Source organism: Condylostylus longicornis, unplaced genomic scaffold (genome assembly GCF_029603195.1).
Source record: "Condylostylus longicornis isolate FDR11 unplaced genomic scaffold, ASM2960319v2 ptg000135l, whole genome shotgun sequence".
Lineage (NCBI taxonomy): Eukaryota > Metazoa > Arthropoda > Insecta > Diptera > Dolichopodidae > Condylostylus > Condylostylus longicornis.
In genome coordinates, this window is record NW_026578103.1 from 11441180 (window position 1) to 11585358 (window position 144179).

A 144179-nucleotide genomic window follows, 5' to 3' on the forward strand; every position below is an offset into this window, starting at 1 on the left:
ATGAAATACTTAAGCTAGGTTATTTTTTATATACATATGTACATGTATAAATGTGAAATATTAAAAATTGTAATTCGATTTTCTGATAAAAATTTAAGTGACTCACAATAAGTATGTCATTAATAACCAACATCATCAATAATACAGTTATCCCGTCGAGACAGTCATTCACAAGTTTTTGTTTCATATTCTCAACATAATTAGGGCGGTGGCAGACATACAATTTTTAATTTTGCAACTATTTGATTATTTATTTGTATTCCAAAAGGTTTACACTCAAGCGCGCACGCATGCATCGCATAAAATTAAGTAATCACACACAGTTTATAATTTTTTACAAAGTCATTGCAATTTTTAGTTACCACAATCGATTTGATTTTTAGTTTAGTTCCATAGATGTACGCGGAACAATTGTATAATCAAGCAGCAATTAAAAAATTAAAAATTGTATGTCTGCCAAAGCTCTTATGTACCTATATCGTTCAAATTTGATATGTCATACAAATTTTTAGGTCTTTTTTTCAAATTCTATGAGATAAGTGTTCCTTATGCCATATTTAGCAATAGCCATTTATCAGGCTACCAAGCCTGTAAATCGGAAATAATATCCAAATTTGTATGAAAATTACAAGCAGGGTTTGGAAATTATTTGTGTGAAGAAAACCGATTAATTTTCAAAAAAAAATGATTATTACATATTTTTATTAGCGGAACTAAAAGCGTCGGTTATCGAAGAATTACTGTATTATGTTCGTACTAACGTATTTATGTTATTAACAATATTTAATCAGTAAGTAAAAAATTTAATTAGTGAGTAAAAAATTTCACCCTAAAAATAAAATTTATACCTACAAATAAATTTTTATTAAATTCGTATAACTCTAATTTTATCAGTATAAAAGCTTCAAATCGATATAATTTATTTTTTTTTATTCAAAATTTTTCGAAATTTATTGACTTTGTTAATCGTGTAAGTAATAGATTCCAAATACATTCGTCATCAAAATTAATTTTCGATTTATAAATTTAAAAAAAAATTATTAAAATATGCTGTTTTTTATTTCTATATTTTAAAAATTCATATCCAAAATGTAAACCCAGAGATGTCTTAATTATTTTAGAATAAAAAAAAAGTTAAATTTTATCAACTCGCTTTACTACTTATGTATTTAATTATAAAACTACATCAACAAAAAAAAAAACACTGAAATTCTCGTTATTTTTTTTTTTTTTTCTATTTTATTGTTGTTATTCTTTTTGAACAATAACCGATCCTTTATAACACAAACGTTAGTCAACGGTATTTTTCGAATACTAAATTTTATTTATATAGCAACTAAAAAATATGTTAATAGAAATTGTAAAGCAACAAAATAAATACAAATTCAACCCCATAGGCGTATTTGTATGTGTGTGCGTGTATATTTGTATTGTGCAATCTAAAGACAGTAGAATGACAAATAAGCTAAAAGAAAAACAATAATCAAAATAAAAAAAAAATATTTTGAAATGAAAACTTGAATGAATACCAAAACAAGTTTATATAAAAACAATAAAATAATAAGAAAAAATTATGTTACGAGTTGCGTGGTTTTTAATTTTTCATGAAAATTCTAATCTAACATAATATTGAATTATTTGCCAATGTGTTTGTAAACGTGCATATTTGAGTTTTTTTTTTAAGTTTCCTCTTTATGTTTTCATTCTTGTTTACATCATCCCTTTTTGCTTTCTTTTCTTTCTTTTTCGATTTCTGTTTTATTTTACATTGCCAAGAAAAAATAATAATAATTGCCAGTTTATACTTGCACATGTATTTTATTTATGACTAATATGACAGTACAGAAAATACATAGTTTTGTAATATAAGAACTAAAAATTCAATAAATTTTTCTTTAAAAAAAAAATTTAATTTAAAATAATTTTCATTCACAAAAAAAATTTTTCTAACATGCTTATCATAATATAAGCATTTATAGCAAATTGAATCATAAGTGTCATACCCACAAAATAACTATATTTAATGTGAGTGTGTATGTTTGTAAATATAGAATTTCTTATGACATCAAAATTTACTGTCATACTGGATTTAATCAACATGAAATTGCATTATTTCTCTTTAATTTTTGTTTTAAAATTTTAACACTTAAGTTCCACAACATAATTTTCGCACTTAAGTTCCACACATTTTTAATTTGACTTAACTAGGTAGTAAAACAATTGCACACAGGTAGTTATTTTAATTTTCCTAAGTATGTGTATTGTTTTAAAAATTTGTAAATGTGTGAGTTAATAATTATTTTCTCTTCTTTGTTTATAACTATATTAACTATTATACTCTTGGTTTATATTATATAATTTATAACTTTAATGTGTATATATATATTTATATTTGTAATTGCAATAACAATATTTTTGCAACTATGAGATTGCTAAAAAATAAGAGAGAATTTAAAATATAAAAATCAAAAAATGATTTGTGGAATAATAAAATTATAACATATATAATTAAAAAATTACTGTACACAATATAATTTACTCATATTTGCACTTGTAAATGAATATTGGTATTTTCTACACTATATTCAAGTGATATATTTTTGTTTTTAAATCGATTTTTAAGCGAATGCTTAAATCTCATCGTCTCAGACAGCGCATTTATATTGGCATGTATGTATGTATACGATTGTATGTACATATATTTGCATTCTAAGTCAAAACAAGTTAAGTTAATAATAAAGGTATGCTGTTAATTAGGACATAATATTATTTTTAATATGTGATTTTTATGATTCTTACATATATGAACAAGAATTACAAATAAAGTCAATAAAATCGTCAATTCATAATATTGTAATTGCAGAAATATTTAAAAGTGTATAAGTAAATGTAACTATCTTCTTCCTGAGAAAAAATATTTCTTAATTACTTATACTTTTATAAACCTGTTTTTCTTATACTTACATAATTCAATTCCTTAGCATTTACACATACATCCGTAATATTTCTGCATAATTTTTACATTATGTGGAAATTAACTTTATTTTTATAGACAAATTCCTTTATATTTAAACATTTTTGTTATATTTTCATTTATGCATGTAGGAATTTGCCATTTCTCATCATAGTTTGGTATAATGAGAGAAAAATGCCTGCTTTTATAGAAAGCAACAATAATTAATAAATTCCAAAATAATTAAAAATTGAATTTTTTTTTTTAATTTAATTTTCAAGAAAATTAAAGCGAAAGTAGTTGTTTCTTTTTAAAATTTTTTTCCTCAAATACTTTTAGGTAATTAGAAAAATATGTTCTATGGTTAATGTATCTCTTAATATGAAATTACTGGAAGGACATTGCCTTAAAATTTCTTCTTCAATATAGAAAATAATATGTATTACAAATGAAATATATTTAACTAATAGTTGAAATTATGGTTGAAAAACATGATTATTATCTACACTGTCGCCTTTTAACATTCTGAAAAATTAAAGTTATTTTTCACCGATAAATTATTGGTTATAATGTGGTACGAAATTTAAACGAGATAATATCAAGAATTGGAATCCATGTTTTGAAAATATCTCACTTTTAAGGGTGACTCTTCTTGTCACTCCTCTCCGGAACGGCTTAAGCAAAAAACAAATTTTAACTTATTTGACCTAAAAACTTTCAAAAAATGAATACTGAGCGCAATTTCCACTGTGTGAATTGAGAGAAAAACGGAAACTAACACAAGTTTTCGAGGTATCCCGTTGTTTAAAATGTATCTGTATATTTTACAAAAATCAAACTTAAATAAATCTTAAGCTATAACATTGATAAATTAACATAATATAGATTTAAGTATAAAATAAGTATTTAAGTATAAGTATTTAAGTATAAAAAAACATATTTTCAATAATAATTACTATTAAAAATTTTAAAAATTTCACTCTTTCAAAATGAAATGTCAATGAAAGGGAAACAAATTATTTTGTTCATATGTTTTGTATTTTTGTACTCATGTTTATTTTACATAAAAAGTGTAATCATTCTCACAACGATTTTATGAAATTATAAATTCTACAATATTTTCATTCTTATATATTTTAAATAAAACTTGTAATTATAATGCTGCACACGCAAATCTAATTACTTGTGCTTTTTACCTTCTGGAATAATGGGAAATGATAATCACGAATCAATTTTTTAAGTTCTATACGCGATTAAAGTTCTACATGATACCTTTGAAAATGCTGTATGGTGGGATTTAGGGTATGTATATTAAAAAAGTGAAAATGAAAATCTTATTTAAATAATTATATTTTTATGTTTGGAGAAATTTGATATAGTTATATGTATTCAATATTCGTACTTAAAATTTATGTATGTACTTAACTTAAAATTTGATTAAAACACAGTGGTTTCTAACGTAACAATAAATGAATTTTTAAAATAAAAACAATTCTTTTCAAAAATGAATAATTAATTTATAAAATATTTTATTATGCATTTTATTGATTGAAATCAAAACAATAGGAACTTATTTTACAAAGTTAAAAAAGTTGAGAAAAATCTATGAACAAATATTATTGATTCACTACAATTCTTGTTCCATAAATAGAACAACTATCTTTTATGTTCATAAATATAACATTTAGTATGTACACACATAAATATGTATACTTATAGAGAAGATTTAAACTAAAACTACGTATAGTAACTTCACTCTATGTAGAAATTAAAAAAAAATGTCAGTAAACTCTAAGAATTTTAAATAATTCTCTCATATTAAAACAAAGAAATTTTCAAATCGTGAACATAACGTATAATATAATTTTATTACTGTAGGTATATATATGAAATATTAAAATAATATTTTAAATAAAAGGAAACGTGAATTGTCTTTTAGAATTTTAATTTAAAAACCAATGTTAACACAATATGACAGTCATATGTCATGAAAGCTTTCTTGGAAAAATTCAAATCTAATTAAAATTCACACACTTTCAACTATTTTCATTCTCTACTCAATTAATTCATATGAATGGTTTTTTTTAAAAAATATTGAAGACAAAACGAAAATTACAATAAATATTTAAAATTTCAATCTTTTGTATTTTTATAAATATAGTCAGAAATATTTAATAAATTTTGATTTTCAAATTAGTTTTTACCATCATTGTCGTCGTCTTCGTCGTAGTCAGCAAAGATCCAAGCACAATTATTTGAAATTCATATAACAATAAATAAGGAAAAAATTTTAACTATGTTAATTTTTATAACAGATTTAAAATTTAAATCGCCATAATTTTAGTTATTTTTTTTTTTAAATAAATAAATACATTGCTACTTACATATATGCATAGCATATCACATAGTAAAAAAAAAGCTTTAATATACTTAATAAAAACCAGTTTTGTTTTTATTTGTTTATTAATAAACAAACTCGTCAGTCGTCACCGTCATCACACCTGAATTTTTTAAACTTTTTTCTCTTTATATTACTTAAGTATTTAAATATTAATACTAAAATACTAGTTTTTATTCATGCTTATGCATAAGATGCTTAAAATGTATTTTTATATTTTACACAATAATATTCACTATATATAGTTAATATAGATAACAAAATGATTCACCAAGAATTTTGTTTTATTGAATTGATTTTAAAAAAAATTAAATAAAATAATTTTTTTTTTGTATTAATATAATGACAATCATACACAAAAGTAATCACTAAAGAATGCAAATTATAATTTTGAACGGAAAGAGGTGATTTTTTTTTCAACCTCTTGTCTTTTTCTTTAATTTAGAATCATTGCTAGAATATAAAATGAATTGGAAATTTTTATATTTAATATTTAAAACTATTAAAGGTGTAAGTTAGTACACAAGAACTTTTATGTGTATAGCCATTTTAAAGTACAAAGAAGACAATGCACAATGATGATAATTCAAGGAAATTCTCATGCATATTACTCGTATAAATACACAATTCAATGAAATTAAAAGAAAAATAAAAATTTCAAATATTATTTTGAAAAATGTTTAAGCACACGTGCAATTCAATTAGCAGGTGTTAAATGTTTGAAAAAAAAAGAAACTTTTATTTAGTTTTTTTTTCTGCCTTCATTTAGATTTCTCCTCATTAGTGAATAAATAATACAACGATTAGTTTAAATAACAAACTATGAGAAATTGTCGATAAAAAAAATTAAATTTCAAATAAATTAAATATGTAAATAAATTTTGTAAAATTTTTGTTCAAAATTCTTTATATTATATACAAGTATAACCATGTATATTGTATTTTAAAAAAATTCAAAAATTGGAGACCCACAAAAAATATTGGCAAACATTATTGTAATTTGCATAATATTTAAGTAAAATGTTTGATTGTAAAACTATTAAAAATCATTCATGTTAATAATTTTGAAAAATAAATTTCAAAGAATTTTAATTATAGAAATTATACCTCTTATATATATACATATATATTTCCTATACCGAATTTATTGACAATAAAATAAAGCACATATAATTAAAATTTTTAAGTATAAATCACAAAATTTAGTGAAAATTTGGTTTGCGATTGAGCTCTTAATATTGTGATCTCCCAATTCAAAGAATTTTAAATTCTCAAAAGAATCTCTTAATATTCATTTCAAATTTAATAAAATTAAAAAAAATTTTAAATTTAAATTGACTCTGTTAATATTCGCTTTATTAACAGAGTTTAATGTTTAAATATAACAATAAATGCAATCATAATGGCAATAATGTATGCATGTACTATTTCCTAAGGTATTCAACAATTTTTTTATTTATTGTCTGTTAAATCAATTGGTATGTATGTATGTATATATGCATATTATAGTTATAAAATAAACACTCTATTACAAAGCTTATGACTCCCTTTAACGAATTTCTTCAAAAAGGTGGCCCCCATACAATTTAAAATTTTCACCGGTCTAGATTAAATGATATTAAACTATAACTTCTATTAAATTAATCTACAATCACTATTCACTGTTCATAATTAAAAATATATAATACATATTAAATTTAAGTTGTCATTACGTATGAATTTTATTTGAATATTGCCATGTTATGTCATTTATTAAGCTTGTTTAATAATTTTGTTGACACAAATAAGTGACCAAATCCGCTTAATATAATTTTATACATTATCTAAATACATCGGCTTCACTTTCAATTTTCAAGCAAGTAAATTCATATATATAAGAGATATTTAAATACCCATATATGTAGGTAAATAAAACAAAATTCATGCATGTATACAACTAATTCCAATATTGTCACAAATTTGGCCACAATTTACTTTATAATTATTACTTATCATAATTTGATACCTATTAAAACTTCCATATGAAATTCAAATTTTCAACAAACACTGTCGTATACGTCCAAACGTTATTGTATGTATCGAAACTTACTTATAAAAAATAATAGTAAAAGAAAACTTAACAAAAAATATCAATAAAAATAATAATAAGGTTTCTTAACTACTTAATATTTTATATAAAAACCCCATAATAATATTTAAATGGAAAAAATAAGTGAAATGAAAATTTTTCACTGTTGAGTACTCTGGCACACCCAGAATATTTTAACCATAAAAAAATAAACCTTAAATAAAAAATAATGATTATTTTATTCAACATTACATGTTATATGCCTATATGGTCTCACACATCTAAATATATATGCATAATATGTTCAAACTGGAAGCCCTACACCAAGAAAAAAGAAAAATGTTAAACCAAAAAAAACAAAACCGAAGTCGTTTAATCACTTTGAAATACACACCCTCCACAAAATGAAATTAACAAGAAAATAAAAATCAAAACAATTTCTTTCAAAAATTTTCATATAAAAATATTTTTATTAAAATTCTCTTTTCTTTGACATACTAAAATTAAGACAATTTACTTTTTTTGTATACTTTTAGAGATTAAAATTTTTTCTATTTAAAAAGTTTTTGTTTTTCTATTTTGCTCTATTCCATAAGTAAATGTTACTAAAGTAAGATCTCAAAGTCATCACAGATAATCGAAAAAATATAGCAAAAAGAGAAAAAAAATTGCTAAAAAACTTAAACAAAAATGCCTGCGTACTAACAAAAAATGGTGACCCATAAAGTTTTTCTATATCACAAAAAAAACACAAATAGAAATTTTTGCTTTCATCCAATTAAATACTTCCGGAGTTCCCGTCATTATATACGAATTAAATAACCGGCTAAAATATAAAACAAAAATCGGTAAAAAAAAAAATTATTGTAGCTGTTTTTTTTTTCGCGATTTACCTTTATTCCACTTAACTTGTATAAGTATATATGTATATGCGCTACATGTACCTAAATAATTGCTTAAATAAATGTGGTGTGTCTGTTCAAATAATTAGCCTAAACTATGAAATGAAAATTATGTTTGCAAAACAAAAAGTATTTTAATGTATAGAATAAAAAATTCGCCTTACAACTATAGGTTATCAGAACTTTTCGCTTCCACTTAAATTTTTACAATTTTTGCATTGGGTATGATTACTAATATTTTTATTTCCTTTGTTTACTTTAGCAGGAGCATAGGGTAAGTTATCATGAATAGTGTGCACCTGTTTCACTGCGACATGGACTAGCCTCCCGTAGTTTTTTCTTTATATTAAATATTTAAGACTATAATATTAAGGTTTTAATATTTATTGTTTATTTTTCTTAGTTGTTTTAACTTTTATCGACCGGTAGCCTATTTATCGGCTTTTGGTTATCGACGGTTTTTGTCACTGGGTTGCTCTTTTTATGACTTCGCAACTTAATTATTTGATATTAAAAAATGTAATATATTAGTAATATTAAATATAATTTTTATAGTGACCTGACCGGGATTTGATTGAATCCGATACCCTCCGATTAAAGGACCGGGGCCCTAACCACTGCACCAATGATCAGGTTAATACTAATATACTGCTAATACAAAGTAATACGAATTTTTACTTTTTTGATTTCAATAGTTTAAATTTAAAATATTGGAAAACTATTTTAATATTTTAGATTTTTATTAAAATTTATAAAATTTTTAATATTTCTGGCCTTCTACTTATGTCAATACTTTGCTGATTTGTTCAAAAACTTAAAATTAAATGTAGTATAGTCTGTTATTTGCATTTAATATTAAATTGTTTGTTAATTTCTCGATTTTTAATATTTATTTTAATAAAAAGTTATTATGTATTTAAACAAAAAATAATTATTCAAATAAAAAACATAATTCATATTTGAATAAATATAAAAAAACAAGTAAAAATATTGTGGAATCGGAATGAGAAAATTAAAATTAATTTTATTTTAAAAAACTGAACATAAAAAATTTTTAAAAAATCTTAAATTAACAAATCCAATAATTATTTTAATTATCAAAAAAAAAAATAGCATAAGTAATAAATAATAACAATAACCAATACCGTTGTTCAAAATCGCCGTTTTCTATAAATTTTTAACAATAAAATAAATTCGTTAAATCAATTTTATTATACATACATATATATGTGTATGTAGACTTACTAAATAGTAATTATTAAATTTACTCTATTTCATGCCTTTATACTATTTCCAAGTACAATGACCAACAAATTAATTCAAACAATTTTCTATAGTATACAAAAAAAATAAACTTAAAATTAAAGTAGAGTAAATGAATTAAAGAGAAACAAAAAACTCCAGCTGACCAAATCAATATACAAAAAATCTGATGTGGTCAGCACATAACCGACCGCATTGTGTATTGTCTGGTTAAATGAAAGTGTTACAGAATATTATAAAAATGTCTGTTAAATACTTCTTTCCAATTTTTAGGACATTAGTAAGCTTATAGTTAACATACTTAGAAAAATGTAAATTTGGCTCTTAGTAGAGTTTCACTTTGTGTTACCCGAATTCCCTGAAATGCTCGCCAGTTAGTTTCGGTAACAACCAGAACTCAAATATCAAATTTCAAGAAATTCCATCAATTTGTTCTGTGGATATGGTGAAAAATGTAAAATCGGCCGGCAAATCAGTTCTCGAGCCCTGATCTTTCCAAAAAAGTTATATGTTCATTGCTTTAATATGAGGAATTCATATATTAAATTTCAATGAAATCGGTTGATTATTTCTTTTTATATACACAAAAGTGTATGTTTGGCCCGTAGTAAACGTCTAGTTGCCGATGCCTGATCTTTCCAAAAAATTTACATGTTCATTGTTTTAATACGGGGAATTCATATATTAAATTTCAATGAAATCGGTTGATTATTTCTCTTTATATACACAAAAATGTATATTTGGCCCGTAGTAAACGTCTAGTTGCCAATGCCTGATTTCTTCCAAAACATAGGAATTTTTGCGGACGGTCGAGCTGAGCTTTTATATAAAATTTCAAGTAAATCGGTTGAATATTTTCTTCAAAATATTCAAAAATGTAAAACAGGCCCGCTAAAAAGTGCAGTTCCCGAGGCCTGATATATACCAAAAGTTGATCGATCCGTGCCATGGTGGAAACAAACTTACATATAAAATTTCATCAAAATCGGTTCAGCCGAACTTGAGATACACGCGTGCACACACAGACCGACAGACGGACAGACCGACAGACCGACAGACCGACAGACCGACAGGTTGCTAAAAATAGTTTATTTACACTTCCCTACTATGGAGAAGTACGTTCCCACCGAAAACTCGATATGCAAAATTTGTTGCCATCACATAACCTACCTATTGTTTACACAATACGGTCGGTAAAAATGATGAAGTAGAGTAAAAATTTTTTTAAAAAATTAAAAATTGCTTTATTACAGTGCCCGTTAATATTATTATAATTCATCAAAAGAAATGTTAAAGTGTTTGAAAGCAAGAAAAATTGTTTTTTTTTTTAATTTTAATTCGCACATTTTTCTTTTCATTTCTATCTTCTTTTATTTTATTTATTCTTATTTATTTTTCTTTACTTAATTTAATTTTTTACACATAATTGGTAATTATTTTATAAAGCACAATTTTAAAATTTAAACATTCACAATAGAATGTTTGTTGTAATTTTGCATGTTTTAAATGAATTTTTTTTCAACTCGTGTTTTCTTACTTAATTTTATCCTATGACGTGCCATACGCACATTATTGTACAATTTCAATTTGTATATTGTAATTTTCTTAATAAAATTTTTATTTAACTTTGATTTTATTGAAGTAATTATGTTATGGCCAAAGTATAAAACCAGATATAAGCCAATTTGATGAGAATTTATTGTTATTGACAGGGTCACTTGTGAATAAATTAAATTAATTACAAAAATTTAAAATATAATATGAAATTGATTCCGACTGACAGATTTCTTCTAACAATACAATTATTAAAATTTAGTACCTGTTTGAGACATTCTCCACTCTTAATATAATGTATATGAAAAACATCTCGTTATAAAAACAACCATACACGTTTTTCTCCAAATTAAATATTCGCTTAAAATAGAATAAGTATTCGAAAAGTTCTGTATTCAAAATCTGGAACTTCTTCTACTTTTGTGTTACTACGAGTATAAAAATTGTTTATACACACGTTCATTCACAACAACATTTTTATAAAAATATTATAAGTAAAGCATTTGGCACGGCCACCATACCAATTTCCTTAATGAATTAAAAAATTAGGGGTTCTAAGAAACATATTTTCATATTTTGTAAGAAAAACAGATGTTTTTTTTTATTAACATAGACTTCCGCCTTAATATACCCAAGATTTGGCAAAAAATGAATAATACCGAAGATTCAAAAACGCAAACAATTTGGACAAAAATATGACTCAACTCTTTGGAGTTTTTTACAAACATTTTTCTGAAAAATTAAAAAAATTATCGACTTACAAAAAGAACCATTTGACATTCAGATGCAATGCATAACACCGCATTATCATTAAATTCGTGGAGTCTATACCCGTTACCCACACATATACATATGTAAATGTAAAATATATTTTATATATGTGTTTATTGTATTTGATTAAATTGAAATGATTTTCAACTCTTTTGTTACCATATAAAGAAAAAAATAATAAACTAAGTTATTTTTTATAAAAAGAAAATCTGGGTCAAAAGTGATGGAAATATTAGTAACTATGTTAAAATTTTTGATTTTTTATTTTTTTTTTTTTTTTGTTATTTTTCACTTAATATTACAATGTTTGTAATTATATGTATGTAGTTGAATTTGTTATGTTTTGCAGTATAGCAAATTTGTTTTTTGTTACGCGATCACTAATATGAAAATAATTTTTTTTAACATTATTTTTCTTGGTAATTTTTCAATTATATGCACCTAATTATATTACACACGTTTTTTTTTCAATTATATTTAAGGTTGCATATAAATTTACAACTTATGTACAACGATTGAAAGATTTGTTGTAACAGCCCTTATAGGTTAAAATTGAACACAAAAAATAGATGTTAATTAACCATTATTGTTATTGTATATGGGCAAATAATGACAAAAGGTATTTTTTTACAAATTTTTTAAAAATCATTCTTATTGCAATATATGAAAAATTAATGACATTGTAAAAAAAAAATTTATGATAACATTTTTTAATTTAATTTTGAATTATTTTACAAAATATTTAACATAAATTTTAACAAAATCTTAAAAGGTAATTTTACAATGTCTTAAATAACCTCAATAAATTCATTATTTACTTATATGTATGTCAATGTATTGGAAATTATTGAATGAATTGTTATTCTTGTTAAAGGTTTCACATTTAGAAAACAATTAAAATGTCATTTTGGCAGTTTGTTTATAAATACATAGTTAAAATGTGATTCATTAAATTGCATTATTTGTAGAAAAATGAAAAATTTATTTCAAACGATGACTCGATTTACTTATGCACAAAAGCAAGACATTAACGTTACATATTTAATTTGTCGTTAAAAAAACAATTTTATGCTTTCGTTACGGTAACAATTTTTTACAATAACAAAACACCTTGAAAATTCCCGTTTGATGATTAATAATAATTACAGAAAAACAACTAAATTTATATTTTTATTTTAATGAATGTAAAATAAAAAGATTATTAATTGAATTTTTTTAGAAATAAATTTGTGATACAATCCTAATAAATTCAAACTATAGAAGATTGCATGAGAGCAAAATAGATTGCATATAGCAAAAAATGTGGAACGTATGGAAAGAAAAGTGTAATATTTAATTTCAAAACTTCAATCTGCTAAGTAAGATATACTTACTAAAGGTTTATACCGTATACATATATTAAATAGATACTATTGTTTTAATAGTAACAATAAAGCCTTTAACTAAACTTCTTTTCTCCAACTACGTTCACTTCATAGCAGCCAGAATAAAAGAATCCGACCAATAGTGCTGAGCCGCTCTTCAGATAGCTTTCTACGTTCCCGAAAAAAATAATTCTCTTCGATTTCACAAAGCTCAAATTTATTTTCATCAAAATTGAAAAATTATTATATGACACGTAATGCTCTATAGCTTTCGTTTTTAAAACCAAAAAGTTCAGAAGACCATACCAGACCGTACTCTGGGAACACTGAATATGATTCGATTCAACCTCCTCGCCAAAAAAAAAAAAGCCCTTAAGTGTGTTTAAATGTTAATATTCACATAAAAGTTAAAAATAAATTAATTTTTTTTTAATACATTTAACTCATTTAAACAATTAATTAATTTATTTTTCAATTTTATGAAGCGAATACTACATCAATATTGTAAACGAAATTATTATAAAACATTTATTTTAAATTGTACAAATTAAAATACAGGGAGCGTATCGAATATTTTCAACTAAATACAATAATATGTTATTATCATGGTATGATCTGAGTTAATTTAGGGTTAAAACTCATGTCTTGACATTTTTTATAATTTCGCTGTATAGATTAATTTGATACCTATTATATAGAATCTCTTTTTTACTAAAATATTTTGAACAAATTCAATTTTATATGTAATTTATATATGTATTTAAATAATTATCAAATTTTATACAAGTGTCGAGCATTTATTATCATAATTCAAAATATTTACCATTTATTTCACATGTTTTATTGATCTATATGATCATATGTTAGGTGCTTACTACTTAACTACTTAAATATATAGGTACTACAAAAAAAAATTCAATTGATCATTTCTCAAGGTTAAAATTTTTATAATAATAAATAAATTCCAAATACTTAATAATGATCAAATATGATTTAATCATTTGTCATAATTAAATTTGGATACCAATTATATAAACAATTTTTTTAATTGTATATATTTATTAATTTAGTTTTTACAATATTAAGTAATTTCTTTTATAAAAATTGGAATTATAATTACCATTTTAAAATTTCATAATCGTTGTAATTAAAAACTTTAAAACAAAAACGAGGAAAATTTTGTAATGAAAAACACAATATCCAATTATACGTTATTATCAAATTTCACACCAAACCCACATTTTATAAGTAATAAGTATTTTATACTATTTTCTTAAATCGTTCATATTATCTTTTAACATATTTGTGCGCCTATCTAGATATTTATAGACGACGAGAAAATTAGATTAAATTTCAATGGAAAAACATAGATTTTATAAAATTCAGATAGCTAGTTTACATCAATATATCTTACATATACACATACCAATACATGTAAGTATTTAATATATAAAACTGTATTGAATTTTATTAAATATTTAATTTAAATAAATTTGTACGTATAGATTTATAGATATATATTGAGTATATAGAAACAAAAACTGTTTTAATAATCATTTATTTAACGATTGACTAATCATATCAAACTTTTATTTTATTTATTTTTTTTGCCCTTAGATTAGATATGAACACAGTTTAGTCATACTTAATTAATTTTATCAGAAAACCATATATAGTGCCTATACTTAAATAAATAATATATTAATCATATAAGCAAATTAATATATATGTATGTACGTATAATATAAAAATTATTTCAAAATATTAAAGAAACAATTAATTAATTAAAAAATAAATTTTAAAAATAAATTTTAAACATAATTAATTATTAAAATTTTTTATATTTCTCATTTCTAATTCATATTTGGATTATCGTTCCACATTTTGAATACAATACACTCCACATTCATATAACAATATATATATATATATATGCAAAAATTCTTTATTAAATAATCAAAATTCACTTAATTTTATTCAATGAAATTTATTAAAAATTTATTTAATTTATAAATATTTTTGAAATTTTCTTATGTTTTAATTTAAAATCACAATTAAAACTCAACTATTTTTTTTATTTCAGTAGCCATAATTACATATATATTATATGCAATATACATATATGTATAACAATATAATTTCTTTGTAATTTTTTTCACGTTCCACAGGTTGGAACAAAGAATTTTATTGCATTTAATTATTTTTATTTTCTTATTTTTTTTTTTGTAATTTAACGATTTTTTTATTTTAATTTTATGTAATCAATTATGTAAATTTATACACTTTCTTTTATTAAAACAATTATATTTATATAATAAAATTTTATTTAATATAATTTTAAGTTTTAATTTAAAATTTATTTAAAAATTAAGTTTATAATAATATATATAAGGTGCGGCCATACTTTTCCTTTTTTTTTTTATTTTAAAAACGAAGCGAATGAAGAACAACTTAAAAACACGTCTTTACCTTAACGAATATGAGAGCCAAATACCTTTCTAAAGTTATTAAAAACTCAAAATTAAAATATATTTTTACATACATACATACATATAAATATAAAATAACTGAAGCTCTGCAAGTTGCTTATTATTCTGCAAGCATTCTTTTTTCCCATTTTCTTTTACGCTCATTTTTTTTTTCGTTTCGTTTTTGTAAATATACATTCAAAAAAAAAAAATCTACAACCTAACTAGCTTTTAAACTTTCAATAGTATTCGATTATATTTTAATAAAAACAAAAAAAAAAGAACCAAAAAAGTAAAGTTGCTAAAGTATAACAGAGTATGTATGTATATAAACAAGTGAGTACTAGAGTGTTATGTAAGTAATTTTGTATAACTTTATGTATTAAAATTACAAAAACAATTTTTAATACTATAAAAAAAAATCTCTTTTTTAAACAAAAAATAAAAAAGAAAAATTTTACCTGAGCAAAACTTCTACATTTCCATTAAAAGGTAAAGGCAAAAAAAGAAAACAATGACAACAAGAAAAAAAAAAATAACAGTTCAGGTGAGTTTATTTTAAATGTTTACATTTTCAATGTTTGTGTGTATGTACATGTGTAGTTGTATACTTTTAACTTTTTATATGATCCAAAAGATAGATAGAGAAAAATAAAACTGTTGATCGTGTTGAGAAAAAAAAAATACACAAAAACAATAATATAATAAAAATTATGAAAAAAGAAAAGCAAAATAGAAAATACAGGTAAAGGAGAAAACATACAAAAACTTTATTTTCTATAGAGATGACAGTTAAATTGCGCATCTCTTTCTCATATAACCTGCATTTATTATATTATTATAAGTTATTGCAATGTGGAACTTAATTTTTATGTTTTTAGTTTTTGTTTATCTATACCTATTTATTCATGTTTGTTGGTAAAATTTCAGAGTAAAATAGAATAGTAATAAAAAATAAATTTTGAGAACTTATTAAAAAATACATTACATACAGTAAACAAAAAACAATGAAGAGAATTTTTTAGATCCCACCGTACACCATACGAGTAATAGTTATTTTCATGTAGGTTGAGTTGACATGTTCGCAATACGTACATACATATATAAGGTTTGTAAATGGACGAATGAATTTCTATGTGGAATCTAAGTAGAATTTTAGCAAATTTATAATTTTATAATAAAAATTTTAATTATGTATACATTTAATATATTTGCTGAGAAAAAATTAAAAAAGAGAAAAAAATTTAACAAGTTTTACAAAAATATAGATAAGTATATACAACATGATGTTACGGTTAGAAAAATAATACGAGTACATAAAAGAATAATATTATAAAAGAGAAGTAAACAAATTTTTCGAAAACAAGATTTAAAAATTGACTTTAAATGTTTTATGCACAATAAAGCAGATTCATATCATAAAAATCGAGTACATAATAGAATAGTAGAATTGTTTATTAAAATTTTAAAGACAATATGTAAAACTTAAACTATTAATATCACTACTATTTAAAAATCATAATGGAATCAACATGAATATATTATAAAATCTATATAACTGCGTTCATACTACTAAATAATTAATATGTACAATAATTTAAATAGTATTTGATTTTTATACGAAATTTTATAATTTAGCTATGTTAAAATATAAATACTAACTTATAAGTATATGCAATTTGCTCAGTGTGAATATGAGATAAGTAAAAAATTCCTAAACAATAAATTACAACACTTGTTATGATTAGATATTTTCGTATAACTTTCGATTATTTTAATTCGAAAATAATTAGAAATTAAATTGTTATTAAAGTAGAAATAAATTGACATTTTTTTATTAAGGCCCATCCATTTGACTTTATTTATATATAATACCTATATAATTTTCATATCTTCATTCAATTTCAAGGCTTACGGACCTAAATAGGTATAATGTATTAAGTAAATATTGCCTGCACAATGCACATACATAAATATTGCCTTATAAACATGTATGCATGTGGTTATTTATATATGTGTATGATTATTAAAAGGCGATTATTTCTATTATATAGGTAAATTAAAATATTCTGTTAAGGTCTATGATCTCAACTTTATTATTTTTGTTTTTCATGTTGATTTTTCTTTTTTCTATTTTCTTATGCCTATATGCCAGACGATAATGAAAAAAAGAGGGTTATTTCCACGTTTCAATGATTACGCAAGTTTACTATTTTTGTTTTGTTCTGTTTCTCTTGTATTTCTTTGGTAGATTAAAATATTTTGGTTTTGTTTTTATTCGCCTGTTGCGTTTACCGCATTCTACTTTTCATTCATAGTTAAAAAGCTATTTGAAATACATACATACATATATGTATGCATGAATATATGTATATGAGTAAAATAAATAATGTAGATATATTATAATATCTACATTTATCTGTTTGTAAACGCGTTTGTATACAATAAATAAGTGTTATACAAAAGATATTTTTTGGTTAAATTTCTATAAAATGCCTATAGGCATTCAAATGTCAATAACGTATATAGATATAAATGTTAAATAATAATAGAATTGTACGTACGTACAAATATGAATATAACTGTTCTTTAAAAATTAATAAATGTAGGATGATTGTATGTGCATGTACATAATATGTAGATGCATATGTAGATCATTGATAAATATACTTACATACATATGCACACACATACCTTGTAACGTATGTAATAATAAATTCGGATTGAATAAAATTTGTACACATGCATTTTTATCGACACTTAATTGTTTGGGAATCCTAGTTTTTATGATAATCTTTTATTTTTAGTATAATCACGGTTCAATGGCTTTTCCGTTTTGAATTTTTATTGAATTCCTTTTTAACGTAAGTATATTTATCTACATATGTATGTATATATTCGGTCAAATCTAAGTTAGATAGAGATCATAACAATTTAATTTACAATACTTTGATACATACTTACATATGTATATACGTGCTTGTGGTTGTAAATATTGTAATAAATATTTGGATGTAGTACCTACTATGCATCCGAAATAGTAACGGATATTAAAAATTAGGCATGATGTCATAAAAAAGAAGGTAAAAAAAGGAAGCTGGAAGTAATTATCTCCCCTTTTGTTTTTTTTCTGTTAATTTGTTAGGAATTGAATTTTATGCACCCCAGGTGGAATTATTAGAAATTCTATAATTATGTACATATACTGTATACAATAAATAATATGTATAATATGTATGGTATACAGGCTGTATAAAGTATAAGTATAATTTTTTATACTTAAATACTTAATCGATAATATGGTAAAAAAACATATTTTACCAACTGTTATCGGTTATACAGCTAATTATAGATTCATTAATAAGTTCTTTGCCACATATGTATGTACATATACCATTGTGATTGTAAAACGTGAAAAATAGATGAAACGCGGGAGTACCGTGGTTTATTGATAAACATCATTATCTGTTATTAACCGTTCTTTACGTGAAGTGGCGTTTTCTTGCATTACTACACTGCAAAATGTTGCTATTGAAGTAAAGTCCCTGGTCTGCGACAGCTGATATTGCATTCGAAAATGCTAGTTTTAAAACCTAGAAAAAAATACCAAAAGCGGCGTTTATTGTAAAAGCCAGCCATATGCTCAATGCACTTGCTTAATATCACAAATGGAAAAGCTTTCAAAGAATTTGTAACTTTAAGGAGTTGCGGAAATAATCGGTGATCCGACAAATTGACATTATGTGAAAATTAATTTAAACAACCTACTTACCTAAATCAATATTTTTTCTTTTAGATTTTGAAGCCATAGACATAGACTTTCATATTACATATGTACATATATATGTAATACTTATATATGTATGTATGCATTTTCATCACCCGATATTTCCCTTTTTATGTTCTGTTTATGTCCAGTTCATAATCGTTTCTATTTTTTGCTAAGGAGCTGGACATTCCTCAAAATTTTAGTATGAATAAGTTATTTTCTATTTTTTTATAAAATATTTGTAATAAATTACTTTAAAATTTTTGAAAACATTTTAAACGACAAAAATTTCTACAAATACAAAATCTGAACACAAGACCAACTGTAAAACGTAATTGACAGTTAAAATTTCAAAGATGTATTCAATACAGTGCTTCCAAAAGTGAAAATTTAGCTTAAAAATGAAGGTGTTTTGGTCATATTATTTGTGCAAAACTAATAAGATTTTTAAAATTTTAAATTTTTCGTATTCAAAATTAAGATTTTTTAATGCTATTTTTTCGGAATTGTATCCTTTTTCCTATATATTCCAAAGTTCACAAAAAATAGTTTGAAGAAAAAGTCAACATAATAGGCAACGCATGGGAACGCTATTTTTGATATTCTACGCTGGAATTAACTCTATATTAATCGACTTGGCGCACTCTAAATGCTCATACGGCTTTTCGCCGTATCATATGTCATTGCGCATTTCATTAGTTTTTCTTTTTGGTCTCTGAAATTGTGAAATTTTGGCGCGATACATTTTTCAATTGAAGATCTCGAAGGGTTCGGGAAAATTTTTTTACCGAATCTTTAAAATAAATTTTTTATTTTAAAAAATTGATGATATTTGGGTTAATCTATTTGGCAACATTGATTCTGTCTAACAAAATTTTTCTCAAAATAGTAATTTCGTTTTTTCTGCAGTTTCATATTTTTGCTACAAATCCAATTCACATTTTCCACTGCAATAGTGCAATTTGCTTCTACTATGCCTGTTAACACGACGACATTTCCCTTACCAATAAAGCTGATTGGAAATGGAAATGAATTGTATGTCAGCTATTAATATAAAAATCGTCGTGTAAATACAGCTTTTTACTGAGAACTTTCCGTTTTATTTTTAGATAAGAAAAGATATTTTCCGGTTCAAATTTCTTGTTACAATATTGATTTAGAATTTCAATTCCAAATTTTTGTGCAATTCAAATTAAAGATGAATATAATAAATAATTGTTTAAGAAAAGTTATAGCATTTTTAGTTATTAATCATAATTTTAAATTTCATAGTTGTTAATTATTTTTAATTTTTCATCATGTTAACAGGCGAGCAAATAATAAGACTTGTTAAATATTATTTATCATTTTTTTTTTAGTAAACAATCGTTATAAATTTTATTTATATAATAATTTATTTATATAATAATTTGTTTATATAATAACAATATTTATTTCTAAATACTCGTATATGACGAAAACAAATTTCCTGCAGTAAAACATTCATTATTGAAATTTCAAGTTGGGTTGAAATTGTGAAAATGTTAAGAACTCAACACGATATTCTAAAACGACAGCACTGTTTCAAAATCAAATTCAATAGTTTTATATACAAAAATTACCGACAGATGACGCTCTTTCATCTTAAGAATAATTTTTCTAAACATTTTTGTCATAATTGTCAAATCAAACATTTGTATTTAAAAAACTTCATGATTTTAGAATGGTTTGTAAAGTGGAATTTTTGTTTCTATTTCTATTTGAAAGTGTATGGAGGATTTTCTTGTGTAAACTATATTGTGGGAACACAATAGGTTGCTACAAGGTTATATTAAGCGAACCTATTATATTATTATAACCTAGTCGTTTAATATTAATAATACATTTCATATAATATAATAATTATATGGCTTCAATAAAAGATTGAGCTGTAAGTTTTAAAAGAAAATAAATATGAAGAAGTGTTTTTTTTGAAATTTGGAAAATTGGTAAATTTACTTAAAAGTTAGAAAAAAAATTTTCTAACAAAAATAATATTATTTTAGCAATACAAATTCTACAAAATTATTAAAAATGCAAATACAATGAGTTTTAAAATTTTTCAAAACTTTACAAAATTATAAAAAGAAGATTATAAATTTTTTAGTTACTCTTGACATTTGAAGCGTTAATGCAATCTTTATTAAATACATGTAAACATAGTTGAACGTCAAATGTGACAGCCGGTAATTCAATTTAATTTAAAGTGACGCGACGCTCTTTTTTTTGTTGTATGAAACTTGGTATAAAATCGGTATTTGGAAAGGCGCAAATATCCAATTACAACAGCACTCAGCTTCTTTCCTTCAAAGGGGAAGCTGTGCTTTGCTTTGAATTTTTAATTTGGAATTTTATTTTTTTTGATAGGTAAAAGTTAATTTGTTTGTTTATAAAAAGTGATTAAAATTGAATTTGGTGAATATATTGAAAATATTTAAAGAAATTCTTTCATAATATCTTCGCCGCCTGTATTTTGAGGTAACCGCCTGGTTTATTTTGATAATGTAAGTAAGAATTTTTTGTATATTTTTAATTTTGCACGTTTTTATTTTTCGGATATTAAAATTGGTTACATATTTCTTTTTAGCAAAGCGTTTTTATAAATTCATTGACCTCTGCTTTAAAAAAAATTATTTTCTGCGTAGAATTGTATTTTTATACTTTCCAACTATTTAAAATTGATTGTAACGAAGCGTTCAAAAAATTAGATATGTGTTCATATCTACTTGAAAATTCATTGATTATTAAAATGGTATTATAAATTTACGCATCTTTTTCGTATCCCCTGGTTTTCTTGTTCATGTATGTAATAAGTGGCTTCCGCCATTTTTTATTTTATTGGATCAATAATTTTATTGCTATGACAATTTGACTTCATTTCTTTGAATATGAATGACATAAAAAAGATAGAGTATAAAATGAAATAAATGAAAAAATAAAAAAGTATAAAAAATTCCCAAAATCAAAATTTCGCTCTAGCGCAATATCCATATGTCTTTGAATTCAGAACGTTGGTATTCATCATACTATTACTTTATACATCATTAATACAACAATGATGAAAGTATGATACATGGGTATTAATCATAAAGAATAAATGTGTAACAATGACAATAATGATGGTGGTACATGGTTGATCTAGGTCTTATAGCAAAGGAAACGCCTACATTTCCAAATCACTAACTGCCTTTTTTCTTCCTTCTTTAGCTAATCTTAGGTTTTTTTTCTAAAATTTTTAAAATTCAAGGCTGAGCAAATTATTTTTAAGAAATTTTGTATTAGAATGACAAATTTGATAAAATTTATAAAAAAAAACAAAAACTAAACTGTAAGAAAAATAATCAAAATAAATAAACAAACTAAAATCACGATTTTAGCACCTAGGTATTAAAAATAAATCGAGGGTTAAAAGTAACACGGTAGCACTTTGATAAATTTTAACTTTTAATGTTAGATGAGCAAGTAAGCTCTTACCTAACAATAAATAGTTTCTTTCCTTTCTGCTGTTTTTAAAAATCATTAAAAAGAAAAAATTATCAGCCCGCATTATGCTGCTGGTGCTCTCAAAATATAAAATTTTAAAAATAGATTTTATATAATGCTAAATAAACACATGGTGTAATAAAATTTTATTTTTTCAAATTTCACAAAAAAAAAAATTATTTTCGCTTGGTTAATATTTTCTTTGCTTACCAAATGAATTTTGTGTGTTTTAAGTTTTAATTGTAAGTGCCTACATACTTGCCTATCTATTACTTAAGAAGTTCAATGTAATTTAAATTCAAATTTATTTTTTTTATATTTCAATTGATGTTTCCACGAAAATATTTGAAATTTTATTATATACCCAACATAATCTAGTGAAAATTTATTAAAGGTAAAAAATGCAGAGCAAATATGTTTAATTAGAATAATTTATACACAAATAATTTTGGAAGTAAACTAGTGATAGAATATTTCAATTGTGTTAAAGCAGAAACTTAAATTTAATTAAAAATTTAAAATAGAAAAAGCACATGTTTTCCTTTTTTCTTAAAATATGAATTCATGAATTAATGGTTATGTTGTCGCCTTTTTTCTTTGTAAATCCTGTTAAAGTTTTTCCATTAATTATTAAAAAAAAAGTGAAAATATTTTAGTGTAAAATATGTAAACTTGTTGATAATTTAAATAATTAAAATTTACAAAACAATCAACAGGTAATAGTTGTTATTATTTTGTAAATTACATTCATTCATGCATGCTTTCTCATATATAGGTACATAGAAACCTATCTTCTTATATACATACATATGTACATGCTTAGCATGAATAAAAGGTGAATCATTAACCGATTTGGCGGTATGCGGCATTACATTTAATTAATATGGACGCCTGAAATAATATATATATGTGCATACATGCATACATAATAAATTTAGGTATTATCAACATACATACAAGAATATGTAATATGTATGTACATGGATTTTTTGGATAAATTTTGAAATGAAAAATTCCATTTTTTGCTTAACATTTTGTTATGTGGTTATATTTGAAAAAATGTTAAAGCTAGATATTAGTCATAAATATTGATCATAAATATTTAATTTTATAGTTGTGAAAACATGTATTTTTAAAGTCTCAAAATTATCTCAAAAAATACTTCAATCATTTTGAAGAAATTTTATCATTTTGCATGTTAAAATATTAAATAGTAAGCATTGAATTTGATTAAGAATTTTTGTTTTTAATGCTATAACATGGAATTTCTTTTAGGGTATTGAGGCACTTAAGGAAAAAGTGGTTATTTGTTAACTCTTTCAACAGTTTCATTTGCCTTCAAGATTTTATCTTTAAGTAGAATTTTCTTTTGGTTTTACTTATTTGCACTTACACTTAGCTCAGAGTATCTACCTCAATTTCTATTTCGCTCAATAATTTAGTTTAGTGTCTATTGTATCTCTTGGTTTCGAAGCTAAATTAAATAATTCAAAGAATTTTTTTTAGATAGGCAGTTTAATATCACAAAATATCCGATCATAGTTTAATTTGATTTTTTTTTCTATATTTCATTTAAAAACTGTTTAAATATTTTTAGACGCACAAATACAAACCAGTCCTAAAATGAGTGATCGACAAGGAACGAGGGTTTACGTTGGTAATCTCAACGATCAAATTAAGAAGGAAGATTTACAAGACGAATTCACCAAGCATGGAAAAGTTAACAGTGTTGTAAGTTTTTTTTATTATATAATTAATTACAATAATTATTTTGACTATTTAAAAAAAAAAATCATCTATTCCCAGTGGGTCGCTTTCAACCCGCCAGGCTTTGCTTTTGTAGAATTCGAGAATCGTGACGATGCTGAAAAAGCATGTAAGTAATTAAAATTTTATGTAACTCGTAAAATAAATTTAATGTTGTATTATTATTTAAGGCGATATTTTGAATGGTAAAGACTTTCTTGGCGCAGAACTAAAAGTTGAAATATCAACAAGAAAACCAAAAAGACAAGGAAGTGGTGGTGGAGGTGGTAGAAGGTTTGGTAACGGTGGCGGTGGTGGCGGTGGCCGAGGTTTTGGTGGAGGAAATCGTAATAATCGGTTTGGAGGTGGTCGAGGAGGTGGTGGGGGATTTAGGTCAAATAATGGTGGAGGTGGCGGAGGCTATAGATCCAGTGACGGAGGCGGTGGAGGATTCCGTTCAGGTGGTGGAGGAGGTTTTAGAAGGCAAGGTGGTGCTGGAGGAGGTCAACGTGATGGTGGCGGCGGTGGTGGTGGAGGTTATCGCTCCGGTGGTGGTGGGGGAGACCGCTTCAGATCACGATCACCCAGACGGTTTTAAGAAAACTATTATAAAATTTTAATAAAATAATATTCATTAATTTCTTAGTGTACACATTCAAAATATTAAAATTAATCAACATATTATTATTGTAATCTTCAAGTACACGTATTATCTTAAAACAATCTGGTATACGTAACTACAATTATAATACTAAAATTTGTAGATGTTAGACATTTTGGTAGTGGGTAGAATGTAAGCATTCCAAAAGAAAGGAATAAATAAAAAAAAAAAAAGAAAAAAAAAATTAAAATAAATTTGTGTTTTCAAAAATGAAGATTAAATATTTAGCATGTAAGAAATTCTTTGAATAAACAATAAATATGAAAAAATTACTTTAAAAGATCTTAAAAAGTATTTTGAATTATATAACTGCAAAATCATTAAAATAAAAAAACCAAATCAAATTATCCACACCTATTAATTAAAATTTAAAAACAAAGAAAAAATAAGTCTTAGTATTTCTAAGTTGTAAGTTAAAATAAAATTAAAATAAAAAAAAATAATTTAGAATATAAGTAACATTAAAATATTAAACAAAAGCACTCTATTATATCGTATACATTTCGTTAGCCTATCACCAAGATACAATGTAAACCATGTACACTAAGATCTTGTACTCGTGGAAACTATAAAAAATATTAGATTAAGATTAAATAAACTTCGGTTTAAGAAAAAAATATTGCTGTTTTCCTTTTAATCAATTTTTATTTTAAAACAGAAAACTATTCGTAATAAGAGTTTAAAAAGGATTTATATAGGTGCAAAGAAGTACAAACGATTCAATTTTTCCTATGCCAAAGTAACATGTCGCATACAAGTCTACTTTTTCCAAAATCTCCAATTCCAAACTGATGATTTATTTAACTATGTTAATTTCATTGTGGTTTAAAATAAGGTTTGCAGGAATTTGAGGTATGTTCGATAAATCCAAATTACGAAATCTTCGAAAGTAGCATGTTCCAAAAATCTATCACAAAAGATGCACGTGCAAAGGTCGCATCTTTTTTTTTTAAGTTAATTAGTTAAAAAATATTTTTAAAGGCCTTTTTTAAATGCCGCATTAAACTTAAGTTTCAAAAGAAAATCGTAAATTATAGAAAAAAGCGTCATAATTATGCATTAAGGAGTGTAGAATTTGCATTAAGAGTACAATTTGTATTAAGAGCTTACAATTACATAATATAACATTTTGAAATAAAATTTAAAAAGTAAAATTTTTATTTAAAACAAAATTAAACCTTAAAACCATATATGCACAATTTTTAAAAACAAATATCACAAACATTTTTAAAATATAAATTGGCTAAGATACTTTCACTAAATAAAATTATTCCCCATCATTGATTGGAAGCTCCAGATATTCTGCAACAAAAGCTCTTAATATTTTGTTCAAATTTTCTACTGTTACAAAATCAATGTTTTTCTTATTATCTTCAGGCGTATGCCAAGTGTCTGGAAATGGAATCTACAAGTTTGGAGAATATTCTAATCTTAGTATATAATTTAATAAACAATTGAATTTAAAAATTACCGGTATCATGTGTAATATTGGGACTTCACGACGTAAAAAGGGAATATGATCATCTTCTATGTATGATGTAGCCGATTTTTCTTGGAAATATGAATTTTTATATTTGCTTATTACGCCACTACTAATATGTTTATCTAAGGCACCATGATAGGTAAGTTTTTCTTCAATCTGAATCAGTTTAATGTATGCATTTTCTGTACTTTTGAAAAAAGAATAAAATTTTGCATCAGGAGCACCTAACAAATCCAATAACATAAGCATGTCAATTTTTTTCAAAAAATTTTCAGACTCCCATTTAGTTGCTAAATGCCTTGCACCATAAATTGAATCTTTTGGGCCCCACTCAACAAATGCTTCTTCTCCATCAAAGAAAATAAACATAAGTCCTAGTTTATTTCCATTTTTAGTTTTATTTTGAAGCTTTAAATAGTCATTCATTATTTGAGCAAGATTAATCATCATAGAACACGGCACAGCTGAGTCCGTAGCACCAACAAATTCATCATCTGGAAAAAATTTTGAATCGTAATGGCATGCTAAAATTAGAAAACGCTCTGCAGATGGATTTTGCGTAGCAATGATATTTTCAAAACGTATTTTTCCGTGTGGTGTAATATCTTCAAACGTATCGCGATCAACCTGCCAGTGTAGAGATTCCATAGATTTAATAATAAAATCTCTGAAAAGTAAACAAAGGAATATTGATAGGTTTCATATGTATGTACATCTATTAAATTTTTCATTGAGAGTTTTAAAAATATTTCCTAAAAAGAAGTGTTTAACCTACACAATAATAAATAATAATTAAATTCCAAAAATGGTATTTGGAGGAAAAAAGTTTTTCATTTTTATTTATTTTCTGAAAAACGTTTTTATATTCAAAATAAAATTATATTTAATTAAGAAAAGCATACTTTCAATAAATTACTACAAAATTACAATATTCTACTGTGCAATTATATTTATATAATTATGAATATGCCAATTAAACAAAAATTGGAAAATTCCTTTGATAAAATAGTGATAATAGAGGAACTTCTGGTATTGTGAACCACCCTTTATATCTTGCCGTTTATCTTCAGCAACTTTAACCTTTCACAGTCCAAACATGGTTTTTCTAATTGTGTAAGAAGTTATGAGAGAATAAGTGTATGAAGTCCAAAATGGCTACTTTTGATTTTGGAAGGGTAATGTGGAAGGGTAATGTTCGAGTAATTTGAACTACTTGTCTATTTTTATAATAATATTATAATCTCGTCGTAATATAATATAATAATTATTATATTTAAAAAAATTTAATATAATAATCTCGCCGCATTATTTCAAAATATCCTGACTCCATCTCCTGGATGTATTCAACAAATTGTTTTTCTATTTCGAGAGTAAATACGGGTTTTTAGGACCTGGTTGAAACACCACAATAAAAAGGGGATAGTTATTATTTTACTTAAGAAATTTGCAAGAAGCATCTATTTTTTTTTTGGTTCAACCATTATGTTTTGTACATGGAAGAGCAAACATTTTTGAATCTAGCATAAACCTCATTTGTCCTTTTTTAACAGCTGTTGTTGCTTCTTATAATTTCGAAAAATCGAAGTTCTTGTCTTCTTTGGCATTTTCCTAAAATATTAAATAATATTAGCGTGATACACTACCATTTTGGGTAATATGAACTTCAAAATACTGGAACCGCTAGTAGTCCACATTACCGTCAAACTTAATTTTTTGAAAAAAAAAGGAACACGAAAATGTGGAAATACATATAAATTTTTTTTTATTTTCTCAAAAGTTACTTATTACTCCGAAATTTGTAATTAAACTGAATTAAAGAGAGAAATCAGAACCTTTGAACGTTTAATTTGGTTGAACGAATGTGGTCTACTTTAACCGACTGGTCCACGATACCCAAAATTCCTTCAAAACAATAATTGCATATGTTGACTAAATTATAAATTAAAACCTTTAACCATGCGTTATAAATTATAGCATTATAAAATAAGAAACGGCTAATTATTCAGTTTTATCCAAAGTTCAAAAAGCAAAATTTGTTTTTTTATAAAAAACTAAAGCATTAATTAAAAGATATTTAAAGATATTTTTTTAAATTTTAACATTAATATTTTATTTTAAATTAATTTAAATTAATTCTGTTTAATAATTATTTCATTAAGAAGCTTAATATGAAACCTAGGTAGGTAGTTAAGTAAAATAAATTACGTGGCAGGCATTAATACTTAATGCGAAATATCAATACGATAGATATTATATTTTGTAAATTGTTTACCTTTTGATTTTGATTTACCTTACTATTTTGTGATTGTCAGAACCTGGCACTCTTGGTATCAATATGCTGTCCAATGTTTTCATAAAGTGTTCCGTATTTGAAAGATTGCTTATTTTCGTTAAAACTGTTTCCGAAATTTTTAGAGATTGATTTTGAATATTGATCTAAAATATATAAAAAGGAACACGTAAACAATAAAAATTATCAGCTTTATTTTATTACGTGCTTTTTAGTTCTTTACTTACTTTTGAATTACTACAAACGAATCCAAAATTCAAGTAAATTACAAACAAAATAAAATTGGAATATTTTAAGTACATGCTTAAATTATTTTTATCACTAATTTAATTAATGGCAAGCTTTGTTATGGAATGAATAAAAATAAAACGTTTGTAATTTATATTAAACTACCTACTTACTAGAACAAAAAAAAACAATGTAAACAAAAGCAAAAACAATTTGTTTAATTAAATCCAAATGTCAAATTTAAAAAATACTTGTCAAATTTACATTGTACACGAAGAAGTGTTGCATTTTCAAATCGTTTTCCAGTAACATTTCGTTTCAAAAGGAGTAGATGTTCACGACATTAGTGTACCTATTCATTTTTATTTTTAAAGAAAAAATATAAAAAATATGCTAAAAAATTATATAACAGTAATTTCGTAGTTAAAAACAGACTGCAATACAAAAAACATTTTCCATCTGAAATTGAAAAATAACTGAGTTGACATTTTTAGATTCTCCAAGACTTTTATCCGCCAAAAGAAATTTTTCACAAAAATAAATTTTATTTTATGATGAGGAAAAAATAAGTAAGAAGTATGGAAGAGGTATGTATTTTGGATTGTTTTGATGAATTACAGAAATTAAAATTTTTCCTATTAATTTTTTTTAACTTATACAATATTAATGTGTTTTAAATAGGTATGTTTGTTTATGAAAAATTTACGTACATTTTCGAAAATTTATGTAAGTTTTCGTAAAAAATGCGTTTGTTTACTTTGATATTTTGAGTGATATTTAAAAAAAAAACTTAAGAAGAATAGAGACAAGTGAAATATAGGCCAATTTTTAAATTTTACCAATATGTTTGAGAAAAATCACTTCGGAATTTTGTGTAGAGTATGCTTAAACAAAACATTTTTTGTTTTGTAGTACAATTAATAGAATTCGTTTTCAAGTGTAATCTTTTGTAAAGCTGGTAATCTTAATTGGGCTATTGCGCATTTGTGTTTTCTAAGAACTTGTTTTGATTAAGATTTAGAATCTTGTTGAAACAATAGAATATCTAATTATTTTTAATTAAATAATTTAAATGAAGAATAAAAAATAAAAAATGTTCTTTGTATATGACTGACATTTGAAATTAATATACACGGAGATTCTACTTTATAAATGTTTAAGTTTTCGTGAAGCTGTCAAATAAGATTCTGCAAATGACTTAAATTTTCTAATAAATCAAAACATTTACAGAAATGTCATATTGGTTGAAAGTGAAAGAGAAAAAATGAGGAAAGAAACATCCAACATTTAGAATTTTGCTAGAGTATAAATAAAAATTTTTGTTTGTGCGATTTGTAGAGATTTTTTTTGGATAAATTTAATATTTTGAAAATGTCTTCAAGAAAAAAAGTAAGTAAAAACAAATGAATAGAATATTATTGCAAAATGTTTAAAAACTTAATATTAAACTTACTTTGCCGTGAATTTCAATTAACTTATTTGTGTTTTGGTGTCCAAAATAAGGATTTATAAAATTTTTTATGTTGTTAAAACTGAATTTTGAAATTAATTTTGTATTTAGGAGCCGCATTTTAAATTTAAAAATATTAATAATATTTTAGAATATTTTGTTTAAAAAAAAATTTACTTTTGACCAAACTTTTGAGAGCTATCGATTTTTACTACTTTAATTATTGCTTTAGTGCGCATATTTTCAATATGTCAATTCAAATAAATCTGTTGCATACCAGTAAAAGCTTTTATTAATATCAACATAAATATCTCTTTGAATTTTGAGAACTATAACTTTTTCTGTTTAAACTTACATTCACATGTGCACGATGTTTGATTTGTTAATCTGCAATTAATATTCTATTATTTGTTTACATAAACTTTTGAATTGTGCTAGTTCTTAATGCATGTAGCATATACACAGGATGTATATATAAAATGAGTTTATGTTTATCTATGTATTTTTTTTTAGAGTACTAGCACAGAAGAATCCAGTTCAGAGGGCTCTACTTCTTCTAGTGGTAGCTCTAGTGGTAGTTCTAGTGGATCTGATGATTCGGGAAGTTCAACATCTTGTTCGGATACATCCAGTTCGGATGAAAAATCTAGTCCGCCTTCCGCACAAAAAGATCAAAAGCCAACTTCAGCTGCTGCTAGGAGGAGAAGTTCTGAGACAAAAGTAAATAGGATAGTCATACCCGAAGACAAAATACAAAAAGAACCATTAATTAATAACCAAAATAATGCAAGCAATAATATCAAATCTACTAAAACGCAGAGCGGGCGAGCTCAACGTAATTCAAAGAGTAGTGTTTATTCAAGTGATGAAGAAATCAACCCTGTTAAAAAATTGGCTGTTGCAGCTTCTGTATCATCATTGTTGAAATCAAACACAGCTGAAAGAAAAAAAAGTGTGGGTTCTATACAAGATTTAAAAAAACCGTTTCCACCTCCAGTGCCCACACCTACAGTAGGTGGCGGAAAAGCTCCACCATCTGTTGTTAAACAACAACAACAGCAAAATTTGACAAAAGTGAATAATAACAAACAAGCAGTACTCAAACCTATTGCGGTAGCGAAAACTGTTGTAGAAAAGGAGAAGTCTAAAAGTATATTTTCACCGGATAACTCTTCTGATTCTGAAACAGGTAAAAAAGCATCAGTTGCTAATAAAAGTGCTGCATTAATAGGAAAAACTAAACAACAAAATAAACCTAAACCTAAGGCTCCAATTCCCACTAAGAAACCTGTACCTGTTAAGAAAAGTGAATCGAAATCGTCACCATCTGTTTCAGAAACAGGTAGTTCAAGTGAAGAAGATTCGTCCAGCGATACATCTAGCCGTTCAGATGATGAAAGCGATTCTGAAGATGAATCTGACTCAAAAAATTCAGAAAAAAAAGACTCAGCACAAGGGAATTCGGCTTCAAAGAAAACTTTAAATAATGCTCAAGCATCAAAAAATAATGTATCAAAATCAAGTTCATCAAGTGATCAAGCAACAAAAAATGCTATGGTTGTAATAACTGATTCGGATGCAGAGCAAGTAAATAATACCTCACCAACGAAACAGCCAGTACGTAAGCTTACTCGATCTTCTAGTACTAGAAAATCAAAGCACTTGATCGGAAAAGCCCAAACGGATAGCGAATCTGAAGGTAATGATTTCTGTTTTTGTGTTATAATTTTACTTAAATATGGCTTAATTATTTTCTTGCAGCTTCAAATCCCTGCCCCACAAAATCGAAAACTAAAGCTAAAAGAAATTTCGAAACGAAACCAGCTCCAAATAATTTCGTTCATGCATTTTCTCCAGCGCCAGAAGTACAACGTTGTCCGATTGAGGGATGTGACTCAACAGGTCATTTGAGTGGGATTGCTAACAGGCATTTTTTACCGGAAGCATGCCCAATATATCATAATATGTCAGTAGCAGAATGCAAAGACAGAGCCAATGAACGGAAGGATCGAGAAGATGATGATAAAAAGTTGATAATACAATATGAAACACAAAAAATTAAATTTTCCACACCAGAACAAAGGATTTATTTGCAAAGAATAAGAGAAAATCGATCTCGCTTTAAGCCACCGTTAACACCACAACATGGTGCCAGAACTCCCAATAGTGTTAATGAAAAGACAAAACCGAAAATACCAATGGATACATCTAGAGAACCAAATTTGATTGGACTTGTTCCTGAATATGACCTTAGTATATTTCGTGAAGCACAAGCAATGGCAAGGTAAACTAAATGAAATTGTGTTAACCTTACAAATGTATGTATAAATGATTATTTTCAGTGAAAAAATTGAAAAAGAACTAAAGGATTTACCAGTCGGAAAAGGAATCAAGTTAGCTTGATAATATAATATACTTTCAAAATTCTTTAAGTTAGTTTTTGTTTTGTAGATATATTTCGATGGGTAAATATCAAATGAAAGTCTGGTATCAATCTCCATATCCAGAAGATGTGGCTAGGATACCTAAAATGTATATTTGTGAATTTTGTCTTCGATATCAAAAATCTGAAATTGGTATGAAAAGACATGCAGTAAAATGTGTATGGCGTCATCCTCCTGGCGATGAAATTTATCGAAAAGGAAAATTACAAGTGTGGCAAGTGGATGGAAAACGACATAAACAATATTGCCAACATTTATGTTTATTAGCAAAATTTTTCTTAGATCATAAAACACTTTATTACGATGTCGAACCATTCTTATTTTATGTAATGACTTTGTTCGATCATGCTGGTAAGTTTAAAATGTTTTTTTTTTTCAACTATTAAATTGTAAATCTGTTTGTTAAATTGTTTAATTTAATTCTAAATATACTAATTAAATATGTAATTACATTTAGAAACTAAAATTAAAACAAAACCAATAATCAATGAAATTGATTGCAAAACTAAAATTTATTTTTATTATTTTAGGTTGTCATACAGTGGGATATTTTAGCAAGGTGAGTTAATTTGATTTATGTTTTTAATACAAGTCAGAAAGGGGGTTCTACTTGCTGTAAAATTTATTTGAATAGACTCGCGTTATTCAAAATCATAATTCATTATTTTAACTATTTTTCTATAATCCGTTTTGCGACATAAAAATTGTTAGGCTGGGGAGAAGTATGGTAATTGTTTCTATTTAATTATTTTTCTTCATTTATTATTAAGGCAGAATTACAATATTTTAAGGAATGTAATTCTTTAATGATTCAATTATACTTTTAAAAGTTAATTTTCAAACTTTTAAACTATATAATGTGAATATTTTGATTTAAAAAATTGGAAAATTAGATATGTTAGAAATATGCTAGAATAGGGAGAATGATTAACATAATTAAATCAAATTCGGGAATTTGATTAACACAATCAAATTTATAAATTGTAACATTTTCTGCTCATTTGTCGATTATTTCGAAATTTAATTAGTTGAAACAGTTATTTGGATATGTTTGTCCCAGTTAAAGTTTCTCTTGTTCTGTTTTAAAAATATAAAATGAACAATAATTTTTTAATTTAAAAATGATTAACTAAATCTTTAATCATTGATAGTTTATTCAAATCGAAGAATTGATTGTTTGAAATGAATTATTTAAAATTTTTAATAGTAACTGGTTTTCAACCAAAATAATCAGAACTTTGTTATTTTATTAATTTGATCAAATTAATAAAATTTAATATTAAATTAGTATTAATTTAATAATACTTTTCAAATGTTTATTTAGAAAAGGATTATAAATCTAAATAAGTAATTCTTAAAACAAAATCATTACTTTAATAAAAAACTACGAATAAATTAATTTTGTTTTACAATTAGAATATATGTATTTTTCAAAGCTTAAAACTTAATAAGAAAAATTTATGAAAATATATTTTTCATGCTTAACTTTCATTTTTTCATATTATTGCTCTATACAATGACTGCAAATCTTTTAATTTATAAAAATAAAGATGCACTAAATCCTAATAGCTAAAGCAAGAAAAAGTGAAAAATAAATAAAAATAAAAAAGTATAACAATAAAAATTGTTTAATAAAGCTGAAATGTAGACTAGACATCATTAATGCTTACTTTTAGTTGTAATTTTAATCTCATAAAAATAAGAAAAAGAAACGAAATGCATACAAAGATGACCTCGACTTTTATTCATTGCAAATTTTTATTTCCTTTGTTCTAAGCGGCAGTCGTATAAATTTTTAAATAATTCAACTTGAAAGAAATAATAAAAAATGAGGAAAAACAGAAATAAAGAATGTAAGGTGAAGAATATACATATATTAATATTTTTGTACGAGAAAATATGGAAAGGATGGAGAAAAGGGTGCAAAATGAATAAAAATATTTTTTAAAAATAAATGGTTCATTGCTCAGACAAAAAGGAAAATTATAATAAAAAGTGTTTATTATTAATATTATTTTTACGAATGAGGATTTTTTTTATAGTTTCCTTACAAGGAAATAATAATGCATATTTATTTCTTTTTTGAATAAAGTCAGCAAATATTCTTTATTGGTAGTTTTGCTTAACTTTTAAATAATTAGATTCTAAACATGTTCAAAACAGGATATGTGCATAAAAGATAATTTTTAAATAAATAATTTTAGCTTTTTATTATTAAGGTCGTAAGATTGAAGGTATGAGCGCAAATATAGTATAATTGAATTTTAGAGTAATACATTTTTGTATACAATATACATACATTCTTTTAATTTGAAATGCGATTAAAGGTATGGAAAATTAGGTGATTCTGTTCTAAATGTTGACAAATTTCATTGATTTTTTAAAATTTGTAAAGGACGGATTAAGGATTTGATACCCAAGTTAAAAACTAAGATATCGAGTTGAAGAAATATTTGAAGAAGAAGAATTCAAATTTGTACATGATGCGATTGAGACTTTATTTTTTGTTTAACTTCTAGGGCCTAGACTATTACGATATTTTTTTATTTTTTATTTTTTTTTCAAATCCCAGCCTTATTTAAGAATATTTTCTAAATCATTTATTTTATAAATGATTATAAATTAAAATATCGGAAAATGGGGGCATTTTTATAAATTATTTAATATTCTTAAAAAATTCTTAAAGCAAGTAAGCTTTAAAGTAATTTTTTCTGCTTATAAAAATTCAAATTTGTTTTTGCATAATAAATTATATTTGAGCGTTTATACGTAAATAAACTACTTTAACAATTGAAGCGGTAAGTAGGCCAAAGGGTTAACTTACATTTGCATTCTGACACTTGTTTTTCCTTAACAAATTGTAAAAATATTAATTTTTTTGTTACTTAACTCCTATATGTACGGTCAATTTCGTCTTCTATTAGGTTTCTAGCTATAAGAGTAATCACAATTGAAAATATATGAAATTTAATGATGTTCTGTCTGACCAACTCGATTTTCGTCAAAATGTTATTTACCTCTTCAATTGTTATAATTTAAGTAAAATTAAATTTTAAGAATAGTTTTCAAGTCACCTAAAAGGGGTTAAGTTTTTTTTTAATATAATTGAATATAAAATATATGTAAAAAAATACATCAGCTTTCAAACTTAAATTAGTGCAGTTTTTATGGGTCTAAATATTTTTAAAAGCGCTATTTAAAATTATTTAATGCACAAGATATAGGTAATTAAAATTTACAAAAGTTATTGAAAAAAAATTAAAATCAAAGATCTTTTCATTTTCGATTTTTTATTAAAATTTTTAAGTAATTTTATTTGCGATTTACCCTTTCTTTACAAAATTTACCCTCATTTTTCTTGTAATTTACATATGTATGTACATATGTAAACATATGAAAATAAATATATTTTTTCGCACATATAATCATAATATACTTGTCTGCTGTTCTGTATCTTATTAAATGGTTTCATGCTAAATTATACAACACACATGTATAAAATTTAGATAGATATAGCTATTCCTCTTTCTATATAGTTATGAAAGTATAAATTCAAAATCAACCCCCACACTATATTATGTACAATAAATGTATAAAAGTTAAATAAAAAAAAAAAAATTAGTGTAAATTCATATACAAGACAAGTTCAAATTTACAAATTAAAGAAAAAGAACACGAAATTCTCCCATGAATTTTTTGCACTTTATGTATTTTTTTTTATCGCCGTCGTGCTTTTTATATATTCCCATTTCAGCTCAGCTTTATGTACGTGTACATAGAGTTGTAATATATGTACATACGTACATACAATGTTGCTTTGTATGACTTTTTCTTTCTGTCTATATTGTATACGGTCGGTTATATACATTTATATATTATATATGTAATACTTATATACTTAAATATTAGACTATGTGGAAATAGGTACATATGTCTGATAAAACAAAAAAAAAAAAAGGAAAAAATTCTTGTTATCCTTGACCATACTCAAAAATTTTTATTTTATATTCTAGATATTTTTTTTGTATCTACTTATGTGTCTGTGTATTGATTTGTTATTATGCACCTGCATGTTTTTTTATTTACATATACAACATATACTGTTACATACATAGTAATAATTATGTTGATTGTTTTGTTAGTTTGCTATTGTATAGAACTGATGATTTTACTGTCGGTGATTGCATGTACATAATAAAAAAACAATTAAAATATAAAAATGATAATTTGCAAAACGTATAAAATTTTGTCAGTTCATTATCATCATAGGATATTCATTACATGTATTGTGTATAATGTACATATTATGCACATTCATTGTACATATATATACAAGAAAGAGAACAGTTAACTATGTAACAATAATAAAAATTGGTTATTATAAATTTAATTTTTTTTTTTAAGTATATAACTGGGAAGTACAATCATGTATCTAAGTAATTTACTATAATAATTTCAATTTGTTTCAGTCGTTTTAAAACTGTTATTGTATTGGAATTATCAACAAATACAGAGGAACCAATTTTATGTACTCAATAAATGTTATCGTTTACTTTTATTGAAATTTAACTTAACCAATTGTGGAAAATAACTGTGATGAAAAATTATGGTATTTTTGAAATAAGGATACAAAATTTAATACACATATACAAAAAAAAAAAAAATATTTACTATCAAGTTTTTTGTTTGCAATTCTTTATAGTTTTTGTTGAGAATTTTAATTTAACAAAAGAATAAGAACAAAATCCATGTTACACATGTAACATTTGTACACATGTAACGTATATATGTACATATGAATAAAATATGTATGTACTCGTATACTGGAAATTTCGTGTATATAAAATATTTTGTTATGTAAGCATATTCCCGTCCCCGTTTTCATTTATGTATAATTTCAATTTTGAATTTTTCCTCTTCCTTTTTCAATATTATTTTTACATTTTACATAGTGTTTAAAATTTTCTCATACTTAAAAAATATTAGAAAGTACAACAGATACTAAAAAGGGAAATAAGTTTAGATATTGTTATTGATTAAAATAAATCAGATGTAGATTATATATATGTTTATGTATATATATGTAATACTAATAATTTTTAGTATTTAATAAATTATTAGATTAAATTTAAAAATCAGTTTTAAGACATTGCTTATTAAATTTAATTTACACAAAGAAAGATCATTATTTTAAAATTCTTCTAGTACGCATTAACTTTAAATTAGGTTTAGGATGTTTAACAAAATACAGATGTAGTGTGCATTTGTATTAATTTCATTTATTCAGGAATTAAAATTGTATTGCTGAATATGTTAATTTGATGTTAGATCTGCGTTTTTAGTAGAGGCCAGTATTTTCATAAAACATACTCAAATAACTATCTTTCTGTTATATAAAAATTTTCTCAAAATTCAATATACTGTGTAGATATACTCCATTTAACCGTATTATCTCCACCTGTCTATTTTAATATACACCTGTATAAACTTGTATCCGATAGTATACTATCTTTTGATTTACATACATCATACATAATAATTTACAATTATTTTAATAATAATTTACAAATATGAATTGATATCAATATATTATACACATACAATATGTGTGTATGTACATTTTTTTAAATAACTTGTAGATAGATGTCATGATTTAATACATATTTGACTACAAAATTTCGTCTACAATCAAAATTTTAGTATTTATAAAATTTTACTAGTATATACGTTATATATGAATATGCTTATATTTATACCCGTACGAACGTATGTTCGAAGGGTATACTAAATTTGCCTTACCGTTTGTAACGCTAAGAAATAACGGTGTTAGATATAGACTCAAGTGTATGTTTTTGATCAGCGTTAAATTCTGAGTTGATTTAGCTTTGTCTGTCCGTCCGTCCGTCCGTCCGTCCGTCCGTCCGTCCGAACGATAACTCAAAAACTAATTGAGCTAAGTTCACCAAATTTTCACAAATGATTTATTGTAGTAAGTGCCAGAACCCTATTTAAATTGGACGTGATCGGGGTACCGGTTCGGGTAGCTGCCATACAACTTCAAAATTTATTTGGCTATATCTCAGAAACTATAAAAATTGTGGTATTGAAATTTCACACAAACGAATATATTAATAGGGCCAATGTGTCTCATAAAAGTCGTTGAAATTACTTGGCTCCTTCTGGTACCTGCCATACAACTTCAAAATTTATTTGGCCATATCTCAGAAACTATAAAAGTTGTGGTATTGAAATTTCACACAAACGAATATATTAATAGGGCCAATGTGTCTCATAAAAGTTGTTGAAATTACTTGGCTCCTTCTGGTACCTGCCATACAACTTCAAAAGTTATTTGACTATATTTCAGAAACTATTAAAGCTATGGCATTGAAATTTCACACAAACGAATATATTAATAGGGCCAATGTGTCTCATAAAAGTCGTTGAAATTACTTGGCTCCTTCTGGTACCTGCCATACAACTTCAAAATTTATTTGGCTATATCTCAGAAACTATAAAAGTTGTGGTATTGAAATTTCACACAAACGAATATATTAATATGGCCAATGTGTCTCATAAAAGTCGTTGAAATTACTTGGCTCCTTCTGGTACCTGCCATACAACTTCAAAAGTTATTTGGCTATATCTCAGAAACTATAAAAACTGTGATATTGAGATTTCGCACAAATGAATATATTAGTAGGGCCGATGTGCTTGATAAAATTCGCTTAAATTTCTTGGCTCTTTCTGGTAGCTGCCATACAACTTCAATAGTAGTTTGGCACAACCAGTATTTTGAAAAACACATAGTACTGAAATTTTGCATAAATTAATATGGTAATACGGCAACTTAAAGTCATAGTCTGCCCCATAGTTAGTTATGGCACATTAGTTATTCGCACAAAGGATAACAAATTCGTACGGGTATCACAGAGTTGACAAGGTCAACTCTACTTTTTTTCTCGTTTTCTATATAGTAATATATTATACGTGTATATGAATACGTTGTTATATAACATTTTATTTTATATGCTTATTTCTTTGTATATAATATTTTTTATACAATGTTTTGCGTATAACAATGTAATTTGTAAAACAAGTAATTATTTATTTACATAATATAGAAAAAAGAGGGTTATGTTCATTTTATAAATATTTGATTTGAAAGTAAATGCTAGTGTATGCATGTATTTTATATTTATATGTATATAATTAAATATATTATGTATTTCAATCGTTGAATAATAAAGTTTTAATTTATATTTAAATATTGAATATTTTTCACGTTATTTAATTTTTATTTCGATTTTTATTTTCATAGATTTATTGCACACTTAATTTTCAGCAACATATAAAATTCAAATCAAATTGCGTTTACACACATAAATACAACCATGAAATTTATTGTTAAATTTTAAAAAAAAGTATATTTTAAAAACTACATTTTAGTTAAAACACATTTTAAATATACGTAAACGTCTGAAATGACGTTAGGAGAAAAACGCCATTAAAATTTTTGCTAGTTTGATTTTAAGGAAATTGGAGAATTTAGTCGTTTCGATGAATTTAGAATATTTTGAATATGTTAAAATTATTTTTTTTATTCATTCAGAATATTTCGCAGGTAGTTTTTGTGTTTTTTTTTTGTTCTTGTAGGATTTATCCGAGCGCGGTTTTTACATGGAATACAGAAAGACTCTTGCATTGTCCAATTTTTTCCTTTCATTCTGATTGTGATCGTTCATTCCACTTATTCGGAATATTCCATAAAACTGCCACTGTGTATCCTATACTTTCCATTTTTTCTTCAGAATGATTAAACAAAAACAAATTTTGTGAAAATTTTGATGTCAAACAAAATTCACAGGCGCTTATAAATTAAATATTCATCAAATATCCACGGATCAAACCATGCTTTTTAAAAATATACAAAATTATCAAAAACTGATCTCCAAAAATAATATCTTGTATAATCCGTAAATGTAAAAATCAATTACAAATTATAATTGTGAAATTGTGTTTTAAAGAATGAATCGATTTGGTATCATTCTTCAAATTCGACAACACGTACTATGTAAAAAGGTTCAGGGCACTTTGTTTATGTAAATATATTTATGAATTATACAAAATATAAGTTTATATTTATAAAATTAATACATTTTTTTCCATATTTTTTTAAGATAAACTGAAAAAGTCGCAAAATTTTATAAAAATGAAATAAGAAATATTGCATACATTAAGGCGTTTCCGTATTTATCAACAATATTTTTTTCTACTTGTATTTTAATTTTTTTTGATTTTTCCTATTGTGAATAATTTTATATGAAATAAAATTTTATTTTAAATTTTAAATTAACAACTAGTGCCAATTTTTAGATATAATTTTCAAATTTCAAATTTACACCTGAGAAATAAATCTTTGCTTTTCTTTTATTTTCATTTTTTATGAGGTTTGAAAATAATACAGTTAAATAATTCAAATTCAAATCAAATATTCTTAAATGTAATCACATATGTACCATTTTTTACATTAAAAAATTATCTTTCATAATATATGCATATACCTTATTATATATTTACATAATATATATATGAAAATACATAAATTATGCATTTAACAATGTAAATTTTATTATTCATTTTAAAATTTTTTGAAAAAAAGAAACAAAAAACAAAAGTACCGAAAAAATGAAAACCAAAAAATTTGCTGAAAGCAAACAAAAGCGGTATATTTAAAAGTGTCTACGAGTACAAATAAAAAATATAAGAAAAAAATAAAGGATAAAATAATTTTCAATTCTAATATGAATTTTTGATTTTATCTTTCCACATTTTATTTACTTGTGTTACACACATCTGCATTTTTCCTTTTACAATTTTATAAATTTTATTATGTTTTGTTCTTATCCTGATTTTTTATACACATGTATACATAAAATATAGTAATAAAAAATAAACATTACTTGAGTCTTGTGAAAAAACAAAACGAGAAAAAAAAAATTAATACAAGGGCAAAAACAAAAGAAAAAATAGCAAAAAAAATTTTGATATAGGAAAAAAGAAAAATGAAGAAAAGCTCAACAAAAGCAGAACAAAAAAAAAAAGAACAAAATCTTAATTGTACACACACATTCATACATACAAATTTACGCACACAGTTCGTACCTATATACATACATGTATATAAATATATTGATTGTGTGTGACATTGAATCTCCATAAATAAGGTTTGAGGACTGAGGTAACCAGGAGATTTTCTTTTTGAAAATTGCTTCTTTTTTTTTTCATCTTTGTTATTATTGTTGTTTACTTTTTGTTTTGTTTGGGTGTTGATTTGTTTTTTTTTTATTTTATGGTTATAAAATTTAATTTTTGTTTGTTTTTCTTTTTTATAGGTACATACTTTCTTTGTTGTCTCTCGTGCATATTTCAGTTATAAGCGATTTTTATTGAAATTCAAGTACATATGTCGTGTGTTTGTATGAATGAATGTACATAAGAATACATTGAAACACATACATACACTTATGTTGTTAAAATATCCTTTTATTTTTTTTTTTTTATAATACCATAAATTTTCTCACTTCATTCTTTGGGTTTATTGTTTGCGTGTGTGTATGTGTTTTTCTGGTTATTTCTTTTTTTATATAAATAAATTTTCTTTATCGAATTTTGATTGTTGGGTTTTCATTTTGTTATATGGGTATTATTTTGTTCTTATTTTTCTTCTATATTATATTATGTATTTTCCAGAGTAATTTTATACATAAATAAAAAAAAAATGGCAATATGTGTACGACGAAAGAAAAATAGAAAAAAAAAATAGGAAAATACTTTCTTTTTTAACTTTTTATTAAATTGTTTTTAATTTTATTTTACTTATTTTTTTGTTTTTGTGTTTTATTCTGTCGTATGCTCTTTTCTTATTATTTTGATATTGTATTTGTTAACCAGACATTTTTTTTTTCTTAATGTTTTGAAATTTTATTTTGATTTTCTTTAAAAAATATATTTTTGTATAAGATTTTGCACACATATATGCAAGTATATATAAATTCAATTTTTTGTACATTTTTCCACCATCCCAAGAATAAATTTGGTTGCTATGATAGTTATTTTTTACTTAATAATATAAGATTACACACATAATTTTTTAAAAAAGAATTCAAATTATTTACACTTTATATATGGTTATATAAAATTAAAATATAGCAATTGTGGCGAAATTAACAAAAATCAAATTTAGAGTGAAATTCTCCTAATGTTATTGTACTCAGTTGTACCAAAATATTTGCACAAAACAGGAAAAGAAATGGCCGTTTTTGAATTACATTCTAACACATAGACAACAAATAGCTAAAAAATTTTTGAAATTTTCTTATAAATTTGAATCTACTATAGAACAATCTTCGAATTAATCGAAATTTTATGATTTATAACTCATTAGATCTCAAATATTTTCATATGTATATTGTTTGATCTCTAAAATTTGTTTTTGTTAATTACTGTGTTTTTATTTTGGGTAGCCCGTACACATATTACTTTTGTTTTGTACCCCTAAAAGTATACTACATTAGAAAATACTGTGACTTCAATAATGCTTTATAAAAAGTTTAAGTACGGTATTAATACGATTGTAGTACTGGCTCAGAGCTTTCAACACCTTTACATTATAAAAAAAAATTATATGCTAGTTTATTTAATTGGTTATTTCTGACAACATTTATATGACATGCATAAGAAAAGTGTGCTCGATTTTTTCGATATCCAATTTACTTTTATTTTAAGTATCCACTACGTATAGAACGCATTTAGGAAAAGTGTACAATGTCAAAAGCTTTTACTAGACTTTTTGGCATTATTGAGGTTACGGATACTTAATTAACATAATTTTAATTAAGCATTTTCTGGTAATTAATAGAATATTACAAAAGCTTTTTGAAATAGTAGATTTTTAAAAATTTGTAAAAAATTTCAAAAGTCGAAGTAAATAGACCTGAAAAACGAAGAAAAGAAATTACACCTTTTTAAATAAATTAATCATTTTTACTTATGTTTTTTTTTAGTTCATTACGACTTCATTACGATTCTGTATCTTAATGAAATCAGAACCGTATAGAGAAACTCATTTTTCCTGAAAAAAGGAAAATGTTACTTAGCTCTTTTTAGCACTTTTCCAAAAATTTTTTTGAAAAAAGTGCTTATTAGTTTCACTCTGTCCGTCCGTCCGTCCGTCCGTCCGTCCGTCCGTCCGTCCGTCCGTCCGTCCGTCTGTCCGTATGTCTGTTTACAAAACTTCTACACCTTTGAAGATAGAAAGCTGAAATTTAATACGTACATAGACCTTCACTAGAAACTTATTTCCGTAGAACAAAATTTTTACCTATCTCCCCTCCTCTAGAAGTTATACCCCCCCAAAACCCTAAAAATGGCCTTTTTTAAATATTTGTTGCAATGAAACCATAACGCAAACGCAGAAAGGCAGCGGCTTGCTTCCACTTGCGCGGTATACTATAGTTTAACTTAAGAAAAACAAAATGGCCGCTCAAATTTACCGTTATCTAAAGTCCTTTTTTTCCAAATTTTTGATGTCGTTTTTCTTCTAGACCCCAGACTGTAGAAGCTTGAAATTTTAGGAGCTTTTAGATATTAATAAATAGTTCATTTTGTTCAAAGAAAATTTTTTTCCATCTCCACCCCCTCTCAAGTTATCACCTCTTGAAATTCGTAAAATTTGAATTTTTGACACCTTATATTTCCGAAACCACAAGCTTTTCCAAATTTTTATAAACGCAAAAAGCTAATGGTAAATTCCGTGAAATTAAAAAATACAATTATTTTTCTTAACTCACACAATTAAACCTTAAAATCGAGCATTATGTTAACCCCTTTTTATATTAGTTTTTGCTTTATTTCAAAGACTGCATATATGCGTCATCCTAAAAATATGCAATCCTAGAAATAGTTTTGTATATGAATGAAAATAATTTTAATAGTGTGATAGCTATACATAGACTGTATTTAAAAGCAGAATTTTCACTTGTTGAAGGGAAAAGTGCTACAATACAAACCATTGGTTTGACCCAACTTTATTTATTTTTTAATCATTTGGATCATAATTAAACGTAAATGAGATCCGTTCTTACTCAAAATTATTTTGAGTTTTTGTAAATTGAAAAATATTGAAATTTTCATATTTTTATATTGAAAAATTAGGAATCAGAATCCGAAGAAGAAATCATGTCTCTCAATTTTATATTTCTACATAGCTGTTCTATCACAAATATTTTGTATTACAATAAATTCAAATAAAAATAATTTAGTATACTTTTAGGGGTGTTTTAAAATTCAATATCAATTATATGTTTTTGTAAATTTTGATTTTATATAAGATGTGAATACAGTTACACAAAATCGAAATATATTTTGTATACTCGTAATATTATGGCTAGTGTATAGTTAAATTATGCAGATATTGCAGACAGTAAATAAATAAATAAATGAATAAATAAATTGCAAGTACACCCGCTTGTCACCCGGGTATTCGTTTATTTTTCTATTGTATTGTATGTTATAAATATTTTTAATGTATACATTTATGAAAAATATTTTGTATATACAAAATATTTTACTATTGTTTACATAGTTAATTTTATTTTTTTGCAATAATTTTTGGTACATAATGCATGTATTTAAGATTCCCATTCTTCTAATTTTTTTATTTTGCTGTTATATAGTTCTTTATATTTTATCTAGGTTATATTTAATATTTTATAGAAATAAAAATAAATTTATTTGAAATATAAAATATCTCAATCAAGACTCATATAAAAATCTTAGAGAAATTATATAATAAAAAATTGCCAAATCGATTGCCAAATCGATTAAATTTGATTGTCTTGCCATTAATTATCATTCAAACATAATTTATATGATAAAGATACTGCCCTTGAGCCGCTGAACTGTAATATACACTACTTAAGATTTCGGATATTTTTAACTTTACAATTTTAACAACATAGGAAGTATGGTTGTATAATGCTTAAATACAATGAATGCTTATTGGAAATTTTAAACGCTTATGTAAAATTTACTTTTCAATTACTTTTTTTAATTTTATTTTTTAAATTTCTAACTATGTACATACATATTTATTGTTCTTTCTATTTTATATATCCTTCATACCAATTACATTGTATGTACATTTAATATATCACAATTTTCCACCAAATTCCTATTTGAAAAAAATATATAATAAAATTTATAGTATACATACGAGTATATGTGGTATGTGCATTTCAATGTACTTTATATACTTAGTTAAATGTACTTACATTTATGTACAGTTGAATTATATTTTACAATGGCAACAATAAAATTGCAACAAACAGTAATTTTAAATAAAAAAAAAACAAAAAACTTACTTATATATGGCTATATAAATGTATGTATGTCTATTTATATAACCGGAATAAAATAGGAAATAAAAATCTGCGTATAAAATTTTTTAGGTAGTCTATTTTCTATACATAAATGTGCATATACGAATTTAAATACATATATTTACATAAATATTTAATGCGAATTTAAGTCTACTATATACTTTCATATATGTATATGAATGTATAAATTTCTATAACTGTTTATAAAACTAAAATATATTTATGTATATACATGAAATACATAATAATAATATTTGGAGCATTTACACAGGGGGTATGAAAAATTTTTTTTTGTATACGATACATGTACGAATATTATGTATATAAGTACATAGATGTACTTTTTTTTTTTGAATTAATACATGGCTGGGATTTTTCCTCCTTTATGTATTTGGTATTTACAATATGAAATTTATATTAATATATATATGATAAGAATATTTTCAGATAGAATTCAGGGTCAATGACCCACCATTTACTTATTAATATTAAAATTTTTACATAATATATAGTTGTACGAAGTTATATAAAATGTCTCGAACAGATCTGGCTAAACTAAAATTAAAATGTGAACCATAAATTTTGTGTAAAATTAAGAAAATTTTTTGGATGGCCAGACAGAAAAATATGTGAGTCAATTTTCTTCATATAAATAATTTCCAAAACGTCTTGCGGCCTATTACTGTATCCATAGTAATGATAATTACCCAATTTTGTTCTTGTTTAAAATTAAGATGTTTTTAAATTTAATATTTTTAATTTGTAATGGTATACATACAGTATGTACGTATATCAATATAAAATCCAAATTAACGAAATATAGAAGATTTTAGATGTAGACTTTTGTCTTTATATTGTTTTTTTTTAGCATTTTTCCAAAAAATTTTTGAAAAAGAGTGTTTATTTGTTTTAGTTTGTCCGTCAGTACGTCCGTCCCTTTAAAATAGTCAACTGAAATTTCACTTCTAGCGAATGGGTTTTTTCACTGCGCCATCGCATAGTTAAGTATGGAAATGACCAAATAACTGCCAAATTAACTTTTATATGAAATCCGGTTCTTTTTCAAAATTTTGGTGTTGTTTTACTTCTAGATAGTAAGTTCTAGGGGTTCGAAATTTTAGTAGCTATTAGGTATTAATATTTAAGTTTATTTCGTTAGAAACTTTCTTTTCCATCTCTATCCCCTCTATGATCGCTTATTATTCGTAAAATTTGAATAACATTTCGGAAACTGCATGTTGACGGTACGTTAAATACCATGTCTTAAAAAATATAGTTATTTATTTTAACTTACGCAATTAACCCTTGAATTCAACCATTAATTTTAACCTTTCATTAAATTTTTTTTTGTCACTTCCTAAATGTATGCAATCATTTTAAATATTTGGTATATGAAAAGTCATTTAAAAAGCAATATATAGATTTTAAGTTTTAGTTTTCAGTTTACAAGAAAAAACTGCTATTTTACAAAGCATTGGTTTGACCCAACTTCATTTATTATAAAATTTTTGTTTCGCAAACTGTAGTTTACCAATTTCTGTGCCCCAAGATTTTGTAATATTATTTTTTGTTTTAATTCAAAAATTAGGTATATATATATTTTTAATATATGTGTACATATTTAATATATTTAATAACTTTTATATAAAATTAGTTACAATAAAATGATAATGCTAAAAATGACTATATAATATACACACGTAAATAATCTATACAGTTGCATATGAATATATGACTCTAAGAATTATGAATTTTTATTGTTAATATCTAAATACATACGTACGCAGACATATATGTAAATAATCTATAAGCAAATGAGTTTTTCTTTAAAATAATCACATATTTTTGAATTTTGATTTTGTTTAGCTACAATATACATATAATATGTAAAAATTTAGAATATTTATAGGTATATTAGGCTTAGACAACTGCTGATACAAATTTATTGGAAAAATGCAAAGTCTATATTAAATACAATTGAATTACATATTGAATTTAACATTTGAAATTTGTGAGATGAAATATTTAATTAATTCCTTTTGAGGGTTAAACAGCGTATAACACTTTAAAAGTATGATACTGTTAGCGTATAATATTCTTAATGATATTAACTGTTATTATCTTAGACAAGTTTATCGATGAATTTGAATACTTATAAAGACAATATTCTTTGCTCTATGTAACATAATTTTAAACAAAAAAGTGGGTTTTCTCTTGAAAACAACTTCCAACTACTGTCAGGGTAGTGTAAATATTTTTGGTGTTTACATTATTTACAGAATGATTTTAAGTATTCTATCACTGCAACATTTATTTATATTGTTAACTTTGAAAATTGCCTATATTTTAGTGGTAGGATTTAGAATCTGTTGAATAAATCTATTAAGTTAAATTATCTTCCTGTCTTTCATATTAACATAACTTGTTTTTGGATCAACTTGCATTTAATTGTACTCAACTTCATTAAATTGCAATTATTCAACCCAAAAATTTCAAAAGGGTGTAGTGAAAATTAAATTTTTTTGGCTTGTTAAAATCCTGAAGCCCCCTTTTGTTTTTTAACTGGCATATACATATATTATACAGGGTGATTCAGAAAGCTGTACAACAACATATACCATTGGTTAGAAGATCGAAAATGGAAATGGTAACCCTTAAGATCTGGCACCAGTTCGGAACAATAGTTTTATCCATTTTCGATCTTTTAACCGATAGTATATGTTTTTGTATAGCTTTCTGAATCACCCTGTATCAATACACATTGTGTTAATCATGGTATGCGTTTCATAAATTATTTCCCATAAATCTGTACCATGAAAATTGATTTGATATTTGTGAAATAATTTTCTAAGTGTAATTTGCATTTAAAAAGGTTTTTACTTTTTTTTTCTCTTGTTTCATAATTCATTTATGATTTTAACATTTAAAATCTTTTCTAAATTTCACTTAATGTGCATAAACATACAACGTATTTGTATGTATGTATATGCATTTACTCATATCATATGTCATATCATTTGGATAATTAAAATATCTTTGTACGTATGCATATGTAGAGAATATGTGATATGTAGTGATTTTAAAAGATTTCAAATAGAGTTTCGCTCTTAAATTTATTGTTTAGTTTTGTTTTTGAAGAATTTAATTTCAAATTTTAATTTCATAGGTTTATTTCTGTATATTCATAAGCAAAATTTTTTATTATAAAATTAAGGAATTAGCATAAGTTTTCAAATACTCTCAATATTTATTTACACCTCATATATGTCTCTTAAAAAATATACAAAATTTTTGAACGTTTGAAATTTTGTTCTTATTAAACTTGAATATTTCAAAATATAGAATTTTTAACTGTATATTCTTTTATCGGTTTGTATTGCATACAGTTAGGAGGATTATTGCAGTTTCAAATGCATTATATCTAAATTTCTATAGAATTCGTTGAGGTAATGCGAAATTCTATGTAAAGAAATAAATATTAAAATAAATAGTATAGTTAAAGTAAGAATTGATTAACTTAAAGCTATATATACAACGCTATGTTGAGAAAAATAGAAATATAAATTCAATAGATGAATTTAAATTTTAATTTGATGTTAATGAATATTTGATATGTGCACATATTTATTATTATTTAAATAAGCGCATGTATATTGTGTATCTGACCATTGGTGCAGTGGTTATGGCACCGGTCCTTTAACCGAAGGGTCTCGGGTTCAAACCCCGGTCAGGTCACTATAAAAATTATATTCAATATTATTATAACTTAATATACAATACTAATAAAAATATTATATTATACAAGTAATTTTCAAATATTCCTAATATTCGATATTAAAAAAAAAAACTAAGAAAAAATAAAGAGTAAAATATTAATAACCTCAAATAATTAATATAAATAAAAACTACGGCAGGCTAGTCACCTACCTAGTTAAACCCTATGACGCTATGAAACTAGTGGATGAGAAATCATGCACTAGCCCTATGCTCCTTCTAGGAGTGAACAAAGGAAAAAAAAAAATGTATATTGTGTGCTTGTTTCAAAAATGATATAAATTAATTAGTGAAATATAAATATAATTATTTATTATTTTATATAATTGGTATGTATTTATATATAATTAAAAAATATATATGTTGATTGTTTATTTTATAATAAATTCAAATAGGCATTGGTTTTCATATTATTATGTATAATAGTACAATTACGAGTATAAGAATATGCCTTTATCTTATTTTACCTATTTATCGCTTATTCGTATGTACTCTTGTATATGAACTTATATTAAAAATTCATTGAATATGATATATGTAAATATTATTTGTTATACATATATTACATAATTGGATCCCCGAGCGTACAGACTATATGCAACAAAAATCATTATAAATCTTTTAATAAAAATATTGAGATATTTCGAATTGAGTTCAAATTATTAAATAGATTGAGATTCAAACTTTTTACTCTAAGACCTTGTCACATGAGTGAAGAGATTTTATTCTAAAATTCTATTTGTTCTAAAACAAATGCTACTGCTACATAAATTTTTCGTTAAAAAGAGATTTATGTTAATTGCAGTGTTCTTTATGTATAGAGTTTCTATATACAGCATATTTAGCATCAACAGTTGGAGCAATAAGACGATTACAAAAGATCAACGTTTTCTAAATGTTCTGAATCATCTTGGTATTCTAATGTAGATTAAAAAAATACTTTATTTTACTTGAGATTAAATGAAATGTTCGTATTCGATCTGGAATTGTGCTTTTAGTATAATATAACAATGTATATAGTTATTCATAAGGTAAGACACTTACTATTTTTTTTTTAAATGTTTAAATATAATTGTATGAAATATGCATTTTTCGTATGTTTTTTAAGCACATGCAACACGTTTTACAAGCAAAACTATGAGAGATAGAGAAAAATGTTGTATGGGTTAACTTTTATATCTCATTATACCATCTCATTTCTTAAAAAAAAAATACTTCCAGAGATTTCGAATTTTTAAAGAAAGAAATAAAAAAAAAAAAATTCTGACTTTGACAGGCTTTATCTCGAAAATTATGGATTAAATCAAATTAATTGTAGGACCGAAAATAAATGACAATCAATCGCCTGTGAAACCAACTCCTCAAGGTTCCTCTATGTCGCTTGGTTTCGAAGTTATATAATCATTTATTTATATGCAGGAATCTGGTACTTTTTTTTCCAACAGGTTAGCTCGTAAACTAGTTTATCTGCGCCCCCTACACCCACTCTTTAAATATTAAAATTAATAAAAATCGTCTTAATTTTCTCTTTCTTTTTTTAATTCCATTGTTTTTTTATCCAATTTGAATATATAAATAAAATTATTTTCTTCTTTCATAAGTATATTTTGTATAATTACAAAAAAATCAGTTAATTTACATGTAAATTATTATAAAATTTCAAGATTATAGGATATGAGGGTGATTTTAAGCAACATGTCTAGCTATACATAAGCACATTACATACACATATATATTTAGATAATATGAACTTATCCATAAAAAATTATTAGTATAAATTTATATGTATATGAAAGTGCATTGCCCTTATTATAATTTTCAATCATTCACACATTTTATTTATAAACTTATTCTACATTGAGAATTGACTTTGATATTTAACAAAAAATATAGAAATATGAGTAAAACAAAACAAAATAATCAGTCTATGTCTGATGCTTTTTAAAATATCTTAATATTACATACAAACATACGCATATATGTATATAAATTAAATATATATATTATCATTTAATTTGTGCTTATTATATAAATAATTCTAATATATATGCCTATATAAAAAATAAAATAATTATTATTATAATCCTTGTATGGTTGCATGTATGTATGTATGGTTGTATATTAACGCGAATTATAAATAACAATTTTCTTCAAACAATGGGAACATCAGGTTTTTTTTTTTCAATAAAACAGTCTGCAACCATCCTTTTTATTTTCTGTTTTTCATATGATTCCTTTTTTTTGTATATGGTCTTTATCCTTGTCATTCTTTAATAATATTTTTGAATGTTACAACAGGAGCGGACTCAAATCTTCTTCTCACTATATAAAATATCAATCGTTTATTATAATTCAAAAAGAAAACGACACGAAAAAAAAGGAACAAAAAAAAAATTGTTTTTATGTTTTTTTTTGATTTTGCTTTTTTTTTTTTGTTTTTGTGTTCTGCGAAATTTTATGGACCAAATCGTACTTTTCTTTTTCGTTATTTTATTTTGTTTTTTTTTTTGTTCTTATTTTTACTTTTCCCATTTTCTTTTTTGTTTTATGATTTTACGCGATTTACTTTGACTGAACTTTTTTTCATTTATTTTTTTTATTTTTGTTTTTCGTCTGTAAACCATATATCACATGATGTACTTCGTACACATGTATATGTGCATTCATATTATATATACCTAAATAAATGTATATATAAATAAAATTATATAAAATCTACACGGTCGTTGCGCTCATCCCAGACCTACCCAACTGCTATCAAGGTTCAGAATAATATTTAAAAGTACAATATGAACATCAAAATGAAAAAAAAAAGTAAAAATTCATAAAATACACACATACATAAATACATAGAAACATGATGACGGTATAAACAGAAATGAAGAAACGGATTCAGTCGTTAAAATTCCTTTTTTATTCTCTTATTTTTGTTTATTGTTGTTTTTTTTTTGTGTCTCTGTTTTTCTTTTAATTTTTGTATAATTTCGTTTGCTTTGTTTGCTTTTTTTTGTTTCGTTTGTTAGTCCTGTGACCATAATAAGTAGATATGTCTGGAGGATTTTCAAAAAAAAAAAAAATAAAATTGAAAAAAGGGAACACAAAATAAATTTAGGAAAAAACACAAAAAAAAAAACAGATACCAGTGAAAAAGCAAATAAAGGGAAATATGAGTAAAAAATGGTGAAAAAAAAGGAGGAAGAAGGGAAAAATAGAAGGAATAAAAAAAAAATTGTGGCACTAATACATTTTAGCGGAAACTTTAATGTGCTCTTTTTTTTTTTTTTTTTTGGAGAATTTTCAAAAATTTTCATTCCAATTTTCAAGAGAGAAAAGTTCTTTGACTTGTAAAATTATTTTTGTAGTCTCCTTTTTTATTCTGATTTTTGGAAATTTTCATTTAAAAATGAAGAGTATGTAAATGTGCTGTGAATAAAAAGTGGTATTTTTTTTTGACAAGCGGAGAGAGAGCAAAAATAGTTTTATATTAATTAATTTATTATTGATTGAAAACTTTGAATTTTGTGTAGAGGTATACAATAAATTCACTCATCTTTCTGAATATAATATAGTGGCACAATGATCTTATATAAAACTGAAAATAATTCTATATTTTTTAAATATAATACAATAATCTTTGTTGTCGCAATTTTGTTACTTCTTGCTCTCATACATTTTAATTTCAATATAATCTCTGAATCAAAGTTTGAAATTTTATTCAAAATGAAATTTTATAAAATATTCTTTATGCATAAACAAATTTACTATCTATGCTTAAAAAAATATTGATTATATTATATATATGTATATATGTGTATATTTTGTATATGCATGTATTATGGTAGAATGAAATACTTAAAAATACATAAGATTTATTTTGAAAATTTTTAAAATTAAATGTAAAAGGTTTTCACAGTTCTTAATTGTATTGATAACAGTATTGTAATTTTTTCATTTCGTTTTCTATTCTTTTTCTTTTACCCACTTGTAAGATCGTAAAATTGCACTTAGGTATATGTGAAAAACGTGCTTAATTACGCAATAAACGCAATTAACGCAATTAAATAAAATTCACGGTTATTTAAGTGAAAATGTTATTTTCCGTTCAGTAAAGTGAAAATTGAAATTGTGAAAAAAAAAATCGTTAATGAAAATCAGTAATATAAGAATGATTAGACTAAGTAATAAGAGTTTAACTTGTTATTTTTTTGCTCACTTACACACGTTTATAGGTAGAGTTTTAAATGTCCATCTATGCGCATATGATTGCGAATATTTATTTATTATCATTAAAATAATATTCATGACGCATTAAGTAACAAGTTGTATGCAATATCGAAAAGAAAATAGAGAGTTTAAAAAGGTGTTAAAAAGTAAAAAATTAAATTAAAATCGTAATTAATAATTGTATTCTACGTGTATAAGCATTTTTGGTTTACTTATAAGGAAGTAAAATTCTATACACATGTACCTATATATGAATGTATATATTCAAAAGTTTAAAACAGACTCGTAATTTTTAAAACAGAATCGTAATATTACCATAATGCTTCTTTTAGGAATTTGGAATACTCCTAATTACTTTTTATTTTTGTTCACAGACGAGTATTTGCTCACATTTCGAAAAATGGTTTAAATTTGATTTGGATGCCTTTATATTAGAATTTAGGGAATTTTTTTTAATTTGAACTCAAAAGTTAGTTTTTACTTTTGGTAACAAAATTTAACAAAGCAGTTTTTAATTTATTAACCACTTTAGCCATAAATTAAAATTATATCATTATTTAATCAGTCAGCTTGACATTGAATTCAATTTTTAAGTAAATTTTTCAAAATTTTTCTTTAAAATAAAAGTGTTGTATTTTATTCAACCACGGCAGTGTCATCTACCTAGTTAAAACTCTATGACGCTATAAAACTAGTTCATATCATGCACTAGCCCTATGCTCCTCCTAGGAGTAAACAAAGGAAAAAAAAATTTATTCAACTCTGATTTGATATTTCATTTTTATACGAAATTAAAGAGGAATTTTTAGGATTTTTCCATGAAACCTAATTTTTTTATACAAGATTTTCAAATGCCAGACAAACTTGTATTTTCTGAATGACCAAAATATTTAAGTTACGGTTTTTAACTTTAAATATCAAAAATTAATAAAGCATTGTGAATAATAATTATAAAATAGGAAATGTTGAATTTTTCTTTAATTTTATGGCCGGTTATAATGGTTTCATTATTATTCGATGATTTGTTTTTTCGAGATTTTTCATTTTTGTCATAACAGCAACATATATCGTAAAAGAAAATTTAATTATAATGTCTAAGTATATTCGAGACAGTTTCTATATATATGCAGATACAAAAAAATTTTATATTTGTACTTATACCATAAAATTAAGGTATTTATATATTCTTATATTCATATATTTATCTATATGAAACCGTTTTTATATACTTTCAACAGTAAATCTATTATATAACATATATATAACAACAAACAGCAACAAATAACATCTCGCAGACATTTGAGACAAAAAAAAAGAATGAAATAACAAAATAAAACAAAGAAATGAATTAATAACAAAACAAAGAAGAAAAAAAAGGATGCTTATGGTTGCTATACGGTTACTAAACGGATCGAAATTTTCCAGACAGTTAATATTTTTCTCTATATATATATATACATCAAATATATATGTATATAAAATATATATATGACTACTTTTACATATATTATTGTGTAAAATTATATTTATCAATGTGTATAATATAAAAATATATTTATAAAATTTTTAAGTTGTCTACATACATACATACATGCATATTTGTAGATATTTCATAATGAATGAGACAGGCAAGGATACAATATTATTATATGATATTGATGTTGATTTGAGATGATGAATGATAATGATAAAGAAGAGAAAGAAAGATTATTTTATCCTATAATATTTTTCATATTATATATTTTATGTATACGAGTATATGTATGTACATAAATATGTAAAATACTATATAAAAAATAATATAAAGAAAAGTCCTTATTTTCGTTATATGCATTATTCATTTTAAATATATATATATATATATATATATATATATATATATTTATAAAATTATTATATATATATATAATAATTTTATATATATATATGCATATAAATAATAAGTGTAATATGTTGCATTGTGTAACAAATTCCTTCTTGTATAACATACATATGTACATATGTATATATATGAATAATTCCCAGTTATCAGCCTGGAATCCAGTATATTAGTTGGCCGGGAAAGGAAGGTAAATCGTCAGGAATTGAGGCAAATAATCGGCTAGATAGGAAGGAATATTTATGTATATTTATGTATGTATTTATATAATGTGATACATAGTTATGTTTACACATATATATAATTAATTCATACATACAATATATTTAGATATTTACATACTTTTTATAAGCAGGCAGTCAGCCATCTAGTTATTCATCCAGGCAACACGATTTATATTGGGAATGGTGTAGACTTTTTTTTTTTTTTTATAAATGTTTGTATATTTTAAATGTTGCTTGCTGTTATTATTGGGAATGGTGTTGTTGTTGTTGCTGTTGTTTTTGTTAAAATCTGAGTCTGAGAGACGAATGAGATAAATAGTGTTATGTATGGTATGTTTTTTTTGTATATGTGTTTTTCTTATTATATTTAATTTTTCTTTTTTTTTGTTCCCTAAAAAAATGTGCAAAGAATGAGCTTTCGGTCATTGAACTTTAGACTTTAGACAACAAAAAAAAAAAAAAAACAGAAATCAAAAATGAAAAAAAAAGAAAGTAAAATAAGAGAAAAAAAAAGAGAAATTCGTAAAAGCGTAATCGAAAAACGATGTGAAATAAAAATGAGTGCGATGCGATGTGAAAAAAAAAGGAAAAATTGATATGATAACGAACTTTCGGCTGGCATTGTTGTTTTTGTTGTTGTTGTTACTTCTCAATGCTAGCTGATTCGCATTTGCGTCAGAATAAATGTGTACTTTTTTTTTAATTTCATTATTTAGTTGTTGTTGTTGCTGTTTAATTTCATTTCTCATTCTTATTTCATACATTTTTTTTAATTTCTTGTAAATTTTTTCCACTTTTGTTTTTTTTTTTATATTATTTCTTTAAAATTAAAAAAGAATACGAATTACGAATTTTTCGCAAAAAAAAAATTTCTTTTTGTTCATACTTTATGTGTATATGAAAATTGTAAATTTCTATGTCTAGTTTTTAACACATACATAGATTTAAATATCTAACTTGTTTGTAACTTTAATTTTAAATCTATAATGTTCTTTGTGAAAATCTTTTTTACCATTATTTTTTTTTGCTTTTACCATTCTCACGATTAAATAAGAGTGGTCCATATGATTTATATTTCTGTGAATTTAACTATTTTTCTTTGAAATTTAACAAAAAAAAAAAAGAAAACGAAAAAAGGGACCGATGATTCTTTATTTTCGTATAGTTAAAATTGTGAACGTCTCGTCTCGAATAGATTTTAGTTGAAGAGATAGAGAAACAAATAGAAGGAGAGAAATTGAAATGAATATAGAAAAATTGACTGATGTCAGAGCAGACTAAATGGCAGGGGTATGTAAAAAAGAATAGATAATTCTTAATGATAAGGGGAAATAGAAAATATTGGTGTATGGTTTGCTTAAAAAAAAGTTGCTTTTGAAAAATTATTTGAATATAAAAATATATTTAATAATTTAAATTTTATACCTTATGTGATATTCCTTGTCAGTCTCCTTCTCATTAAAAATTTTTTGACACATTTGTGCCTATAGAAGCTTGAAAAAGAGATAGAAGTATATTAATTATTGATCATAATTTAAAAATTTGTTTGATCGTATTTTTGTTATCGTATTTTGTTAAAATATCATAATCATGCAATTATTAACGAACCTGTTTAAAACCCCTTGTTACTTAGCAAGACGTTGGCTTGACGTTCCGATGGTCTGTGTGAATATTCGCATATCTCAATTTCGACTGAATTGATTTTGAAGAAAATTTATGCATATCTTTAAGCTTTTTTGACTATATCATGGGTTGATCAACTTTTAGTTATTAACATATATGTACATATATTATGACATATCCCTGAATATTTATTTACATATTACATATATTATGACATATCCTGAATGGTCCACAAACCAATTTTGGAGTTTAAATTACTTGTAAGAAAATATTCAACAGATTATAATATGAAATTAGTTTCGGCTGGCAATGTAACAAGCCAATTAACTTTTAAAATTGACTTTTGTGCGCTTTTTTAGAGAAATTATCAACCAATTTCATTGAAATTTAATATTTAGATTCAAGAAGTCAAAACAATGAACTAGAAAATTATTTGGGAATATTTAAATTTGGGAATTATTGCATTTATTGTACCATATCTTAGCAACAACGATATGGTAAGAAATAAAAAATAAATCATAGTATGGTAACATGTCTACGAACCAAGTTTACATTATATCAGGTATGTCAGCAAAAACTTTGCTAATGTACTTGAAACTCGTGTGCAACACTCTCGCTAAATTAGACCGTACAGTTTGCATATAATTATTTGTTCTCAAAATTAATCTATCACAAATTATAATATTAATTGTTTAAATAAAAACATGCCGAAAATAAAATAATTAAATAATTCGAAAATATTCGTTGGGATTGTTAAAAGTGCTTTTGAATTTATAAATTATTAAATTTAGAAATTTGTAAAGAGGAAATCGCGAAAAAAATGTTTTTGTGCTATGACAAAACATGCTTTTAAAAAATACACGTTTTTACCTTTTTTTTTGATTGAAAGTTGAAAATTTAATTATTCACCACACTTTATAATATACTTTAAAAAAAAAACAAAATCATATTAGTGATGACAATGAACTTATCCAATTTTATAGTTAAATATTTATGTCCATAATCTATATTTATATGAATATAAACCTACATACACACATGTGTATATATATATACATACCTACAACTATTATGGTATGCGATTGACTCATTAGACAACGCCCAATATCCGCAAAAATATCGTTATATGAAAAATGTGTGTTTAAATAGAAAATACAAAAAAGTGAATGAGTTAAAGAAATAAAAAATAAAGTTTGATCAAACCAATGATTTGTAAGGTAGAACATTTCTCTTGAAAAAGTGGAAATACTCCTTCTAAATACAATCTACTACATTGTTTTAATTATTTTCATTCATAATCCAAACTATATCAAATTATTGCATACACTTAGCATTGGCAACAAAAAAAAAAGAGAAATTGCAGAAAGCGTGAGTATAATGGTCGAATTCGACGGTTGAGTAAGTGAGTTAGACTTCGAAAATTGTTATTTTACGAATCTCTAGAGGAGGTAATTTCAAAGGGGGTAGTAGTGGAAATGAATTTTCTTCTTTAACGAAATAAATTGTTTATTAAAATTTAAAAACTGCGAAAATTTGACGTTATTATAACTTCGAAGAAACACGAAATGAAAAATTAAAGAAAAATGTTTGTGGGGTTTAAGAAAATGAATTAAAGAATGTTTGTGGGTTTAATGCATTAAAAAGTCAAAAAATGCTATTAAAATATAGCTGAGGGGCTATAACTTTTATAGAGCGGATTTAGCTAAAAAGTTTCTTAAAAAATTTCTGGTCTCTGCCTTAAAATCGATGAAAGTTTTGTAAATACACATGCGGATAGACTGACGAACGGATGGACGAACGGATAGAGTGAAACTAATAAGCACTTTTTTCAATTTCACAAAAGTAATCGTATTCCGTTTACCTTTTCAATACAATACATACATATATTGATACCTTATTAGGTAACAATATTTTAATATTTGAAACTTAACAGCTATACATATTGCAAAATAGATTTTTAAAAAGTTTACTTTGTTAGCATTATAAAATGTACATACATATGTATATGACAGTGTTGGTCAATTTGTTTTCAGTATAACAAATATTATGACAAGTACAATTGTCGCGCCGACATAAACTGTTGCATTTCATAGGAATGATAACATGGAAAAGTATAGAAATTTGGTAATATTTTTAGTATTTTATATCGCCAGTAAACATGAGTATGAGAATGAAATGTCGCGAGAAAAATATTTTGGTTGTTTTTGTAGCTTTTTTATAAACAATTTGCAAAATAATTTCATACTTTGATAAACTTTTTTACATTCTTATTTAATGATTTATAACAAATTTGTTTAAAATCATAACATTGTTTATGTCCCGTAACTTTTATGGGATACAAAATTGACATAAAACATCATTTCAGAATGCTTTTAAAGCATGTTCGAGATTTTTGTTTGTTATATCTTATATCAAGTTTGGACTCCAAAAATTGTGATCTTATCGGCATACGATATACGATATAAAAATGTACGACATAATTGCGCGTAGTCAAATATGACAATTGGCGCAAATTTGTTCTTTCTTTCAGCCTTTTACTGTGTAAATAATTTAAAATTCTAATATTTGGTATTAAGTGCAAATGTACTTGATATTTTGTAATCACTAACTTGTCCACGTACGCCTCTATATAATAGTTAATTTTTTGATATATGTATATAAGTATATAACAAAAAAAATTAAAAGTGGCTTTTTAATTTCCTAAGGTTTTTTTCTTGTGTTTTACATATTCGGAATTTCGACCGCATAGATGATTAATCTGATTCATAGGGGTTTTATTATTCTTTTCTCGTGTGTTTTGCAAATTTTTTTTTATTGTACATAGCTATTTCTCTTTTTTTGTGTTTGTCGATTCCTTTTAATTATAGGTTGTTTTTATCGAACTAACTTACACTAACATTTTATACAATATATATGTATATGTGAAATATTTAGTAAAACTTAAGAGTCATTGAATTTGCGAATATTTTCTCTCTTTTTATACCTTACTAAATTTTTGATTTTTTTTTTCATTTTTACTTTCAGGAAAAAAATTCATTTTTAAATTATAATGTGTCATGCATTCTTACATTACCACCTTATCAAAGAAAAGGTTATGGCCGATTATTGATAGATTTTAGTAAGTATATAAATATTTTTTTTATTGTATATATTTTTCTTATTATATAAGTACATTATTTACACATTTGTACAAAAAACAAAAGAAAGGTCTATATGCAAAATAGAAATTCCCATTTAGTAATTTTTCTCTTATATTTTTGTTTCTATTCAAATGCATAATATTTAAAGGATTATTTAATAGTATATTTTCTTTTCTGTCGCGTATTTTATATAGTATTTTTAATGGTATTTAGTCATTACATCAAAGGCTTAAAAATTTCCTTTCACATGACCTGCTTTTAATTGAAGGAAATGCAAATATTGTTTTGCGGCGCCATATTTGAAAACAATAAAAATAAAATAAATAATATGTTTGTGTATAATATTTGTATGTATACTTAATTAAATACGAATTTATACAATATACTGTTAATTCATAAGAAAAGAATATAAAATTACGCATTTTAAAAATCGAATCGTATGTTAAAAATAATTTTTGGTTGGACATTAGTGCTAATTAGTATTCGTATGAATTGTTTTATAGTACATAAATTCAATGTATTTTATAATTATAACAATTGATTATTTTTTTTATTGTACACAAACCGTAAATGAAATGGTCTTTGAAATTGAACTTCCAGTCTTTGAAATTGTACTTACAACTTCCGTTATAGTAAAAGGTATATTTTCAATTCAACCTCTAGCGAACAAATTTCTCGCAAATGACAAAATAAAGATATTATGTAGCTTGTTGCATATAGAGCTTAATTGCAAAATTGTTGATATTTCTGGATTATAAGTATGCATATATATATATATATTATATTCTGTCGCTTGCTGCTTTCGTAATTCATTTGATTTAATATGTTTATTGTGATATCTTATGTCACACGAATTAAAACACATTTTTAAGACTTATATAGCCACTATTTTCATATACCGATACTTGCTGCAATGTAACATTTCAAGAGTTTAAACCTGTGCAAGTCAACTTTTATTGCAAAGAATATGTGTGGTAGTTTCTTATAAGTCTTAAAAAAATACTTTTCGTATATTGATGCCGTTTTCCAGACTTCAAAGAAATTGTCCGATCACAAGAAGAGCCAAACATAGTAAATATTGTTTTTCAAGCGTTAAACTTGGTGAGTCTGCCTTCGTTTTCGTGACATCCCCCTACATGATTTTGGGATCCATGATAGTGTGATTTTATATTGTTTTTTTTTTAGTTATGGTATTAAATTAAAAGCTGTAAATTAAAAATGTAAATCAAATTCCAAAATTTGATAATTAATTTAAAAATTAATTTTGCAATAAGCTAAAACTAATGTTTTTAATATTAATCTATTGTTAAAATTAAGTACGAACCATGTCAAAACAAAATTTACATAAAATATTTGCAAATCAATTGTTAATTTACCCTACTTCCACGGTAACATAATTTTCAATAAAATAACTTTCACCTTGCAAATATTTTAAGGTTACCTTTTATATAATCTCCAAGTCTTTGAATCAAATGCAAAATATATTATTCTTTCACTTAAAAAAAATTCTTTTTTATTAAATTGGCCTTGAAAAAAATTTTATGGAGAAAATTTTATTCTGACTTCATTCAAATTAATTGTAAAGACAACATTCTTAAATGATGAAATTTTTGTCTTTATTTGATTTAAATTTCTCCTCTGCTTTTTTTTTTTTAGCAATTTCTTTGTTTTTTGTTCAAATATTCTAGAGGATATTGAATATCGAGATTTTTTGAATAAATTTTAAAATTTATGAGAAATAAAAAATGAATGTTTGCTTTTTTTTTTTCTCTCTTCAGTCAATTAAAGTTTTGATCACCATTTACGATTTTTTTAACCAAATTTAATTTAATGATTCATAAAATTCTTTTTTTTGTTTTTTGTTGTATTTGTGGCTGGTTATTTAATTAAAATTAAAATAAAAAACGATTTTACAAAGAAGAATATATAAATAGTCTGGTAAGATCCTGTTGGATTAATTAATTTAATAATTTATTAGGGTTAACAAAAAAAATTATTAAATTTTCGGTGATATTTCAAGAATAAGAACTAAAAATGCGTAGTCAAGGAAACCCATTGTTTGCAAAATGTACATTTTGATTTATTTTGTTTGTATAGCTTTAGGTCTAAGTAATGAAAACAATCTACTAAAACAATTGTTTAATTGCCACATAGTTTTGCATAAATTAAGGAGAAATGTTGGAAGAAGAATTTTCGACTAAAAGGACGACAATTACAGTTACATTTTGAATTGCATAGCAATTCGAAAGAGCTTATAGCTTGTACAATTTTTGAGCTGTAATAATTTAAGAGGAAGAGGAGAAGTGATATATAACTTAAAGGGGACAGGGAATATGAACTTTTTTTCAATAGGAAGAGTGCTTCCACCAAGACGTATTTGTTCAGTATTTGTGTACTGAAGGTTATTATTTTTTTATTTTGAAGGTTTTAGAAGTTTTGTGAATAAATAAAAGAATAGATAGGCAGCCAAATCTTCAGACAGATAGAGTGAAGCCAATGGATACTTTCTTTTTGGAAAATTTTTGGAAATGTGCCAAAAACAAGTTATAGTGGTTCATTTAAATTCTCTTCTTAATTGAAAATTACTTTACTTTGAATTTTTTTTTCTTTTCGGCCAATCAAAACCAAAATTAAATAACCCACGCTTACTTAATTTAAATTTAAAAATAAATACAATAAAAAGAATTTCTTAAAAAATTGAAAATAAAATTAACTCTGAGACATTTTTGTCACTTTCACATGAATGAAAAAAAAAATAAAGTTGGGTCAAGCCAATAGTTTGTAATGTAGCACTTGTCCTTTCATCAAGTAAAAATATTGCTTTTAAAAACAAACCACGAATATATTTCAAGGATTGCATACATTTAGGATAAGCAATGTATGCAATTTTTAAAATAACAAAAAAAATTGAAAGTGGCATTAACATGAAATTGCATGAAAAATTAAAATTTGAAAGGCTTATGCAGTTTCGGAAATATAAGGTGCCAAAAATTCAAATTTTACAAATTTAAAGTGGGGTTAACTTGAAACGGGGTAGAGGTGGAAAAAATTTTCTTCCAACGAAATGCACTATTTATCAGTGTCTAAAAGCTGCCAAAATTTTAGACCACTACAACATGGTATAGAAGAAACACGATATCAAAAGTTTGAAAAAAGGGATTTTAGATGAAGGTAAATTTTAACGGCTATTTTGTTATTTTAAAGTTCAAATATGCTACGCCGCGGTAGAAGTAGCCAGCCATTTTCGTAAAATTTTCTTCAACAGAAATAAGTTTACGGTATAGATCTATAGAAGTTTTGTATACATGTCTATAGACGGACGGAGGATCAGGATGAATCTAATAAGCATTTTTCTTCAAAAATATTTTGGAAAAGTGCTAAAAATTAATTAGGCTTTTTGGAATTTTAAATTTACGGCTGAAGATCAAAATTTGAAAATGCTGTAATGCAGAATATCTTCTTCTACGAGTAATATACTACCGAGATTTAAGTAGAAAAAGTTTGATTTTATCAAAAAACTTCACCAGACCTTTTTGTGCTGTTCGAATAGTGGCATGAATTAATCTATACTAATTATTTTTAAAATACTTTGTCCTTCAAACCAGTTATAAATCAACTAAATTCAACAGCTAATTCTAAGTCAGACCATTTTTGAATGTTCAAGGAAAAACATACTTTATAATTAGTTCATTTAATTAGTTCACCTGAACTTTGGTCTATTAAATCGAAAAATTCAAATTATAAGAATTAAGTTATTAAATTAATAGTTTCTTTTGTTAAATATAAATGGAACAATAGACTAATAAAAAAAAATTTTTCTCATTTCTGCTAATTTTAATTTTAGCTTAATGGGTCGTTCCAATTTTTAAAATTGTGTTTAACTTAAACAAAAATTATCTAAACAATTATAATTACTAAAAAGTTTATTAACCTTTCCAATATTTAATTGAACTATAAATATAATAACGTGTAAAATTTCAAATATGAAAATTAATTTAAGAGGAAGAGAAAAAAATAGCAGAACAAAAATTTTTTTTTGTTTTACGTCTTATGTACATACATATACAAATAAAATGTAAAAAATCAGTTTTGATGTTGAATTTAATTTAACTTTTATAACATAAACAAATTTTCTTTATCAAAGTTAATTGGATTTAGACTGTGGTTTCTAAAAATTAGATAAAAAAATTGCATTTCTTGAATTTACTTCGACTAAACCCGGTGATCTCTGGTTCGTTTTTAGCAAATTTTTAACAAATTAAGAAAAGTGCTTGTATAGTTTCACTATATGTTCTACCGCTTCACTATCCGCTTTAAGATAAAAATTTTTTTTTTTTTATTTAACACAGAAATCTATGTATACTACATAAATATTAAACAAACATTTTGTGTGGGCACTGCAGAATGATAGATCGCTAATTCACTCATTGTGAATCTTAAAGACTTTGTTTAGAATAATGCAAAGATGGTTTTTAAGCAAACAATTTTGGAAAAATTTTTTTATTCCGAATTCATTGCAAATTTCTCGAATCCTCTTCAGCTCTGTTGTATTAAAATTGAAAGTTGACAAATATTGTTATTAAGAGTATAGTTGGAGAGATCTAAAACTCAAAACATTCGTTTGGAAAAGTTTTCAAAATTGACCCTGTGCGACTCTAAGTCCCGGAAAACGCATTCAGAAAAAATATATTTATGTAAATATTTTGTCTAGGAACAGTAATGTCTATGAACAGTAAAGAATATGTATACTTTACAAGTAATTAGCTTGATACTAATGAAAATATCAATCACTAATGTCTTTCCACTTATTCAAATGGACTTAGAGAAACCCAGAAAACCATGCACACCACTATTTTATTTGGCAAAGTGATCATAAAACATTAGTGGCATTTCAGATCTACGTATATACCTGGATTAAAGTTCGACTTCAAATAAGGTTTGTCTGTCAAATTCATTATAACTGGTCAAACATATCATTACAATTTTTTTTATTGTTATCTTATTGATGTTGGGACAGAAAATTTTTATTACTATTTTTTTCAACAGAATAGGAAAAAAAAATTGATATTGCGAAAAAAAATTCGATTTTTGGCAAAATCATTTAGTTTTCGCACAAAAAAAGTAAGAAGAAAAACCTTTTTTAACTTTAAACTCAAATTATCATTAAATTTAAACATTTGTTTCCCTTGTTCAGATTTATGTATTTGTATCACTTTAGGCAAATAGCCAATTTTAATCGCGGTAAGAAGAATAAACCAGAAACAAACACAGAGAAAAAAATAAATAGAATTTTGTACAAATTTAATTTTAGAATAATTTTTCTTTTCTTAATTTATTAATTTTCTTTTGTTTAGTTTCATGCTTTTTTGTTTTTTTTTTCGTTTTTTGGTTGGGTTGATCTAAATATAACAAAATCCTAAAAATAAAATTTTCAATTTTATCCCAGCTTCACAATATATAATGAAAAATTCAGAAATAATGTTAATAATGCGTATCATCAACCTGTTCGCGAAATAAATAAGCGAAAAACAGAGAGAGAAAAGAAAAAAATAAATCGCGGAAAATAGAAATACATACACACGCGCACGTCACATATTGTTATACCTGTATTATTGCGGATTTAGAAGCAGAAACGAATAATGAGAAACGACAAAAAAAAAGAAAACTTTTTTAATGATTATCAACCAGCGCAAACAAAAAATTAAGTAAATGAAGCTTTTGTGCGATTGAAAATGTATACATATAAAGTGCTTGAATGTACGCACAGGCAAATTAAATCGCCTAATAACATAAGTTAAACAGCCATGACATCATCGAAAACAACTAAAAAATTTGTATACATTTTTTTTTTTTGTACTTTAAATAAGATTTTAAGCAAAAAAAAAATGTAAAACGTAAAATTCTCTTAAAGGTTTTTGCACTTTCAAAACTTTTTTTTTCCTGTACGCGCTCGCTTTTCATCTATCTATGATGTTATTTTTTTTCTCGGTCATCCCATCATACTTTTTTGTTACTCAAAATTTTACACCGGATCATTTATTTATTATTTGGAAAATTTCGAATAAAAAAAAATGTAATTAGAATGAAAAAATCTCGAAATATTGTGTATGTTCTACAGATTAATAGATTAAAGTATTAAGCATCAGAAAAGTATATAACAGGAAGAAATGGCGGTTCAATATTAAATATTTTGTTAATTAAAATCTGTACACTGAAAAAAATAATTTCAACAAATGTTGTTAAAATTTGCAAAAATCTCTGGACAAGAATACATAAGTTCAAATTATTAAATATTTTTTACACTTGGCAACACTTGTATAATTAATGTAACTGTGATGTGTTACTGAGTAACACATCACACAATTGACAATATCAAAATTTTTACTGTATGTAAAAATTATTATTAAATCTCATCACCTCACAGTTAAGTGATCTTTTTTTTTTATTAAAATCAACATTTTATTGCAACAACATTTTGTAAGCAACAATTCGCTTACAATTTCAGACTCTATTTGTATTGTGTTTATAAATAATTATATAGAATAAACAGTTAAGTGATCAGATTTTGGAAATAAAGCGACAGAAGTTGAATATGATATTTGTTTGATACTCATATATAAATTAGCGGTCAGAACAAACAGCGTTATGTCTTAAACTTAAGGCCCTTAAAGATCCTTTTAATTATGTCTTTCTATTAATATTAAGTTACAATATTTTCATCATATCTCAGTGATTTGAGATAAATTCAGTGAAAGATGAAGTAGTAATGATTATTTTAAAATTAAATTTCAAAACAAATCTAATATGAATCTAATTATAAAGAAAAAAAAAATTATTCATAATATTTACTTTTTTCTGTTCAAATATTGTGTAAGTAATTTTTTATGTGTAAAATAAACAAATGGATCGAAATATATATATTCAGGAAAGAAATATGGGATGAGTTTTTTTCGGATTAAACAATTCCATAATTTCCTTATAGCAACATTGAACTTTTTGTATTTATGATTTTAGATTTGTACGTACAAAAATATTTTTTGTACCCGTACGAACGTATATTAGAATTATAGAAGAGTATATAATAAATTTGCCTTACGATTTGTAACGCTAAGAGATAATAGCCTGAGCTCTAGACATAAGTGTATGTTTTCCATTAGAGTAAAATTTTTGAGTCGTTTTAGCAATGTTTGTCCGTCGGTTCGTCTGCCCGTTCGTCCAAATGATAACCAGAAATCTAATTGAGCTAAGTTTTCCAAATTTTCACAGATAATTTATTATAGTAAATGCCAGTACCCTATTGAAATTGGATAGAATTAAAGTATCTGTTCAGGTAGCTGCCATATAGCTTCAAATTTTATTTGGTTAGCGAATATATAATTAATTAGCTATTATAAAGCGAATATATTATTAAGGCTATTGTGTTTGAAAAAAGCCGTTGAAATTACTTGACACCTTCTGGTATAGCTGTTATACTACTTGAAAAGTTATTTGACTCTATCTTAAAAACTGTTCAACCTACAATACTAAAATTTTGCAAAAACAAAAATAGTAAAATGACAACTATATTCGTTAAAAGTTGTTGAGATCTCATGAGCATTTGTGATAGCTGCAATACAATTCCAAAAGTTATTTTGACTGTATCTCAGAAATTATTCGGCACACAGTTTTAAAAATTTGCACAAGCAAATATAATTGTACCTTTTTCAGTAAAAATATTTTAAATTGTATGGGTTTACATGGGTAACTACCATATAAATATATGTAAAATAGAATCAGACATAAATAGCAAGAGGTTGTATGAAACTGTATGTCAATTATATCCGACATTTAAAATCATTCGTACGGACATCACAGATTTGATACGGTCAACTATTTTTGTTTTTTTTTTTATTTTTTTTTAAGTCATCATTAGTTTTATGACTTTCTGTAAGTGAAGATAATTTTATTTAAATAAAATTTAAACATCTACATACTCATATTATTGATGAGTCATAATTTTATAAACAATTATAAATGCAAGCTCAGCTTTTTCAGCTTTATTTAATTTAACATACTGTACACGAATTTTATTTTTAAATAAAATAAAATCATATTTATTTAAATAAGTCTAAGATAAACTCGTATGTTCTTTTAAATTACGGCCCTCTAGGGGTCAAACAATTTTACTTTTCAAGTAATTTTCATAATATCACAATTTTGAATGAACAACATACATGATTCTTATTGTAAAATTTTTGGATCTTTAGTAACCTATATAGGTTAGTAATATCAAAATTTGGTTAAAAATGGTTCCACAAGAGGCTAGTTTTTTGATATATGATCAACAAAAGTGTAGCACAAAATTGTTACAAAAATTTGAAATACTCGTGACTGCTGAGTCTTGAATTATCAATTATGCGATTTTTAGAAATAAATTTCAAATAAAATGCGATAAAATTGATTGTAATTATTTTTTAATTTTATACAGAGTTCCTTGCTCTTCATGGAGTATTTATCAATTTCAATAACATATAGGATTAGTTTTCAGTTCATTTAAAAATCAGTAATACAATTGAAAAACTAACAAAATAAATATTCTTAAATTATTTTTCGATTGTATTTACAATTTTATTCCTTTTTACGATTTCTCTAATTTGGATACTGTAAAGAGCAAATTTGAAATTTTAGAAATAAAATTCACAAGAGCAATAAGTAATTTTTCACAATACTGCCACAGCTATTGTGACATTTAATAACATTTAACTTCAAAATATCATGAATTTGTCGTAATATTGAATTACTTTAATATTTTGAAAAAAATTTCGTATAGTATGATCTTTTATTTCCCGGTTAATAAACTACTCTCTTATTTATAGATTTTCAATAAATATTTAGTATACTCTGTTCCTATACTTGTATACTATTTCAAAAGCGTAAAGATAAAAAGTTCGAATTTTTGTTATTATTAAAAATTTTTTTTCTATTTAAATTGTTCATCTAAAAGCGGGTTAATTTTTGGATATTTCTATATAATATGTTTGTATAGATATTCACATAGTTTATAGATTGCTATTGATTTTATTTACACGGATTACATACTAAATAGCTTTATTATACATTCTTTTTAATATCTTTTCTTTTTGACTTGATTTGTATATTTATTTTATGGTTTTAAACATCTTATACGCATATGAGTATTGTAATATATTTATATAGATATATTTTATATTAATAATGGATACACAAATGTACACACATATTTTGTTAATAATATTAATCATTGAGCTTAAGGTGATTGTACTTTCACTCAAATAATTATTTGAATTTAAGAGCTTCCAAATAAATTATCTAACATATTAATGAATTGTGATTTATTTTTCTTTGTATATACAACCATAATTTGTATACATATAATACTCGTAGGCATGTGTACGAGAATATTATAATTCAATACAGGATGAATCAGTTTTTATTGAATCAATTTATATGGATAATTTGAGTATATTGAGTATTGATTAAAATAAGGTGAGCAGAATAATGTTATAGTTTTATATATATATATTTACGAAAAAACGTATTTAGTAGCGTGAATTTGAATTCTGAGAGCCCAAAAAAATTTGGAGAAAACTAAATTACATATTCATAAATGAGTGAAGATCATTCGGTTTAGGTTACAGCTTGCAATAAAAGTAACCAATGGCTGAAATCAAATATTCACTATTATGCTTACGTTGCAGCATTTTTCATATCGTATACTTAAAATGAATTCTGAGATATAAAAGTAATATCGAATCTTTGATTTCACTCAATGACCACGCTTTTATCAAATTTTGTAAGATGCAGTAAAATAACTAAATAGTGAAACAAAGAGAAATTGTGTTTTTTTTTTTATAAATAGTTACAATAAACAATGCTAACTGGTTGTCAGTAGACAAAAGACAATTATATTAAAATCATTCAGTACATTTTTATGTTCAGTACAATTTTTTTCAGTACATCACAATTTAAATAATTTTACAAATTTTGTAAGTGAATGGTCAAAAGAATCATGAAAATTATCTTTTAAATTTAATCTGCGAATAGCAAGTCTACTTGTCGAACTAGATTGAATAACAGAAAAAATTGCGATATAAATAATATACGTGCATTAAGATATATATACATTTAATATGTGTCTAATGAAAATTGGACATTAATTCGAATAATAAATCGCAATGTTAAATATCGTTTTACAATATTGAAGAGTAGAGTCTCCAACTTTACTATTTTCGCTATCCAATTCGACAGTAGAAAAAGTTATTGTAAAACAAATTTTTAACAATGATATTTCTTGATATGAAAGCAATTATTACTGTTGAATTTGAGTTGATCATTAAAATTATCTTCATGGATCACTGATAACACATGCTGGTCTATTGTATTACCAAAATATTCTTTATAAAAAGAACACATAAATGTTTGTATGCAGGTTTGTGTACCAAATAGTTGTCAAGTGAAAAAATGAATTAGATTTCTTCTCTATTTTTTTTTTCATTTTAAATTCGGTTCCATAAATATTTGAAAGAATTCATATATTTTTTAAATTTTAAATATAAAAAAGGTGTAATAGGTTTTTTGCGGAAACCTGAAACTGGCACCTAAAATTCAAAAATAAAAAAAATAACTTATAAAATATGCGTCTTAAATTCTGAAATTTTTATACCATTTTTGTGAAATATGTTTTCTTTGAATTAATAAAATAAATTAAAAAAGAAAATGTTTAAATTAAATATTTTTTTTTGTTTTTGCTCTCTTATGTTTGTTGATGTTGTTAAAACAATTTTGGACTATTGATCTCATAAATTTAAATAAATGAAAATTGAGAGTAAGAGGAGACGTAATCACTTGTATTGGCGTTACTCTTGAATTACTCAGAAATTTTTAGTTTTAGTAAAAATAAATTTTACAATATTTTACAATATTTAAAAGAAACCGTGTTAGTTTTTTTTAAGTTGATCTTAATTACTGTATAGAGAGATCAAGCAAGTCATCATGCTTCTGTTTAATAAAACTAGTTAAGATTTTCATTAAATAAATTTTCTGAATCGAATGAAGAAGACTGCACCCTTCAATTCTTTGATTTAATTTAATTTTTGCCAATAATTTGTGCTAAGTCATAAATTTGAAGCATAATTTCAAAGTATTCTTATACTAATTGCTTTTCAAGTTTTTAGTTTGTTAATTAAACTCTTAATTAATTAATAATATTATGTAATTTTTAAAACTTATTATTTAAAGAAAAATGTATTTTATTTATTTATTATAAATTAAATTTAGACTAATCCGCTTCTGGGGCTGTTTAAACTAACATTTCAGTATAAATAAAATAAAATTAAGAGTTTTAAAAGTAAAAAAATTGCATATCGATAGGCGAAATTAGTATAATTGCTTCTTAATTATAGTGTTTTCTATCACACTTTATCAGCATACATACACAATGTATAAATAGTATACATATACACGCATATATATGCAATTGACTTGCTATTATAAAAACCGAAATAACGCCAATATTTTCTCATTTAAAATTTTTATAATTTCAATTTTTTATTCGTTTAACCAAAGAAAAATTACCAAAAAAAAAAAAAAAACTATGAAATAATAATTTTTACAACAAAAATATGAATTGTCAGTCAAAATCATTAACCCCATATACTTAATAATGGTTAAATAGAACTAAATGGTGATTTTTGATAGTACAATTGTATAGTAATCATCAAAAGATGTAAGGGCGAAAAATCTGAGAAACAAAAAAAAATCTAAAAATTTTTAGAAGAACAAAAAAAAAAAAAATTATTTTTTTTTTTCTAAAAGGAAAAAAAATCAAACCTGAAAGTAAAGATGAAAATTTAATGCTATTGGGGATAAAAAATTTTTTTTGTACATGACATCTACCTCTAGCTCTCTTCAAAACTCAAATAAACAAATAAAAAAAAATCATATAGAAAAGAGAAACAATAAAAAAAAAATTAAATTTTGGTGCACACACACGTTCAAACACATACGAGTACACAAACAAAGATTTCATGTCCTTTTCTTTTTTTTTTCTCTTTTTCTATTATCATGTCGTTTTCATTTTATTTCGATTTTTGTGTTTCCAAAAAGCAAAAAAAGTAGTAGAAAATAAAGAACAGATGAAAAAAGCACTATAGATGGCGAGATTTTCATAGCATTCCGTATAAAGTTTTAGGACTGCTTCTTTTTTTTTTTGTTTTTCTTTTATTTATATTTGTGAAATTTTGTGTTGAGTATAATAGAATAATGGTTGTGTTACGGTGTTACCAACCATTTCCAAATTGAATAAAATAACAATAGTAAAAAATTTTTTTTACAAACAATAACAATTATAGTAGTAGAAGAAGAAGAAGAAGAACAGAAGTAATAAGAAAAATAACAGCATCAACAATAACGGTAATATAATTGTCTATGTAATAGTTGTGTATATGGTATCATCAAAAAAAAAGAAAAAAATTGAAATAAAGTAAAAAAGTAAAAAAAAAAACAGAAGACAAACATTGGGAGAAAAAAAGAAATAAAAGGAAAAATTTTTCCTACATTGAATTTTTTTTTTTGGTAGATTTTGTTATCGAAATAATATTAAAGGCATATATAGTACAGTCAACCCAAAAAGGATATTGACAGCGGTACTGGAAAACTGTGTTTTCCCTTGTCTGTTTCTCTTCTTTTTTTACGTTTTTACTTTTTTGTTGTTATAATTTTTGCTCTATACTGTGTTTTGTATCCCAATATATAAAAGAGTTCATAGTCTCAGATTCAAAAAATGATTCAGCAGAACAACAAAATAACAAAATGGTACACACGTACAGTTTTTGTCTCCCGACAAAGAAAGGATATTGAACTTTGAAAGTTTTTAGAACAAACGAAAAAAAAAGTACCAAAAAAACGAGCAAAAAAAATTCAGTTTTCTTTTTAGAATATAATAATAAAAAAAAAGAAGGCAAGAACACAAAAAAAAAATTCAAATAAAAATCACGAGAGAAAAAAAAATAGCATTAAATCTGTCTGGTAGAATGTTGAACTCAAAAAACCAAAAAAAAAATAAAACATCCAAAAATTTGAAAGAAAAAAAAAATTCAATATCGCCAAAAATTAGTTTTTTCTTTTCTTTTATTTTCTACTTTTCTTTTGAGGGCAAGAGCTAGAGTAGTGAGGGATGGTTAAGAACTACATTTATTATAAATGTATGTCTGTATACGTGCTGACTGTCAAAATAAAGTAGTATGATTTTGAACCTAAAATATAACGTTGATCTAGTGTACTGTTGGGTACTTAATTATAAACTCTATTTTATGGATTGTCGTCATGCTTTTTTTCTAATGGAATACATGAAATGCTATAAGTTTTTGGCAGTGCGGGTGATATCGTCTCGTCATGTCAAAAAAAAAGATGGACAAAGATGCGATGGTGTTACCTAAACAAGATGTTAGAATACGTCTAGAAGAACATTTTGCTTTTTGGACACAAATTTTAGATTTATGGAGCCTAAAAGTTGGAATTTTTGAAAACTGTTATATTTTAAGTTTTTACTGATAATTCGAAAAAGGCGACAGTCAAAATCAACCTGATATACTCATTTCAAAGTTCATGAAATTCCCCTTTTAGCAGGGTATGATTTCGCAGACTTTTTTGGTTTAAGATATATTTATGGGCCCTCGTATGTGATGTGGTTGCTATAACTCGAGCAATATAAAAGGTGATTTTCTTTTGTATGGACGCTATTTTATTATCCTGCTCCAGGGGTGCCGACGAGTCACGAACACTCTGTATACGTATGTTTTAAGAATTTCTATTACGTTTTAAAAATTATAATCCTCAAATCTTATTATATGAAATAATTTTAATTAAACAGTTTCCAAATTTCAATATCCATCTACCAAAATCCATATTAAATGTTAAAAAGCTTATTCAGTTGAATTAGCACTATATCTGCATTTAGGTGTTTGCCCTAGATATCTTGCAGTTAATTCCAGTTTGAAATTGCTGAAATGAAATATTTGTATATGTAATTTCGAAAATTATTGCTTTAATTGTTTATATATTTTATAAATAGTTACTCAACGTTAACGTTGCTTTTCTTTATTGCATATTTTTTTTTATTTCAAATATTTTCTAGTTTCGACTTAAATGTGGTTATTTCAATGTATTTCCCGAATAAATTTAATTTCGAATGAATAGCAATACATTGATTAATTACAATTCCAAGGAAATATAATTGTGGTGTGATAAATTTTACACTATTTTAGTTTCAAATAAAATATTCAATTTTATTATTTATATGTTACATTTAATATTCTAAAATATGGTTAATATTTTTATTCTTCTATTGAATGTAAAATATAAATAAAAAGTAAAAGTTAAAGTATAGCTAGCTATGAAGTATATAAATTTTAAAAATTTACAAAATACAATTTATGTTTTAATATTGTTATTGTGGTTATGTAAAGTAGTTGGCCGCAGACATTGTGGTTTTATTGTGTTATATTATATTAAAATCAGGGTATACACTTATGTATGTATGAGCATATAAAATTATATATTTAATGAATATATTTTGATTTTAAAAATATTCAATATACTGAAATTATCTTAACTCTTTTTCAATATTATTGCATATTAGATCCAATTTAGAAGCTTTTTAATTTAGAATTTTCGTTCAAATGTCTTTTAATAAAATGAAACTATTGCGGTAACTGAAAACTGTATCTGGTATAGTAATCATGAGAGTTCTTGAGAAGCCGAATAAAGTATAATTGATGGAACACTTTGTTCAATTTTACATGCAACTGTTAAATTTGTTTTTCTTTAGAACAATTATTTTTGAAATCTTTCCGTTTTTTTTGATTAAGATACTTAATTGCATATTTATAGGATTTTTTAATTTTCATTAGTACAGAAATTTGGTCATTTTACATTCATATGTATTGCATATATGTTTTAATATTTACCTGTTAATATACATATACATATTTGGTCAATTATGAACGAAATATCCGACACCATAATAGAATTGAAATTTTCTTTAGAATTCTTAAAACTATAATGAAATTGGGGTTTTCTTTTTATGCGCATAGAAGTGCATTGGCTCTTTTAAATATTAGAAAAACATACATATAGCAATAAGTGCATTTGTATATACATTTATACACAAAAAAATATAGTAATAGCAGTTAAAAAATGTTATTTATGATTTCATTTAAGTGTTTTATTTCTAAAGAGGTTTCGTACAGTTAAACGATAATAAAATGCCTGAACTTTTTGAATTTTAAGCAATTCAAAAAATATTTTTTTTTATTGTTGTGTTGCTCTAGAACTATAGATAAGCAAATATTGAAAAACGGAAGCAATTTTCATGTACATATACATATACATTTAAATTGAATTTTATGATCCATCTCAGAAAAATTCTTAATGTCTTATGATGTGAATGGACTTTTAAAATAGAGTTAAATAATTTTTGTTTTTTTAATAAAAATTTTTTTGTCGAAGGGGTTTTTTTTTTTGTTTGGAAATTGAAAGTGTTTGTATGTAATAATTTTAAAATTATGAAATTGGAATCAATCATTGAATAATCCTTGTCATTGAATAATTTGTCCAATAATTTTGATTCGATATTCTACTATTTTGACCTTGTGATTTACCTAAATCAAATATCATTTATGCTCTTTTAGGTTGAAACACGCAATTTTTTAATTACTTTTATATTTAAAGGTTTTTAAGTACAGTTTTCATCACAACCTGAAAATATGTGCATATTTTATATAACATTTTTAATTTAATTAGTTTAAATTCTGAATTTCAAAGAAATTATGCATATATTTTAAAATTATAATCTATAGAATGCTAAAATATGGAATTTTTTAAATTGATTTTTTCAATGGAATTAAAAAATTTTTAAAGTAGTATTTCGCAGAAAATGAATACTTTCGGAGTAATTCTAAAAAATAAAGATTACGTATGCTAATGTATTTAATGATTAAGGCTATTAGTGCAGTTTTATCATCCTGGTTTATTGTATTCAATATATTTTATGAAAATGATTCACTTCACTTATTGGAATTTTTTATTCCAAATTTTGTGAATCTCTTATGAACAAATCTATATATATTAAAATAATTAATTACTTAATTTTAATTTGTTATACAAATTTTTTTAACCTTTGGTGGGCCGGTGGTGAGAATTGATATGAATTTGTTTGAATTAAATTAATTTTTAAATTTAGAAGTATATAAAGAAACTCTTATAGAAAACTCTTACAGAAAATAATACGAGTACCACATAATAAAGTGCAACAAAAAATTTGAAATTTATTTGAAATTGTTACAGAATTTTATAGAAAATTTTATTTCTTTTATGATTCAGTATTGAAAAAATCACTAATAGAGTAAACATATTTGTTGGTAACGTTGAAGAAATTTGTCATCAAATTTCAAGAAGAACCATAAAAATTGATAAGGAAGTCATAATAAATATTTGATAATTTTTAGTCATCGCAAAAATTAAAAAAAATTTTTTTTTTTTTTGTGAATCATTTTAGGAAGATTTGCAAGTTACGAGTATAAAACAGAACAATAAATATTCTTTAAATAATTTTGCAGATTATAAAAATAAAAAAAAATAATTTTGTAAATACAATAAATGACGTGATTTTTTTTTCGGGAATTGCCATTATTATTTTGCGAGTAACTAAATTTAGAATTGAGGGAAATAAAATATTTTGGCTTTTCACCATAAGTATTAATAAAATTTTAATTAAATTGTATACAAGAAGGGCACAATACAAGTGCACTCTATTTCTTGCTTTATCTTCTTGTTTAAGAGCATGTACGAATGTAATAAATAATTGGAAATCGTTCATAAATTATGATCCATATGGTATAACTGATGGACTGTATGTACGAGTACCTTAATTGAATTTATTATAAACAAGAATGATTTGTAGTTTGAACAAGGTTAGCCGTATTGTTATATAAACCAATTCTGTAATTCATTTAACTTCAAGAAATAGAGCTGTTAATTGGTTTTCTAGATCTTGTAACACACTTTTTAATGGAGAATATTTGATCAATGGTTTATAAAAAGAGGTTTCTATTCGGGATGACATAAACGTATTATCTGGTAGTTTATTATTATTATTAATTTACCATAAATAACCTCAAGAAATGCAGGTGATTTTTGCTTCGATATTTGGTAGTTTTTGGAAATTGAATTTTGGTATTGGAGAAAAATATTCTAAATATTATCAAATTCAATGTAAAAATTGACGCCTTTTTATTTTGTTTTACGTTTTCTTTTATCAAAAAAAAAAAAAACCTAAAATCACGTAAATAAAACCATAGACAATAAATTACTCTTATTTTGGAATTTAAATTTTTATAATATTTTCTTTTTTGCTTCAAATTAACATTTTAATAAAGGTCAAATACTTGCAATATTTTTGTTTTTCAGTCTGTGCTATTATTAAGATAAAAATCGAGATTAAAAAACAAAAAAAAAATTTAAATAAATTCTTGTAGACGTAGATGAAAATTGTATTTATATGCACAAGTGTAAAGAATCTTACGAATATGGCAAAATTATTCAGAGATAATGTAAAATATGGCCAGAATTCTTAAATATCTATTGAATAAAACATTTGTTTTTCAATTTAATTTCAATTTTATTAGGTCATTCCTACTTATTACAATTATTTACATGATAATAATTTTTTTTTTTTTTTTTGGGCGCCATTTTAATAATATTGTTCTCAGACGTCGTAATATTTTATCAGTATATAAAATCATTTTTTTTTTAAAATTGACTTTCATAAAAAAACATTTTGTATTGTACATATGTATAAGAATGTATATATACGTATGTACGTACTTAGGTCTATACGTAAAAGATTATGAATTTCCGTTTTAATAATTTAACTTAAAATTTATTAATCCAATATTGTAAACAAAAAATAAATGGAAATTTTTTTTTATATAAATTATTGTTTAATTCGAAAAGAGATTATACGAAAAGGTTGGTAAACTTATTTACAATATAAGCCGAATCAACCAAATTTTGAAACCCTATGGTTGTAATTTTGGTAGGCATAAATAGATTTTTAATAATTTCTCTGAAACATGATATTTGGGTAAATATCATTGTCCTCGTTCAACTTGACAATTAATTGCCTTTGATAATTAACTATATTCCGAGTTATTCGTTAATTCTGCGAAAGCAAAGAAGTAATTGTGAATTAATATTAAAAAAAAATTATTTGTAATATCAAAATTTTGAATGACCTTTTTTCAAACTATCATTTTAGAAGAATTTGTTATTACCTTTTGACTAGTATTTCTTTTCCTACATGACAATTCGGGTGGTCTTAAAATTTTATCGGTTAATAGATATCGATAAATATTTTATAAGAAAAGAGTTCCTTCTCCCCTAAAATTTGTGTTATTCGCTCTTTAAATTTTGCAAAATGGTTAAAATTTATTACCTTTCCAAATTTTTGCAATACCTTAAATTTTATTGAGTTTTTGTAAAGATTATTAGATAAATTATGTAATTAATAATTAGCAATATAATTTAGTTCCGGTAGAATTATTATTTTAAATTTCCTCCTATGAATATGCAATATTATTATGGCAGTAAAAGAATAATTTCAAAAAGAATTGTTTTTATTATTATTTTTTGAGTTTACAATTTCCTTATAAATTATGAATTTTGAAATGTTTTTCAATGTATATTTTATTTTATTATTAACATATATTTTATACATACATTGTAAAGTAATGTGGTACATTTTATTCCTGTGTGTATGTTAACATTTAAATATATCATGTTTGGAAATTTGTTGTGAATCTTATGTAAAAATTCCAGGCCTTAGATTATTTATCTGCGATCATATTCCTGAACGAATAGTCAGATAAGTGAATTTCATATTGCATTGAAACTATTAATAAAAATAATTTTGTTTCAAAAGTTTTTCAAATTAAAAAATATTAATGTATGAATATAGAAATTTTATAATATTTTAAGGATTAATATTACGAGCTTTATGTATATTTGCTAAAAAAATCAACAGAATAACATATTCGAATTTATCATGTACAACTATATGTATGTTAATAAAAATAATGTATTCATTTCTTAAATATGTCAAAAAAAAATATATATAAAAAAACAGGAAAAATCGATTATTGACCTTGTAACTCTTTTTTTGTTTTATTTTTGTTTTTTTTTTTGTGATTTAAATCTCATTTGTTTAATTAATCAATTATGTACACACATGATTTACATAGTTTATATCTTTTTACATACACATACAAATATACATACGTTATGGTACATGTTTAACCCATTCTTCTTTCTTTTCAATTAAAAATATACCCAATTTTGTCTAATTAGAACCTTTCAAAAAAATATGAACGAAAAAAAAAATGAGTTCAAATATTTAAACTCCTACATTTTTTGTCGTATTTTAACATTTTTGTTTTTTTGTTTTTTTTTTTTTATTATACTTATTATTATATATATATTGTTATTATTATTATTTTGTGTAGAAAAAAAAATATCAAATTGATTTTTTTCATTAGATACAAATACATGTGCACACATATGGGTATTGTGTATCTACATATTATTATATAAAATAAATATATAATATAGTTGATGTATATTATGTATTTTGCATTCCATCATGAGTACGTATATGTATACGTATGTGTATATTTAGAGAAATATTTGAATACGTGCATAGTTATAAATATACAGGTTGTTCAATGTTATAGAAGTTTTGACGTTCACAAGTAATTTGACATTATTTTTAATGTCAAATTTGACAGGATTTTTAATGTTGTTTTCTTTTTTAAACAAGTGAATATTGACAAATAATTGCACGCAATTTGACATATTAATTGATATTATGTACGTTTATTTCGAATATATTTTCAAATGACATGCCTAAAAGTAAACAAATAAAAATAATTATTTGGCAGATAATTGTATTGATATTTATTACGACGTATCGTATAATGATGAGTGTCATAAGTCGCTGTTAAAAGACATCTTTTGGCCACAACTAAATGGTATGGAATCAACTAATATTGTAGTTTTAAGTCGACAAGGGATAAGAAAAAATGAATTTGTTGTTTTTGTGAAAATTTTTATTTTTTAAATCTGCGCTCGTTAAAAATTGTCCACACACTGTGCTTTTTAGAAAAGAAATAGTGAAAGACTACATTCATAAGATATGGAACCAAATATTATAAAATATAAAAATTGGAAATTGGATTTTTTGCTCGCTTTTGTAATTGCGTAAATATATACTCGTACAATTGAATATTACGTTAGTTCAAACTGAAATGAAATTTTTTTTCTTTTACTCATTTAATACTACCCTTTGTTTTGAAAACTAGGACGATATTATTGGAATTTTTTTAAAACCAAAAATAACGTAATTTAAGACTCCAGTTTTTATAACGACTTGTATATTATTTAGCGTGTATAATCATTTTGTCACGACCTATGAAACAACAAAAAGGAAAAATTTTCGACCCAATAAAGTGTATATATTCTTTAACAGAATCAAATACTAAATTAAAATTATTGAGTCCGTCCGTCCACCTGTCTCTTGATAAAGCGATCATTTAGGAACGGAAAGATTTTTAAAGACATATGCATATTTTGATCGCTGTATTTGACGCAAAATTGAAGGTCCTAGTAAAGGATTTGAAATAATTTTCCATATATGGCTATCCGGCATGTCGTTGAAAAGATCTCCAAAATCTCAACAACTTTTATTTAACAACTATTCTGAACATCAATCCTTAGTCAAGAACTTAGATCGTGAGAAAGGTATTTTAAAAGACTAATATAAGGCCAAAGCGATTTATAATTCTCGCAAAGATCTTTAAAATTTTACTATATGACATAATCATTAAACACCCTGTTGAAATAAAATATTATAAGCAACAAAAAAAAAAAAAGTTTTTATATTTTGTTTTTTTTTTTATTTTTTTTTACAATTAACACTTTTTCTGACAAAAAATTAACATGTTAAATGTTATCAAGGTCAAAACAAATTATTAAAAAAGCGTTAGTGAATGGAAAAAAAAATATTATAATAATAATAATAATAAAAACAAACATTGAAGAATTAAAAAAAAAAATTGAAAAATAAAAAACAAACGGAGTAAAAAAAAGTATAGAAATGAAAAAAAAAAATTAAAAGAAAGAAATGAATGAAATAATTATTAAGAGGTGAAAAAATGCATCAAAAAATTGCAAAAGAGGACTTATTCAATTGTCTCAATTGCTCCTGAGAAAGTCCTTAGACATTTTTTTCACTCAAACCATGATGTTTTGCAAAAAAGAAAAATTTATTTTTTATTTTTTCTTTTATTTTTGTTTTTCTTGTTCGTTTCATTACAAATTTGCTTTTTTTTATTACTCTCTTTTTCTCTTTCCTCTCTTCATGTCTTTCTGCCCACAATATTTTCTATCATTCATTACTATTTTTATTATTTTGTTTTTTTTTCTTGTTGTTGTTGTTTTTCATTCTTTTAAATATTTTTTTTTTCTAGAGATTTTGTTTTTTTTTTCATATGCCTATATTATGTATATTAATTACTTTTATCGTTGTATTTGCGCAAATATACAGATGTAGATACATACATATAGAATGTATGAATGAATAATGAAGTATACATAAAATATTTGTGTATGTGTGTGTGTTTTTATGTTTTTTTTTTGCAGGAGTATAATATTTCTATTTGTTTCTCTCGTTTTTATTGTTATTTTTATGTACTCTTGTGTATATATGGTATTTTTTTATTTAGTTTCGACTTTGTTGTTGTTTTATTTTTTTGTAAGGACTATGACTTTCATATATCCTTTTTAGTTATTCATAATATTTGTTGTTAGTTTGTTTGGTTTTGTTTTTATTTTTATTTTTTCTTATATACATATTTTTGTTTATTATTTTGTATAATATGAATGATGTTGGTGCTGTTGTTCTTATTATTTTTCAGTTTTCTAGTAAAGAGGCCTTAATAATATTTGCATGTATACTAAAATTTTATGTATTTGTGTATACATATATGCTAGATGTATGTATAACATGTTGTTGTTTTTTATTTTATTTTTTTTGAGACAATACGCAATGCTACAAAAGTTCAACTAAGGTCACAGTCAGGGCGTCGCCCTCAGGGTTATACTGAAAATTTTTGTGAGCTCTATGGTGGTGAGTTACACAGATCGATAAAGTCGTCTCGACATTGCTATTTTGTTTTTTGTTGTTATTATTTTACTTTTTTAATTTTGTTCTTTTTATTATTTTGCTCCTTTTTTTTTTGTTTGCTATGTTTTTGTTGTTATTTTATTTTTTGGGTAATTTTTTCTCTTTTTGTTATTATGTTTATAATTTTGTATTTATATACATATTCTTGTTTTCTGTAAATTTTATTTTGCACCACCGTTGTTACCACTTGATTTTATTGTTTAGTTTATAATATTATTGTATATATATATATTTATATTAATCGGTATATAATAATGATAGTTGTTCACGACGACGGCGACAATGATGATGATTAAGTTGATGATTATAATGATGAAATGATGGTAATAATAATATATTGGTGTTATTATTCTATAGGATGATAAAGATTGGAGGAAAATTTATTTTATTATTATTATTATTATTATTTTAGATCTAAAGATAGAAAATTATAATTTAATATGCATATTATACATGTGCATATGCATATGAAAATTTTGTATATATAAAGTGAATATTTAATATATAATGCAAAAATCTTAAATATATTATTAGATTTCAAATTGTACGTGCATCTATGTATGTAATTTATAAATATGAATTTTATAAATAAGAGCAAATTTACAATATGAGAAATTTAAAATACAAAATTTACAAGTACTTACGAAATATAATTTAAACATTTAAATTTTTTTTTAATTCCTGCACATACATGTTTAATTGTATATGTACATATATCAAATATCAAATACTATATAAATATGGATTTGATTTCAACACATAATTAAAATCAAAATATGGAAATCAAAATGTATAAAGAGTTTTCAAAATCAACCCTTAAATGTAATAAAATAATTGTATTTTATTTGTTAATTTTACTTTGATTATATACAACAGAAATTGAAGAAAATTTTATTTATATCTTATGTTTAGATAAGGGCTTATATAAATATAAAATAAAGTATATATGAAATATGTAAATATATAAAATTAATTATGTACATTTGGAATCCTTTATAAAGGTACATTGAAAATTATGTAAATTTTTTATGTGCGGGAATATTTGCTTATGGCAACAATTTTTAAATCTAACAACACTTCTTTTTATGTATAACAATTTTCATTTCGATTCAAATTTATTTTTCAAATTAATAAGTTTATTATTCTAAAAATTAGGAATTATTTTATACAATTAAACTGAGCGGGATAGAAAAATTAAGCAATTAACTATGTATGTATATGTAAAAAAAAAAGATAATCAATAAGTTCAGTTATAGACAAAAAATTTCGAGAAATTTTAATCACAACGAATTATTTTAAAAAATTAATAAAATTTCTGTTGACGGTTAGCATAAAGAAAAACATTTTGCTTATAATAATGGAGAATTTTGGATTTGGAAAAAAATCGCAGGATATCTCTGCTATACGCTACTCTGACTGTTTCTCCATTATGACACAAGAGTACGATTGTACATGCTGACTATGTAAAATATTAATATTTATTCATAATAAATATTTTTTTAGGGCTCCTATTGAATTCACTGAATATATTAGAAAACTTACATATTATTGCCCCCATCAAAATAAAAAAAAAAGTCGATTTATTAAAATAATATTTACATACATATATGTCCAATCCAATGTAACGTAATTCAAATATTTTAATTCGTATAGGAAAAAAAAAGCTAAAAATTAATACAAGTGATAACATATGATTTAAAAGGGATTTTTATATATGCATTCGTGTACAGAGTATACATAGAAAAAAATTCTTTATTGAAAATGTTTTTTTGACACAAAAATTATTATTTTAATTTTTGATTAAGTACTAGTTTTTTTTGTCTAAACTGATTTTATGAATATTACAAAAACAATATGAAAAAAGTTTTAACTGCATTTTTTGCCTCAAAAATTGTAATCTTGGGTAAATTTAAATGCCTTATATTTTAAAAATTAGTTTTTGAGGAAAAGAATTTTTCATAAATTTTTAAACTGTGCCAATGGGATCCGTACGATAATAATATAGCATTCCTGGGAAATTTTTGGTAATTATTGGCTAAACACTTCATTTACTCATCAAACCCTTAAATAATTTTTAATAATAGTTCGAGGTAGTGATAAAAAAATTCGACAAAAGCTGAAAATAAAAAAGTTCGAGTTTATGGGCTTTAATAAAACTTTTAAAATTTTGAAATGCAATGGTTTGAACTCTTTTTTTCATTCCTAATCTGTAAGAAATATAGTAGGGTTTTATTTGCTATGGTCTCGAAAAATGCTTCCTATAAACATTCTGCTCATTTCTTGTATTCCTTATACTTTAATCAAAACAGTTACCGAAAAGAGTAAAATATTGGTAAAAATATAAAAGTTCAAAAACTGCTTTTAAAATTTTAAGTTTTGCCGTCTATATTTCTTATTTAAGTAAAAATAAATTCAATTAAAAGTTGAGTAGTATAATTTGAAGAAAAATAAAAAAACCTAACTTCGAAGTTATTTTATTGAACCAAAACTAATAACAAAATAAAATCACGGTATAACAACCATTTACATATTTTTTATAACATCAACATTTTATATGATATTAACAAGTAACTTGCTTTACTGGTACGAGTATAACAAAAACGAATTATAAAAATCATAATTTTTTAACCACAAAAGGAATTGCCCTCTCATAAAAAATTCAAATTGTTAAACATCAAAGTTTTTTATATATAAAAAAAAATTTACAGATTCGTTCAAAAGTATTCGAATGTCATAGAATATTAATTTATGCATATGTATCTAATGCACCTTGTTATATGCACATATAGATGATGCACATACGTTAGTGTACAAATACAATTATCTTCTTTTAAACTTAAAATATTTTCTAAATTCTGTAAGTGTGTGTGACTCTATGTGTCTCTTATGCACTGCTATACCATAGATTGGATTACCATAAAATTTTGGGAATTTATTAAGAAGACTGCCACGTTGGTTTCAAAAAACAAGAAAAGAAAAAACTAATTTAAAAAACCTGTTGATTCGGAAGTTATAGCGAAAAAACTCGATACTTCGAGCCCTTCTAAGGCCTGTTATTCAAAAATTGAAAGTCGAAAAATGTGAAAATGCTAGGTAGTTGTTGCAAAAGATTCCAGCGAAATCTAAAATTTTTATTTCCGCAGAATTTTGAAAATCAGTCTTTTGACGACCTAGATCTTGAAAAAGGAATTCAAGAAAAAACACTCGAAAAAGGGATTAAGAATGAAAATATAGTTTCTTTGTTTATCTAAAATGCGTCCAGTTTTGATCAGTTTTGGATGTGGAACTCACAGTCTTAGAATTTTGATAGTTGCCATAAAGAATGAAGAGTTTTTAAATTGAAAAATATTGATAATGCATAGATATTTGCAGTAATTAAAATGTAGTTCCAAAATATTAACTTAATATTTAGATAAAATTTATAGAATACGAAAAGTAGAAAATCAAAATAACATTTTATGAAATAAAAACATTGTGTACAGAAATTATTAATTCTAAACACTGCTTAATAGTTTTCAATATGTTGCAATTCCAACTGTTACATAACATTTCTTTTCTGGAGAGAAAAGTTCTTGAAAGAACTTGTAAAATAAAGTGGCTCTAAAGTAAAGGCGATAACGCGCTAAGCATTGTACAACAACAGATTAAATAGTTAAATATTTTGGCTATTATGTGCTACACACTTTGCCAGAAAATAATAATTGGATGAGAGACTCGACACTTTTTTCGGTTTATATATGTATTTATTAAAAACCTTTTAAATGCAGGAAAAAGGGGAATTCCCTTAGTTGTTCCCTTAAATAAACATGTTTTGATTTTACTCTTAAAAATTATTTTGATTTTGAGAAAAAATTTAAATCTTATTGTCCGAATTTTTAGCATTTTCTTTCCGAAATAATAAATATAAAAGAAAATAAATTTGATCTTACATTTATAACTATAAACGAACACACATGTGCATGTATGAATTGGGAGTTAAAAGTGCAACGGTCATATCTTCAATTTTTGATACTTTGAAATTTTTACTTTATTTAAAAATTACTTTCTTCGCCTAATAATTTTTCATTAAGTGCACAACTTCTGGGAAACTTATGGTTTTTATAAATAAATTTCATTCTACCTACAACAAATATGTTTTTATGTTTTTTAATACATATGTATGTAATTAGACATATAGAACTAAATATACTTAATAAAATATCTACATTAGTATATAATAAAGTATAAAAGATGGAAGAAAAATGAGAAAAATTAAGTGTAAGAGAAGAAGAAATCTAAAAATTTTTTTTTCTATGTACATATACACAAATACATAATGTATACATAGCTAATATGTACATAGTGATGAAAAATTATGGTATGAGAGCAAAAATATCCGACATCGAGGTCGTCTACATAAAAAATGGCATATTATGTACATACGTATAATTATACATACGCTTATAGATGTATGTAATTAACAAAAAAATGTGTATGTGTGTATATGATAAATTTTAATATTTAAATTGTTAACTTATGTAGACAAGCATACAAAAAGAATTTTTTTCGTCTATATAGATAATGCATAAAATGTTATGTAAATGTTATGTATGTACATATTTTATACATTAATTATGTATAAAATTTTAAGAATGTAAAAATTTTTGGCATTTTTTTTATGTTAAATTTTTTTTGTTTTTTTGTCTTCTTTTTCTTTGTTATACATATTTTATTTATTTTTTAATAAAATTGGTAAAAAAGTAAACCGGGTCTGAGGAGTTTTGTAATGTAAAAATATCTAGCTAGGTATATAGCATAAAATTTTTTCTATTATTATAGTGAATTTATACTTACATACATACATATGTTCAATCAAGTATATGTATTTGTGTATGTATGTAGCATAATTTATATAGTCCGAAAATAGAAAAGAGTTTTGCTATCTTTTGAGTTCTGTGATAAATGAAGAATTTTGCAATTATTATTTTTTTTTTGCTAGTTAAACCCGGTTAGAGTACGACTACATGAAAAATTCATAAAAAAAAGTCGAATTTTTTCATTTCTTTTTAATTTTTCCATATTTTTTACAATAAATCTTTTAAGGTTCACTTATATGCTTTTGGAGGTATGAATGGGATTATAACAAAAATAAAGAAAATTAATTTGCACCAAGAATATTTTAAGTTCTCTTCTATAATTTCGACTCAAGCCCCAATGCTATTACATAATATAAATTATTTGAAAATATTTTCGGTTTTAATCAAAAAAATCTGAAAATAGCGATTTTTTTTTGAGAAATTTGCAGATTTTTTGAAAAAATTTTCAGTTTCCTATCAAAAAATTTCATGTTTATGCAGCTACTATTTGAAAACAGCAAATTTAATATCTACCAGATACATTACCGTTATGCAGGTTTATTAAATGAGAAAAAAATACGAAAAACTGTTAAGTTTCGTATTTTTTTCTCATTTCTCCAACTTAAACAGTTTTGAAGCTGCTATAGACATTTGCAAAACAGAATATTATTCAATTTAATTTTCGTTACCCCTGCGACTTCCAGTTACTGAGAATTTTAACATGAGTGTGGGGCTCAGAAGCAAACCGGCCTAAATTTTTTGCTTTTTTGGCAGAAATTAATATAAAATTAGGTTCCAAATTTAATTTTGTCGACAAAGAAAGCACAACCCACATATTATGGCAAAAATTTTGGGAGTGAAGGTTAGGACACTCTGCTTTTGAGCCCCCACAGTTATGGTTGTTTAAATTGAAATTGACTTGAATGATTAAATTAGAAATTAATTAATTAATTTTAGAATTTATCTTTGATTGAGAAATAAATGCAAATACAGAAGCTCCACAAAGAGTTGAAAGGATTTAAAAATTTAATAAATGAGCTTAAAAAGAGTTATGGGAATAAAGTCAGAGTCTTGTTCTAATTTACGTCTTAAATACTAAAAATAATAAAATGTACAGGTGTCTGTCTGTATTAAAATTTTCTTATAAAATTTTCTCATTATTATTTAAAAATGAAAAACACTTATGTACTTATAGACTTTTATATGCAAAAAAAAAAAAAATTATTTTTAATGAAAAAACTTCAAATGTTACAAAATTTTGTCTGGGTTGTTTTTTTTCTTCTTTTTTTTTCTGCCAATATGATTTTTGCACAATAAAAATGCAATAACAAAAAATATACAAAAGAGAACAACGAACATAAAATTAAAAAAAAAAAACAAAACCCCTAAAAACTTAACGGTTTATTTTTACACTTTTGTGTGTTTTTTTTGTTTTCTGCTATGTTTATACTTATTATACAATATATGTATATGTATATATATTTACTAGGATGCACATTGCAAGTACATATGTAACAATAAATGTATCAAATAAAATAAGGATTTTATGTATAGTCTGCTGTAGTTTTCGACTCTTGTTTTCCTTTTTGTTCTTTCCTCTATTTTTATTATTTTTTTTTGTATAAATATGCAATTTTATCAGCATACATATATGTTGATAATAAACATATATAGGTACCCAAATTATAGTATCTTATGTGTATGTGTGAGTGCATATAAAAATTAAAACAACAATCACCGAGTATCCACATAAAATTGCAATTTTGTATTATGAATGTGCATATATATAAATATGTAATTATGTGTGTGCATTATATGAATGGTTGTAAAAAAAAAATTATTTTTATTTTATATTGTTGTTTTTGATGCCAGCAATACACTAACCTATGACAACAATGCGCAACTTTGGTCTGGCGTCCTTATGCGCAGACAACATTTGCACGGAATGAATGATGATGTGAAGAAAAATAAATGCATAAAATATGTTTGCATGTACATATATATGTGTATATTCTATGTGTGTAAAATGTGTACCTATAGCTTGCTTTTTATTTTATTATAATTTTTTTTTTTATGTTTCATTTATGATTTTATTTCAATGAATTTTATGTTAGTAACATAGTTGTATAAAAGCGTTCATTGCATAAAATATTTCAACATAAAAATTACACTAATATTATAATAAACATACTACTAATACTTATACGTATAACAGTATACATATATGTATGGATACACAGCTATATGTAAAAGTTCATTCTGTGCATATTTAATATAAATAAAAGAAAATATAATAATTATAATAATAATGATAATGATGATAAAAAGTGATGATAGCGGCGGCGGTAACGGTGATAAAAGCGGTAATTGCGGCCAACAAAACAAAAAATAACATGCAATAAAAACAAAGGGTACCTAATATACTAGAACCATTGCAAAAATAAAAAAACGAAAAAAAAAGGAGAAAAAAATTTTTTTTTTTATGTTTTGCATATTTCTAGGATGTTATTTGAATGTCGTGTGTTTATAATAAAAATAAAAATTACCTGAAATATAATTTTTTTTTTTTTAATTCTTCATTAGAAATTTACTGTACCTACATAGCACCATATTATTGTAATTATTAGGTAGGGTCGCGATATTTTTTATTATATACATACATATAGTTGTAGTATGGTGTGTATACACTTTTATTATTAAATATTTTATGTTGATATTATAAGTGGACCGCAGTGGATCTATGTGTTTTTTTTTAAGAATGTTTAACTTAAACTGAATTTTTATATTTTTCCCTGTTGTTTTGCTTTACGGGGGTGTGGGGGGTAGTTGGAATGATGGTGTACTGCGAATATTAATTAAATTATTAGGATTTAAAATTTATAGAATAACTAATTTTTACAAAATTATATTATGGCAATATTATTAAATTTAAATTTAGTCAATAGTTAATGAAGAGTATTTAATAAAAGTATTGTATGTATATGTAAAATAATCAATTCAAATTTCGAATTACCAGATTGCAATCAATTGTGATTTTACTTTTATTTATATCGTTAATAACTGGAATAAATAAATTTTGGGTTTACTTTAGAGTAACATCAATAAAATAATTAAGATTATAATTTTAGATTCCAAATTTTAACACCATAATTTTAGATTCCAAAATCTCAGTTATGCTGAAATGTTGCTTCCATTTCTGTTGAAGTATGTCTATAAATATACGTTGATTATCCCGATTTGTTATTGAATTTGCGCAATAAACTATATTAATTAAGTTATTCAACCAAATTCTCTTTTTAAATTAGCCATTAACTCTATAATGATATATTTCCAGAATTATCGAAAACTTCCTATTTTCGAAAAATTAAATTGAAAACATCGACACAAAATATGTACCCCATTTTGTACTTTGTGAATAATATTTACAAAATTGCAAAAAAAATTATTTTTTGTTATTTTTTTTATTTAAATATCTTACTACTTCTATGCTATTAATCTATATTACGATAAATGACACATTGCTTGTTGCACTACCATTTCGGGTCTAAGTCATAATCGGTTCCCATTAAGACATATTCAATATTTAATTGAATTCAATTTTGATAGTCCAGTAATGGAAATTTATTGTAAATAAATAAGTAAATAAAATTCAATATCGAAAATTAATAATTCAAAATTAAAAAAAAAAATTATAATATATGAGTAAAATTTAGTATTGTTATACTTCAAAATTTATAATAAATTTAAAAAATATGGCAATTTTTTTTTTGTTTTAAAATTAAATAATGTCATTGATCCCGACATACTTTTACTCCAATTATATGTTTACGAATTATACAAAAATATATACATTTTTTTATTGAAAAAAAAAAACAAATGATATTTGTGTGTATAACAGTTTTTCATAATGAAAATTATTAATATGCTTCATATCAATTGTGTATATACTATTTAAATACATAAGCCTCTATGTATATTTATTAATTAGAATTTAAAATGTCTGTTAGATATATATACACATATAAATGTAGGGAAATATGCACGTAAAATATATAATGTATATATACAATAATTTTTGTTTTATTTGCAGTCATATAGGCGCTTCAAACAAATATAACAAAAAAATTGCACTAAAATCAATTTTTTTGTTTTTTTCGCTTTAAATTTAAATATTATTGCTCAATTTTTTTCGTATTATACCACATAAAATATAATAATCATGAAAATAATTGTATTTTTAACCATTATTTTTATAATATTCTATTGTGTGTGTGTATATGAGTGGTTGTATATGCAATTTTTTTTTCATTTATTTTTTTTTTTTAATAATTATTCCCCCAATTTTGTATATATAATTTTTTTATTCTTTATTTATAGTTGTTATATTAAATTATGTTTTATATTTTTATTCTAAAAAATATAGAAAGAAAAAAACAACAAAAATAAACTTAAAAGAACTAAGGACTCATATGTAAAAATTGAAAAAAAATAGTATAGATGTCGCCCCCTTTACGTCATATTGTCGCTTGTCAAAAATTAGAAAAAGAGTTTTTATTTGTAGCTGGGTTTTTGTTTTTTTTTTTTGAAATTTTGTTGCTTTTCAATCAATAATTTGTACATTATGAGATTTTGTAATTTTATCCATTTTTTTTTTCGGTATTCTCACTTAAATAAAACAAAGGAAAAAAAAATTTAAGAAAAGGATAACATATTTTTTTTTTTTTGAATATTTTATTCTTATTACATTTTCATATAAAATTTATTTTAGTTTTCAATTTTTATTTTTTATTTTTTATTTTTACAGTTAAAGGTTAATGCCTCCATTTTATATTTTATTTTTCATTCAATTTATAATGTGTACCAATGTCGATATTTTTTTTTATTTATTTATTTTTGTTTTTATTATTTTTTTTTTTTTTTTTGTAATTTAATGGATTCCGAATTTAATTGGTCTAGGATCCATAAATGCAAAAATAAATGTGAACATATGAGTTTGTATGTGTTTGTGTATGTGTTTTTTTTTTTAATAAAATACAAGTATGTACCAAGAATAATAATAATAGTGATAATAAAAATTATAATAATAATAATGAAAAAAAAAAGAAATAAAAAGGAGCACCAACAATAACAAGACCAACAACACAAGAATAATAATAAAATAGAGAGAAAAAAAAAGGATAAGGAGAGTTCATGCACTCTTTTCGTCTTTTTTCTCTTTTATTTTTTTTTTATGATTTTTATTTTGTGGGGGGCTCTCTGCTATTTTTTTTTTTTTATTCTTATATTCTTTTTTAATGATTATTTTTTTTTATGATTTTTTTTGAATGGAAAAATGTCTGTCATGGCAATGTTAAGGAAGGTTATTGGCCTTGTATAGAGTGGTTGTCTCTAAGAAAAATCAATAAGTCTATAACGGACTTTTTTTTTTTTCTATTTTTTCTTGCTTTTTTTTTTTGTACTTCTCGTGCCGTTTTTGTGTTTATTTCTTAGCATTTTTTTTTCAGAAAAAAAAAAAAAAATTTTTTTTTGTATAACATACGGGAGCTTTTAGGATGAAAATGTTTTTTTTTTTCTGTATGGTATGTTGTGCTTGTGTATTCATTGTATGTGTAGTGAATAACGGTTAAGAGAGGATAATAAGAAATAATAAAAATTAAAAATAAAAAAATTTTTTTTTTTAAGTCGTTGTCGTGTGCTTGTTTTATTTTTTTTTTGTTATGTTGTTTCTTAACTTTTTTTTGCATTTGTTCATTCCTTTATGTCTGCTAAAAAAAGAAAAAAAAATCTTTATTTTTGATTTTAATTTTTATTGTTTTTTTTTCTTCGTTTTTTTTTTTCTTCTTATATCCTTTTTGATTTTTAATTTTTTTTTTTTGGTCGTCGTCTTCTTCGTCTTTTTCTTCTTCTTTTTCTTCTCTTATAATTCTCTTATATTTTCTTTTCTAAATTAAAATTGGAATTTCTTTTTACAATTTTTTTTTTACAATTTTTTATTTTATATAAACTTAATGTTGTAAAATTTGTAATAAGAATAATTTTGTTATACCTTCTTAGACATAATGTATGTATATATGTATGTAAATTTAATCTCGTATATTTGGTATTGAAAAATAAATATGATTTTGTTTAATATTTAACTTTTGTATTAATGTGGTAAAATAATTTTAAGATTTCTTGCTTAGATTTCATTTTTATAAATTCAATAGATTCTTATATATTCTTACATTAATAAAAATTTTAATCCGATTTTGATTATTTTTTATATATTTTATTACTTTACATTTTTTTAAGTTTATTGTCAAGGCAATGATTTTCAAAAAAAAATATTAAATATTGGAGCACCTTCAATATTTGAATCTATTTTTGAATTTAGTTAATGGGATGTAATAGCCCCTTACTTAGAAATTGTAATAACAATTGTATTTGCTATCAATTGTATAAGGTTAATTGGGCTTGTAGATATTATATTGTTATAATATTAATGGTGAGGAGAGTATTATTAATTTTACTGTCGTTATATTGAATTTAATAAGCTAGCAAATTCATTGTATATGGGACCAGTAATTTTCATTATAAAAGTTAATTAGTCTCAATACTGATGCATAAGAGTACATAAATACTTAAAATTTCGTAATAATTGTGTATAATCTTTTATTAATTATTTGTTGCAATTGTTGGAAGCCAAAAAACATAACTATATACAACTTTATATCTGAAGTTGCTAAAAAAGAATTAAAAAATTGATAATATTTCTGCCTCCAATATTGAATGCATATTTATTTTGCCGTGGTATACATCTAGCTGATTTGTGATATAAAATGCAGCTACATTTTATGACTATATACATTTTCAATTGGCCTTATAAGATTCTCCATGTGCACATGACAAACAAAACATTTCTAAAATTTAGCTAAATATTATGACTGTTTCTGCAACAGCAAATATTTACAACCCTCGCTATAATTTTTTTTCCTTTCTTCAATAATAAAACATCGCTGCAACAGTTACAATATATGCTGATAATTTTGTAAATTTTTAGTACTTTTAGTGCTAAAAAATAGCAGCCAAAATTAAGAATGCAATGCAATGATTCATGACATGAAATGTTATATTTTCGCACTATACCAATTTCTGCCAGTCTTTATCACTAGATACTGGAATACTGGCAGGTACAGTAATATTCTTTTTTTAGTGTAAGAGCAGTAGAGATTTTTCATTTATTATAAGTACTTGTGATGGTTACTGGCGTGGCTTATTCATATAATTAGTTTAATTATTGACAATTTTTTTAAAGACTTTGTAACACAGTTATTCTCATTTAGGTAATTTTCGATTTTATATTGAATTAAGAAATTAGGTGTTATTAATTAAAACATGATCAAAATTTGAAAATGGTTTAATAATCTCTTGACATTTCAAATAAAATTAAATAAAAAATCTGATCTTAAAATCTGAGAAAAAGTTTTCATGTCTCCTTTCTTAAGTACATCACAATTTTTTTTAATTTTATTTAAAAATTCTTAATATTTTTTATATTTTAATTTATTTTATTTTTTTTTTATTTAATAGGTTATCTTTTAACACGGGTCGAAAGAAAAATTGGATCTCCTGAAAAACCCTTATCCGATTTAGGTTTAATTTCGTACCGATCATATTGGAAAGATGTTTTATTGGAGTACTTATGTACACGACATGGAACAACATTAAGTATTAAGGATCTTTCACAGGTATATTATTTTTTTATTATTAGATATTAAACGTAAAGTTTTTGGATTCATTACTTTTATTATTTAAGAATAGTCTTTTAGTTCTAATGTACTGACAAGTACACTGAGAAAAATTTTATCTAAATCAGATATTTTTTATAAACAGAATCGATACGAGCTATATCCGAAATCATGACAACCATACTTTAAAGCTAATTTTCACATAAATGTATTTCCTACCCCCTTTAGTTTAATTCACCTTTAAAAATATACTATTGTGAAATTAGTTGTACTCTGTGCCGTTTATGAAAATAAATTATCTAGTTAGAATAAAAAATATTTCTAAATGGGCTACAATAATGTCGTTTTTAAGTATAAAATGGTATCTCAAAAGTGTACATTTTATTTCGTGTTTTAATATTACTTTATATATATTAGTGTAATATATATTTTAGTATAAAAAGTAACACCTCTTTTGTAAGATCTTTGCAATATTTATAATTATCTTTTTGAAATAATTAATATTTACTTGGGAGATGTTCTTCATTTACATTTTTATATATTACAATATAAAGACTTGTTACGACTTCTGATTTGCAACTTGGGGCTTGTGAATTGTGACTCGTCTTTGCGTCATATTGATCAATTTTAACACGTTTGACTGTAAGAAGCATTGAAATACGTTTATGTCAAAAGATGAAAATTATTTCTACATTGAGTAAACATAATATAGGTTATGAATTATTTTATTTTTAAAGCAGAAATATGATCTTCGAAATAGTCTATCACCACTTTAGATAACCGTTTTTTTTTTCAGTGTAATTGAATTTATAAATGTTCCATGTATATAGAAGCACATTTCTGTTCGAAATTCAGTATATTTCAATTTTTCAATGCGATCAATGAAAACATTTAAGAATAATCTAGTAATTTAGTTGTCATCTATAAATGAATACGTTCTTATTTTTCCCTATCTCAATTTTGTTTTCGCTATAACAAATAACTTCCCCCATTCATCATTTACGCATTTACATTTTTATATATGTCTAAAATTATAATTAATAATTAATTTTCTTTCAATAAATTTAGGATATGGCAATTTATTCATATGATATTGTTAGTACATTACAAGCTTTGGGTATGATGAAATATTGGAAAGGCAAACATATTGTACTGAAAAAACAGGTAAATTAAATAAATGTGAATTTTCTATTTTTACATATACACATTCATTATATTTTATATATATTGTGAACTTTTTCTTATATCATAAAACAGGATGTTCTTGAAGAGTATGAGGAACGTATAAGACGTCGTGGTAATTTCCCAAAGATTGATGAAACATGTTTACGTTGGAAACCGTTTGTACCACCACAAAGTACTGATTCACCATAGAATTGAAATTAACAAAAAAATAAAAGAAAAGTTATTTTGCTCTAATGTATTAGAAAAAATTTTAAAGAAAATTTTCAACTATATTTTTAATTGTAAATAAGAAGCAATTAAATTAAATATTAGTTCTTATTGTGTTCTTTAGAATACGTCTTTACCTCAATATACAAAATATTATAAAAAAAAAAACAAAAAAAAAAATATCTTAGTAGAAATTTTGAGAAAAAAAAATTAATTAACCTTGATGAATCAATTGGCCAATTTATATAAATACACTCAATTTTTATTATAATAAGAAATTTTAATTAAATAAAAAAAATTAGAAATTTTTAAATTGTTTTAGTAAATTAACAAAAAAAAAATTATTTATGAAAAGCCCCACAATAAATATTTCCATTTGACATATAGTTGGGGCTTAATTTTATGATTGTTGTGTGTAAAAATGAAAAACTCGTTAAATTTTTATATTAATTTAAAAATAGTTTCTATATACTCATATTGAGGTACAAAACTCTTCTTTTTTTCTAAATTATTTAAATATGAAAAAATCTGTCTCTTAAATATTAAAAATTTTTAATTAATTTTGTTAAAATTTGTTTTTTTTTGTAATTTCTAAAAACACTTTACAAAAAATTGAATTTTTTTTTAATTTTGTACTTAAATTATTTAAGCATTTCTTAAAATATTAAAAATAATATAAAAAGCTGAATTGAAAATAAACCCCCTTTTTATATAAAAAAAAAAACACAAGTGTGTAAAAGAAATTTAAATGGTATTAATAAAATTAAATTATTTTTATAAATTTAGTTTTTTCTTATTTAAGGGGTTTAAGTATAAAATGAAACGAGAAAAAATGGAGTTGACCACATTCGCATGTGTGAAATTTCAGTACCATGTGGCAGTTGTAAGGCAGCTACCCGAACCGCAGTACCTCGATCCTACCCAATTTAAATAAGGTTCTGGCATTTACTATAAAAATTCATTTGCGAAGATTTGGTGAAATTAGCTTAATTAGTTTTTTAGTTACCGCTGGGACGGACGGACAGGCATAGTTAAATCGAATCAGAATTCGACGCTGATCAAAAATATTCACTTATGTCTCAGATCATTATTTCTTAGCTGTACAAAAGGTAAGGCAAATTTAGTATAGCCTTTAGTATAGTAGAACATAAAAACTGTTTGAAGCTGAAATTTAGAAGGTTATATTTTTTTGGAATTAATTCATATACTGTAAGGCTGAGTTCACTTACTTAAGTTTTGACTACAAGATAACTTATTATTTTAAAATAGTCTGTAGTAGAGCTACTAAAACACCTCTGCCAACAAAAACTCTGGTATCAAAAAGTTTGAAAAATAAATTTTTTACTATCAATATAGACAGTTCAACCAACAAAAGACTTTTTGCAGCAAACTATAAAAACGTGTTGGCTTTACAGATTTGTGTTACAACTGCAAACGTGAATTTAACATAAATTTTTTAATATGAGAAAAATTTAGTTACTTTTCCTGTACCAGTGTTGAGACATATTGAAGGGTTCCATATGGAAGATGCTTTTGCTCTATGTTTTTATTTTTTTTTTAAAAATATGCAAAAATTTTTTGAAGATCATCTTTATTTTATTTAATAAAAATATTTACAAATTATAAATATTACATTTTAAATTCGCGCTGTCGAATCGTTTCTTAACAGGCACAATCTTAATGTAATTCAAAACACTTGATGAGCTAAATCGTAATTCATAAATTCTGTTAAAGCAACTATTCTTGATAGTAACCAAGTTTTTCGTTAGTGGAGAATTGTGGTTATTAAATTTACAAAAAATTTTTTTTACTTTCATTTGAGTAACTACATGTAATAAGTTTTCTTTCATGTGCCTGAAAATGGTTCACGATTGACGATAAGACATTAATCGAATAAAATTAAACTGATAATGAATGCAGTTATTAATAAATACTGATGAACGACACAACAATTACTTTTAATATAAATTTTCAAAAAAAAAAATGTTTTTTTGGGGTACTTGACTTTGAGAAGCGTTAAATTTTCTTTTAATTTATTTTAGCGTTTTTCTTTATTTTGTCATGATATGATCATGTATGAATTTCACCTGTTTTCAAATAATTGAAAATCTGTAATTTAAACGAAAATTTTATGTTTAAATTTTGTGGTTTTTTATAATATTAAAAAAAATTTACAATATTCGAAATGGACTCTCCCCTGTCGCATGTGTGTTTTGTTTTTAATTTAAATTAAACGAAAATTATACAAAATTTATTAAATTCATTTAAAAAAAAATTACATCCCTCTGGAATATGAAAAATTCAATGTTTGCACACTATTTTAAGCATTTTTATTTGCAAATTTTATTGTTATTAATATTGAGTTAAGATTATAATCAGTTTTTACTACTTGAATGTGGTTGAAAATTTTAGTATCTATGGTTGAACTTAATAAGAATGTTTCTATTTAAATTTCAAGAATGAACTGATAACTTTCCCCGAACGAATATTTACAATAAGATAAATTGAGCAAAGCTAAAAAAAATATAATTGTAAAAATAAGAAATCTAATCGAAAAATTATAATTCCAATTTGAGAAGTGATTAAAAACGTAAGATTATGATTTATGCTCTAAATTTTGATCATTGTATTACAAAAAGAACCCTTCCCTCGAATAGATTACTATAGTTATTTGTAAAATATTTTTGTTTTAAATAATCTATATGTTTCGTAGTCTATAAAATTCAGTTTTCCAATTATAGCTCGTAATGGTCCAAATTCTAAAGGCATCAGGCTACATTAGTGTTGACTAAACTTTTAATTTGTACAAATTACAAACAGTTTTTATTGGATTCTTTTACAGATGATGTTTCTAGATAAACAATACTAATACATAAGCTCTTTAGCAGCTTTTTCAGAAACTATTCGTTTTAAGCCCTAATTTGGAACGGAATTTACAAGCAAAAAAAAGCTTGACCAAGTAAAAATTTCACGAAAATTTATTAAACCCTTAAGGTTTGGCACTCTCTCCAGAACAAATGTTTTATTCATTTTTGATCTTCTAACCAATGATATATTTTTTGCATATCTTTCTGAATCACCCTGTATATTAACTTATTAGTTCCTAAGTAAATATATTTATGGTTCTTATGGTTTTGTGTTGTCTGTTTAAGAAAAAGTAATAGTGTAATTTGATTTCTATGTAGAAAAAGTATTTTTAAAATTGTTCCTAATATTTGTCCGAATTCGAAGTATCTTTTTGATATTTTCACACAATGTGTAAAAAAATGAAAATGTAAGCAGAAAGAAAAAAAATTCATTAAAAGAAAAAATGAAAAATTGAACGCGAAGATTTTTCTTTTTTATTTTCTAATTTTTTAAATGGAGAACGAGAACCTTTCCTTTTGAGAACATTTTAATGTATATTTATTATACACAAATGTATAAATATATAATATGTATATAGAATGGCACGCCCTTTATAATCCATTAATTAGATAGTAATGAATGGAATGTTCGTGCAAATAAAAAAATGAACCCGAAATGATTTGCGATATTCGTTTGGTTTTCAATTATAATAAATATGTATATTATATGTACAGACAAACATACATACTTACATTCATGGTATTTTTTTTTTGCATTACTTTCTATTAATTTTTTATTTTGTTGTGCAAAAATTTTGCAAATTCTATTAAACTAACCTTACCACAATCGAGTACGAAATGTGCAAGTCAAAAAATTATGTGATTGTTATTTTCTTCTTCTTCTTTTTGTTTTTGTTTTTTTCCTGTGTTCTTTTTATAAAAGAACTCAACTCTTTCTATATTCGTTTTATCGTTTTGTATTTTTAATTTATTTTTACTTTTTTTTTTCTAAGAGTTCTGTGTTACTTACCTGTGAACTTCTTAAAATATATATTGCATACACATAGGTACGTACATTAAATACGAGTACATGCATCACATATATATATATAACATTTTTTTATATAATTTGGCACGCAAATTTTACAGTCTGTTGATTTTAGCAGGAATTCATTTTTTTTTTTATTTTGTCTTTTTATTTTTATTATTTTTTCATTAAATGTTTGGTGTTTTGTTGCCATTGTTGCAGTTCTCTTAAACATAATAACATTATATATACATATATGTACAAATTACTTACATACTCTGACCACCATTAATATTTTAAGAGGGAAAAAAAATGAGAGAAAATTTCTAATATTATGAATGAAAAAATTTAATGAAAAATTTAAAAAATAAAGATAGTTATCAGTGTCTACTGTAGGAATCAAATTTAGAAAAAAAAACAAAACGAGAAACAAATTGACTGAAAAGAAAAACAAAATGGGCACAAATTTTTTTTTTTCCAAAATAAAAAGAAAAACGAAAGTACAGTTGGTTATTTTTAATGTTGCAGCTGCAATAATTTTCTTTCGTTGTCCTTTAATTTTTTAATAACAAAACTAAAATAAAGGGTCAAATATTAACCTTAATATCCTTTATTATTTTAGTTAATAACGGACTTTAACTTAAATAAAGTTGGGTCAAACCAATGGTTTGTATTGTAGCACTTTTCCCTTCAACAAGTGAAAATTCTGCTTTTAAATACAGTGTATGTATATCCACCACACTATTAAAATTATTTTCATTCATATTTAACTATTTCTAGGATTGCATATATTTAGGATAATGCATTCATGCAGTCTTTGAAATAAAGCAGAAATTAATATAAAGAGGGGTTAACATAATGCTCGATTTTAAGGGTTAATTGTGTGAGTTAAGAAAAATAATTATATTTTTTAATTTCATGGAATTTACCGTTAGCTTTTTGCGTTTATAAAAATTTGGAAAAGCTTGCGGTTTCGGAAATATAAGGTGTCAAAAATTCAAATTTTACGAATTTCAAGAGGTGATAACTTGAGAGGGGGTGGAGATGGAAAAAAATTTTCTTCTAACAAAATGAACATTTTGTTAATATCTATAAGTCCCTAAAATTTCAAGCTTCTACAGGCTAGGGTCTAGAAGAAAAACGACATCAAAAATTTGGAAAAAACGGACTTTAGATAACGGTAAATTTGAGCGGCCATTTTGTTTTTCTAAAGTTAACCTTTAGTATACCCCGCTAGGGGAAGCAAGCCACTGCCTTTCTGCGTTTGCAAAATTTGAAAAATCCTTATGGTTTCATTGCACTAAATAGTTAAAGAATGGCATTTTTAGGGTTTCGGGGGGGTATAACTTCTAAAGGGGGGAAGATAGATAAAAATTTTGTTCTACGAAAATAAGTTTCTAGTAAAGGTCTATGTACGTACAAAATTTCAGCTTTCTATCTTCAAGGGTGTAGAAGTTTTGTAAACAGACACACGGACAGACGGACGGACGGACGGACGGACGGACGGACGGACAGAGTGAAACTAATAAGCACTTTTTTTCAAAAATTTTTTGGAAAAGTGCTAAAAACTAATTATACTTTTTGTTTTTTTGTTTTATACAATACGAAACTGTTATATTTATAACTGCATGAATTTTTGTATTAAATGTTTATATATCAAAATGTACCTACATACACACGTTGTTGGATGTAAACCTTTGGATTTACTCTTCTTGTAAAAGTATATACAAGTATATATATATATATATATATATAAAATTTCAATAAATTAATCAAAAAAGTTGATTAGATTATAGTTGTCAGATTAGTTTAATCAGATTAGCCTTTGCATATATACATATATAGATTATACATTTAAGTTTTTCAATTTTATACTATAAAGGTAAGTTAAATTGTTATAATAGCTCATAATAATTACTTATGTATGTATAAAATATATGAAAGATAATTGAAATACTTATAATTAAAGGTGTATATTATAATATTTTGCTTTCGGGGTAGGTATTTTATTTGGTAGATAATCTCGTAATTTGAAATAATTATATTATGGGTCAGATAAAAGAATTCGTTGTATAGAGTGTGTGTTCCAAAATTGTCACCGAAATTTAGTGAAATAAGGCATAATAATAAAGAATAATAATATTACCGTAGAACAGTGTTTCTTAACATTTATAATGTATCGTACTCTTTTCGGTGTGAAAATGTCTCTCATCCCCATCTGGAAACTATAGATTCTTTTTCTACATACAAAACAAAAATTAATCTAAAATTCTGAATTACATGTACATATTCTGAGATAAATAAAATTGAAATATAAAAAAAAGAATTTAAATAACAAAAAAATTGAACAAAAAATTAATGACTACATTGTTGTTGTTTGTTCACTATGATGGCATCGAATCTAGATAGTTTTTTGGATAAAACAATTCGTAAATTATTATTCGTTTTCAAACGATTTCTTGCTTTAGATTTTATGTGGAGTAAAGACGAAAATTCGATTACATAAATACGTTGCCCAAAATGGAATCAGTATCTCCAAATTCCTTTTTGGTAATTCTGGATTAGTCGTCAATTGAAAACACCAGAACTTCTTTAAATTTACTAACTTTAAATTCTGGAATTCTGTTTGACTTCCTGATATGTATATGCATGTATATATGTACATTTATTTAAAACTATTCTATTGTGGTGTCTCATTACGTGCCAATTCAGTGTTATTGTTATTAAATTATTGAGAAAAAATATTGAAGGCGATTTATGTACATTTGTATATATTTTTTTTGTGTTTGGATATAATTCAAGACGGTTGACATTAGTTTTTTCTCATACCACTGAAAATATCTCCTCGCATTCCCATTTAAGAATCCCTGCTTTAGAATATTGTTTATGAATTTTGTTGGATGACAAATTTCCATCAAATGACAAATCAAACATAATTCCAAAAATAATTTATAATAGGATAAGATCAACAATTTTTTTTGTATGAATAAAATTTTATTTCTTTTTTAATATTTAATTAAAACTAGTTTGCATAATCTGGTCTTATTTTAAGGATTCAATTAACTAGCAATAGCTATTCGAATCTGTAATGGGAATGTAATTTTAAAAATTTAATTTTTATTTTCTGGTTTCAAATTTTTTTTTCAACTAATGAAATTAAAGTGAGATTTACAATGGCAGTTAAAAAATTTTTACTTTTTCTTAATGAAATTTTCAATATGAAATTTTTATGAATTTTAAAATAAATAAATTAAATCATTTTAAATAATAAAATATTACGACCCACTTATCATTGAAGTCTTCACTGTTTCCCAAAAATGAAATATACTCATACATAATCGCGTATTTCATAATCGCATTAAAAATTTCATTATTCGTGCCTAATTCTTTTAATCTTAAATAAATTAATGAGAAATTTCAATGCACTCTTTAAGAAAAACTCAATGTGAAATCTTAAGATATAAGAGAAGAGTAAAACGATGAATTTATTCTCTCGAATTTGAACGTGTTAAAAAAATTAATTTTACAAATTATACAAATTCAGAAAAAATAAAATTATATAAAAATGTTTAATTGTTTATTACTAGATTTGCTATACTGTTTTCATTCTAACAAAAAGAAAGTTGTGGATGTGCTTAAGGAGATCAATATAATTATGCTTCTTGCTTCACTATAGTCGTAGGATGGGAAAGAGGTTCAAATAACAATCCACTTTTGTTTCTTTAAATTTCTCACGTTTTTCCAACACAACATTCAAAAGTTTTTAAAATATCAGCTCAAAACTTCTAAATTTATTTTGGTCATGTGACGGATTGATCAAATTTTGAATTATGTCATTAAGTATGGGTTCTTAGTACGACCCGATTTAATGTTTTTACTTACTTTCTATATAATAGTTGACTGGTTTTCGTGAAATTTTTTATATAATCTACATCTCGCATTATGGTGGATTATTAAGCTTGTCAAAAAAAGCGTTTAATAACCAATAAGCTTCTTATTAATACAATTTTAATCACAAATACCGCAATTCAAAACTTTACCACCAATAATTGTATAGCAGAATATCATTTTATAATTCAAATTGAATATAAATGACTAGCATGCTGATCAAATAACACACTTCTACAAAATTTTATTATTCTAACTATGGTCCAGTTTTGTTTTTATATTCTAAGTTGAATATTTCGATTGAATTTCTAATCGATGATTTCACTCAAATTTTATGTCAATATAAAATTATTAGCAAACATAACATAACATGTCTGTCTATAAATATTTATATAAATTGCTTTTGTGAATTAGATTGGAATTTTAATTTTTGCAAATTATTTTACACATTCATATATATGTATGTATGTATGTGCTCTCATTTTAAAATTTATTAATTTTAGTGAAATTAAGCGAAACTTTAAATTAAATGGGTAAAATGTTACAGAGTTTTTAAACATAAAAACTATAGCAGGTGCTACAGACTGTTAAGTCTAAATTAGTAAATTAGGTTCTGTTTATATCTGGAGATAGTCTGGATTATGAAATTCAAATAACTTTTTATTGCTGTCACCTGTTTGATAAGTTCTGATTTCTGTTTATATAAAATATCAACACAATATTTTACAAAAAGCAGTTCTGAAAGATGTAGAGTTGCCGGGCTGTGAAATTATTATCTTCGGATTCTACATGAAAATTCTAAAGTGTTACTCATTTAATGTTTAGAACAGCATTTTACCTTATTTGACATTGGTTTTCATTGAACGGTATGTGTCATCCCGCCACACATATATATAATATCCAAAAGAGAAAACACATAAAAGAACTAGGCTCTTTTACATGACAATGCATTAAACAAATTTTTATTTTAATTTTATTTTATTGACATATGGCATAATTAATAACTAAATTATTTGTAAATGACTCATATATAATAACAGACGACGCAAATATACAATAATTTTATTCACAAGTCAAATATGTAATCTCCAGTGAGTCCGCGTATTAAATATCACACCACTCTGAAATTAAAAAAAAAAAAAATATCAAAATAGGTACTGTGGATTGTCATTCTATTTATACATTCATACAAATCTGTACACAATATTTTTTTTCTACATTTAATAATTTAAAAGAACTTGTATGTGAACACACTGCTTTTCCTTCATTTCTGTCTCCGTTTTTGCATATACACATATACATAGAATAATTCTATTTAATTCATAAACGGAAATTTCAACTGACTCATGACTTTGACGTCATAGAAATATTTTTTTTTTGTTTGTATTGAAATTATCTTTGAGTGAATGTACAAATACAATGTATTTGCATGTTTATACAGTTGTGTGAGTCTGTTTAAATTAGATGGAGCGACATCAGTCTTAAGAACAGGCATTTAACAATCTTGTTGCTTTATTGTTTAATTTTTTGTTTTGAGGTTTTTATAATTTCTGTTTTTATTTTCCTTTTTTATCTGCTTTAGTATTATATTTTTAATTTTCGCAATTTACGCGCCTCAACACCATTCGTCTATAATTATATTGTTATATGGTAATGTAAATGTTGCCAGATAAATCATTTTAATGTTGGTATGTAAACTTAGCCAAAAAATAATTTTGTATAAAATCAATTATAGCATTATGTGTCTTGCGCTCAATTCACTAACCTTTTTAAAGTAGCAATAAATTTAGAATAAATGTAAACTCTATTATTTTTTCACCTTTTTTCAATTTGAAAATAACATCATGATTTTATAGGTTTTACCCACACTGAATGATTACAAAATTGTGATACAGAATAACATCCATATAAGAGTCAATTGAAATTTTCGTTTATGAATTTAATCAAGTTATTGTTGAAGAGCCTTAATATGTACATATTTCACTGTTTTCGCACATTCAAGTGTTTGACAAGCTGTTTTAAAATAATTCGACATAAATTGTGTAAACGCAGAGATATCAGGAATTACTTATTCTATCATAAATAGTAATTAATAAATAAACAAATAAAAAATACTACACACGTGAACTCAGATCAATACCAAATTTCCTAATATCAAAATGTATATCAGAATTGAGAATTGAGAGTCAAAATGCTATTGAAAGGCAAAAGCGCTTAAGCCTTGAATAGCCAAATTTATGCAAAATTATTAGTATATCGTAACAAGAAAATGATGTATAAGGGAAGCATATAAAGAATGTGTACGTTTAATAGCAAATAGTGATTCGTTACGCACATTAATTCAGCAGATATAGCTTTATATTTTTATATGGAAAATAAACGTCAAACTTTTAATATTTAGGAAGCCTTTACATTTTTCAATGTGTTCATATAAAAGGATTTTAATACTAAACAGAAGTATTTTATCCTATTAAAAACTAGTCCCAATTATTCCGAAGATTCTTGCAGTTTTACATTCCTGTTCCATTGTATTAGCACCAAATTGATTCTATATAAGTCTTTGTCTTTGCAACATCAAACATCATCACCAAATTATTATATAAAATTTAGCTAAAATTTAGCTTAAACACGTTGATTTTACTATTACCTTATTTTATATTTAGCATTTTTCCTATAAATACACACAAAAACAATTTACGTATGTATAAGTTATATATAAATTATGATTTAGTAGGTAATGACTTGTGTTGCTAAAAAAAGAACTTTTGCTATTTTGCAAAAAAATTTAAAAAGAAAAATTTATAGCGAAAATGTGTAGTCATCTCTAGAATTTGCAAAAAAAGAAGAAGGAGAAAACAACAAAAAATTAATAAAAAAAAAGTAAAAAAAAATTTATTGCGAATAAAAAAATGTGACTTTTTTTTTTTTTGAAAATCTTGATTGTGGTGAGGCGAAAATTGACTAAAGAACTAAAAGTTTTGTATGAGTGGACATTTTTTTAAGTTATCATTAAAATTAAAAAAAAATCTTTGAGAAAGTTTAATTTTTTTTCTCTAACATACTTTTTGCGTTTCTCTTTCTGGCACATTTGTTTTTGGTACAAGAAAAAAAAAAGTTTTTTTCGCTGTTTCGGAATGTGTTCTAAGATACAAAAGAAGTGAGTAGGTTTTATGGTATGATAAAAATGTTGCCAGCATAACTTTGTATTTTTGCGCATGATTTTTTTTCTCTTCTTTATTTTTTTTTCTGTAGTTGTTGTATTCGTTTCTTATTTTTTTTGTTCTTTCTGTGTGTTACAAATGGATCTAGTCTATGTGATCATGTACAAAGCGTGTTCTACATAATAAGCAACAAAAAAAAGTAATAATTTTGTATCTCGATAATTTTTTTCTTTTTTACGATCTAGTTTTTTTTTTCTAAGAGAAATTTCTTCAAGTAAAAAGTATTTTTCGGTGCAATTAAACAGAGAATAATTTTTGTTTCAGCAACACGGGTGTAGGCAATAATTGTAGTAAAACTTTATATATGCAAATGCGCGTGTATGAATTATATTTAATTATTTTAAAAATATTGGAAAAATGTTTCCATTGAACTTACTCTATTTGCCTGTTTGTCTGACTTTCTATTTTCAAAACTTATTATTGCATTTTCAAATTGTACACGACAATTCGAAAGAATAAAAACGGTTTGCATTTACGTAAGCATCCATTACTGGAACAAAAATTTTCTTTAGTCCATTCCATAAAATAGGGAAGGTTATGTTATGGAAAAAAATTTTGCATATCGAGTTTTCGGTGGGGACACACTTTTCCTTAGTAGGGAAGCGTAAATAAACTATTTTTAGAGAAGTGTTAATCTGTCTGACGGTCTGTCGATATGTCTATTTGTTGGTCTGTTCATCTTTCTGTCTGCCTATCTGTGTGTGCACGCGTCTATCTCAAGTTCGTCTGAACCGATTTTCATGAAATTTTATACGAGTATGCGAGTTTGTTTTGATTATGTCACGGATTGATCAACTTATGAGATATTGGAGCCTTGGGAACTGGTTTTTTTGCGGGCCAATTTTAGATATAAAGAGAAATAACCAACTAATTTCCTTGAAATTTAATGTTTAATTTTCGAGTGTTAATATAAGTTTCGAGTGTTAATTTTCGAAATAATGAATAATCGTAAACCAAACTGGGGGCTGATTTTACATTTTTTACCATATCTACGGAACGGATTGATGGAATTTCTTAGAATTTGATATTTGAGCTGTGAATGTTACCGAAACAAACTGGCGAGCTTTTCAAGGAATTCGGATGGTACAAAGCGAGGTTCTACTAAGAGTTAAATTTACATTTTTCTTGGTATGTTGACTAACACCCTAAAAATTGGAAAGTGTTTAAAAGGCATTTTTATAATCTTCTGTAACACTTTACAGAAGTGAAGTGTGTTATGTGTTGACCGCATCAGATTTTTATATTTTTGCGTCACAATAAGAGGCTTGATTGAACTTTTGTAAAAGCAAGAATGCGGCAATGGCCGTTTTCTTATGTAAAATAACTTTACAATTTCTCCTACAGCTATGCAGCATTAAATTGTAGTTATTTTGATATTGTTCTTTAAAACAAACGCAAGTACATACTTTATTAACTACTGTTCAGTCGTATAAATGAAGTAAATTCATGTACATCTTTAATTTTTTGGATTTAGACCTAAAGCTGCATACAATTGTATAGTAAATACAAGTTCTATATTAAAGAAAATGTACTATTTTAAAAATCATGATTTACTGGAATTTTTCCCTTATATGCTATTGTAAATTTTGTATATTTAATAACGTTAATGTGACAATTTATAAATTATTTTAATATACATATTTTTTTTTATTAATGTTAAGACATCTATAGCTAAAATATCATTAATCATTATTTTCTATTATATATGCAGTTAAATATTTCTAATAATAGGCATTATGTTAATATTTTTAATAAAAAGTAAAGTGAAAACCAAAATCACGTGTTTCCGGTTTCTTGAAAAAAAAAACACACAAAAAGTCAGAAGCATAAAGAGAAATGCGTTTTTTTTAACACATGCATATGAATTTTTTTCGTTATACATGAAAGACAATAAAGGAATTTCCTTATACATGTAATATACATACATACATACTTATAATATGAATTGGCATATAGAAGCAAACTCGCATATAATTGAACAAGACGCTAACTGTACTGCGTATATACATAAGAGAAAAAACTGGGATAACGTATATTTTTCTTAAAAGAAAATTCTTGTTTTAATTAGACACAATATATACAGGGTGATTCAGAAAGTGGTACAACAACATATACCATTGGCTAGAAGATCGAAAATGGGTAAAACTTTTGTTCCGGATTGGGTGCCAAATCTCAACGATTTCCGAGTTCCAGGAATTGTAACGAATTTTCACGAAATTTTTATCTATTCAAGGATTTTGGATTATAACTTCGGTGTGGAAAAATATAGGAACTTCAAACAAATAGTTTCAAAAAGTCTTGGTAAAGGACTTAAAATAGAAATTCTGCTTGATTCTGTATTTTAAGTACCTTAAGAATACCAAGTATTCGAACTTTAAAGAAAATAAAATTTTTCCCTTGATTTTTTCAGTTTTTTCTACCTAGATAGATTCGTAAGAAAATTTTTAAAACCTTGAAATTTTTTTTATAGAACTTTGCACAGCTACTTAAGCTTTAATTTAAGTCCTCAAACATTAAAGATTTTTTTTTATGTTACAGAAGATATAGTACAAAAACCACAAATATTGTGAGCCACAAATTTAATTAAAATCAAACCAGATGTTAATAAAACTAAAATTAAATTGAATTTAATATTCCTTTATCAAAAACTTTACAAGTTTTTCTTCTTTCAAATCTATTTCTATTCAATTACATATTTTAAAGCAATTGCTTTACTGGAACACCCCTTTAGTTGCATCAACCGTATGTCAATTTAGTTTTTGTAAAACAATGTTTGAAATTTATTAATTCCATTAAATTAATTATAATTGTTTATTAGCTTCATAATGTAAATACCACAAACTCCATTTTGTTCAAAAAAATTAAATTTTCCTATAAAAAAATTTTTTTTCAATTAAAATAAATGTCAAAATTTATATGGCATACCTTTAAAAATTCGCTCCAGCTGGATAATTTTAATAACTTCAGATGCCAAATAGTGTCTAGATTTCGAAAATATTTTTTTCAAATTTTTAAATTGCACCCAATCTGAGAAAAATGCACTTAAAAATTTCGAACCATATAGGTACCATTTCTTACAAAAATTGGCAAAAATTAAAAACGTACAATTTTCTTTACCAAGAAAAGTTTCGAAAAAAAATTTTTGATTACTAGATTTTTTTGGTTTTTCGTAATACAAATTTCTAGTTTTTCTTTTCAAAAATTTCAAATTTTTTAAATTCAATTTTTGTTTTTCAAATTAAACGTTTCTATAGAATTTCGTTTAAAATTTTTTTTTTGTTACATTTCAATAAAATCATTAAAATTAAGATTTTTTATCAAAATAACGGCTATAGTTACAACGCTTGAATTCCTTACCTCTAAGGGTCTTTGAAATCTTGACATAGAAATGAAAAATTTTAGTTTCTTTAAATTTCGAATGCTTGGTATTTCGAAGGTGCATAAAATACAGAATCAAGCAGCATGTCTATTTCAAGTCCTTTATTAGGCCTTTCCGAAACTGTTTGTTTGAAGTTCTCATCTTTTTCAGCACCGAAGTTATAATCAAAAAACCTGGACAAGTACACATTTTGTAAAAATTCGTTAAAATCCCTGGAACTCGGAAATCTTGAGATCTGGAACCCAGTCCGGAACAAAAGTGTTATCCATTTTCGAGCTTCTAACCAATGGTATATGTTGTTGTATAACTTCGAGAATAACCCTGTATGTATTGAATATATATGCATATAAGAGAATTTTAGGTACTTTAAAATTTCAATGTGATTTGAGTTAAAAAGTTTATTTACTTTATTCTTTGAATACTTTACTATATATATATATAGTATATATATATAATACTTTATACAATATATATATATAATACTTTATACAATGTAATAAACAAATAGTGGAAGGTATATTCTTATATTGCCTGTATATCCTTTGTATTCTAAAAATAGATAAATTTAATTACAAAACTATTTTTCATAATTAGCGTTATTTACAGCTTTTGCATGCAAATTAAAGATATTAGAGATTTTCATAATCGTAAAACCCAATACTGTAATATGGACCTTACGTGGTCGATATGCAAAATATTTTAAAAACTATTCTATAGAAGCAAAAGCATTTCATATGATTTAACTACTGATCATGATAAAGGATGTCCCAAAATTCACGTAAGAAGTAATTTTGATAGAAAACACAGTTTTACAATCAAAAATTTCGTTTGTTGAAATTTTCCATGATTGTTTTGCGTAAATGTGCCTGAATTTCGTTAATACGGTGCTCAATTTCCTCCCGCAAGGCGCTGGTGGTCGTGGGTTTGTTGACATAAACCGTAGACTTTAAAAAACCCGAAAGAAAAATCCAAACGGCTTTAAATCGCATAATCTAGGCGGCCAATTCTGATCCTCAAAACGGGAAGTTATACGACTAGGGAATGGCCCATGCAGTAATTGAATTGTTTCTCGGGCTGCGCCACCGTCTTGCTGAAACCACATGCTGTCCACATCCATATCTTCAAATTTTGGCACATAAAACTGGATTATCACGCTGCTATATTGAGCACCATTCACCGTTATTATATTTTGTGTAGCACTTTACCGCACAAATGGCGCAAAATTTAAATCTTGCGTAAATTTGGGTACACCTTTTAATTTCACTTATATTGTTGATAATTCAGCAATGTTTATGAAGAAATTAGCAACATTTGTTTATGAACAAAAAATATAGCAAAGTTTTTACTATACTACATATACATGAGATATACATATGAAAAGGTGCCTAACGTTTCCGTTATGGTAATTTTCTTCTGTAACCCATCAAGTATATACATATATTTTATAATTATACAATCAGCTAATTTGACACCTTTTTCTATTAATTTGATTATATGTTTTTGTAAAAAATTTTCCTTGTCCCAAAAGAAAATGCTTCTAACACTTATAGTTGCATATTAAGCATAACAGATTGTTGAATAGTTAACAAACGAATAAGCATTAACTAATATATTAGGAAAGATGTTAATATGATAAAGCAACAATTTGTAGTGTGACAATACTTGGTTATGTGGACTTAGCTTTGAGGAATATCTCCAAAAATTTGTAAATTTTCTTATAATAGGAAACAAGAATAAATTGCAAACAAGAATATATGCATTAGTTTTAATAATCAGTAGACACTATATGATAGCATTATTTTTATTGTATTGTTCCAAAGTTGAGTAAACTTAACCTTCTTATAAATTTATAGTAAAATTAAATAATTTTAAAAAACAAATTGGAGGAATGAAAATTAAAAATAATTTTTTAAAATTTACAATTCGCTCGAATGTCATAATCAAAATTTTATTATATATATATATATATTCTTAACAATTGCAACTTGAAATTTAAGAATAGCTAGAATTTCCTTAAAACCAAAAATTTATAGTTTAATTACTTAAACCTTATACTTATTATAAACAATACCTAATCAATTGTAACAACTTAATATCCGTTCTCATTATTGTTAAGAATACACACCGTATACACATAGTATGTACATATGTATATACAAATAAGTTTCCATCATTCTATTCAGTCAAGTTGTTGCAAAAAAAAAAAATTAAAAGAAAAAAAGTAGCATAAAATTAACATTACGTGTGAATAATATTTTTATAAAAGAGGAAATCAACTAAAACAAAAAAAAAGAAAAAGCAAAACAAAATATAGAGGAAATGTGGTAGAAATACAAAAATATTCATTTTTTTTAATTCAATTTTAAATCATACTTATATATACATATGTATTTGTATAACTAGTAAGTTATTAATTTATGAAATCTTTTTCTTAAAATTTATTCATTTTAAATGTTTTTTTGCTTCTTGTGATTTTCTTTAAAAAAATTCTATTAAGATTTAATTTTCATAAATAAAATTACAAATAATGTATATATATATTAATACATAAATTTGTTTTAGTACAATTGTACAAAGTGTTGCGGTGACAAAATAGTTTTCAATTATATAGATGCAAACTAATTAAAATATTTTAAAGTTGATCCAAAAAAAATTTTCTAAATTTGAGCAAATTATTTTTCATTCCTCCTTATTACAGATAAATGTTCCGTAAAGAAGAATCAGCTCTCTGGTTATATAAATCTAAAGTACTATAAATCAATTGTACTATAGAAAAATAATATCAAAATTATGAATGAAAAATTTAATTTTCTTGAATAATTTGTGATAAAACCAAAAGAATAATATCATGGCTGAAATATTATCACAAAAATATGAAAAAAGTTTAACATTAATACGAACTTTTTTGCCGAAAAAATACGAATTGCCGAAAATAATTTTGAAACATAATGTGCATATTACGGTAGTAATAGAAAATTTCTCAATGTTCGATAAAAATTTTAAATTATTTAAAATTTAAGTCTCAATTTATATTTCATATTCACATAAATTTATTCGGGATTTAAAGAAATGTCAAATTAATCACATTATATAATGAATATATTCCATATTCTTTAATAGTGAAGGAAGACAACAAACTAAATTATGATTTATTGTTTGTCAAAAATTCATTTTATATTATATAACTTCTTCGAGAATGCTATATTGAATTTCGCGTATACCCTGTAAATATACATAATATATACGATAAATTATATTTATAAAAAAAACAGAAAAATTTATACCCTGATTTAGATAGCCATCAAAAACTTAACAAGTATAATTTAAGAAATCATGAAAAAAAAAATATATAAAAATTGTATAAGAATTAACTCAGGTGTAAATTTCTTTTAATTGGAATCGGAAATATTATACAAGTATGTACAAACATTCATTACATATATTTTTGTAAATCTACATAGGTACTTATAAATTATTTATAAATTTTTATTAAAATGCATACTTACATAATATGTATATATATATATGTATATTAAATATTAACTAAGAAAAATTGCAATTTTACAATATAGTTATAAAAATTTTTATGTTTATAAAAAAAAAAATGAATGATTTTATGTGAAAATGTAATTATGTATAATATTGCATTATTTAAATGGCATAAATAATTTCTTTTAAGACGAGTGTAAGAAAATGCAATTTTAATTCGCGTTTTCTTTTATTTTTTTTTTGTTTTAAAAATTAATATGAATTTATTTGTAATATTTAAAGAAAAAACAATTCAACTCATTTTCCAGACAAAAAATTTTTGATATTATAATATAAGATTCTTATAATTTAAATCTTATATCGTAATATTGGATTGGTTAAGCAAATAAAATTCAAATTTGGTTAATCAAATTTTTAAGTTGAACCAGATTAAATTCAAGATTTACAAAAGATGAGAATCAAAACACAAGATTAATTATACCGTATTGCAATCACTCCTATATAAAATCAGAAATATTACTATTTTAGATTTATTAAAATAAGCTGAAAGTATAATTATAAAGAATAACAAAGAATTTTAAATAAAGACAGTAACATTTTTTTTTATAAAAATTTATTTTAGCAAATATACACTATAATAAACTGTTATACGTAATAATTTTCCGACAAGAAAAAAGTCGGAGTCTTGAAATTCGAGAAATTATAAGAAAACACTTTATCTATTGGTATGAATTTTTCTGCTGATATAATTTTTTTAGAATTTAATCAAAGAATTTTGGACCTTTTAGATCAGAACATAAAATTGCATGTTATTGTCAACATTCTGTTTACCTTCTCATATAAGAATCCCTGAGAATTAATATCAATTTATCTGAGAATTAATATCAATTTTTGAATTTTGAATATGAATAATTAATTTCTTAAACAAAGTTGTTCAAAATTAGGGAACCTCGTGTAAGAATAATAGAATTTTCTTATATTATCCAAAAACAAGTACTAATATCTTAAAAATTTCATTATGAAGCAAAAATTTTATTTATTACCTTAGTAATAATATTATTTTTTTGAATTTCTTCTCATATACTGGTTGTACATGCAATAGATCACAAATACATGCTTACATATTTTAACAATAATGAGAAATTTTTCGAGTATACTTTCTTTACAAAATTTATTTCTCAATAATTTTCAATGTAATTTTTAAAGATTTTTTTTTTATTATAAAATTTCGATTTACATCCAATTAAAATTGGGTTATTTTAAATTATTTGTACATATATGCAGCTATAGAGAGGTACCCAGACTACACTTAAAAAGGAGGAGTACAATACTTAACAAAAAAAAACGAATTTTAATTTTTTTTTTATTTTTTAAATTTTTTACTTCAATTGTTATCTAATTTAGTCAAAAAAAGAAAAAAATGAAAAACAAGAAGAAGAAAAAAATTACGCGATAAAAATAAATTAATTTTGCGATATTGCGAAAAAAATTAAAAGAAAAAAAAATGAATATAGGCTTAATTTACAGTAGAATAAAAAATTAAAACATAAAGTTAAGAACCTAGACCTGAAAATTTTTTCAAATTCCACGAATAAAGGTTCTGTTGTTGATTCTATAAATTTTTTTTCTTAAAATCACGTTCAAGCGAAATTGAGATAAGCGAGTGCACAAGTGGACTTCTTTCTAAAACTCGTTGATTCAAGTTTTCCTAGTATGTGTAAATGTATTTCTGATGCCATCAGATAATCTTTCTTATTGTAAGTAATGATAAATGTAAAAATAACAAAAGTAAATTTTTTTTATTTTAAACGCGCTCATTTCGCGCAACACTTCTCAATTAATTCTATGCGATTTACCAGCGCGTTTTAATTAACTACGAAAATTCGTTCAATTATTTGATATTTACGCATGCAATTCTACGTCTTCCTGCTAATTAGGAATTAAGAGACTAAATACATATAAATATATCAAATTGAAATAATACTATAGTAAACAATTTATGTTAACAAGCTATATCAAAAAATATTTAATAAACCGTTATTATGCACTTACATATTTTCAAAAAATGTTCACATTTTGCAAGTTTTATTTACAATTTTGCGTAAAATTAAACAATATTATGGTAATTGTTATACATAATATAATAGAGTATGCTCTGCATACTTGTATTGTATACAACTTGGCGACAACTTAAAAATATGTCAACATAAAAATCTGTAATTAAAGATATTATTAACATTTTTTTACACATTTCTGAATTGCTGTCAAACTTATCATGAAAATCGAATTGTTTATTAAAATTGCAATTAAATAGTGTGCGTGTTACAAAATTTATGTAAATTTAACAAGTTTATAATTGGTTTTCTAATAATATTTCTATATATTCTTATGGAGGTGTTTGTTATATTATTAAACAAACATGTTATTCAACTTTACATACAGCATATTATATAAATATATACTTACATAAAATATGAATGCCCTTTATATATGTAGAATAATTTTCGCTTAAGGTTAAAATAATAAAATAAAAAATTATTAATTGTATAAAATAATTTAGTTAACAAAAATTTTATTGTATACTTATTAAGTAATTAAAATTGTTACACATGCATGTTGGACTTTGAAAATATTTAGTCTCATTCTTTGAATATGAACCTGAGTAAAATAAGTAATATGTAGTTATAATGAGGAATTTTTTAAGTAATTACTAATTAATATAATTATGAAAAAAATATTTTTTATTCTTTTTAATGTTATTTAACATATTTATGCAAAAAATTTATAAAGTTCAATTAAGAAGCATAAAATTTTTTATAAGAATTGTATGTTAAATACAATTATATAAAAATAAATTATATAAATTATATAAATTTTTGAAGTACTCACACAATTGAAATATCATAGCGGCTCATATAATGTAAACAACCGGGTAAGTAATTAATGAATTTTATATTACAAATAATATAAGTATCCAAATAATTTCGTAGAGGCCATTCCATCTTAAATGAATGTTTGAGTTAAATGAGGAAAAAATATGCTGCAAGATTATTTTATCTTCAAGATTAATTGAAATCATAGATTATGGTTGAAACACAACATACTATATAAGAACACCTTAAAGCAAGTGTCTAAGAATGCATCATGGTAAACGGTTAATAAACAAATGCATTTGTAGTTATAGTTAAGCAATCATAACCTCTTTAGAGTTTTCAATAATTGTAATTTTTAATTCGCAATATTTAAAATAAATTTCCTCAATACTTATTGTATACCCTAATTAAATGAAATATGCAACGACAATTCTAACTCTAGTTAAAAATACTATAAAAATTTAAAAAATAAAAATTTTATTCATTTGTTGCATTGCACCAAATTGTAGTACACTACACTTCGGTGTTTGATGGTATGTTTCAATATGTAATTATCGTATATTTTACGATATTATATAGCTCATTACGCCTAATACTGTGTTAATTTTTAAAAATATTGTTATTATTGGATCGTTTTCGGAAATATTTTAATAATTACCACTTAGCTATTTCAATATTTTTCAAAATTGATTATGTTTTATTGAAAAAAAATCAAAAAACAAAAATAAAAAATAAATAATAGCCTTCGATTATTAATTAAAAAGTTGTGAAAATGAGAAATTTTTTTTAAATAAAATTCATAAATACCAAAATTTGGTTAAACTTCATAAAATGAAAATTTTGTCAGTAGAGTTGTCGCGTTTCCAATTTTTATGTAAACAATAAATAAAGTAAACTAAATAACCCAATTTTTACCCAATTTTAACCCAATTTTTTTGAAAAAATAAAATATTTAAACGTATGTGAACTTACGGGGCAATAATTTCGACACACACCCCAGTTTCACGTAAGAAAAATTTTACCAAATTATACAGGCACATTATGCATTCATAACGATCTAAACAGAAAGTCGTTTTATGTAAATTTTACTGTATAAGTACAATAAAATTTACGTACATTGCAAAAAACAAAAAAAAATAAAAGAAAAGTTTTTGACTTTACGCAATTTTCAAACTATCGATATTTTTAGATTTTAGTTTTTTTTTTTTACATTTTCTTATTTTTTTTTATGAATTTTTCATATATTCATGATGGTGTTTGAATTACCTTGAACTGTGTGTTTTACCTTTTGTAGTTTATTTTTTTTTGTATATTTTTGTATTATTTGCGAGGAATTTTAATTTAGCTTTAAAATACAAGAAAAAAAAACAGCAAAGAAAACCAAAAAAGCACATAGAGATAAAAATGTAAAAAAGTTTGCTAAAAATTTTTTTTTTTTTTTCAATTTTTCGATAGAATTTAATTTAGTTCATTAGATAAAAAAAATTTAATGGCGATCCGGTTTATTTTATCTTTATTTTGCGGGTATAGAAAAAAGTTACCGGAATATTTGCGAAAAATAAGAAATTTGTCCATAAATGGGTAACATTTTTTTATTTAAGAGGAGAAAATTTTTGCTAAAATTTTGTAAGTTTTTTAAAATATTTATTTTTTATTTTTTTATTACAATTAAAAAAAATTAATTTCATAAAATATTATAATTAGAGTGAATAATTGGTATACACACATTTGTATACACAGATTTGAGAGCAGCAAATTTCCTTATTATAAAATATTCACCATTTTTTAATACTAATATAAAAGTAGTTAAGTTCAACAATGGTGTAAATTATTTTGATGGTGTGATGAAATTTTTATTATTTAAAAGTGAATACGTGTTCGTTTGCATTAAATTGTAAGTAGTGCAAATTTTGCACTTAGATTAGAGGACAAAATAGTGTCTCAGAGTTTGTTCAATAAGTTTTTTTTGGAATATCATCATAATATCTGTTCCTTACAGTTAATTTTATTCTTTTCTTATTTTGTTTTTATGATATCATGTTTTTAATTCGGAAATAAAAAATAATATTGGATTTTATATGCTAACATACATACATACATACATATTATGTGGGAAGTTAATAATTATGCATAAAAATAAATTTTATCGAATTATAAAAAATGATAACCATACATACGTGTGTGTTATATAGCAAAAATAGTCAGTTCATTTACACAGAAAAAAAATTGTATATACATTTTTATATACACTATTTTTAAAATAATGATGATATTAAATTTGTGAATCAATATATGTGAATGTAATAGTGGCTAGTAGATACTCTATTTGTATTTTAAAGAATCCAATTTGAGGAAGTATAGATATAAATTTAAAATCTCGTTTTTTAAAGGAGAACTCGTTTTTTTTTTGAAATTTAAAAATACTAAATTATTTTTTTATAATTTGGTTATGATTTATTTTATAAAATACTTGTAAATCAGTAGTGTGATTAATAAATGAAAACCATCTGATGTGATCGACAGGTAACCGATCGCAACGCATTCCTACCAAATTTTAAAGGCGGTAGTAAACTTTTATAGCATTCGATTTCCCTAAAAATTTGGCCTGTAAGCTTCAGTAAACCGACAAACCGAAGTCTGGAATTAGGTTTCTTGCACTACGCTACCATGGACAATTGTGTTCTCATTGAAAACTGGACATGTTAAATTTAGTCCCATAATAAAACCGCCCTTATTGCAATCGGTATAAATAATTTTAATTAATAATAGTAATAAATTTTAAATAATCCGAACTACATTATGACAGAAACTTGTCTCGAATATTTCATGGCTATATGCTGACGCGTATCAAATGTCGATCTACGGTACATACGTCATATAAAATGTGAGTTCAATCTGCTGTATTTGTTAATCATAATTTTATATTTTAATATTTTAATTAAAAAAATTTATGAGATTTGTGTATAAATTATCAATGAAATGGTAATGATTTCGCTTATGAATGGGACGCTAAAATTAAAAATTCATTTTTCAATTCCATTTTTGATGACAATTAAAAATTTTTAATAATATATAGACATCGAAAATTAATAATTAAATTGAGAATAACAACCTGACAGTTTTGCATATGCTCATCTTAGATATTTTATTATCCTAAGGTCCTTGGCTGCATCTAAATCCGATTCTGATCATATTTAAACATTCACTTCTTTTGAGTGCCCGATAATTTACCTACCAATCACAGTTTTAATTTTCTTTTATATGTGATAGTTTTGAAATCAACTGTACGAGTATTATACTTCTGCATACTTATGTTATTATAATCTTATTTTAATATTCAAAATCTTTTAATTTTTATGTTTCCGGCTGCTCCTTTTTAACAATTGAATTGAATTTTTATATTTGGATATGATGACTACTCCCTAATTTCAAGTTCACATGTCTTTTAATCAAAAACTAAAACGAGAAAAAAAATATGATAATCATAAGAAAATAAAATTTTAACATAATGAATAAATGAAAATGGAAATATGCTTTCAATATTATTAAAAGAAAAACTTAAATCAAAATGCAATTTTTTGCAAAACGAATTAGCAAAAAAAAAAAGAAACAAATAAAATTATACCGGTTTAATCATAAGATTTTGCCAGCGATACCCCAGATGTGTTTCTCGAATTTTGCTATTCAGCAAAATTATGTTACTTCTGAAATAAAAGTTTAATATTAAGTTTTATACGGCAAGAATAAACATAAAATTTTCAATTGATTTTTTAATCAAAATTGCGAATACAATATTATAATTGACTTTTTGAATCCTGATTTCGTAAGCACTTCTGTGCTTCCGTTTAGTAATTCTTAAAACAAAATCAAAATTAGTGTTAGAAATTAATGGTTTTTTAATATTAATGATAGGTTTATATTTTTCTCTAACAAATCGGCAATACTGTTTAGCAATAATGCCCAGAAAAATCTAACTTTCAATGTGACAATATTTGACATTTTATACCATGATGTATGGTTGTAACAACGTGGTTTTTATAAAATCATTGCTGATAAATTGACAGTAATAATATATACAATGACATATTAAATAAATTATTAATATTTAGGAAAATTTTTCAAAGCATAATGTTAAATAAAACGAGATACAGAAATTTATAAAAAACTTACCTTTTTTTCACTCTAGCAATAAATTATATTGCGGGTCTATTTTCTGTTTGATTTAATCGATAAAATATAAACTAAAGTTTTTCGCCAAATGCAGATATTCAGAGATTTGAATTGATACCTTGCAAGAAATAGCAAATTGTGGACTAAAATCCAATAAATAAAATGTATTTAATAATAAAATTCAAATAGTATAAATTTTATTATTTCAAAATGTTATGAACGGAAAATCATATTTATGAATATTTTTCCAAATTTTATTGCTTTCATTCTGATATAAAGAATTAACAATTGACTTAAGAAAATCCAAATGTACATATACAAATATACATAGATATATAAATTTAAAATTCTTTACCATTCACCATCAGACGACAGACATATTAAGGAAGATATTAAAATTCAAGAAATTGCCATCATATAATAGTGGAACGCAAAATGAGCCACAACAAAAGAAACGCAAATATAATAATATATTTATATGTATGTAATATGTGTATGGATATTTATATATGCATACATTTTCCAAAAAAAGCTCTTTATATAGTTCTTTTCTTATTTTCTTTTTCTTATTATTTTTAATAACTTCCTTCCAGTCTTCTCTTGCATACCTCATAACTTATTCTTATTCCCAAAACGTACATAAGTATATATAAATTTAAATATTTTATGTAAAGTATATCATATACAATTATACAAATTATATGTATACAATTAGGTGTAGTATACCGCAGTATCTATTTAGTTCCTACACTAATTTATTCCCCAAAAACAAAATACAAGAAAAAATGAATAGAAAAAGAAACGAAACTACAAAAGTGCATGCAGTACATTCATCCATCCATAATATTATAAAATATTACAGAATAGCCGGTATTAAAAGTATTCATGTATGTATGTATGTACGTATATAATCGACCCGATAATAAAGTACCGGAAATGCATTTATACATTATGTTTATACATAAACATGCACAGTAGTATAATATAAAAAAGATTTATGTATATATATATATATATATATATATATATATATATATATAAATTTATTAATATTTATGTATATTCAATAAAATATGTGCAATAGTTTTACTAAAATACGATATACTATATGTATACAAAATTAAGTATAAAATCACAATTAATGTGTACATCATATTTTATTTTATTGTAGAAAATAAAGAAATTTTTATTTGACTGGGATAATTTTAACATACATAGTGTATAAAAATCTTAGTGAATACAAAAATAATTTTTTATGACAGAAAAACTGAATATTTTAGAATATAGTATTAAACTTCTTCTTGTAATACGATAAGATTCAATAATCAATCATTTAGAAAAATAAGCGTTTGAATAATGATTTGTTAAGGGGCAGATTTATTTAAAATTAAAATTATAAAAGTTCTTCCCATAAGAGATTATTTTCTAAATTATTCAAATACATTTTTGGAATTCGAGCTAAATATCACACAATATTGTGTAGTCGACAGATTCGACGCATATTATAAAAATATTTTTTATTTGAAACCTCAAAAATAGGGCGATATATTACTGTGATAAATGCAATACACTAAAAAATCGCTATGGGTCTAAAATGTTATAGAACTTTTAATGCACTTGTACATAAATAAAAGCATAGGCATTTGAAGAGATAATATGACAAAAACAGAAATACATTAAAAAATTTATTTTACAATATATGTAGCTATTTTAAAGCTAGTTGGCAAGACATCACATATTAAAAATTGAATTACTTTATTCAAAAAGCCTGAAAATATGCAATTTTTAGACAAATTATTTAATTTGATAATCCGAAGTCAGTTTGTTTCTTCAATCGGTAATCAGCGAACAAAAAACGAACATATTAAAATTTCCAAAAAAAATTAAGTTTATAACGCTATTTTCAATTATAATATTAGCTAGCTAAAGTTTACTTTGAACAGTTTTATGTATAATAAGAAGCTCACTATTTAAAAAAATCTTCTGCTTGGATTGGATATAAATTGTACATAAAAGAATATAAAAAATTTAAAAGTTATTAGAAATGTAAGATGTGCAAAATTTCCCTCTATATTTGTAGTTATACTTTTAATAAGCATAACTATTCAATAAAAATTATTAAATGAAATAGTGGTAAATAAGTAATATTAAATATTGTATAGTATTGTGTGACAGGTTATCACTCATTGCCATAAGTGAGTTTTATTCATAAATTTTATAATTTAATCAATGTAGAGTTATAAAATTTTATTCATTTGATCATCAGCTTATATCTAAAACGATATACAATACAAGTGCTGAGAAAAATATGACAAAAAAAAATATAAAACTCATAATGTTTTGTGAAGTCTGATTCACATTTTCCTCATTATTATGTCTGGTTCTTCTTAAATAAAAATTGCATTACAAATTTTTTTTTTTAAAATAAAGGAAAAACTAATAAGACGATGATTTTCAATATTGCAATCTGATTTCTTTGTTATTTGTTATTTCATTCAAAATTTCACAAAATCTTACAATAATCCATAAGAATTTTAATTAAATATGATTATAACATGACATACTTATACATATTATATATATACATATACACAAAAAAAGAATATATTGAAGAAAAAAATAAATAACCAACACCACCAGGCAGCCACCACAAAAAATTGATCTTATTCACTTCATTGCTGATTTATTTTATAAAAAATTCATTTTTCAGATGGTGCACTTTTAAAATACATAAAATTGTAAAATTGAGAGAGAAAAGCAAAAAGAGAAGATGAGGAAATATATTCTATATCTCTTTTTAAAATAGTAGTATGTCAACTTCTCTATATCTTTTCTTTATATACTCTTCTTAACAAACTACGATTAGTACAAATTTTATACACACTTTATAATATAAATTGTCCTTGTAGTACAAAGTAGTGTAGAAGTACGATGTGATGAAGACACATTTTATTCAAAAAAACTACTAATACTAGATATGTGTGTATGTGTGAAAATGAAAAACTATACGAAATATATATTTCTCAATATATATTATTGTATGCATGTATTAGTCATTTTTAATATTTTAATATTTTATTATTTTGCGATGCATTCAGAGAAAATCCCTATAGAAGATTATTAATTGAAGGTTGTCTGGGGCTATTTTAAAAATGCAGCATTTAAATACATTGTATATATTTTTCAAAAATTGAACACAATATATATGTATATGTATAAGTAAGATATTCTCATCTCATCATCATTATTATCGTCTAAAGTCATAATCATTTTTAGTATATCATATATAATACATGTGTGTATATACGCCCGTAATCTTATTATAGTTGTGAAATAGTATAGTTTGTAAAATTTTATAATACAATTTAATTGTGATATAGTGAGCAAAATGCAGTAGGTGAAACTTTAATAGAAACATATTTTAATTTCGGAATGCATTTTGTAGCCAAAAACAAACTATTGAAAAAATTATTGTTAATAAAATAAATTCACAAATCGTTCATCATATATGAAGATGATGCAATACATAATATTCTTATACATTTATTTCACACATATGAGAAGAAATATTAATGTGTGTGTATATTCATTTATATAGGCATATATATATATATTTACAGTAGTTTATCTATTGTAATCGCTATCATTATTTAACATAATTATCATCAACACTATTTTATAATAAGTATACTTATATAATATTGTGATCATTAAAAAAAAATGTGATCATTATCATCGCCTTTTAATTATTCAAATGAAATTGAAGAAAAAAAAAGCATGTTCTAAGGTAGACGGCGGGCGACAATAAAAAAAAAAAAACAACAAAAACTTTTAATAATTGGTTGAAAATTTTCTTTCCATTTTTCATATTTTCATTTATACATACATAATATGTATGTAAATACATTTTAATTAAATTGTAAAATTTTTTATTTAAAAATTTTGGGTAGAATTGTTAATTAAATAGCTGATAAATAATAAGAGGAGGATCACTGTTATTCTTCAAGTAGAATAATAGAATGAGTGGTTCTTTTATTACATTTTTCACCACAGACTTTAAAATCTATGAATAATTGCCTTCAAAGCTAATCTGTTACAACAATGTTAATGGTTTACTTTAATTTTTAATATTTAATACATTATGGGAACGGAACAGAAATTCTGAGTGAAATAATCTACCAGCAGAACATTTTTGCATTTTTTTTTGCAACGTTGTTGCTGAGATAATCTATGTACATAATATGTTAAATTATATTAACATATTTACTGAAATTTATGCCATATCCAAATAACAACTTTTAGCTTCAAATTAAAAATACAAATTTAAGTTGAAAAGTATTGAGTAATTTTCAGGATTTTGAAGAATAAGAAATTTTAAATAATATAAATTTTATAAAATTCGTATTCACTTCCTCTCATTTCCCTCTATGTACTGTATATGTTTTAAATATTGAAATTTTCGTGAAAATATTATAATATGTATATATATATATTTGGCATAAATCTTATAACATATGAATTAAATTTAAATATATTTATATTACTAATTCTTTTCATCGTATGTATTTGTAACCGGTTTTCCGGTTATTATCTTCATATATAAATTATTATAATAGTTATATAAAATTTACTAGCAGCTTTTAATAATGCAAAAAAGATAGGTTATAAGAGCGCATGATACAAATTATATATTAAGTACACACATATTTAAATTGTGGGACAAATTGAAAACTAGACAAAGAAAAATGAGTTAATATTTTATAGTTTTCTTTTCTATTTTATAGAAAACAATTTTATTTCTGATTTTTCAAAAAAAACAATGCATTTTATTTGATTTTAATATTTATTTAATTGTTCCATAATATCGAATAGATTTTTGAAGTTATTCTAGAGTTATTCTAGAGTATATAAACCAAGAATTCTAAAATTATTTTTTAAAGCAGTTTGGTACGTTTTTTTTCCTTATACATATTTTCACCGGTGAATTTCTTCTCTATATCAAACTATTTGTGAAGTTTTTCTTATTTTTTTAGTTTTTTGTAAAATGCACTATTTTCCAATTTTATTCGTGGAATGTATTCGTGGTAGAGCAAAATTTCTATATATATATATAGTTACTCAATACTATTAAGAAGTTTATACATTAAATTTTTTCATCCATCATATGCAATACATAATAATGCAAGTACACATTTATTAAATATAGACTTTAAGTATCAAGTTTTATGTATATATATATTCACATTCTTGCATATGCATACGTATAGTATTTATGCAGGTATATTAGACATAATTTTAAAAATTTCCTTCTTTTCACATATTAATTTTAAGTGCCATATTCCTTTACTTATATACGTAAGGATATACGTAAGGATTTTCGTATTATAAAATATTGCCATTTTAAATCAAAAAATGGAAAATTAAAATGAAAACAAAGAAATAAGAATGAAAAAAAAAATTATAACTAAAACTATATTGTATTTTCATACGATTGTTTTCTATATACGTACACGTATATATATATATATATATATTTAAAGAATAATTTCTAACGAGTCTTACATTTTACGGCATGGTATAATAGGCTTTATTTCATTGAACTATTTTTGATAATATAGTTTTATTAAAATTGTTATACAATATGTTATATTTCGGATAAATGGCTACTTTACAAAATTATATTCATTATTATTCTATTTCATAAAATAGATATATTCATCATATTTAAGTAGAGAAAGCAGATTGTAGACAAGAAAGCAATTTTTAACAATTTTTGATAAATGCATTGTAGTATTGAAATATCTTTTTAATTTCATATAATAATTTATTATTATGTATAACAAAAATTTCAAAATCATTCTTATATATTCCAAATGCATTCCAATTTAATTGTGTTTTTTAAAATAAAATAATGTTAATCAATGAATATTTATATACGGGAAATAATTATAATACAAATTAATTTATAATTCTTATAAATTTTATTGTTGTATAACAAATTCATTTTATTCAATATTTACATTATTGCATTAAATAATTTTCATTATAATTTATAATAATTAAATTTCAGTATTAATTTATTACTATATTGCGAGATATAATAATTATGTATTAAATAACCATAATGTGTAGTTAAATATAAAATGAAACAAATAGAAAAAGTTAAATACAATGATGTGTATTAATAAAATAATAATTAACGAAATTTATTTAAATTAGATGTGTATACATATACGTATGTATATAATAATTATCAAAAATTCAAATGAGAAATCCAAAATATTCTACATAGTCTACATTTTTATTAAACTTAGAAAAAATACTTAAATGTAGATGAGTATATTGTAGTAAGTCTATATTCGAAATCATAGAATAGTATTGAATATTAAATTTACTATTTAGTAAGTATTCAATACTTGAATGAAAGTATAGTGTAGAAAATACATAAGAAAATATTTATACTAATACAAAATTTTTTAATTTTTACATTCAATACTGTATGTATGTAACAATACTGTATGTATGATGATGTATACTCATCATACAGAACTTGTATCATTAATTCATAATATCTACAACATTCTATCTTAATACATAAAATATTGTTACTTAATAATTTATGTAATATTATAAATAATATATTAATATATATATGTGTTCCATTTGGTTTGGTTCTTCTCAATTTATTTTTTTTATTGTATTTTTGTTTTCTTGATAAATTGCATTTAAAATAAAATTCACAATTTGTGTAATACATTTTTGAATGTATGTATTTACTATTTCGGAATAAATTGTACAAGTACGTTCATACATATATATTTGTACAAAATGTGTGTGTGTAGTATAAAATATTTACTATAATTTTATAAAGTACAGTAATCAATTGAATGATAAATGATAATAAATAGCTATGCAAGTATATTAAATATAAAATTGTAATAATAATTATAGACAATATTTAATTTAGTTCACAATAGTTACTATAAGGATAATAACAATTTTATATTGTGTTATTTAATGTTCGTATTTCTTGAAAATGCCCGAAAAATTGCTCAAATTTCATATAATGTCAAAAAAATATTTGTAAATCGAATAGTTATAGGTACATAATGATAAATTACATACACATAGCACATTATGTGACTCCGGTGAATTAACGTACAATCATAAAAATAAAAAGCCGGTGATAACGAAATAAAATTTATTTTTTTTTTTCTTTTTTCAACTTCATTTTAGTTCTCATTTTTTTTTTTTGTTCTTCAATACATTTTCACTTTATAGTTCTGTGAGTATAGTTAACTTCAACTTCGTATTTTATTCGTTTTCGGTTTTTCTCCTATATTTTTTTTTTGGTAGAGATAGAAACAATATAATACTACATAGTTAGTATGTAGTATAAAAATTAAAATATTTTATTTAATGTTGTTGCTATTGTTGTTGCGTTCTTGTAATAGTGTAGTCGTCGTGTTCAAATAATAATGGGTAAAAGAAATATCAAAATGAAACACAAGAAATAATAACTAAATCTATATGTTGTTGAATCAGATTCGGAAAAGAAAAAGAGAAAAAAGATATAATAAGAAATATAAGAAAATGAAAAAAAAGAAAATGAAAAAAAATTATATAGAATTCCGTAGAATTTTATAATGTGACGAACGCGACTAAAGGATGATACTGTTGTATTGTAGTGTTGAATTTAGTTACATGAAGTTTGCTCATAAATTTTATTTAAAAAAAAAAAATTTTTTTTTTTCTTTTGCCTTTTTTTTTTTTTATCTAAAGATCAGACTTGTATATTTGAAAACTTTTATATAAATATTAATATTTTTTATTTAAATAAAATGAAAATTTAATTATTTTGTAAAATTTTAGAAGAAGGAGAAAGTAAAATTGTGAATTTTTTAATATAATTTTTATAAAATTCTGAATAAATTTATAGTCAAACATTAAAAATATGAATACTGGAACAATAAAAATTGCATAAATAGTTTCTGTGATTACCTTACAAACTAAATTTAAATACATTTCTGGAAACAATTTTGAAAAGCCGAAATTATTTCTACAAAGTGAACAAAATTAATTAAGGATTTTTGTAAAATTATTTAAAATTTATTAAAAAAATTATTGAAAATTAAATTTTACACGGAATAGAATTTTAAAAAAATTAAAAAATTATTTTTTTAATAGAAACATTATTATTAAAATATTAAAAAAAAAATTATAAGAATATATTTTGCGCATCAACGTAATATTTGTTGGTACCTAAATGTGTAAAACATACACACATACATACATTTGCTGATTTATTAATGAAAATGAAAAATCATTTTTTTTTTACGTCTTAAAAATTTTTTTACTTCGTATTTTATTAAAAAACCAACTTCGTTATTATATTTTTTTCCTCATTTTCTTAAAATATTTGTATATATATGCCAGCTATATACATTAGCCATATATATAGTAGAGACTATCGTCATGCAAAAGGTATGCACCTATAATACAACCTTACATTTCATATCATTTACGTATGTACATTTATACAAATCTGAATCATGCAAACATATTAACATTAAATATACAATAAAAAAAATGTATATACATTTAATTTTTCTCGCGTATTCCATTATAAAAATGCAAGCAACAATGTTGCAAATTAATTTAAAAGTTAAGTACTTTTCTTATACAAATATAACAATATAAATAAAATAAAGAAAAAAAAAACGTAGAATAATAGAAAAGTTAATAAAAGAGAAAAAAATAAACTTTAAATTACAAGTCATTTAATTACATACTTTTATAAATTAATTTTTAAAAAAATTTTGAAAACCAATTCAAAAATCATTATACAGATATACGATACATATAACATGGTATATACTTGCATTCATAATATTTTGTATAATAAAAAATATTTATTATTTAAGTTATTACATAAATTTTTTTTTATTGCATATTTACTGTGGCACCAGTAGGAGGCCACACTTTATATTTATATACATAAGTATATACAGTCTGTGTTTGATTTCAGACATTACACCCCTGCAATAAAACTACGAAAAAAGCTGTTTCAATTTCATACACTTATACTTATATAAAATAATGAAATATTCAAATCAATTTGTACTATAAAATTGATAAATTTAGTAATTTACTTACTTTGGAATATAGCAGATAGATGAATTTTTAAAACCTTCAATGATCTCAAAATCTGGGAAATTTTGTATTTTTTGAAGTTAAAGCAGTCTTGTCACAGGTGTGCGATACATGGTGCTTTTATATTATAAGTGTGTATGAAGAAAATATACATTTTATGCACATTTCGGTATAATAATTTGTATAAAAATAAAAATGAAGAAATTTCTGACATTTTTAATTTTAATATTCTATTTAGATTCTATTTTAATTAATCATTATGTACGTACATACATATACATATAGTTTTTCATTGAGAAATAATGTTTTTTAATAAATTTGTATGTATCTTATGCGAATATGTCGTATTCCTTGTATAACAAATATAGTTTGTGAATACTTATATTAGCTTTTTTTTGAAAAGTTTAATATATTACTTCGAATTATAGAAAAATAAAATTTAACTCCGAATAATGCGCAGAGTTCGGAAAAAATAGTTATAATACACATAAAATTAATATCTGGTCAAAATATGGAAAAGAGCGAAAAAGGTGAAAAGTAAGCGAAAAATATGAAAGAAAAAGAGATGAATTCAGGCAAGTATTTATTATGCAATTTGATATTATTACTCTATTATAATATAATTAATTACAATTATTACTTATTAGTATTTTATGCATTATTATAATATAAAATTATTAATTAATTAATTGTAGTTAAATCTCGGCGAAAATTAAAATATCAAATTACAAATATTGTAAAAATTAATATGTGTATATATTTTCCTTTTTATTTTTAAACTAAAACATAAATTACAATATTAAAAAAAATATTAACATTTTCATTCACACTAAATTAAATATTTAAATAATTACAAGAATTGAATTTTTTTTGGAAATTACGGAATTGTAAAATATGCTTAAGCAACTCAACAAATTAAATAATTTTAATAATATTATTTTTATGAGTTCAAATTTTGTATAATATTTTAACTCGAAAAAGAATTTAAAATTATATATATAGCATTTTATATTATAAAAGAATTTAAAATATGTATATGTACATAATTTATTGATCTTTAAGTACATAAAAATTGCAAGACTGCACATACACGTATATACGTACATGAATGCACGTCTGATAGAAAACCAATTGTAATAAAGGTACCCGGTTTATATTTTACATTTGTATTAGTATTCGGAATTTAATTCTACTGAAATTGTGTATATAATATAGATAAAATTACGTTTATTTTGCTTATCTTAAGTAAATAAAAAAAAAATAATATAAAAAAATATTTCCTCCAAGAAATCTTGTTGTATCGGAGAATACAGAAATATTAAAATATTTGAAAAATCTAAATTTATTTTAATTGATAAGAAAATACATATAGATATTAATGTGTGCATATATATATATATATATATGTATAAAATATATACATATATTTTATACTACGATTATTGTACATTTTATAATTTGTAGGCATATACACATTAGCAACATTTTTTATTAAAAATTTCATAAAAAAATCAAATAAATCTCGTGAAATTCTCATAAAATTTATTACTCGTATGAAATTCATAAAGTGTAAATTGAGACCTGGGCAAATTGCAAAAATTTAATTTGCATCCTATAGTATTTTTTGAAAATTAATGCAAATATTCAAAATTTCGAAATTTCTTAAAGTGAAATTGTGTATATAATAATTAAGGAAAAGATAAACTGGTTGTGCACTATAATAGCAGACATATTTTTAATTAAAAAATCCAAATTAAAAAATGAATTTTTTTTTTCTTAAAAATTACAAATTTTTGTGTAACATCAACATTATTTTAAAATATCATTTGTGTAATTTCGTATACAAAAACAAAAATAGTTTTGTTATACAGAAATAGTTTTGTTATACAAAAGACTTTTATTATGTGTAAAGACAAAATTTACTATATGTAGCCTCGGCAGTTATTGAACCATTTTGGGTGTTTTTTCCTTTATTTTCGAAATGTACACCAATACATTAAAGACTCTACACACAATAAGTACGTAAAATAAGTACAAAATATAAAAAGATAGTTTTTTTTTTCGTAGTTATGAGTAGTTATAGTAAAAAAATTTACTATATATTTAAGAAACAAAAAAAAAAAAATAGAAAAATAGTAAAAAATGCAATGAAAATGACACGAAAAACATTTAAATAACGGTAAAATTGACGTAAGTAACTATTGCGCATGCTTAATGCATTTTTTATTCTTTTGTTTTCCGATTTTTTTTTTTTTTGTTTTTTTAAATGACATACAAAAATTTGAAAAACTGACAAAAAAAAAACAAAAACTATAACTGTTTCCGTTTTTTTTTGTTGTTTTTTTTTGAATGCACATATACGTAGTAAATTTTACTACATTTACTTTTGAGTTTTTGATTTCTTGATTTACTATACAGTAGTAATACCTATAATTAAAATGCAGTAGAATTGATAAGTAAAAATGTAGTAAAAATATTTTTTTAAAGAAAATTAAAAATTTTAATAAATTTTACAAGAAGAGTAGCAGAAATTAAAAATTTGTAAAAAAAAATCGTAATTTAGTTTTTTTTTTCACTTTAAAATGAAATTTTTCAATTTGTAAACTAAAAATTATAAAATTGTGTATTCAAATTTGAAAATATTTATAATTGTATGTATGTACGCTGTAGTTACGTATATAGTATACAGGTATATAGCACATTGTGATAAAAATTATTGAAGTATATTTTTACAGCAGCAGAACAGAATTGAATCTTCTTTTGAGTGTACATATAATATGTATGTATATATTATTTAGGTATCTGCATCTTTTATATAGGCAGAGCAATATACATACATACATTTCAATATATTAAAATTAAGTATATATTTAATATAATATCATAATTACAGTATAACAAGATAAATTATTCAATTGTACATACATAATTATATAGGTTGTCACTATTATAATATAATGCATAAATGAACATATGTACATAAATGGCAACGCTGCGTTCCAAAATACAAACAAAAAAAACACGAAAATTTAAATTGAAAAGCAATTTTACTTATTTTAGACTCTTTTTTTTTTTAAATATGAAAGATGGTTTTCTAGAATGAAGAGGTGGATAATTTCATTATTTTAATTTTATTATACAATAATTTAAGTTATAAAATTTTATAACATATAACAATAAGGCACCCACAATAAATAATATGGTTTTTATATTTATTATAGTATAAAAGTGAAAATTTCTTAAAATAATGCAAAAGAAAAAAATAAAAATGCAAAATAAATCAAGTCTTTATTATATATTTTATAACCCTAATTTGATTGTGATTGATCAGTATTGTTTTATTGATTTTGAAATATGATTATAAGAATAGGAAATTAATAAACTTTAATTTCATATTATAGAACAAATGTCAAAATATAGAACAAATAATACGAGTTCACACTTATGTATGGACTCGTAGTAAAAAAATTCCAGAATATTTTTTAAAAGCAAATAAATTATCACAAAAAAAAAATGGTATATATCGAATTTTACAAAAAAAAAAATTACAAAATTTGTTAATATAAAATCCTATAACATCATATTTAATATTGTTATACCGGTACAATGTCGAAATTATGGAATACCTAATTCAATGTTCAATAATGTACTTCTATCATGCGCATTACGTTTTGTTTCTTTATTTTATAATTCTTATTGTATAATTAGCACACGTGTAATTAAAAACTAGATTTTGCTTAAGAAATTTTGATATTGATGTTTTCACTCAAAATTAACACTCATTTGTACAGTTGTCATTTAAACACTAACAGAATTATAAATTGCATTTTGCTATCATATATAATATAATTTCAACTCATACTTGGACGAACAATTTTAAAACCAATTCATAACAATTAAATTACTTTAATTCAAATCAAATATGAAAAAAACGAGATAATAATGATATTTCGATAATTATTCGATTTCATTGATATTTCGATTTGATACGAAACAATAAATAATTACTTAACCTGACAAACGGTAATGAAAATGTGACATGAAAATAATGAAAATTAGCAAAGTGAAGAGGATAATGTAGCGTTTCGGAATAAAAAAATTAAAGAAACATTTTGAGATATTCAAGTTCAAACATGTTCAAAATTTCATGTTCAAGCACATATACTACTTAATAACCGCAAATCTATAGCAATAACCATATAAATCGCTGTTATTTTATTTAACTCTCCAAAACTGTCCATAGACGTCACATCATCAAAGGATTATTTTTTTTCCTAAAAATCTCCAAGAAATCATTCGTCGCGAGCTTAAACGTCAGTTCCCGATCATGCTCTATATAAGTGTCTCTTTTTAATAAGATTTTTAATAATACTTAGATTTATATAACAAATATATCAGATTAAAATAAATATTTCACATATGTATAAGAATAAAAATCATGGCTTTTCGTTACTCTATATATAATTGTAATATACATATTTTTGAATATTTAAACTAGAATATTTGATCTAAAATTCTAGATATAATTAAGGCTAATATTACTAAATGGATAAACTATATCGAATAACTATATATAATTGTTCTATGAAAATTAATTATTTTTACATCCGCATTTTTTTAATAAAATTTGGGATCTTTTTTTCCTAATTTCATCAATCATTACTAAAATAGCAAAAAAAAATACATATATGTACATATACATTCTTTATATAATATATTATTGTTATATATATGTAAATAAGCATTTATAGATTTTCTTTCAATATTTTATATATACCTAAATTGTTTTTTTTTTTTTAATTTTAAATAAAATATATTAAAATATATAAGTATATTGTGCAAATATTCGTCGCACCCGCAAAATTATATTAGCATAAAATGAAATTCATTAAAAACTATAGATGATGAACACGAGCATGAACACCAGCACATGATCTTCTATCTGGTTTATATTAAGCCTAGAGAGGAGATTTTGAGGAAATATTTTTGAATTTTATAAGATAACTTGTTCCATTCGAACAACAAAGTATCTTATAAATATTTATTTCTTCAAGTTTGCTATTTAAATATAAAAATTCAAAGTTTTTGAGTTTTTAGAGAAAATTTTCTCTTTTATTTTTGAAAAAATTTTTTATATAAAATATCTCATTCTTTATCGTGGTACTCTGGGAAGCAATAAATATTTCTGTTATTACAAACGATAATTGCATAAATCGAATTTATTATTAGTTTTCTAATTTTATTACAAATTGGAGTATTCCATACATTCAAAATACCTCAATCAGTTCTTAATTAATTGGTCAAAATTACAAAATTGTTCGAAACGGAATCTTGACTTCAAAATCTATTCACTGAGTTGTATGTGATAATTTTTTTAAAAATTGAATGTTTAAATTTAAGTTATTAGTGTTTTTTTTCCATAATAATGTTGTCAAAATTTGCTCAATATACATTGATTCCGGAATTATGGGTAGAAGCTTAACGTTCATAAAAAGCAATAAAATTTTGTTCTAAAACTAATTCTAAATTTTGAATTTTAATTACTTTAAATACTATTTTTTCCCCCCATTTATAATTTTGATTGCTGATTTCTAAAAATTCTTCTTATAAAAACAAGCTCGTTTTAAATTACAGTTTTGCCGTGCTCCGTACAAAAAACTCCAAAAAAAATTAAGGCATTAAGAATTTTAAAAAATAAATTTTTAAAATATGACAGCGCCGCATTCTAGGGGGTGCAATATAAGTAATAAAATATAATTTTTATATACCATAGTTTAATTTCTTATTATATATAATAATATTTAATTTGAAAAAATTAAATATACATATGTATAATAAAAAAAAATAATAATAAAGTTATAAATTTTTGTATTTTTGACTTTGTGGCATTTCTGTTTTCTTTTTTTCTGTTTCAAAGTGCCAATAAGATTTTGCTGACTTTTTTTTTCGTGTCAAAGAAATGAAGCAATTTTCAAAGCAATACATACACACAATATACACATATATAAATGGTAGATTGTCGTGAATATATTTAGAAATTTTTATATTATTCACATTTCATTTCTCATTTCTTTTTTTCAATTTTTTTTCTGATTTTTTCTTAAATTACTTTTTTTTTTTACATTTTTATAAAAAGTTATGGGATCAATGGCTAAAAAACAGTTTGTTACTAAGTTTTTTGTCCTCATTATAGTCATCATCATCATCATTATCAACATCTTCATCAACATCATTGCCATTATCATCATCCTTATAATCAATATCATTATAATCATTGTCATGATTATGATCAACTATATTATAATCAAATATTAAACATGATACACTGGCTCTTCCCATTAAAAATGTTTTTTTTTTTTGTCGAATTTTTAGAGCTTTTATTATTTATGTACATATATACTCGCGTTCATCTTATATATACATACATATATGTACAAATATATTTTGCAAGAAAAAAAACGCCTCTGTTCTTTTAATTCAATTGTGTTAAGAGAAACAAAAAAAAAATTTTTTTTTTGCAAAAAAAATGAGAAACTTAAAAGAAAAGCAAAGAAAAAAAGATCTCAAAAATTCGCGAATTTCGCGAAATAAGTCATTGAACTCATAAAGCATAAATGTTAAATTTTGTATCTTATGGTTGTCTTACAAAAAAAAATTTTCTTGCTTTTTTTCCATTTTTTTTTGGATTTTTTTTTGCTAATTCCTTTGCTCTTTTTTTGCCATATTTATTATACTTGAATGAACTTTGAAGAGAAAGAAAAACAATAAGAAAAAAACACAAAAACTTCATTACTTTTTTTAAATTACAAAAAAAAAAAATAACAATGATTTAATTTTATTTTTATTTTTTTTTTCTTTGGGCCCCTGTACCGAATTTGAATGAATTTTCAAAAAAAAAAAAAAAGAGTTAAAAATCAATCAATCTTAACATACATTACTCGTTACGCCTTGCGCAATTAACATGATTGTAATATTAAGCGCGGTGATTTTCTTGTTGTTTTTTTTTTGGTTAAATTCGAGGATTTTAAGAGAAGCACGAAAATCGCAAAGATTAGTTTTTTGCTCTTTCTATTTTCTGTTTTTGTTTTTTTTGTTTTGTTATTATTGTTTTATTGGTTTTTGAACTATAAAAAACAAAAATTAGCTTTAATTTTTTTTTTGTTTTTATTTTTTTTTTTTTCAACAGTAAACAGTATATTTTTAATACCATATTTTATGTGATGCTATTTAAATTAAGATATAAGAGAGAGTTTATTGTAGAATTTTTGAAATATAGTCCTAATACTATCAGTTCCATTTCAAATATCAAATTTCTTTGTTGTTCTATATTTTTCTATCGAACTCGAAAATTAACATGCATACCTATAAGCATAAATCAATGTGAATTGACCCACAGAAATTTATGAAACAATTATCATTTGGCCTAAGTTATTGGCGATCAATTTACTAATGATAATTTGTAGGCGATCTATAGCCATTTATAAGTAAGTTTTTAACTACATAAATGCATGTCTACTGCAGCCATATAAATAGTATCATTTATTTGTTTCGCAATTTTTTCGAAATATTTAAATTTTTCCTAATTACATTTAAAAAGTTACGCTGGCGTCTCTATCTCTTAGAAAATATTAAATTTCTTATTGCTTAGATTTTTTTAATATAAAATTTTTATACTCCAAGTGTTGAAATTGTCATTATTTACCGATCAAAATGTTTGATAGCTATTCGATTCGGCTTAAAATTTGTAAACATGCCTTAAAAATTTCGCACGTTTTACATTTTGTAAAGACCCCAAAATTATTGAAGAGGTGAAAACGTTTTTTTTTTGACAAATTTTAATTTATCGATTTTGTGTAGTTTGCAAAACTATTAATGGGCAGTTTGGATTTGTTGTATAATCAAATAAAATAAAAATGTTGTAAAAAGGATTTTGGATGATTTTAGCGAGAAGCAATGAATTACAAATTGGTTTACCAGCGAATTCTCTGATAAAATTGAAAAGTTGCATTCGAAGTGTCAGCTTCTCCTTTTTCCTTGACATATTGAAGTATTTAATCGAATTATAAGGATTAATTGCAAATCTGTGTTGCCAACTAGAAATCTAGTTTTAAATAAGCAAAAGTAGTAAATAGTTTCGGAGGGAACTTCACTCTAGCAAAATACTGCATTTCCTGACAATTTGTTTACAATTTGAATTTCATAAGTAAATTTTATTATAAGTGATTCTTACTTGACCATAAATGTAAAGTGTACTGCAAATATTCAACTGATGGGTAATGAAAAGTTCAAGGATAAAATTTTCATTCAACTATAGCCTAAATACAAAATTCATTTTAAAACTATAAATATTAAATGTACTGTATGATGAGTTTAATTTGGAAAATTTTTCCTAAATTAAAAAGTTAAAAAAAAATGGAATACGAGTATCATTCTTCTATAATATTAATAGTTACTTCGTAATAATTGTTATTTTTAGAATTTTAAAAAGAATAATTTCATTTTTCTATTTTTTGGTTTTTCTTCTTTAAAGTTCTTTGACTTTGATTTAACATTGATTGAAAATTTGGTAAAAAAAAAAGAGGCAAAATTAGCGATTTTTAAAAATAAAAAAGAATTAAAATTAAAAGAAAAAGCAGAAATAGATGAAAAGATTGATTGCTACTATAGGTTATTTGTGATTAAAAATTGGCAATATTACGGACGTCTTAAGTCAGAAGATAAAAAAGTACGTATGATTGAAAAAAAGAATTTCTCAATTAAAGTGCTCTGACAAGAAAAAAACTATAAAATTTTTGTTAATTGATTTTCAAAACATGTTTTCGCTCGAATGGAAATCATGTCTGTTTGTACGATATGGCCAGTTTTTATTGGAAACTTACCGGCGAACAAGGAACTAGATAAGCAATCCAATGATATCCACCTGAAACAAGTACAAAAATTTATTTTGAATTCGCTTCAAAACAAAGACTAAAAGAAATTCATAATATTTTCCAAATTATTTTCATTAATTTCCATTAAATTTCCAACACGTGTCACTTGTTTCGTATATACAAAATGAAAATTAAATTTATGGGATTAGGAATATTGCCTTAAATTTTGAAGTGTCATCTGATTAATTCATCATCATTATTACAAGAATATTATTATTTCAGCGAAAAAAGCAACAGAAAAAAAAAAAAACAGAAACAATAAGAATTGATATCGTAAGTACGCGCGATTATTAAAGAGTCAAGGAGTGTCAATATTTCTTAAATACATGCTGTACTTTTTTTTTCTAATTAAATTGATTTCAATTATAATTTTTTTTTTGTTTTTTCATATTTTATGATTTCTGGTATCAAAATTATTTTAAAGTTATTTTTAGATCAATTGTTTGAGTCGAAAATAGTTCAAGCGACAATGTTACAACAATTTTTAATTAAAATGATTTTAAATTATGAAAATCATTTAGTTATATAAGAATTTTCAAGAAATATAAATGAGTTAGAGTTTTATTGAACTGTTCAGAGTGACTCATAATTTAATGATACTAAAAATCACAATATAGAAAAACGTAGAAAAGTTTTATTGAATTTAGATTTAATTTTAAATTTTTTAAAATTTTAATTTTAATTTATATTGAATTCTCATGGTGTTCTGATGTTGGACACCTTATATGAAAATAAATTGATTTAATTGTTTTGATTTAGAAAATTTGACATTTTAGTGCCACCATTTGGTCTATTATATTTTCGCAAATAAATATATATTTTTATTTTGGAAGTAGGAAATAATAAATAATTGAAATAAAATTATTTTTTTCCTTTAAAATATTTTATTTCCGGTTAAGAGCTAACGAAAATAAATAAAGTTGGGTCAAACCAATGGTTTGTAATGTAGAATGTTTCAATTCAACAAGTAAAGAGAGTTAAGGAAAATAATTATATTTTTTAGTGTTATAGAAGTTCCTGATAGCATCCTGCATTTTTAGAAATTTGGAAAAACTTACAGTTTCGGAAATATATCGTGCCAAAAATTCAAAATTTCAAGAGACGATAACTTGAGAGGGAGTGGAGCTGGAAAAAAATTTTTTCTTCCAACAAAATGACCTATTAATTAATATCTAAGAACTGGAAAAATTTCAAACTACTAGAACCTGAGGTATAGGAGAAAAACAATATGAAAAAATTGGAAAAAAAGGATTTTAGATAGCGGTAAATTTTAGCGGCAATTTCGTTTTTTTAAAGTTTAAGAAGGGTTGCCGCAGTAGAAGAAGGAAACCACTATTTTTCTACGTTTACATAGTTTAAAAAAAGTTTCCGGTTTAACTACAATCATTACTCAAAAAATGAATTTTTTAGGGTTTTGAAGGCTATAACTTTTAAAGCTGGGTAAAAATTTTCTCCAACCGAAATAAGTTTCTAGTAAAGATCTGTGTACGTATGAAATTCCAGCTTTCTATTTTTAAGGGTGTAGAAGTTTTGTAAATCAGTCCACGGATGGACGCGCGGACGGACGGACGGACTGCCGGACAGAGTGAAACTAATAAACACTTGTTTTTCAAAATTTTGTTTTGGAAAAGTTCTAAAAAAAAATTTCTATTTTTATTTTAAAAATCACAAATTAACACATAAATAAAATGAGAAAACCGTGTATTTAATAAGAATTTCATAAAGAATAACTTTCAAGAATTTATTTTAAATTAACGCAGCACCACAAAAATTTTTAAGATGAAATACAAGGGAAAGAACTGAAATTACTAATTAAGAGATTTTTACTATAACTGAGATTTTTACCTATAGCGCATTGAATAAGATAAAGGACGATATGAAATTTCGCATATCCAATGTTCGGCAGAAGTTCGCTTCTTCCTGGTAGAAGAGCCTAAACAAACTAATTTTAGTGAGATGTCGGTTTGTTTGTTTGTCTGGACGTGTATGTATTCGTCCTAATATACTAATTTAATCAAAGTGCAAATCAGATTCATTCCATCATCTTCATGAAATTCAATTTTCTAAATATAAATACCCCCAATATTAGATCTAACAGTGTATTCCTGTATTCTTAACATGTACAAATTGTATGAGAATTTTTTTTTTAATCTTTTAAATATGATCTTTCCTCATTTAATATTGCGGAAATATCTACTTCTAGATTGTTATAATTTCTTTTTCTCTGCCATTAAAATCCCACATTTTTTCCTGTTTTTTCTTTAATTTCTCTTTTTTTTCATTCATGTATTTTTTATTTCTTTTTTTTATTTATTTTATTATCATATTTTGAGTCAAACATGCTAGTTTTCTTATGAACTTCAGCAAAAAAAAAATTTCTTTAATTTTTAATAAATTGCAAAAAAAAATGAAAATATTTAAAAATTTCATTCTTTTTTAAATTTTTTCCGTTCACATGCACAAGTACATAGTATGTTTGTACACAACACTTACTTTTTTAATTCATACAAGCGAATAATACAAGCACAATATGTGCATTTTTTGAATATAGTGAATATTGCAATTATTTATAAAATACAATACAATTAAATATTAAATACTTGATATGTGTGTGTGTATATTCGTAAAAAATTAAATTTCGAGTTTGATAATGGCAAAAATATTGAATTTTAAATTGAGTCATGATTTTAGTCGGTTTATACACAAAAACATTATTATGTTACCATTGGAATTGCAGAAATTGCCTTAAAAAAATTGATTATTGAAAAGTTTTAATTTGCAAGAATAAAAAATAGTTTTAAATTTGTGCATATTTTGTCGACCAATAATCTTGAATTAAATTTCCAAATTAATTGAATAAGAATATTAGGTTTTATATAAATGTAAATGCATGGCTTACAATATTTTATTCTTAAGATCTGTTATAAATTGAAATTATGTACTAGCACATACTATGGTGTAATTTATTATAAAATTTTTTACTTTATATCATAACTTTCAGAATTATGAACTCTTATTGAGTACCATTGTGTAAAATTTTACAGGTTCTTACAGATATCTCGGGACAGCCGCCAATTTTAAGGATTTATGAAAGGAATTATGAAAATAAATTTTTTTGTGGTTCAGTGAAGCCACATTTTAAAATTCTGTTTAGGAAACACCCTTAAATAAGGGATTCACACTTTTTTATTTGTGTTTTGAGCAAATTAAATTTAAGGTTTAAAATTATTTATTAATTAAAGTAAAAATGAAATATGATTTTATTATTTGAACCGATAAGTTTGAAAAAACATTTTACATGAAAATTAGAAGAAA

General features: G+C 24.0%; 3 protein-coding genes across 4 annotated transcripts; 2 read left to right on the forward strand and 1 right to left on the reverse strand.

The window, feature by feature from the left end:
* The first annotated feature begins 21807 nt into the window (after nt 1–21807).
* LOC129615039 (RNA-binding protein Rsf1-like) lies at nt 21808–26045 on the forward strand. Its single transcript, XM_055530089.1, has 4 exons — nt 21808–22032; nt 24609–24742; nt 24818–24887; nt 24949–26045. Exons 2-4 carry the CDS (start codon nt 24635–24637, stop codon nt 25353–25355), a joined length of 585 nt encoding a protein of 194 aa, XP_055386064.1. The 5' UTR covers nt 21808–22032; nt 24609–24634; the 3' UTR covers nt 25356–26045.
* A 508-nt stretch (nt 26046–26553) lies between these two features.
* On the reverse strand, nt 26554–31002 carry LOC129615038 (glutaminyl-peptide cyclotransferase-like). Of its 2 annotated transcripts, none has more exons than XM_055530087.1 (4): nt 30873–31002; nt 29192–29337; nt 26890–27568; nt 26554–26823 (listed from the first exon to the last, which is right to left on the reverse strand). In XM_055530087.1, exons 1-4 carry the CDS (start codon nt 30987–30989, stop codon nt 26686–26688), a joined length of 1080 nt encoding a protein of 359 aa, XP_055386062.1. In that variant the 5' UTR covers nt 30990–31002; the 3' UTR covers nt 26554–26685. The 2 variants fall into 2 exon arrangements, with proteins under 2 accessions (XP_055386062.1, XP_055386063.1); XM_055530088.1 differs by lacking the exon at nt 30873–31002 and adding an exon at nt 29419–29604.
* LOC129615037 (histone acetyltransferase KAT7) lies at nt 30676–98120 on the forward strand. The gene is made up of 10 exons (XM_055530085.1): nt 30676–30808; nt 31383–32568; nt 32631–33153; nt 33212–33262; nt 33321–33664; nt 33844–33872; nt 61504–61597; nt 96339–96496; nt 97565–97660; nt 97754–98120. The coding sequence occupies exons 1-10, from the start codon at nt 30791–30793 to the stop codon at nt 97868–97870; spliced, it is 2616 nt and encodes an 871-aa protein (XP_055386060.1). The 5' UTR covers nt 30676–30790; the 3' UTR covers nt 97871–98120.
* Nucleotides 98121–144179: the final 46059 nt, after the last annotated feature.

Coding starts and splice junctions, on each gene's coding strand:
- LOC129615039 (XM_055530089.1), top strand. CDS start 24,635: ATGAGTGATCGACAAGGAACGAGGGTTTACGTTGGTAATCTCAACGAT. Junction 24,743..24,817: donor ATGGAAAAGTTAACAGTGTT/GTAAGTTTTTTT, acceptor ATCTATTCCCAG/TGGGTCGCTTTCAACCCGCC. Junction 24,888..24,948: donor TGACGATGCTGAAAAAGCAT/GTAAGTAATTAA, acceptor TTATTATTTAAG/GCGATATTTTGAATGGTAAA.
- LOC129615037 (XM_055530085.1), top strand. Junction 32,569..32,630: donor AACGGATAGCGAATCTGAAG/GTAATGATTTCT, acceptor ATTTTCTTGCAG/CTTCAAATCCCTGCCCCACA. Junction 97,661..97,753: donor ATATTGTACTGAAAAAACAG/GTAAATTAAATA, acceptor ATCATAAAACAG/GATGTTCTTGAAGAGTATGA.
- LOC129615038 (XM_055530087.1), bottom strand. CDS start 30,989: ATGCGGCTCCTAAATACAAAATTAATTTCAAAATTCAGTTTTAACAAC. Junction 29,338..30,872: donor TAATTGAAATTCACGGCAAA/GTAAGTTTAATA, acceptor TATATATTTTAG/ATCAATATTCAAAATCAATC. Junction 26,824..26,889: donor CAATATTACACATGATACCG/GTAATTTTTAAA, acceptor CCAAACTTGTAG/ATTCCATTTCCAGACACTTG.